The sequence below is a fragment of the Lutjanus erythropterus genome, chromosome 17, assembly GCF_056507025.1.
Source record: "Lutjanus erythropterus isolate fLutEry1 chromosome 17, fLutEry1.hap2, whole genome shotgun sequence".
Taxonomy (NCBI): domain Eukaryota; kingdom Metazoa; phylum Chordata; class Actinopteri; order Lutjaniformes; family Lutjanidae; genus Lutjanus; species Lutjanus erythropterus.
In genome coordinates this window covers 27,762,267-27,906,445 of record NC_139333.1, presented here as the reverse complement: position 1 = coordinate 27,906,445, position 144,179 = coordinate 27,762,267, and the positions used below count along the sequence as shown (strand labels likewise).

The 144,179-nt window shown below is 40.0% G+C and overlaps 1 protein-coding gene and 1 long non-coding RNA gene across 2 annotated transcripts; both read left to right on the top strand.

Annotated features, from left to right (window-relative positions):
• The first annotated feature begins 16,326 nt into the window (after positions 1–16,326).
• Positions 16,327–23,580, top strand: sost (sclerostin). Its single transcript, XM_084741654.1, has 2 exons — positions 16,327–16,821; positions 22,120–23,580. The coding sequence occupies exons 1-2, from the start codon at positions 16,530–16,532 to the stop codon at positions 22,527–22,529; spliced, it is 702 nt and encodes a 233-aa protein (XP_084597780.1). The 5' UTR covers positions 16,327–16,529; the 3' UTR covers positions 22,530–23,580.
• Positions 23,581–62,881: 39,301 nt separating this feature from the next.
• On the top strand, positions 62,882–112,820 carry LOC146312381 (uncharacterized). Its single transcript, XR_014772159.1, has 4 exons — positions 62,882–62,928; positions 71,252–71,343; positions 94,149–94,212; positions 112,729–112,820. It is a non-coding gene; the product is annotated as an uncharacterized LOC146312381 (long non-coding RNA).
• The last annotated feature ends 31,359 nt before the right edge of the window (positions 112,821–144,179 follow it).

Sequence of the window (144,179 nt, the reverse complement as noted above, 5' to 3'; positions counted from 1 at the left end):
CTCAAGTAGAAGTAAGGACAAAAAAAAAGACTGGTAAAAGTGCTGATTCAACTTCTTCACTGCAGTAAAAGTGAAAAAGTTCAGGCTCTGAAAGGACGTTTGTACCAGCTGTTTCTGTTCAGACACCTGAACCTCACCTGTTCTTTGTGTCTCTGTCTCTGTTTCATCTGGTTGCATCTTTCATGTTGTTCTTTCATTTTGTCTTTCATATGTTTTTCATCTTGTAATGTCTCTTTTGTCTGATCAGAACTTTTTTTGTCTTGTGTTACGTGCCACAGTGTCTGTGTGTTGTTGTACTCTCCTGTGACCAGGTTCTGCCCCTCCCCCTTTTGCAGGTCGCACTGTGATTGGCAGCAGGTGCACTCACTCTGCAATCAGGACCTGGGTGTTAAAAGTCTGGAGAGAGCAGCCGGTCAGGGCCAGTGGGCCGTTCAGCAGACTGAGGTCTGCAAGCCTGCAGTCTAATGCAGGTTAGACTACTCATGGTGGTTGAGTGACAGGTGCTTTGCTCGCGCTCTCAGTTAGTGAAGTCACTTGTCTTTGTGTTTCATGTGCCTTGTTAACCTCCATGGTTACGGGCACCACCATGTGCTTTGTTAGCCCCGCAAGCTAGCAAAGACACTCGTTGTCTTCGGTGTTTGTGTTGTTGTTAGCCTCCCTGGCTAGCATGGACACTTGTTGTCGTGTGCGTGTGCGCGTGTGTGTGTGTGTGTGTGTGTGTGTGTGTGTGTGTGTGTGTGTGTGTGTGTGTGTGTGTGTGTGTGTGTATGTAAAATTTAGTAGATTAAGTTAATCATTTTGTTTTATTCAATTTGTTAACTTAATTTTGCACAATTTGTTAATAAAAGAACCTTTTGTCTCAGTTACCTTTCTTCCTTTTTCACCCGGTTAAATTTATTTATTGTTACCCCTCCTCATCCCCGAGCCAGACTTAGGGGGGTTGTAACATCTTGTTACATGTTTTCTATATTTTTTTTTGTCTTAATACATCTTGTTACGTCATTTTTGTCTTGTGACATGAGTCAATCCATTTAGACTGAAATCAGTGTTGATGTTGGGGAGGTGATGATGCAAAACAAAAAATAATCACTAATTCCCCTCAAATGTATTAAAACTAAAGTAAAGAGTGTTTTGAAACTGTAATTTGGCAGAAAAATAAAAACTCGAGTTAAATACAGATACCTGAAAATGCTACATAAGTACAGTAAAGACATATTTGTTCTCAATAACTCTGATAACAACACACCTTAACAGGTGAGTCACTTTGTCAGTTAATGTGAAAGTTTGTTTAATTTGACACGGTTGTCACACAGAGGGCTGATTTGTCGTGAGTGTAAAATAATTTCATCTTCTCCAGCTTTGCTTCCTGCTCTTTCATTAACTTTATCTGTGGGATGCGTCCTGTTTTTCTGTGGCTTGCTGAGTGTACTGAGTGTTTGGTGATTGATATCAGGTGATTTGGTTGTGCACTCTGCCCCCTGCCTCAGGAGGGACAGCGCCTGACGTGGGAGTTTCATTTTTCCGGGATTGGGACGGGAGAGGAGGGTTTTTGTGGGAGTGTGATGGAACAGGAAAATCCACTCCTGTGTCACCCTCTGCTTGATGCTTGACTTGGACTTGCACAAAAAGATTTATGTGCTTCTGTCTGTGGGTCATACATGGTGAAAAGGTGCAGGAAAGCAACATTTGTGCATCAAACAAAGGCTGGACTTTGTCAGGAAGCTGCTCAGTGGGTGGGCTTGGAACTGACAGCGAGCTGCAGCACCTTCACGTGACGAGCTGAGGCATGACCCTGTTTTTAAACCTCTGCTTTTAATTAGCCTTTATTGGATTAAATACAAGAGCGGTGGATTATTCTCACATGCTTGTTATCTTGTTTTATTAATCTTGTAAAAAAATATCAAAGTGGTGAGTGATTCTCCGAGCCCAGAGAAAGGGCAACAACGATGGCAGTCGAGCTTGTTTGTGCTTTCATGCTTGATTAGCACACCTTGCAAAGTATTCTGGGAGATTTCGACAGGCGGGAGGACTGTGCAGCTTTTGCGCTGAAGCAGCACAAGATTTCATTCACCACCTACATAATATATCACAGCCCGATTCTGCTGATATTTTCATAAGCTGGGCTTTTGTGGTGTTTTTTTTTTTTTGTTCAGCGTGCAAAAACACTTTTCAGTCATTACTTGGCACGTAAGAATACAACACTGTAAAGGCTATAATGTATATTATAACAAGCATATGTTACAGCACACATGAATGATGACTTTAGCTCTCTATAAAGAAAAGTTAAAAGGTTAAATCTGACTGTAAATTACAGAGCTGTTAATGGAATGGTTCAACATTTTGGCAAATACACATATTTTCTTTGGTGTTGAGAGTGAAATAATAAGATTGATACCACTCGTGTTTGTGCATTAAACTTCAGATGAAATAAAAAATGCCTCTCAACCTCTTTTACATCACATCCATATATCCCATATTGTGCCACATGACCACTTTCACTGGATTACTTTTGCTAAGTCCAAAAAATAAAAGAAATATACTTGTTTAGAAAAGAAATACTCATTAAATGAACATAAAATACAACCACTGACCTTCTGAATCCAAGTTCTCTCCTTTCACAATCTAAAAGACGTGTTTAACCGCATTGTTAACTCATCGTAAAACTCAGTGCATTCAAAACTTGACAGACAGAAACAAAATAAAATCCACCAAAACCATCTTGATTAGTCATTGTTCTGACAATCAGCAACTCTGGTTTTGTCTAAATTAAATACTTTATTCACTGAACTAGATGTAAAAATGTGAGTGAGAGTGTGTTCCTGAGCAGTGACGCCTATTTATTCATCCAGTTGCCCAAACTTAGTCCTTAAGTAGGCTTCAATGAACCAGTTACAATCAATAATATCAATCAATCAATCAATCAGTCTTCAACTTTTAGCAGCACAGAGCTAAGATTCATTAGTTAGCCAGCTAGCAACGAAATTGAATGTCAGTATCAAATTTCCTCCCAAAGTTAGGTCCCGTCCCCATCCCTAGGTTCATCTGGACTTTTAAGTATTAAGCTAGAGCTGGGAGGCTGTTAGCCTAGCCTAGCCTAGCCTAGCCTAGCCTAGCTTAAATATTGGACGCAGGGGGAAACAGCCAGCTTTCCTTTTGTCCAAAGTTCTAAAAATATATCAACCAACAACTCCAAACTAACTTGTGTCTTTACTCCGTAGTGAAAAAATAACAGTTTGCACGTAACTGGCAACCAGCAGATGTGCTAGCTAGTCACACAGAAAAACTACAGTACTTACCAACCCATAAAACCACATATTGTTGTTTGACATTTTTGTTTGTATATGGATTAAGACGTGCTACAGGTGTTGGTAGACAGATTTGAACTTTGAGAGAGCCAAGCTAGCTGTTCCCCCCTGTTTCCAGTCTTTATGCTAAGCTAGGCTAATACTTTCCCAGCACAGACATGAAACTCAATCCTCTTATCTAACTGGGAGGCAGAAAGTGAATAATCTCATTTTCCAAAATGCCAAACTACTGTTTTAAAACAAAAATAAGGGGGTTACTTTTACATGAACTGAATTAGACACAAAACACACGTAAAGAAGCACAGAGGAGCCAAAACCACATGAGGCTCTTTGTCTGAACACAATAGATATACATTTAGCACATTACAAATAGCTCACAATATACATTGTACTGTCTGTAGGGTACTCTAGATGTGTGTTTCTGGTGAGGAAGAGTTAATCTACAAACTCTACGAGGAAGAAAAAAGGACGGAGACAAACCGTGGTTTATCTGCGTGGCCTCTGCTTCTGTGTTAATTACCCTCTTTGCTTCCATGTCAGCGACACGAGTTTTATTTAGACACTTTATGGCGCTTCTGTTTGATGATATACAGCTCAGATTGAAGAGAAGGTACAGTATGTGAAGATCCTGAGTCAGCAGCTTGAGAGAGACAAAAAAGAGACACAGAGTACAGTGAATAAACCTGAAAACTTTTAGTTGTTTGTTTATTTGACAGGGAGAATTCATGCAAAAGCATTTTAACTTAAGTAAAAAATGCAACCAATATATTGCACACCAGACTTCTAGCTGCAGCTAATTTGCAGTCCTTATCCCTGGTTTGACTCTGAGGGAAATAAATTTTATTTACCTTATTCATCCTGCAAAAATTACATTTTGTTCATGTGATCAGATGATGACAATCTTGTGTTCTTTTCAGTGCAGTTATATAAAACAGGAAACTTTTCGGTCATTTGAATCAGTCTGATTTACATCTCAGATGCTGCTGTTTAGGGGTTCAAATAGTTTTAGAGTTTGTCTGACAACTTTAGTTACTTTTTAGGTTTCAGTTGTCATACCCTTTCTGTCCAGTGAAAACAGCGTGCCTCCAGATGTGTTTGTGATTTTGAATTTTTGTGATAAACTGATCTAAAAACAACTTTTTTTCAGATTAGCTGGAAAATGCATCATCACAAAGGACTGTCTGTGACTTTTTAGAGATGCATTGCTGCAGATTAAACTACCCAGCAGAATATAAAATAGCTAAATTGAGCTCAACCTTAAACATCTGCAGCAATAAAATGCAACTCATACATTAATGCAGCAGTACTTTTACTTTTCATACAAGTACATTTTGTCATTAATACTTACACGCTTTTTACTAAGGTTCTGGATGCATGACTTAAACTTGTTGTGGAGTAATTTTTTGCACACTGTCATCTTAGAACTTTTCCTGATGTAAAGGATGTAAACACTTCTTCCACTGAAGGCTAAAAGAAATGGTGTTTAAAAGTCAGGTAACAGTTCAACCTTCTTCCTTTCTTCTTACTGAGAGAAGGTCGACACAGCTCTCGTGTCTGTAAGAGCCACACAGCTGTGTCCTCATATTGTGGCGATTTACTAGGTTTAGCTTAGCTTAGTTTAGCTTAGCATAGAGATTAGAAGCAGGGGGAAACAATTAGCTCTCTCTAAAATAAAAATATGCCTACCAACATCTGTAAAAGTCATTAACTAGCATGTGGTATCACATTACTTACTGCTGCTTAGATGACCTAAAATCTTTGTGGCTCTGTCTCCGTTATTAACGCTCAGAAATAAATAAATTTGGTTGCAGCCAGGTAGTTAATCTAAAAGCCTCCTGGTCTGTATGAGGGCTAATCACAGACATGACATTGCAGCACATATGCACATAGAGAATCAGCAGCCGGCACAATGGGCCACTGTGTGCAGAGATAGCGGCGCGCTGTGTGTAGTGAATAATTTGTCGGGTAATTTCTCTCACTGCTAAGAATAGCACCTGCGGCCGGCTGGCAGGCAGCGTGCTGGTGGTGAGCGGTGTGCTGAGAGGCTCGGGGCGGTTAGCAAACAGCTCAGTGTGGTCTCTGAGGTCCAGCCAGGCTAGTTCCCACAGTTCCTACTACTTGGCTGCGAGGCTGTTTCAATGGGCGTACTTTCTATTTTGATGATTCTCTGAAAAGCCCAAAGCCAAACAATGGAAATGGCTGGAGACTGATTTACAACAGCCAGGGTTAAATCTCCTGTTTTTCATGCGTGGAAACCACATAAAAGATCAGAGTGGAAGAGGGATCCCACTCTGGACTCGAGGGCTTATCATGTCTCGGCTGGAGCAGTCAGTCACCTCCCTGTGACCTCCTGCTCCGGTGAAGAAACACAGCCAGGCTGCCAGCAGACAAACAAACTGTACTTTGAGTTAGAAGTCAGGATCAGGAGAATACAAAACACCGGCAGCATCCTGAAGTATAATCCATTTTACAGTCTGTAGTGTCTCCCCTCATTTCACAGAGTTACAGTCAATCTGGTGCACGAAAACAACAGAGAGATTTTCTTTATTCTCATTCACAGAAGAGACACACATTCAAGTACAAGTACAGATACTTGAGTCAAAAATACTCTAGAAGCACTGGTTCAACTTTTTTACTCAGGTAAAAGTGAAAAAGTTCAGGCTCCGAAATGTACTAAAAGTATAAAAGTAAAAAGTCGTCCTCTGAAGGACATTTTTACTGACTGTTTCTGTGCAAAGCTGAAAACTGAACCTCACCTTTTTGCCACAGGCAAGGTTTATGTCTTTTACATTGTTTTCTTCTTGTTATGTCTTTTACGTAGTTTTTCACGTTATTGTCTTTTACATCCTTTTTCGTCTTGTTATATCTTTTATTTCTTTTTCATCTTAAGTCTTTTACGTAGTTTTTCATTTGTTATGTCTTTTTCATCATATTGTCTTTTATGTCATTTTCATCTTATGTTTTTCGATATGCACTGATGTAGAAACAAAGGAATCATCTATTTTATGTTTTATTTTCCCGTACATTTAGGTCATAGTCTGTGTTGATGTTTGGAAGGCTGTGTGCAATTATGCAAAATTAAAAAACAATAATTCCCCTCAAATACATTAAAACCACAGTAACAAGTCTGTATTGAAAATGTAAGGAGTAGAAAGTACAGATATTTGTGTTTAAATGTAGGGACTAAAAAAGAAAACGGTTCAGCTGTACAGTAACAAAGTATTTGTACTTCCCACCTCTACTTGTTCAGCTGAACAGTGATAGATTATTTTCATTACATACCATTGCACAGATATGGTTTGGAAAGAAGTGTGTGTATATGAATGTTTGATAAATCAGTCGTCTGAGCGGCTGGAACGTTTGCAGAGAGTCCGCTCTGGTTTTCTCTGCAGCAGGATATACAAAGTGATACAGAGCAGAGCCACTGTCAATAATAAAACACTTTCAAATATGTCCAGAGTCGATGCACAGCCACTGATCAACATCACAGCACGCTTTGTAGTCGCAGCCGACTTTTAGATTCTTTACACATGCATGGATCACGACGTGCACAGGAATGTTTCAGATCATCAGCAGCAACAACAAAACGTTCACTTCACCGTTCTGTGTTGCACAGTTAGAGTTTTGTTAGGATGACTAATGAGAGGTTAGGAGAGAAAACATACTGTGTCTACACTGTGACGACCCCTCCCTTTCTGCCAGCAGGGGCTCCACTGAGCTCCTGCTCGTTACAGCAAAGTGGTGGCACCTGTGTGGGTCTAAAGCGTGGCCAAAAGACAACATTTACACATACACGTTCTTAAATGCACAAAAAACAAAAAAAACACACCTTTTACAGAGGTTCTATTTGACACCCTTTCAGAAAATTCTACCGAGAACCCAACATCAAGAGTTAAGAACCACTTGTGAAAGGTTTCACCTTGAAACCCCCTGATAAGAGGGCCTGCAGAGATCAGTTCTATGGTGTAATGGTTCCAAACCAGAACCATTCCATCTTCTAAGGGTGCATCTGCAAGGGTTACGCCTTGAACCCCATCTAGGGGGTTCCACAGAGAACCACTTTATATTTAAAGAGTTTTGTCTAGATTCTTCCCAGGGGGTTCTAGCTAGAACCCCATTATATTCCAAGGTTTTTATCTAGAACCCTCTTGGGAAATTCTGCCAAGAAGCATTTTGTAGAAAACTAAAGACTAAAGAGGTTTTAAACAAATTTCAACAATCCTTGAAGAACAGGTCCTTCAGAAGTAAATGGCTCTGGAGAACCCTTTTGGAACCCTTATTTCTAGAGTTGTAGTGTTTCAGAGTCACACATTTAAAAGTGTAAATGCAGGCTGTTCCGTGTCTCATTTATAAAAGCAGATAAATAGATCCAGATGTGCAGCGATTTAAAACACAGATAGGATCAAATCTACATCTCAGATGCACAAACACTGATAAATATCTGCATGCTCACTGCTGCAGGTTCTCCAGAACGTCCTGTTCAGGGACTTTATCTGTGCTCTTTGCTTGTAGATTTGTTCTGTCACAACTGATACATTCTTGTACTTTTGAAGCCTAATTTGTGTGAAGGAAATTGTTCTTGGATACACAGTTATGATATGACAGCTTTTCAAACAGAATAACTCTCAGGAATTTTTCAAACCACACTGAAACATCAGGGTCTTTATCACCGATTCTCATCTGAAGAGTGCAGACCTGCACATTTTCTACAGCATGTTTTACAGAATCTTCTGATCCAGAGGGCTGTTTTACACTTTATACAGATCGAGGTTCGCTCTGCATCATGTCAAGATCTTTTAATGAGTGTCAGATGTGGTTTATGAATTATGAAGCAACTTATAAATAGGTGTGTTTCCATCTGTAGCTTGGCCGAGGTGGAAAATCTGATAAAAGCAATGCAACACAAACATCGCAATGGAAACAGACTGAGCAAATAAATAACTACATGAAGCATGTGACTTGAACGTCTTATTAAGAAACTAAAAATGACAGCAGAAGAAAAAGCATGGAGCAGATGAGGAGACTGTAACATACATGGAACAATCATAAAAGCTATGATTCCATCATGTTTTATACACTGTTTTCCATCTTTTAATCGAGTGCTGCAGGGATGACGTGTCTTCGTAGGTCAACCTGGAAGTTTCAAAGTTCCCTCCACAAAGAGCCAAAAGAATTTTTCCATTAGATTTTGGATTAGGGCAGAAAATAAGCTCTGTGGTGAACAAAATTATTGAGGAATCATCAAGGAATCTGATATTTATAGGAATCTGATATTATATCGATGATAAAAAAGACAGTCCCCCTCCCCTCGTCCTGCTGGAGTCTTGTTTGTTGCGTCCTGTCAGCTCAGAGTACGATCCACCCCAACAAGTGGAACAATTTTGATCTGTGATGTTTTGCGTTGTTTGGCCCATTTCGTGTGTTTGACCGGACATTACCCAGCTGTAGCGTGACTCCCCTCTCCTCCTGGGGTGGTCTGTGGTGTTGCATCCAGCTGATCTGACTGCATGTTTCGAAAGATGCTGACAGCATTTGTTGATCATCCTGGGGTCACTGCTCTTTAATCCAAATCCCCATGCTGCATTTTCCACAGACTATAAGTGCATTTCTGTCATCTGATGCTCGGTTTAGCGATGAAGCAGAGAAAATAAGTTCAACAGACAAAAGTAGCGAATAGGGCATTAATGGTTTTTGGCTTCTGAGGGGGGGCATGCCAGAACAATGGATGAAAATGTATTTCAGAGTAAAGATGTAATATAGTGACATTTTCCTGCTCTTTTCTGTTCTTTTCCTTCCTCTGTCTTTGCTCGGCACAGGTGTGCTACATCTGACTTCTTCATCAGGTGCACCTGGTCTGTGAAGGACGAGTTTAAAGCTCCTGTGCAAACATCAGGAGACGTTCTGGGCAGAGAGACAACTACGTCTCAGTCTCTCAGCTGGAGACTTTTGTGTCGCTGTTGTTGTTTGACTTTGTGCCTTTGTCTGGTCTTTCTAGGTCTGTTCTTTTTATGATGTTAAAAAAATTGGACGGATTTGGTTTTTCTGTGGAGAGTTGTTCATCCCATACAGTCAGGCTCGGGAAAGTAACTTTAAAAATGTACTCCAGTCACTAATTACCTGGAAAAGAAAAAAAAGTAGCCAGTAACACGATCCAAGTATCACAATATTAAAGTAATGCATCTTAATTACCCTTCATTACTTTTGAATTACCTCAATATAAAATATAATGGAATCAATTATTACCAAAATAGATTATTTTCTTAATTAATCAATTAGTTGTTTGGTCCAAAAAATGTCAAAATAGTGAAAAAACTCAAGATGACATCCTCTGATGTCTTGTTTTGTCCAAAATTCAAAAATATTCAGTTTACTGTCAGAGAGGAGTAAAGAAGCTAGAAAATATTCACATTTAAGAAGCTGAAATCAGAGAATTTGGACTGAAGTGTTTTTTTGTACGTGGTGTGGTTTGTTCAGTTGTTCCTTCCTTTATTGTGCACGATTTATTGATTGATTTAAAGATAAAAAATGCTGAAATTTCCTCCCAGTGAAGCATTTTTTTCACCAGAGGTCATGATAACGAATTGGCAGCTGTGTGCACTGTGTATGGTACTATATTATTCTTTATTATAAAACTGTAATCCCACTAATAACCCCCATTTTTACTAAAAATATCTGTAACCTACCTTTTCTTGCATCCAGATCATGTCATCCTGTTAGATCCTGCAGCCTGTGCATTACCTGAGTTTCACTTTTACTTTGAGAATCACAAACTTTTCTTTCCTGCAAAACACCATTCTTTTTAACAAAACAAAACAAACAAGAAGTTATAAAACACTGAACATTGTACTGAACTGCACAACAGCTTTGACTAAATAACACTAAAATTGTAAACCAGAAGAAAACAAGGTCATGAAAATCCGGCCAGACATTTAATGCAAACTTTAAAACCCTCTTTGGCACTAATCGTATGAAAAAATATGAAAATTTTCAGCCGAGCGAGGTTAATTTGACTCACAGAAATGAGTCCCTATTTGCTCCAGAGTGAAAAAGAAACCACACGTTGACTCTCAGTCACATTCATAAAGCTTTTACTGTAATATGTTGACAGGGATTGATGTGGGAAGACAGAAAGCTGAACTTGAACCTCCTTTACATAATTGCGGTGGACACATGATGAATAATTCACCCTCTCAAACAGAGAGTTAAACATTGCAGAGTCTCAAACACGCAGCGCTGTAACTGTATCTCCTTATTTACTTTCACTGGCTGTAATTGTGTTGGAAAAAAGGGGGAAATTTGTTTTTAACCTGTGTGATCAAGTAGTTAACAAACTTGTCCGATGAATCACACAAGCGAACACACGGCACGAGGAGCTGGAACGGTTTGTTTATGGACTGAAAACACTGTTTTTCTCCATTTCCATAAAAATTACGCTCCGCCATCCTCTGCGGCGCTGGAGGCTTTCTGGCAATCTGGTGAGCATCTGATTGTTATTTGGGCCTCATTGTACTGTTATCATGATAAAAAACACTGCGCTGGGGCCCAAGGGCTCTTTAAAGAAACCCAGAGAGGTCTAAATTGAGACTGTGACTGACATCGGTCGCAGCGTCGGCGAGAAGGCTGTAATCAGAGCTGGCTTTGTGTAGACAGTGGGACCATCCATCGCTCACTAAAAAAATTCTGGCACGACCTCAGAGCTGGAGGCTGACACACAATAGGAGGACAGAGCTGTCTGCTCCAGTTACTTCAAGACCTCTTGGCTTATGAAACCAGAATCATGTTCGACTTCAGAGTTCGTAAATGTTACAGCACCATCAATACGTGTGAACATAAACAACCCTGTCTGAGATCCTGACAAAGTCGCCTTCTCAGTAAGTTGGATGTACATAATAAAGGTCAAGGTAAAAGTTTGACTTTATTGTCATGATTATGCAAAATAAAATGCACAGTGAGATTCAGTCTCTGTATGTAACCCATTCTAAGTGCATTAGGGGCAGTTGGTGCCGGCTGTGCAGCTCCCAGGGACAAGGGCAGGTTTCAACGCAGGGGAGGGGGAGCGTATATTAAGCAGGTTGTCAGAGGGTCCTCCCCCAGGAAATGTTGAGGGTCGTGTCTAGAAGGGAACCCTTAATTTGCAACAACTTATGTAAGATTTTTACATTTTGCTTCTTCGTTATCAGTCCCTCCAGGATTTCATGGGCTGCTAAAATGTCTGATTTCACAGCAGCTTTTCAGGAAAAATTGCAGTAGATGTTGTAAGGTGTTTAGGCATTTCTTCCAATGAAACTTTTTTGTATAATTCATTAAAACTGAAGGCAATTTGTTCCAGGTAGAACAGAACAACACCAACAGTGTTCTAAGTAAGTGAAGAAGCAAAGTCTTTTTGGAGCTCAAATATTAATATTGATAAAACAAAATATTGAGTCGATTCATTGTGATGTACATGTATGATGACTCCTATGATTTAATGGCCAAATTTGTGGAAAAGTTGCAGAGTTTGGATAAAACTGTGTGTACATGCATGTACAAATGATGTAGGTCGGTTTAGGGAAAGAAAACACTGCTTATGGAACTGGAAATGCAAATCAGCGCGACACGGTTTGATTTGGTGCAGCCAAAAGTGCCAGTGGAAAAGCCCCATATATGAGCCCCTCAAACCGACTCACAAACGACACTGCCCCCCTCCACCCTCCTCCAAGGTCATACCTTTAGCAGCTGTTTTCAGTCCAAACCAGCCTGCCAGTTTGCAGCTCACTTCAGTTCCAACAACCCAACAATGAAGGAAAAAAACGACCCTCCAACATCCTGTTGCAGATCGAGAGGAACATGTTGATTCTTGAGCAGGTTGACAGGTCGCCGTCCTCTGGCTCTGGTGGCTCAAACATGTCCGGACATGTCCAACTAGCATAAAGCTGCTAGACGGAGCGTCCAGTCTTCAGGTCGTTCCAGGTCGTAGTGTTGTTTGACACTGAGACGGCCTTAAATACACAACACTAAAAATGTCATGATGCAGTCCATAATGGTACGATGTTACTGTGTTTAATTAAAAATTAAACTTTACTCATTTATTAATGTGAATCAAATTTTTCCAGGTTGGATAAGATGGATCTGCACCATGTGATGAAGGGTGCAGAAAAGAGATTCAAATGACAAAACATGAGTCCTGCCTCTTTTTTAAAGTACTGCACCATAACTGAGGATGTAGTTTGTGAGCATAACGGGTCAGTTAACACCGTACCACAGAGGGATGACGAGAGAAACAGGAAAATGTAGAAAAGCTGGTTCCTCATCCTTCCTCCCAAACTGAGAGCAGTAATAATGTGTGAGCTGTTTACACAAGAACAGAGTGTTAATACTGTGAATGCAAATTTATGACTTTGGTAAGACTTCAGAAAGGGTAACTGAACACTTCAAAAGAGTCGCTGGACTTAATGAGACTTTCACATACGATGAAAGGTTCTGTTGTCACTGTTCCTTCAGAAGAAAAAAATATTTTGTTGAGTGACCGATGCTTTTTAAGCCTCATCATAAAATATTATTATTCTAATTTAGTGTTGTGCCTGTTTACGTCCACCATTTTGATTTGTGTTTGGCTACAGCTCTACAAACCTTAAATTTAAGGTTTGTGTAAAAGTCGATGGACCAGGAGGACGACGTGTGATGAAACAAGCTGCTCTGTGCCTCAGATGAATGGGTACAAGATGTGTCAAAGCAGCAGAGGTGGGAAGTAACTAAGTAGATTTATCAGGTATCTGTGCTTTATTATTATAGAATTTATTTTTCTGAAAACTTTTTGTTGCTTCAGTTTTAATGTATTTGAGAGGAATTGTTGGTAACAAATGAAAATGACATTAAAAGATGCAACAAGACAAATGATGTAAAAGACGTAACAAGATGGAAACAGCATGAAAGTTCAAACAAGACAAAAACAACGTAAAAGACGCACAAAGATATAAGAAGAGGAAAATGACAAGATGACTTAACAAGAAACATGTAACAAGAAAAACAAGACAAAAAGAAAATAACGACAAAAACCACATAAAAGATGTGGCAAGACAAAGACAACGCAAAAAAAGTAACAGGACGAAAATTACGTAAAAATATATAAGATCAAAACAAAATAAAGGATATAACAAGACAAAAATGAAGTAAAAGACAAAAAGATGTAACCAGGCAGTACATTTCAGAACCTGAACATTTTAACTTTTACTGCAGTAAAGAAGTTAAATCAGTTCTTCTACTTTTTTCACACGAGTTTCTGTACTCCTGCTTCAGTGAAGGATGTGTGACCTTTTGCCACCTCTGCAGAGCAGTGACACTGAGATATATGAGACCCCCCCCCACCAGTTTCCATCATCTTTCAAGCTAATCATCTGATTTGTCTCTGCATGTCCGCGTCCACTAAAAGAGCTGGACATTAAAGAAGAGCAGTGTGATGCTAATGAGCCCTAATCCCATCCTCCTTCCCCTTCACACGACTCGCGTATTCTCCCTCAAGAGGGCAGTGTTTGAATGAAAGAGCCTCCATCTGTCAGCACTCCTCACATCACTGGGAGACGAGGGATGCCAAGAACTCAGAGGAGAGTGAACACGCAGTCCTCGCTCCGTACTACTTTATTCAAACCAGATACTGCGGTGATATAAAATGTTGGATTCTCATGTTAAAGATAAATTCAAATCATGTACACAACACATGCTGACATGTATTTTATTGCAGGAGATGATGAAGGTCAGCGGATTTCTCAAAATTGCAGAAAAAGACCTCCTCGGTTTGAGGGCTGTAATGATGGATAATTAATGTGTGAAATGAATGATTAACTTATGTACAGGCAGAGAGGGTGTAAAGCCCGTTAGGAGGAGCGTTGTGTTGTGTTTGCAGCAGTGGAACAACTTCATTTCTACAGAGCCTGGAGACACGGTCCAAAATAAACCACCTCAAAAAAATGCCTAAATGCTTCGGAGACACGTAATGCTGCGGAAGTCATTAAAAAGAGGGGGAGAAGATGCGTTTTGTTCTCTTAATTCCAACAACAACAGCAGCAGCAGTGACACAGTGAGATGTGCAGATCAACTGCCTCACACAACACACAAACATAAGTCTTCTCCTCTCTTTCTTTTCCTTTCCTCTATATTTTTGACCTCTCCTCTAATTTCCTCTCCTATCACCTCCCTTTTCCTTGTTTTTTCTTCAATAGTCCTTTATTTAATTTCCTGTCTTCTTCTCTATTTTCACCTCTCTCCTGTTTTATCCCTGTCCCTCTCCTCTCATTTTCTCTCTCCTCTTTTCTCTTATTTTCCTCTCTTCTTCTCCTCGGACATGACTAAAGTACACGTTCTTTACTCAAGTAAAAGTACTGATACTGCTAAAAGTAGAAGTACTGATTCAACTTCTTATCTCAAGTAATGGCCCTGTCATTCATGCACAAACTTGCATCTTTGCTTGACGGTACCTTCCCTGCATCTGTGCATGTGTGACAAAGTGAAAAAGTATAAAAGTAAAAAGTAGTCCTGTGTTTCTGTGCAAAACTAACTGAACCTCACCTTTTTCTCTGTGGTTGAGTCTCCAGCTCTTGTCTGTACTGTCTGGTGACGTCTTTCACGTCGTCTTTGTTTTTGTGTGTGACGTGCACTGATGGATACACCAAAGAATTGTCTTTTCTGTTGTTCCATCCATGTTCCATCCATTTAAGTTTAAAGAGGTCTTGTAAGGATGGTGGCACACAATGGTGCAAAATAAAAAACAAAACAAAATGCAAAAACATTGAATTAATGAGCCTGTTTGGAAAATGTAAAGAGTAGAAAGTACAGATATATGTGTTATAATGTAAAAAAACATAACAAGAAAACAATGACGTGAAACATTTCACAAGACAAGAAGATAAAAAGTATGCAAAAGACAAAATAAGACAAAACAACGTAAAAAGACAAAAACATGCAAAAAGATGCAACAAGAGGAGATGAGACAAAAATGACATAAAAGACGTAATGAGACAAAAAAGACGTAAAAGTTGTAAAAGACAAAAACAATGTACAAGATGTAACAGGATGAAATCGATGTAGCGAGACAAGAACAACGCCAAACATGTAACAAGACAAAACACAGAGAGAGAGAGACTTTGCACAGAAACAGTCAGTAGAAATCATCTTTTCTCTGTTGTCACGCGTTATGACCACCGTTTAGTTTTCCTACACGCTTGAAGTGGGATGCGGCTGAATACTACACACTGGTCCTTTAAAGACATAATCAGAAATGTAATTGTCTTTGACAATGTAACTATAACCAATTACATATTTTCCCCAGATGTAACCTGGACTGATTATAGTTACTTATTATTTCTAATCTGATTACAGAATCTGTTAATTACATGTAATCTGTTACTCCTGAGCCGAGCCTTAGGGGCGTCCCAGTGTACAGGCAGTGACAATAAGCATGTTGTTTTAAAAAAAAAAAGAAATATTTATGTGTAAGGAATAATGTACAGTGAGTAAAGCCTGAAGGGGTTTATTTAACAATAATGACCAGCTCACTGTACATTATCACACTTTTTACACAGTTACTTACTAATACCATATAGAAGCAATCATTTGTCACAGATCAGTTTATCTGGTTGCCTTTTCACCGTCCAATCAGTGTCATCGCACTTTTAGGTCACTTTTGTACAGTTTCTCTCTCTCTCCTCTGACCTGCTCTCGTATTTTTGTATGGAATTATTTTACCAAAAAAAGACTAAACGCACAATAAATAAAGTTAAAGAGGAAGGAGATTTTTTGAAACAGATATTGCAGTAATACTGTTACCATGAATCCTTTTGGACAAGATAATGGTGTTGTGAAAATCTGATAACATGTCCAATCCTTCTCTCCTTCTCTCCTCTAATTACCCCTCTCCTCCTCCTTCCTCCTCTTCTCCTCCTTCTCTCCTCTCTCATCCTCTCTCCTCCCTCTCACAGTTTCTCAATGAATCTCTCTCTCAGGTTGGACCCTCCCACTCTGTGTGAGCTCTTAATTGTCAGCTTTGACGGAAACTTGCGTAGACTTAAATACAGCGTGCGCCTCTCGCGCAGAGGAACTGACCAACTTGTCCAGGCGGGCATCTCTCTGTCTCCCTCTGTCCCTCTCTGGACTGTGGGTGTGTGTGCATACTTCTTTTTTTTCTCTCTCCTCCTTGTCCTCTTTACATTCCTCTGTCCTCCCGCCGTCCTGACAGACGCACCGAGCAGCAGCATGCAGGTGTCTGTGGCCCTCCTCGTCTCCAGCGCGGCGCTGCTGCTGCTCCAGGGATGCTGCACCGCCGTGAAGGGATGGAAGGTACTAAAGAACGATGGCACGGAGATTTTACCGGAGTACAACAGAGAGGACACTCAGAGGACTCCTCAGGAGGAGGCGACGATACAGGCAACGGCGAGCAACGGCAGCAACAACAACAACCACAACAGCAACAACAGCAACACAATGAATACGAATATGAATAACAGGGCGAAAAACGGCGGAAGGACAGGAAACACAGTCTCCTACAGTAAGTCCTCATTTAAGTTCTGTAGTTTAAATGGAAATTAAGTGGCAGTTGGCATGTTTGACATGTTTATAAGTAAATAAAATTAATTTTTAATATTGAATAAAGTCAAATATTGACACTATTATTCAGATTTTGCAATTTTATTGAAGGCCTGGTGCGTAAAAGTGGATAAATTACTAAATTAATAAACATAACAGACATTTTTATACGTATAATACACGTAAAGTACATATAAAATGATGCATTCAGGTAATCTTTGTGTATGTCAGTGAAATTTCATTGCAACGACCGCGCGTGTATGCGAACAAGTGCGTGAAAATGTCACTTAAATAGCTTTAACTGCAACAGCAGTTCAGGCTACAGCACATTTAGACAGAATGGCTTTGTATTCAAGTTTATTGTCTTTATTTTTAATTAAATGTAGTTTCTTGTTAAGCTAAGATTTACTGATTTCAGCACCTATTTGTGGGAATTTGGTGGTTTTACGCACAGACTGCCCCGTTGAACCCACAAATCTTGGACTGAATACCTCAAAAATGTAAAATAAATTGCTTGTTAATATATTTTGTCTCGTTGGTTTTGATCTGAAGGAGTTTAATTAGACTTAATCCATTATTTATCTTGTAATATTTCTTTAAATAACCCTTTTTTATCTCTTTATCTTTTATTTTCTCGTAATATCTGCACCGGTATCCAACAAAGCAATTTGCATTTTAAAACCTACTCGGGTTTAAAAGTGACTCTGATTTCTGACATTTTTTAAAATAAAAAACTCAAATCCTGTGATTGGTTGAGTCCAGATTCGAGGATCTGACTTCCAAAAGACACCCTGCCTTTCCATTTTCACACTGATTCTGGCTGATTAAGAGCAGCTCTGTGTGTGTGGGAAGTGTGTTTTCTTGCTTAATCCTTTGCCAGAGTTGAGGGTGATGAGAGCCCCACACACACACACACACACACACACACACACACACGCACACATTCTTGTGGTTTCTTCCCTTCGACTCGATTTAAAGTGGAGCATTTGTGGAGACATCAGGGCTTTTTTTTTCACGTTGTCTTCCAGGTTGTTTCCTTCTCTCTTTATACTATTAGTCAAGCTCTACTTACGCCATAACTATTTGATTGCAACAACATGTCTCCCAAATAAGAAAAAGCCTACAGTTTGTTCGTCAAGGGGACGTCTTGATGTCTTTTGGGTTTTTTTTTTTTGAAAATTGCTTTTTTAACGCAACACTGCCTTTGAGAATGATTCCCACCTGTGGCCAGTAAAGGTTGTAGGTTCTGATTGAATCTCACGCTTCCTCTCATGGATTCGAGATGGGTGGTGGAATATTCTCACACAGTTTGGGCTTCGTTTAATCACGGCAGCTCCAAAATTGGGGATCAGAGGAGGAGATGATTGATTAGATTAGAGGAACAACAGCTGACGGGAGGAATTAGTCAGTCAAGATCAGTTAGTGTGACTGATTTTTTGTCTGGTGAGGATGTTTCCACCTCAGGAGCAACAAATCCATTTAAAAAGATCTTTATTAGTGTCCAAACAAGGGGTGGAAAAACACATCCACTGTTTTCTTACGGATAAGCCGCATGTGTGTTGAGTTTCACACAGGGAGGTGCAGAAATCTCCTGGATTATTTCCTCTTAGCTTTTGTCCTGGGACGGCTCCTCGGGGTCCCCGTGGGGTCACAGCCGAGGCTTCGACCACCGCCTGGCCTCCGTCCAGCCCTCTCCCAGGACTCATCCCTCACCGCCGGGGGAAAAGATCAGCTCACGCAAACGTACAGTAGTCTAGTGTGTGACTTCTTTTTTTCAGGCCACCGTCATTAGTAATGATATTTTCAGAGAGAAGAAAAAGGAAAAGACAAAAATACTTCATTACTGCTCTTATGTAGAGGTTTCAGGTACTTGAGTATTTATTTTTATGACAACTTTTTTTCATTTACTTCTTTTAAAACAAATATCTGTGCTTTTTACACCTTACATGTTCAAAATAGACATCTGAGGGGAATTATTGATTATTTTTATTAATCCTAAATGGACGACACAAGAACACAGAAAAGATGATTCCTTGGTGTGTCCATCTGTGTGTGTCACGTAGGACAGATGTAATGAGTTGAAAATGACATAGAAGATGTAACAAGACAAAACAGACATAAGAAGACAAAAACAATGTAACAAGATGTAAAAGATGTAAAAGACACAGCAAGACAAAAAAGACAACATGATGAGAAAGACAAAAAACGCATAAAACAAAAACTAGGTAGATGTTGCATCGTTTTTGTCTTGTTTTGTCCTTTTAGTCTTTTTAGATCTTTTTTATCTTGTTACAAGGCAAAAAAGACGTAAAATGACGAAAAGGACATTAGAGGACAAAAATGACGTAACTAGACGTAAAAGACAAGAGAGACATAACAAAACAAAAAGTACGTAAAAGACGCAACAAGACAAAAAAGACCTAACAAGACTAAAAGGACATAAGAAGACAAAACTACATAACAAGATGAAAAAGATGAAAAGGACAAAAAAGATGTAAAAGAAAACAAAAACTATGTAAAAGTTGAAACAAGACAAAAAAGACGTAAAAGATGTAACAAAATAAAAAGATATAACAAGATGAAAAATATTGAGCAAGACACAAACAACACAAAAAATGTAAGAAGACAAACGATGTAACAAGATGAAATAAGACATAAAAGATGAGACAAGACGGTGGACATTTTTATTTTTATACTTTCAGAACATTTCAGAACCTGAACTTTTTCACTTTTACTGCAGTAAAGAAGTTGAATCAGTGCTTTTACTTTTTCCAGAGTCTTTTTCTTTTTTTTCTTTTTTTAACACGTGTATCTGAGTGCAGAGTGTGTGTACTTTTGCCACCACAGGAAACAAACACTCACTGAACAAGACAACCTGACTGTTTGGGTGGTAATTGGTGCAAACCGCTGCCCAGTGCGTGCTGCAGACACTGTATACTCCTGTGGTCCCTTCAGAATAACACTAGATCAGGTTCTCATGGGGGAAAGAAAAAAAAAAAGGAAGTCACCTCACATAAATCCTTTGTTCAGCCCTTTTTGCAAAGAAAGCCACAGAGGAAAACAGATCCCTCTCTGAGTGTATCATTTCTTAACCGACAGTTCCTTTTGCCCCTTTTTTAACACACTGCTTGTAAAAAAAACACAGAACAATAACTCATGCGTACGGCTGTTAAAAAGCTGCGGCTGAAACATCGGATTACAGGCCGAGTGCGTTGTCTCAAATCAGTCTGGCAGATGTCCATTTTTTTTTTTTTTTTTGTGCAGGAATTGTACAGTTGCAGCGCTGCCTTAAAATAACCAGACAGCTATTTACTCCTCCATCACCACATACATTTCCTGAGGGCCAGCGCTGGATGCCAGCTTTTCCTTCCAGCCCCAAACCTCCATTAGGTTTGATTGAGCTGTTTAATGGTCTTCTGGTCTGGATTTGCTATCAGCTGATTGCTGCCAGCTGGATTTCTTGGTCGAGCCCCGTCGTCAGCTAATGATCAGACCATGAATCAAATTCAGAAACTCTGATCGGATCTCAGCGGCTTAAATCTGTGCTTAAACGTACAAATTGTTGTGTTAAAGGGTAGCATCCGAATTTTTCAACCTGGGATCTATTTTCTCATGTTTTTGTTTCTAAGCGACTAACGGGGACAACGATTTTTGAAATTGGTCCAGTATTTAGGGAGAAGGCTGCAGCCAGCAGAAGCTAAACTGAGCTACAACAAAATGTCCCTGTAATCTACGAAAAGTTCTTGTTTTTGTTACTGACAGGCTCAAAATGTTATTCTTAGCATCTGACTACATTAGGAAAAAATCCCTAAAGAGTTAGACCTTTTTTGAGGAGAAAGATATATTTCGTTTAACCTGAAACAGCTGTTTTACTGCTCTCGCCAAGCTCACCAGACTCCGTTTAGAAAACATTCATTTTTAAGTTGTCATCGTCAGGTTTGTATAAACTCAACAGAAACAAAATAAAACTCACCAAAAACGTCTTGGCTCATCTTTCCGCTGCTCCAACAATCACCAGCTCTGGATGTTTCATCAAAATAAATCCTTAAGTTACAGAATTAGATGGGAAAATGTTGGGAGAGGAGCGAGAAAGGGGTCAGACATCATAAAAGCGGTGGGGAGAAACTCTGTTTAGAACCAGAATATTTTCACATCTAACCCAGTGAGTTGAGGATTTATTTCGACCAAACCAGAGCCAGTGATAGTTGGAACAGTAGAAAGATGAACCAAGATGGTTTGGTGTGATTTATTTTGTTACTGTCGAGTTTGAATGAAGCTGAAAGTGGCCATTTTGCAATGGGAGTTTGGTGAGAGTGATAAAACAGCTGTTTCTGGTTAAACAAAACATTCTTACTCTTAAAAAAACAGTAAGAATGAGTTAAAAACAGTTTTGGGGTAGGAAAGATTCATGGATTATTGAATTGTCAGTGTTAGTGAGATTCAGTATTGTCCTGTGCTAATGTGCTGTGTTTTTTTAAGTTTTGACAGATTGCACGCTCCCTGTCAAATGCTTTGAAGTGGTTTGGTCCACTGCCTATCTCAAACCTCTTTTTACCACCAACGTATTTAATGTATGAATTAAGCAACAAGTGACAAATCTAGCAGGTCGAAAGAAAGAAAATATAGACAAATCTATTATAATTTATTCCCATGCGTGCTGTAATCTTAGTCAGCACTCCTCTGGCAGCAGCACAGTGGCCCTCAGTCAGTTAGGGCAGTATAAAACATAGACGTAGCAGATTTTGCAGTGATTGGAAATTGTTGTTTTTAGTTGAGCTCCAGCTGGGAAGTGTTTGCTGTCCCCACCAACCGTGTCATGAAATATCCGCCCTTGTTTAACGGTGCAAGGGATTAAATTGCAGCTCATTCTAGCTTCTGACAGCTGAAGCACTCTTGCTCAGTACTGGACCAGTTTCAGAAACTGTTGTCCCCATGAGTAACTTAGACACAAAAACATGGAAAAATAGGGTTCAGGCTGAAAAATATCAGTCATCCTTTAAATTGATTAAAAGTGTATTTTTCAGCTGCTCTCAGTTTTTATTTGCTGTTTGTTGTTTGTGTATCTACACAAATAACACAACAGGTAAGTTCATGATGACATAAACAGAATCCGAGACGTTTGCACACGCTGGAATGAGACCCAGCCGCAGCACTGAAGCAGTTAACCTGCAGAATGTCCATTCCAGCGTGCGGCACTTCAAAGTGTTTGTTTTGGGCCGAAGCCACGAGTGTAACTCTGATATCCTGCTCTTCCACCCAGGTGCCTCAGAGCTGAGCTGCAGGGAGCTGCGCTCCACCCGTTACATCACCGACGGATCCTGCCGCAGCACCAAACCCGTCAAGGAGCTGGTGTGCTCGGGGCAGTGCATGCCTGCGCACCTCATGCCCAACTCCATCGCCCGCGGGAAGTGGTGGAGGAATAACGCCTCGGAATACCGCTGCATCCCGGCCCACTCCCGGACGAGGAGGGTCCAGCTGCAGTGTCCAAACGGCAACACTCGGACTTATAAAATCCGCGTGGTCACCTCCTGCAAGTGCAAGCGCTTCAGGCCTCACCATAACCAATCAGAGGCCAAGGAGGTCCCGAAGAGGCAACGCAACAAGAAGCACAATCGCTTGTCTCAAGACCGGAGCAAGAACACCACGCCGCTGATCGGCAACTCGTACTGATGCTCCACTTCGGCATCCAGAGACAGACACCAAAGCACACTCATACACACGCACACGTCACACAACACACCAACAACATATCTCCTTCGGATGGGGAGGAGATGCAAAGAAATGTTAAAAGAGAGCGACTTCATAAGCTAATTGCTGGGCTGGTTTTAAGCCATCAGTCTTTATTTTTCAGCCACGTGTCAGCATATGTGTGAACTTTGCTTATTTGCATGACAACATGAGTCAGTGCCAGGGCTTGCCACGATTGTGACCGGTCAGGAGATGTAGCACCGTGTTGGATAAACAAGTGTCTGATTACCCCAACAGCTCAAAACCTCCCTGAACTCGAGTCTGTCCTCCACTCAGACAGATTTCATGTAAGCATAATGAGAAGTCCTCCCCGAGGCTTCGAGTCCATCTGTACAAACATCCAGCGGATGCAGCGCTGCAACGCACCACAGCCCTGTTTTAAAGCTGAAAAGGTGTATCTCCGCTCCAGAGTGGTTGTAATCCATCTCCTTTTGGCTGTGTGTGTGGAGGGGATGGTGGCAGCTCTGGGGGCTCTGACCGTGGGATGTCGACAGGCTTTTGAGAGGCTCTGGCGTGTTCGGCGGTCCAGGCCGCTCTCTGACAGCCCACTAAAGGCCTCACTTGTCAGGACAGCCCTACAGCAGACTCCAGGCCTGTCAGTTACAGTAACGCCTTTCCCACGACTAGATACAGAGAGTCAGAGGAGACAGAGGGAGAGGAATGGGTGGGAAGAAGCAACTAACTCTTTCTACAAAGACCACATCTCTACACATAATGCCAATAATACTTTCTAATACACCGTATCAGCAGTCATAAAATGTTATAGATGCAACTTAAGGCTCATTTATGCCCCTTTACATATGAGAGTCATAAGTTTTTGACAACAACAAACAGCAGCACTGGAGGAGGTTGTTACCTCATGAGAAAGAGGCAAATTCTTTTTATTAACTGAACAACAATAGACATCATTCCCAATATTTTCGGATTTTTAAAACTTCTTTGTCATGAATTGTTGGCTACGCTGCTACACTGCCCCCCCCCCAAGAGCTCAACATGGCTTACAGAGATACTGCTCCAGTTTGTCCATAAGCTTTTTAGAAAATCTGCAGAAATGTGGACCAAATGATCGCAGAGTATGGACAGAAGGCTCCGTATCCTTATCTAATGTCTATCATAAATGAGCCTTTATAATGAATCATAAGTTCATGTGTTGCTCCTGAACAGATATGAACTAGAGGTTGACTGATGGGGTTTATAATACATTATAACAACCAATACTCACCTATACAGACCTCAGCAATGAAAAACTCACAGTATGTTACATCAGTCCATGCAGCATCCAGAGTTACTGTATGTGTTAAATCAGGTTCTTTGAATAAAGCTGGACAAAATGTATTTGATCTTTATCTTACATTTAAGATATCATAAAGGTTTTATACCTTTAGTTTATTTTTCCTAAAGCAGACAAATTTTGGTGCTTTACATATTATGATGCAGCATAGATTCTTTTAAATGCATGAAAATATGTTGCACTTTACTTACCGCCAACAATGACACATTATAATGAAGCATGAACAGTTACGAATGCATTGGTATGTACTTCAATTTACCGAACATGCATGGGCTGTTATAGCACACTGTGAGTCCTTACTACAGTTGATCGTTGAGGTGTGTATAGGTGAATATATGCACTCATAATTAGAGATGTTTCAATACATTTTTTTCCTTTCTGATACCTGAACTTTATGTATCAGCTGACACAGAATACCGATCTGATACCAGTGACTTTTTACCGTGGCTCCCCACAAAAACCAACCAAATCAGGAATTAAAAACTGAAATAACAGCGTCTGTATTTGCACCTCAGTAACAGATTATTTAAGAATTATACACCAGGTACGATGGTCAGTAACTTTGTCAGTAAGGTTTTCAACTCTGAGAAACTCAGATTGGGAAATACACAATGCACCGGATTATTCCTCCTGAAACAAACTTGATTTGACCGGATTTAGCACTAATTATAAAACAAACAAAACATATAATAAAAAAAAATAAAAAAAATAATATGCAAGAGGAGACTAAAATTCTACAAGGCTTATCATGGGTCTCCTCAGTTATAAACTGGAGCAAATCAAAATGCAGTTAAAGCTGCAAGCAGCATTGGACGGGCCCTCGCACCTCTGCACCAGTTGGGGCATGTGACGGCCGCGGCACCGTGGATTATTTCTCTAGGAGGAGTTCGTAGAGGTACAATGCCAGGAAATAATGACCACTTGATTCAAACTGGCCGACTTGGGGGCAGCGCCAAGTCATTTTGGTGCACTCTACATCACACGTTCCACCATGATTGAATGCTTTTTTTATGCCAAGTTTCATGCACAATCAAGCATGTCATTGCCTCAAAAATGCGACCCAAGTGGTTGATGCTCGGGCCCTAATTCCAATTACTTATGATTTAGAGTCTAAATATTTAGATTTGGAACCTTTAGTCTCTTTTTTTTATAGAATAGGTCTGGATTGATAGGTAGTATGAAAAGAAAAAAAAACCTTGAAAGACTGCCAGTTTACTACAAGCTGGGTACAATAAAGCAGACTTTGCATCGCGATCTGTGGTCGAGGTAAAGCTGGTGTTTCTGTTCTCTTCTGACCATAAAAAATTTGGCATTACACGTTTAGATCGGTGCACAAACTTGGGTACGTACAGATGGCTGATGCCGTATTTTAGGTCGTATCAGAGGCGTTTTCTAACAACAACTGTAGTCATAAAGTGTTATAAACCACCAGTCGATCTCTAGTTTAGTCATAAACCATTATGAGTGCATTATAAGTCACTATGAATGCAGCCATAATGCTCTATAGATGAGGTCTTTATTGAAAGTGTTAGCAGCAGTTTTGTCAGTAGTCCTGGGCAGTCCTGTGACTCCTCTTAATGACTAAATGAGTCCATTCCTGTGTTATTTGAGTCATAAAAACCCATTTCCTCGAGACACAGGCAGTTCCTGTTTGCTGGAATCACACACACTCACAAACACACACACACATACACAAAATAAGCGCACATGTGTGTAGGAGGAGGCATCAGAAAAACGGTGCGTGGTTGTGCTGTTACCTTGGGGCAGAGCGCTCTCCAGCACGCCCACACCGGAATTCTTTTGTAACGGGCCAAATAGAGCAGCGCTCAACCAATTCGCCGCCAAAAAAAAAAAAAAAAAAAAAAAAAAAAAATCCACCCGTTGTGTTCGCCTGCAGGATCCAAGACACCTCCACTCCCATTCACTCTCTGCTCCCACTCTGTAAATAGCTCAAACAGGAAAGATAGGAATAAAAATAACATAATGGAAACAATAATTTTTATCATTGTATCGACCGATAGAATCCGGCAGGAAGAGGAAGCGGCGATACCCATTCTGTCTGTCTGTCTGTCTGACTGTCTGCCTGTCAGTGCAGACAAACACAACCTCCTTCCTCAGAAATGACTGCACTTCATGAAGAATATTTCCACATATTGTCAGCACGCCGCGCTGTTTTTCCGCTCATATTGCTTCCTGGTTTTGGTTGTCTAAACTGTACTGACAATGTTTGCTTCTTTTTTTTTTTTTTTCCACGATTGTATGTTTGAAATAGCAACTGGAAGTTGGGGGGGGGGGGGGTTGTCATGTTAAAGCTGAGAGCTGTGATTGTACATATCATACCTGTGTGGTCCTGTGCAGAGGTGGTGTCCCCACCTGACGGGGGGCGTTTAAAGAGAAGCTGGGAGGGGGAGGGGACGGGAGGGGAGGGCTGTTTCCCACAGACACAAAGAAGGACTGTTATAAAGAATGAACTGCATATTTATTTTTTATTTCCACATTTAAATTATTTATGCAACCTTTTGTAGTAAATGATAGCCATTATTGTCATATAGTATGATAGAGACTTTGGAAATGAAATACTGTACAGAACATGAATAAAGTAAAGGCAGATATATTTGAAAGAGCTGGCTTATTTCTTATTCTTATTTATATGTGTTACTTTAAAGGAACCAGTGTGTAGGATGCAGTGCAGGGGTCTGCAACCTTTACAATCAAGAGACATTTTTGTCCAAAAAACTATTAAATTCTCTCTTCCCTGAGGACTTCTTTTTCTATTTGGCATCCACCATTTAAAGGCACTGTCCCATAGATGTAGGCTAAGATGCACATTTTAGTTGACAAAATGTTTTTTGGCGTACAGGCTACATATTTTTACATTTAAAGAATTTTACACGTTGAAAGACTGCAGTCGATTTTTGATATTTGAGCCCAACTTAACATCTCGAGCTTTGAAATAAAGTGTCGCCAACCTATAAACTTTAGTTGAGATTTTCTTTAGATAAAATTAAATTTTTGAGTTTTAGAAACTCAAAAAAATGTATTTAAAAAAATGGTAACTCAGGGTATGTGAACCTCATTAGTCATGATTTTGGCACCTGAAAATTAAATGGTTTTAGTTCAAAATATTAAAATTTTAACCATTTTTCACTTTAACTTCAATGAATTTTCTCAATATTTTTAATACAAATTTTGGGGGTTTATATAAGTCAAAAGAGATAAAGTAAATTGCTCATCTTCTTGGGTCTCTATACATTAGCTATGAATGCTAAATAATAAAAAAAAATTAAAGTCCTCAGGGAAAAGACAGAATTTAATGGAAATTTTTGAAAATGGATCTTTTGACCGTAAATCTTGCAGACCCCTGGTAGGAGAACCTACGGTGGCTGCAAAACTCGCAAAATATGGGAAATGCCACATCTAGAGCCGGTGTTTGATTTGTCCATTCTGGGCTACTGTAGAAACATGGCGGTTAAACATGGTGACCTTCTGTTATACATTGATCAGCTGTGCATCAGACACAAACTCAGCAACTCTTCTATCACTTTGAATGAATCAATAATACCTCTGATGAAAATGGCACCTGAGCATTACTGTTTTTTTTCCTGTGCTTTCAACAATCCGATATAATATGTGGTAAAAACTCAAGCTTTGTCCGGGCTTATAATATCAGCAAATTGAAACATGCAATCCTTCAGAAATATGTACGTACATTTTTTTTTTCCAAATAGAATTGTGTTTTTATTTCAGTCGCATTCAATTGAAGTTTAAACTGGTATGAAACATCCAGTAGAAATAATTAAATAAAGCAATTTATCAGGGCAGGTGATATTTTATTTTGACATCACATCGCAGGCTGGAGGAAAGAGGAGTTGGGGCCAAAAATGGACCCCAAGCCGGCAGTTTGAGACCCCTGATCTAGATTGTTTTGGTGTAAGTTGCTGAGTTTTGGGGATATAGATGTCTGCCTTCTCTGACATATAATGGGACTAGACAGCACTCAGCTTGAGGTGCTCAAAGCGGCCAAAAACTAAATTTTACTCCAGTTAATCCACAGACCTTCCTGTTTCATGTAGGAACTATTTTCTCTTTACCAAACTACACCTGCCAAACGTATCACCATGCTAGCTAGCTTAGTGGTGCTAACGTTTGAGCTCATCCAAGGAGGATGCCACTAATGTTTACATCATGCACTGAGCACAAGCTTCTTGTAAATGCACACTTCCTTCTGTGCGGTGATACAGTTGACAGGAGTAGTTTGGTATAAAGAAGAAGGCCAACATCTCTACAGCTAATATCTTCAAAACTCAAGTATCTAGATGGTTAAACAGCACTACAGGCTATAGATTTTTGGTCTCTTTAAAATAAAGTGTCTGTGTGTTGGTTTTACTTGAAAGTGCATTCTTGGGAAATCTCAAAAAAATTGAGATGTCTGTCAGATGTGTGTGCAAAGAAATTCAGACAATTAAGTTGACGTTTGTCTGCACAGCTTTGCAAAAGAAGAGAAAAGAAAGAAGAAGAATTTTCACTCTTGAGATCTCCGCTCAGTCACAGTGACAACATTTCTTTGTTTGTGAGGGTGGATATGAGCCACAGCCATCATTCAACATCATTCCTCTCCGCCTCTCCTCCCTCAAGGCTTCAAGATGCACTCCGAGTCTGCGAGTTCAAAACACAACCCCTCTCTGCTTTCTCTGTGGATGCTTGTGACGCTTTGCTCGCCTGCACACTTGCGTACTTTGACAGGAGTTATGCAATCCAGGCACAGAAAATGTACCCAGACTGAACGAGGTGTTTATGCTAAGTTTTATCTGCAATGTAATTTTTAATTACCGGGACAAGAGGACCAAATTAACTTAGTGTAAACACAAAACAGAGGATCACTGTGGCAACTGCGGCTGAAGGCTCGTCTTTTGTCGTGCCAGTGGAGAACAGTAGATATTAAATTTCTCTACGTCATCCATAATGTGCAGTCATTATGTCATTTTCAAGCCCTGTTTTCCAGGAGAGAACAGACATGCCATGCTTTTACTCAGGCAACTCGCAAGGAAAATCAAGAACACGTACTTAAGAGCGGTTTGTGAGCGCTACCTAAATATATTGATGCTGACAAAGCATCTGCGTCGTGTTACTGTGTGCATGCACGGCGACCTGCAGGTGACCCGCGCAGACCTGGGGAATACTGCAGCGCATGAGAAGTCACGGATGATCTATATTCAACAAATGCAACAAGTCCACGACACTTTGTACAGGCCCAAATGTGAGTGTCATCGATGGAGTTTTGAATACCAGGTGCAGAAGTTCCCGAGGGTCCTGCTCTGTGTAAGAAACCGGATTCAATTAGGTACACACAACGCCAAGAGTTCACAAACACTCATGGGTGACTCATGGCCTCTATGAGGAATATTTATAGAACTGACATACTGACCACAATAAATGATAACTGGTTTCCTTTGTCCAAATGTGGGAAAAGAAATTATATGTGTGAACTGGAGGAAAAGAATGACGCTGTTCATCAGACCTTCAGTCGGTTCTCTATGGCTTGGTTGCACAAGGATTAATTTTTAAACTTTGCACCAAACTTTAAAATTATTTTAAAACTAAGAAAGATTTAACTTAAATATCCTCTTAAATCTCAGCTTAGTTATTACTCTAAACCTAGAATAAATTAATTCTGTTGAACCAAACCTTAAAAGTAATAACTTGACAAAGTTTATCTTTTAAAACTTCTGCCTGTCCATTAAAACAGTCTGCTAATTGCTGCCAGGTAGTTTCTTTTTTCCTTAATTTTCCATTCTCTGCTTTTAATCCTCTCTTATTTGGCAATGTTGCTCCACTGATTAAGTGTTTTTCTTAAAAGAGGAGATAATAGAGCTTCTCTGCTGAGCCACCATGAGCAGGCTAACAAGGCTGACTAGCCATTTAGCTAGATAGCAAAGAATATAACGTTAAGTTAACATTTAAGGTGGCTAGCATGCAACATTTTGCAAACTTTTTAGCTAACTAGTAAACAATGTAGCATTGTATAACCTTTAAACTAACAAGCAAACAATGTAATGTTTTGTTACTTTTTAGCTAGCTAGCTAAAAAGGTAAGATTTTAACTTTTTAGCTCATTAGCGAACAATGTAACATTTTGTTACCGTCAGCGTTAGCTAGCAAACAATGTAATATTTTGTCATCTTTTTAGCTAGCTAGCAAACATTGTAACATTGTGTTAACTTTGTACCTAGCAAATAATGTAATATTTTGTAAACTTTTTAGCTAGCTAGCAAACAATGTATGATTCTAGCTTTTTAGCTAGCTGGCAAACGGTGTAATATTTTATTACTTTCATAGATAGCTAGCAAACAATGTAATAATCTTTTTAGCTAGCTACCAATGTAATATTTTAACTTTTTAACTACCAAGCAATATTATGTTTTATTAACTTTTTAGCTAGCTAGTCTATCAACAGACAGAATAAAGAGAACCACACACACACGCACACACACACACACACACACACACACACACACACACACTTCCTGATTAATCTGGATTTACTCATTTTAAACCTTTTGTTAACTCTGATTAGAACTAATTTAAGGTTTAATCTTTGTTGATGGAACCCAGTCTGTGTTAAACTCATCTTTCAATTGACAACTTCTTAAGATAATCACGGTTTCCCAACAAAAATCTGTGCTGCTCTCAGTGCAGTGAGAATTAACTTGTCTCCACCTCGCCACGTCTTCAGTTAAACTCAGCTGACAGAAGAAAAGGACCTACGTGGTGGAGTAAATGTCGAGATGCTTCTCACAAATGCATGTTTCTGTTCCCTCTTTTGTACTCACACAATACATCAGTAAAATATCCCATTTCAGCTTTGTGCAGCACAAGACTTGTTGTTTAGCACGCAGCCAGAAAGTTGTCTCGAAGGCGGCCACTTGAATGGCTTAGGCACTGTCAACACAGACATAACTGATGTTCTGCCAAACGCAGAAGAGACAGTCAAATAAAATAGCTTGTTTATCATCTGCAAATAAAGAGATGTTTGACTGATGCGTGTTTTTGCCAGCGGTATTCGTCTTACAAAAGTCTCTTCTGTTGACTGCAGAAAGCACCAGTGGAAACTGACTTGAGGTGACATTCATAGCATGAGAGGCACTTTCTCTCACATGCCAGAAAGTTAGTCCTATAAAAGTCTTTAAAGGGCTGCGTTTCTGGTCAGCTGCCAGTCCAATTGAATTGCCTAACAATGTTTCTGGCTGTCCAAGATGTTGGAATAAGATGGAATATATTTACCAAACACATAATATCCAGACCTTTCATTTACGGATTACATAAAATGCCTCTACACCCCGGTAGTTTCACCTCCGGGCCCTCCACTCAAACTTTTTCCAGGAGCGGATATTATTGCTCAAGTCAAACACATATGGACGATGACGGATGTATTCGGAGACGGATGTTTGTGCTCCTCCAACCACTCCCTTATCAGGTCATGAGCGCTAATAGCTTAAAACAAATGGAAACCAGAAGACATGTCTGGCTGCCTAAAGGAATGAGGAACACGCAGGAAAACACAAGTTCAACTAACGTTGTGTTCCTCCAGGCTTTGGAAGGTGGACAGTGTTTCCTGAGGGTGTAATTCTCAGCAGGGAACGGAGAAGCTGGGGTCAGGACGGAGGCGAGACCCAAAGATGTCCGCCAATGTTAACTTAAGCATCCAGACGGCATCCTAAGAAGTGTTTTATGTTGTTATTCACTTCTCAGGGTCGAGAGAGAGCAGTGTTGACTCAGACTGTTGTAGGGGTAGGGGTGCCCCTGGTGCACACTGAAGGTTGTGATGCACTTTATCATGTTTTGTCCTCTTGAGGCACACTCTAAAGAGCACTACCACATTTTGTTATCTGGAAGCGCACTCTTAAGGGCCCTTTGTCACATTTTGTTCACTGGAAGTGCATTCTTTAGGGTACTTTATCCCACTTTGTCCACTGGAAGTGCACTTTTTAGGATACTTTCTTACATTTTGTACACTACAAATGCACTCTAGAGGGCATTTCATCACATTTTTCCACTGGAAGTGCACTCTAGAGCGCACTTTATCACATTTTGTCCACTGAAAGGGCACTCCAAAGAGGACTTAAACACATTTTATCCACTGTAAAGACACTCTAAATGGCACTTTGGAGAGTTTTCTCTGCAGGAAGGGCACTCTAGAGGGCACTTCAACATGTTTTGTGCACTGGAAAGGCACTATAGAGGGCCATCCAAGAAGGCACTTTGGCTGTGTTTTTTTTTCAAACATCTCGTGTCCTTGACAAAATAGATCCATATAAAGATGTAGAAGTAGGCAACACGTCTCCGGAGATGGACAGTAGCACCGTACGGGTCAGGAGCTTCCACTGAGCCATGTAAGCCTCAGTCTCTCAGCCGAGGCCAGGCATGCAGTGAGGCGAGCCAACCATATGTGCTCAGGACAACAGGAGGTGCAGCGGATAGGAAACAGGGCTGTCAACAAACAATTCTAAACAACCACACCAAGCCCCAAGGTTCTGGACACAGAATGCATTTCCTTACTTAATCACCACCTTATGGACTTTGTATCTTGTAGAAACATTAACAAAAATGTCAATTCAGTGTTTCTGTTTAAGAGATATCTCACTTCTATGATTTTTGGTCACCCTGTTAAAGTTTGATGTTAACTTACCAACTTCTTTCCATCCTAAAAGGACCTTTATGTAGGATTTAGTGGCATCTAGTGGTGAGCTTGCAAATTGCAAACACCTATTCTCTTCCAAATGTGAAGGAGTACCATGAAACTTTTATGAAAATCTGTATCTAGAGCCAGTGTTTGCAGGGCTCAACGGGACTGGCTGCTTAGCCAGGGCAGGTAAAATGCCATTTTGGAGTAGTAAATCTGGCAGCTCAGTTGCTGGACCAGGCAAGTGGTAAAAAGAATTAAACTACTGAACTATTTAATAATAATAATAATAATAATAATAATAATTAATATTTTCAGCCTTCCAAGTCATTTATTATCATATTAAACTGAATATCTACAATAGTCTACAATAAAAATAAAATCATCACTATATATAACTTAATTTGGGCCTGAAACATTGAGCCTGAAAAGGCCCAAGCCTGACAAAAAATTCTGATCAAGACAGTTAAAGGCATCACCTTGGACTTTAAAAAGAATTATTTTATAGAAATTGCAGCACTAGATAAAACAGTTTGTAGAGGGGCAAGAACAAACTTAGATTTCTGACCCACTACCCTGACATTGAGCCCTGGTTTGCTGCACACTTCGTGGTAGGTGTGTGTTATTTTGTGTGTGACTGAAGGGTGCATGTAAAGGCCGATCTAACACGTGTAGTATCAAGAGTTTACACAACCTGTCAGGCTGTAATTAGCTTGAGGTCAACGGAACTGACGACTCAATTAAAGCTGACACAAGCAAGGTCAATTCCTCAACATACAAAAGCAATTAAAATGTCTGTAGACCCACATTTGACGTGCTGCAAAGCGTTATGTTGGAACAGAGCCTTTCTCAACATTATGGCATGTGGCTCACTTCATATGTCAACATAAAGATGGCATTTTTTTTATTGAATAAACACAACCGGTCAACAAAAGAGGGTGAGTCAAGGGTTTGTTGACTTTGTTTCTTGCATTCGGTGAATTTTGAAGAATGCAACAATGCACATTTTTTTGTAAACAGATGCCTGGGAAGTGGTCTTCAGGAACTGTATGGAAAAGGGCAAGCACTTTCAAAAAACACATGGCAGGTGATTGGATGAACCATCTGTCTATCATGTCGCACACAGGCTAACTTCATCCGACCAGAGCGAACTCTTGCTGAACCCCGGTTAGGAGAGGAGCAAAAACAGCTTTTCCATCGAGGAAAGCCGTTCTTTGCTCTTCTTTCCATTGTTTGTTGAAGACAAGTCATTTCCATGGATGTTTCTCACTATTGTCACACCTAAAATTGGCTGCACAACTTTTGGTGAAGACAGATGGATAACTTGGAGCCCGGCAAGATGGATTCTCCTATGATCTCGTAATCTTTTTCACTTTTGATCCATCCTCAACTTGGAGAAATATCTCTAGCTTGTTGGAGAAGCAGCTGGCTGTTCTCCTCTCGCTAGCTAGCTAAATGTTCATTCATTTACTTTGGTCCACTGTGATTTCACGCTGAACAGCTAGCGTACAATTAACTTGTCTTTTATAGTTCTTGCTAGTTATGATTGTTTCATGTCTTCCATAAAGACTGACAAATGAAAATCCAACAATGGCTAAAAGCTACAGAAAGCTGCAGACTGAGCTGTTAAATCTCAGCAGGACTGGCAGAATTAGCAATTCAGTGTGAATATCGAGCAGTTTATCTTCTACCATGTGAATGGTCCTGATGTTGTGAGGTCTCTCTTGACAAAGACATTTTGATCTCAATAAAATGTTCCCAGTTGAATTTAAGAAATTAAATGAGCACTCTCATGCAACAAGCATAAATATTAATGGATAAAATGTTTTTAAATTAAGTCTGACAGAAGAAAACCACAAACAGCATGTTCAAGAAGTTTCAACAGTTACAACAAAGTCCCAGTTTGCTGTTTGACGTCCACACATTTAATCAATTGGCTTAAATTCATACGAAATGAGCTGAGTCACTCCTCTCTGAACTGTCAACTGGTCATTTTTTGAAGACGATGACCCAGGTCTCGACAAGCCGAGCCCAGCTCTCACTCCCAGGGTGGAGCACAAAATGGCTTCGAGGTACCGCAGTCGCTGCTTCTCATCACTTCTCAAGTATGTCTGTTTCATTCTGTGACATTCAGGAGTTTCCATCAGCAGACATGTCATCTCCAGATGGTGTCTGAGAAAACTGGATTCATTTCTTGAGCAATGGTCTGAGCTGTATGTTCAGTTCTAGACGATTATAGTGTACGTACAGGCTTGGGGTGTAACAGATTACATGTAATGGGATTACATGGTTAGGATTACAAAGAGGTTACAATATTACATTACAGTTACAGAAAAAGATGTAGTCAGATTACAGATACATTAGTAAAAATTACTGGCTGGATTACAGTTTTAAAAGACCAACTGCTAACATTAGCTGCACAGAATTGCTAATGTTAGCCACACAGACCAACATACACAGACCAACCACTAATGTTAGTTACACAAACCAATTACAAACATTAGTGCCACGGACCACCTCTAACATTAGCTGCAGCAACCAACCACTAATGTTAGCTACACAGACCAACCACTAATGTTAACTATACAGACCAATGGCTAACGTTAGCTGCACAGAACAACTGCTAATGTTAGCTACACAGACCAAACGCTAACATTACCTACTCAAATAAATTACTAACATTAGCCACACAGACCAACCACTAACATTACCTACACAAACAAATTGCTAACATTAGCTACACAGACAAACCACTAACATTAGCTACAGAGACCAACCGCTAAGGTAAGCTGCACAAAACAACTGCTAATGTTAGCTACACAGAAATCCAGTTAGCTGGCTGACTGGTCAATACTACAACTATGACTGCTGAGACATATTTTGAGCCTGTAGGTGATGAGTTTAATGTGTATAATTACAGCTATGAATTTAAACATGCCTCCACACAAAACAAAGCAAGGAACAAATGATTAATAAACCTAACAGCCATGATATTTGGCAAAAAAATTCCACCATATTTGGAATTGAGGTGTTCCAAAAGTAACGTAAAGTAATTAAGCTATATTACTTTCATACTGTGATACTTTAATTTTCTTAACATTTAATCATTTGTATTGGAATACATTTTAAAAGTAACCTTCCCAACCCTGTATATGTATGCACACTGGCATACAGACTAAACCTGTCACAGAAACACACACTCAGATAAATCTGGTGGTCACCCAAAGCACTTGAGCTGAAGCATGTTTCCAATAAGTCAAGTTAAATCAGCCTGCATCTATGAAAAATACAATGAGTCGAGGGATCGTTAAAGTGTGCCTCCTTTAAGAGCGCACAGAAACAATTAAATCTGCTGCGGATGATTTTTAAACAGGAGCAAAGTATTTGTGTGGGTGGTAGACATGGCAAGTCGGGGATTATGCAGCCCATGAGAAACAGATTTATGACAGGCAGTAGTCAGTCTCTAACCAAAACCTCCCCTTGCATTTTAAATCCTTACAGAAATAAATACAGAGGGTGAATCAAACCAGTTTTCTTGATGTCATCGTCGCTAACCACAATGATGCTGATTGTACTAATGTGGTGGTGCCAGCCAGACCATGACTGGTGATCCATCCCTCCCTGGACCCTCCCTTCCCCTTCCACTCATAAATTTTTGGGCAAATTACAGCCGATTCTGATCGTGACAAAGCTCTCTGGACAGGAGCTCGCCGATGACAACAGCGTCTTTGTCCTGTTTGAATTAGATTCATTTCTGGGGTATTATATCACCGCACTGGCTTAGCGGCTGAGCAGGCTCACTTAGCTAGTAGCCAGGCCTGGAATTCATATTCACTTGGCAGCCATTTTCCTCTGACATCATGGTCAGGGTTGATAATTCCAGGTTTCAAGTCATGAAAGCGTAGAGAATTAGACAATTCGTCATCATTTGACCATTTCCCCATTGATCAGCAACTGACAAGACAATGGAAGTGAAAATTAGGGAAAATCCAGCAGTATATCAGACCATATTTCAAGCTGCAACAACATATTTGATAACCCATCGGCTACTATTAGACAACAGCTAAGGTTAGCATTCAGCCACTTACTAGCTAACATTACCGTTTGATAGTCTAAATTAATTCTGAAATACCAACATAGTTTGGATACATTTATTTTAGTCTGAAAATAAAATATGCTGGATGTAATCACAGTATCAATCAATATTGTTAGCTAGTTGGCTGAATGCTAACATTAACTATTGTCTAATGAGTGATCAAATATGTTGTTTTAGCCAGAAATACAGCCTGATGTCTCTCCAGATTTTTACTATTGCCTGTTCCATTGCTGATAAAGACAGAATTTGTTGGTTAGCAGGAAGCGGTGAAATGATAAAGATTTGTAAGATTCTCTACATTTGTACAACTTGCAGCCTGGAATACAGACATCAGAGGAAAATGGCTACTGATATAGTGGATTTAAGAAATTAAAGTGGCAAGGCCACTTTGGCCCTTGATAAATACAAACTCATTAACACACCAAAGGCCAAAACCTGAAATTTATTTTCCGGGACATAATAACTGTTTTTGTTTGCCCATTTCACGTTAATTAGAGTTGAAATTAATGCCGAATGTTCACAGAATGAGAAAGTGTCTGTTTATGAGTCATTAAGAAATCATTAGTGATCTTGTAGAAGGAGTGGATATTTGTAACGGTTAAATTGAGCAAAATGTTAATGGAGTTTGGCAGGCAATGAGACAGGCAGTCACTCACTCAAAGTCCTGTGTGTATTTTCAGAGCAGTGGGCTTTAGTTTTCAAGGTAACATTCTTAATTTTACATTTTCGGACACCTGACAGATAAACAGCTGGTCTTCTTGCAGTGGAGGACTCCTCGTTGCTTGTTATTGTCAGTTTACAATGTTGCATGTGTCCTGCGGTATTCCTGCAGCCTGCAGAGCTTCCCCAAGTCTGAAGAGAAGGAGGTGAGGGAACAAAACTCACTTCAACCACAGATATTAAATAGGCTTTCGATATTTTTATTTTATGGCTATATTATTATATGGCTCCAACTTGCTGTTTGGGCGGCTGAACAAATTTTTGCAAGCACAGTTGCTATATATTTATAATTTGCTGTGTCACACGTAGTTTTAAATGAGGAAATCTGCAACTTTCCTTTAAGGGCACAGCTGTGGTGTACTTCCTGCCTTGCCAGTGGCTCTACCCTCCCTTGAGGAGGATGTTGTATCTACTGTAGCCTATCTTGAAAAACCACAGACACCACGCTCAGTTCACTGGCATTGCAAAATAGACCGTGCAGGATTGAGAAGTAAACAGTGGCGTATTCTCCTTCCCAGAACAACAAACTGGAGTTTTTTTCCCTGAGGGTTTATGGCTACTTCCACAGACAGGACGGTGCCTTTGTGCTTGTTTGTATGTTTATGTCATAGTTCCTCAGCTGAGGAGGTTATTTTAGGGCGCAAGCGTAGCATTACATTGCTGCATCTTTCACCCTGAACTTGATAATATCCCTCTAATACACACACGGATATAAACAGTCAGTAAATTCCGCTTTTCTCCCCACATGGAAGCTGTTTTATTTTTGAGGCCCGCTGCTGATTAATCAGGCGTCAGTTTCTTTTTTTTTCCCTGCTTCGTTCTGACCCCCATTGGACCAGCTCAATGCAATCAGCTCCAAGTGCAGAGGAAATTGCTTCCTATCCGTGTGGCCGTGGGTCCACGACCCAGGAGAGGCTGAGGGAGATATCTCCACAATCTCCCCCAGCTTAGGAGAGTTTAAGATCAGGATCAATTCAGCTCTCCAGCCCTTATCAGATGTCAAAGAGCCTCTAGAACTGTATGGCTGATTCAGTGTCCCAGTCTTGACCCAGGCTGTAAAGAGGGTTCCTGAAAACATGTTGTTCCTGTGGTCAAAAATAATGTCGGTCACTGTAAACACCCAACTGATTTTGCAAAACCAATCTAATTAAGTTAACTGAAATAACATGACTTATCTTAAAATGTATTAGAGACACACAGCAAGTTTCCACCAGAAACTATAAAAAAAGACGAGTCTCAGGAGAGTTTTAACTCCAACACAATGCATTCTGGGAAGTCTGTTCATTTCCTGCACCTGCACTTGAAAAGTAAATGTTGCTTTGACTCATTTTTACTTAACTGTGTGTACAAGAAAATAAAAAGTCAATGCAGTTCATTTTAAGAAAGCAAAGCAATTTTGTGTTCAGCGTAACACTGCAAGTTTTGTTATCATAATGTGTTCTTGTTATGTCAAGTGAACACAAATTATTTGTTTTATGTAACAAGAAACTGACTAAATGTCAGAGTACATATTCTTACAACCACTTTTTCTTTCATTTAATTATCAAATATATGTTTTTATGTGTGTTTTTATCACATATATATTGCACTATACGTCACCTATAAGTTAGTAACTGGCCCAACAGTGACAAAAAGTTGTTTTGTAAATTTTTCTGATGTTATAATGGTATTTCTGAGCTTCTCTTTTCCTGGAATATGATTTGAAACTGTTGATGACTCATCCTGCACTCAGGGGCGGTCCTAAATTTTCATCCAATCACAGGTTTTCTTGCTTGTGATTGGTCCAGGGTGAGCTGGAGTGTTTCTGGGCGCCTCACTGCACAAAAGCTCAACATGATCGTTCTTTATTATTTATTTCCCCTCTGATATCTTCAAACTGTACTGATGGATAGATAGATAGCTTTAGCTTTGAACCGGGCTCAGCAACCATCTGACAGGGAATACATTACTGAGGTTGTTTGCAGAGAGGGAAGATAGTTTTACTTGCTGGAGTAAGTTAGCTAATAGTTAACTGCTGTTGGTTAGCAAAAGCTAACTGCTACAATTACCTTGGTTGCCTGTCATTCAGCCCCATGGCGCTGGTAATCAACCCAGAGAAGCCTGTTCCTTGTAATCAAACTGGCCTCGGAGGCTGTTTTGTTCCTGGAAGAATCAGCTATGACCGCTCTCCTTCCTAGCATTATATTCATGGATGCTATTATTTACTGTAATCACCAATCATTGTTCACGACAATCAGCTGCAAGCAGTCCCTCTCTAACTGCCTGTTTTACAGGATTCGTGACCAATAAGCACTCAGCTAGCCGTTTCATGGGAACTTCAATTGGTCTTGAACTAATTAAGATACAGTAGCTTTATAAATATTAGTAAAGTGAACTGAAAAATCAGAACTTGTTGAATAAATGTACATTTCACAAGGGATTAATGTTTGTGTCACATGGACATAAAGTTTTCATTTTTATGACTTGGCTGAATTGGGGTTTACAGTGTTGCAGTGAAACAAATGATTCTGGGAAGATCCGTCAACTCTAGTAAAGTAATATTTTCCTACAAAATTTATCTTTTCCTCAAAAAAAAAAAAATATTTGTTTTTGGCAGCTCTCGCTCTGCTTGGCAAATAGTGTAATTGATAGCTGGGCATGACTATCAAATAATGACTTCTCATGGAAACGGTCTTCTGAGGGAAATGTGTGGTGTGAGAGCACAGAGTAGTCTGATACTGGGGCGTGGGCAGGATTATTAATGTTATGACAGCTAAGGCTAATTGTTCATAAAATACTTCTATGAGAAAAGTGTCTCTTTTTATGACGCACAGTCTACCATCTGTCTTTCTGCGGAGAACTTTTCCATTTAAAACATTAAGAGTTTGCATCATCTCCAAATTCCAACTGAGATCAGTAGAAGGCTGAGAGCCGACTCAAGAATAACCCTCAGCCTTTGTTATTGTTGTTTATGATGTTCTATAACTCACAGCCTTTGATATCCACAGATATGTGCTTCTATTTCTTTAAATACTGAGTTTGACAATCTCCTGGTGGGTCTATTTTGATCGCCATTTGTGCTTATTGTGTGTTTACTGCAAGCCAAAAGAAGTGAGTAGAGAACAGGCTGGTTTTAGCTCCCACTTTACTTCATGCTGTTTATTATTTTAGTATCATGCTATCACTTGCATGTGCATGTGCGTGAGCTTGTCTGCAGCTATTCTCGATTACTGCAAGACCAGTCATCCTAATATTTTTTGTACTAATTCATAACTGAATGCAGAAGCACCTCTGTAATTCACAATTCAAAAAAAAAACTTAAAAGAACTTTTTTATGCCTCCACACCAGAGACAGCTGTGGACAGAGGCATTATGTTTTTGGGTCATCTGATTCGTGTGAACACAATATCTCAAAAACATGCCTTCATACTTGGCACAAATATCCTCTTTGACTCAAAGATGAACTGATTAGATTTTGGTGGTCAAAAGTCAACGTCATTGCGACCTCATGTCCGTCCCATTCTTGAGAAGGCGATACTTTAAGAATGCCTTGAGGGAATTTCTTCAAACTTTTCACAAATGTCCATTTCGACTCAAGGATGAACTGATTTTGGTGGTTAAAGATCAAACGTCACCGTGACCTCACGTCCATCTCACTTTTGTGAGTGCGATATCTCCAGAATGCCTTGATGGACCCTCTGCTCCCAGTAGTCTTACAAATGGGCAGACTGTTGAACCAAACTCCATTTTAAAAACAGGTGTTTTATGGTAGGGCCATCATTTTTCACAGTAAAACCTTTAGTTAGACCACCACTAAGACTCTTTTCTGATTCACTTCAATGCACAGGCACGGCCTTGTCACAGTATTAATAATAATAACATCATTAACTAACCTGTGAAGAAGTGTTTGCATTGTCTCCTCTGACACTTTTACAGCACTTGTTTTCATCCCACTACAGGAAAATGACTTGTCATTTATTATTTATATTTGCAAATTAGATTATTTCAGAAGCGACTTCTAAAAATATATCTTAATGAGTTCTATGAGAAAGTGTCTCTCTTTATGATGATGATGATGATGATGATGCACAGTCTTTGCATCATCTCCAAATTCCCACTGAGATCAGTAGAAGCGTGGGAACCGACGCAGAAATAACCCTCAGCATTTGTTGTTGCTGTTTATGATATCTGAAAGCATTTGACATCTACGATGATGTGCTTCGGTCACTTCAACAAAACAGTCTGGCGACCTCTTCGCTGTCTCTTGATATGCAACCAATTTTACTACGTGAAGAGAGAAGTAGGTAGAGAACAAGTTGGTTTTAGCTCCACTTCCTGTGTTACCTTACGCTGTTGACAGGGTTCATTATTAGACGGTTAGTCGTCTCAATTTATGGGAATTATTAACGTTAAAATATCCTCTGCTCCTGGCAGTCTGGCAGTGGGCAGACTGTTAAACCAAACTCCATTTTAAAAACAGGTGTTTTATGGTAAGACTACATTTTTTCCCAGTAAAAACTTTACATACACCATCACTAAGATTCTTTTTTGACTCACTTTTATCTACAGAAACAATGCACACGCTGTTTTCTCAGTAACATCACTGACTAACCTGTGTTTGCCACAGATGTGCATGCATTGACTGGCCCGGCGCTTTTACAGCACTTGTTTTCCCCACGACAGGAACGTTTATTATTTATATATCTGTAAATTAAAGAATTTCAAAAGCAGAGTTGACTTCTAAATATATATTCTAGACTACACAATCCATCTAGGAATAATTTATCGGTGGGGACAACTTCATGTTTTAGTTCTATGAGAAAGTGTCTCTTTTTATGATGCAGTCTACCATCTGTCTGTCCACAGAAGTCTTTGCATCATCTCCAAATTCTCACTGAGATCAGTAGAAGGCTGGGACCCGACTCAAAAATAACCCACAGCCTTTGTTTTTACTGTTTAAGATGATATATGCGCTTCCATCACTTTAACAAAATACAGAGGGCGACAATCTCTTCCTGCCTTTCTCGGGTTTGTTCAGCTGAATTCACATGCCTGATTTTCATTGTTGCTTGGAAAGGCCTTGGATCGTCTCATGTCGTTATCACAGTGCGCTGAGATTACTTCCTTAGTCAGCATGTCGGACCCAGCAGGAAGGCGCGCGGGGTAAACGGTACATCTTCTACCTCCACTGAAGACGACTAGACGGGGAGAGTTGATTTACCCAGCAGATGCCTCTGGGCCCTTTTGCGGACAAGCGACCTAGAAGAAAATAGATAATTAAATGCATTACAAAACCATCTCAGGCTACTGTGTGTGGCGCCTCAATCACAGGACGTCAAAAAGCAGCACTTTACAGGAAAACCCAGAGCATATCATTGACTTTGGCGGAGAACTTGCACGTCTCTGCACTATTTTGCTTACAGAAATCAAGCTTTTTTTCCCATCAAATTTAAATAACACCGCTCAAATGCCAAATGAAATATGACTGCCAGCCGGCGAGGCCAAACACCTTCTTGAAAGATGGCTACATCCATGGGGATGAGATTTTTATGACATGATCAATCATATTTAGCAGCAACTTGGCAGGAGCAGAAGCATGTTCAGAAATACATCCAATAAATAAAACCTGATTGCTGTTGTGTCAACAGTTAATCACCCGGTGCAGATGCTGTGTTTTCTCTCCAATCTCTGTGACATAAATGATGTGTTCAGTGTCTGGTGTAGACTGCGTCTTTCTCAGTCTGGATGGGGATGAAACGCTTATCGAAGTGTTGAACTGAAGCTAAAAGAAGAATCACATAAGCAAGTGCACTACGATTTACAATTCCTCTCATACTTTTCTGATTAACTTGAAGCGTTTTGTAATCTGGTACTTTCCGATGTTAAAAACAAAACTTGTTTTTCTGTGAGAGGAATTCCAGGAGCAGAGAGCCACTTGTGCACACTGTTGTGTAATCCTCCTTTAAAGTCACAAAAACGCAGACCCTCTTGTAAAGCCAACGGGCCAGACCCCCGCCTCCATCAGGCTCTTTAACCAGACTCCAGGTCTGAAACGGCTCAGGTCACAGTTTGAGGCCCACCCAGGACCAGAGCACCACCCGTGCATACACTGGCCAAAAGTATTTGGACACCTCTCAGCCTGGGACTGTTTTTGTTTTATTGACTGGGTCCTTCAGCTCCAATCAAGTGTAAACTCGTCATGATGTCTCTGGTTTGAAGCCTTTGAGTTTTGATATTCATACCATCACCATCTGGGTTTTTTGGAGCCAGACGTGACTATATTTGGACAAGAGGCTGAAGCTGGGAAGGATATTTATTTCTGATCTAACTAAGAACTCAAGGACCAGGAAGCCCTGACAGCAACAGAGTGGATATTTCATGCCACAATTGCTGGGGATATAAACTTGTCCCAGTCTGAGCTATGATCACGGGGTTCATGTATGTGTCACTATGTTATAGCTATAATATAGCCACAAAAAAATAAATAAAATAACTACAGTACAAAAACATAACTATGTGTGCATTAACAGATGTTTAAAAGTAACACAAAAGTTACATTTCCTAGTAACTGATTATATACACTGTAATTGGTAATGTAACTAGTAACTGTAACTAAATTTCAGTAACTTTGCCAACACTGTTCTTCTGCCTGAGGCACATGGTGTGAGGGGAAACATAGAGATGCTGTGCTGCTGCCAGAGGAGTGCTGACTAAAATTACAGTATGTATAGGAAAATATTACAAAATAACAGATTTATGTATGTTTCTCACTTTGCCCCTGATGGTCTGAATAACTCTCAAGACATGTCACTTGTCACTTAACAAAAATCTAAAATATTTTGTCAGTAACAAGAGACACATGGTTTTAGGTAGGCAGTGGACTGAACCAAGGTGGGCCATGGTTAGGGGCATCATAAAGCATACCAGTTTTATTGTCTATTTTATTTAAAATGGGACCAGAATTTACTAAATAAACATGATGTTGTACTGAAAAAGATTTGAAACTAACGATTCGGACCATAAAATGATGAGGAAATTGTTTACTGAGGTCATAAATCTAGTGAGAAGTAGGGTCTTTTTCTCGTAGACTTCAATCAGACTTCTTTTGCAACCAGTGGAGTCGCCCCCTGCTGGCTGTTAGTGAAAATGAAGGTTTAAGGAGCTTCCACACTGGTTTCACTTTCAGACCTGGAAGCTCCATCAACTATACACAGTTGTTTACAATTAATATAATGAATCTTAATGTTTATATTTATAGACAGTATTGTTCCTCTAACTCTGTTGCAACAGAGTGAGGAGGCCGCCTGCACAAAGCACTGACTTCAACCCCGACCAGCACCTTTGGGATGAACTGGAACGCCGACTGGGAGCCCGGCACTGGTGCCTGACCTCATGAATGTGCTTGTGGCCGAATGGGAGCAAATCCCTGCATCCAAAATATTGTGGAAAATTTTCCCCATAACAGCCCAGTTCCACATATAAAACCGCAAAATCCATTCATTTTAATGGATCGGTGGATTCTTGAGTTCAACTCTGGTGAATTGTGACTCACAAATTAGCACCCTTGACCAACAGCAAAGCGTCTCGACACTGCTGACATTTGAGAGAGAGAGAGTCGATGGTACAGATGTGGACAAACTGTGTGAACCTAGTGGCCTTTAGTGAGTGAGCTGTTATGGTAATTGTTGGTTAGAAAGTTTGTTAGGGGTTCAGTAACTCTTTTTGAATGAAGTGATGTACAATTAACAGACCAAAAGGGCCAGAGAGAGCAGACTAACAGTGATGCCAATTTAGCAATTCTGGTGACAGACATTTTAATCAGGCATCTTTTTGACAAAAAGCCCTTTGCAAAAACATTACTCACTTTTAGAAATGTTTTGACAACTTTTAGCAAATATCTGAAATGGTAAATTCAACATATTTTCCGTCTTAAGGACACAAATCATACACCTTAATTATACCTTGTTGTTCTTGCTGTTTTGTGTTCACTAGCTAGCTAACTATAGCCTCAGCTGATAAAAAACACACAAATTTTATGAATATTTTACTAAAGTATAATTTTTGATGTATTTAAAAAACAGCCAAACTAACAGTAAAATAGCCTAAATTCTGTCCACCCACCCAAACCTATTTTAACCCGCCCAGTGCAACCCAAAACTCTGGAACACTGGAAGACAGAAAACAGTAACCGGACAAAAACAACATAACAAGATGTAACAAGACAGAAACATTGTAAAAGACGTAACCAGACGACGATTACATAACCTGACAAAAAGAAGAGCAAAGATGTAACAGGCATAAAAAGACAATAACAATGCAATAAGACATAGAAAGACAAAAACGACATAAAAGACATAAAAAGACAAAAACGATGTAAAAAGACGTAAAAATGAGAAAATAATGCCAAAAAACATAACAACACAAAAATTATGTAAAACACATAACAAATTCTGTCCACCCACCCAAACCCGTTTTCACCCACACAATGCAACCCAACTGGGCAGAAAACAGCCTGATCTGCCAACGCTGTCAGGAATATGGTGAAAGGGATAAAGGTCTGTCAGCTGTTTTAGCAGGTTTTGCTGTGTTTCCATAACCTGCATATACCCGCTAATTTTGGTCTAAAAGTGGTGCATGTCACCAAAAGTGCCAGGTAGCTCCTTTAAATGAAAGCACCCTGTCCTGTCACACACAGGTCATGACCCTTACAGGGATCTGTGTGGACGATGAGGAACATGATTGGAACAGCAGACCGGCTCAGGATAGTTCTGGTGGTCTGCCTCACTTCCACCCTCTGGAATGTCCATATTACAAACTGCAATCACTTCCTATCTCCAGAAGAACTGTTACAAGCGTGTAGTTCATTTCAATGTCAGATGTCTTTTTTTTTTTCATCTCCTTTCCCCCCACCATGTAATGGCATTCACTGCGCCGTGTGCGGACAGACGGGGAGAGCGAGCGCTTTCTGCTCCCATAAATAAGGCCGAGGTAGGCTCCGGCCTGTTTCATCCATCACTGGGCTGGAGCTGTGTTTGTAGAGCAGGAGGGAGCGAGGAAGAGGAGGAGGAGGGGGGGGGGGGGGGGGGCGCAGATCCATCCATGTTCCCAGCAGCCGTTCCCCTGTGGGAACTTCACACAGCCATTAAACACCTCATGGCAGCCCGTTAGCTATCGGGCCAGCTGAGCCGAAGAGAGAGCTGCAGTCCCACCAGCTCTCCTCCCGTCCCCGTGGACGTGTCAACAGGTTTTTCATTTAAAGTTTTAGAGTACATCTCGGGCACATAAGTCTGCTGATATAGGAGAAATGGAGGCACATACGTCCTCAGACTTACAGAGTCACGCAGGTGTTAATGTAGGATGTGAAATACAGGGAGAAGCAAAGAGTACAAATACTTTGTTACTGTACTGAAGTAGAGTTTTCAGGTATCTGTAGTTTACTTGACTATTTCTTATTCTGACAACATTTTATTTCTACATCTTTCATTTTGACAAATTCTGTACTTTCTAAACCTTACATTTTCAAAACAGGCTTGTTATGTTAGTTTTAATGCATTTGGGGGAATTATTGATTATTTTTGTTTTGCCAACATAAAGAGATGAAAATTAGATAACAAGACAAAAATTAATGCGACAAGATGAATATGAAATAACAATATGAAAATGATATAAAAGACACAGCAAAGCCAACAAATGAAACAACAACAATAAATAACGATGTAACAAGACGAAAACAAAATAAAAAGACAACAAAAAAAAGGTAACATGACAAAAATTACGTAAAACATGATAAAAATTATGTAGAAGATGTAACAAGAGAAAAAAGACCTAAAAGATGTAGAAAGATTTAAAAAATGTACAAGATGTAACAGCATGAAAATGACATAAAAGATGTAACAATATAAAAACAACCTTACAAGATGAAACAAGACAAAAAATTGTGAAAGACATAAGACAAAAACAACATAAAAGATGCAACAAGTTGCAAGCAACACCAAAAATGTAACGAACAAAAAGACAGACGGAGAGGGAAACTCAACGAGGAGAAAACATTGAGGTTCAGTTAACTTTGCACAGAAACAGTCAGTAAAAATGTCCCTCAGAGGACGACTTTTTACTTTTATACTTTGAGTACATTTCAGAGCCTGACCTTTTTCACTTTGACTTCAGTAAAGAATCTGAATCAGTTCTTCTACTTTTACCAGAGTCTGTTTTTTTTTTGTTTTTTTTACACAAGTATCTGTGCTTCTACTTGAGGACAAAATGTGTGCACTTTTGCCACCTCTGGTGAAAAGTCAGTAAAAATGCAGTTTTGATTTGGTCCAGTGAGAAATAATTGTTCACATGCAGCCAATTTGACACTGTCACCAAGTGTTCATTTAAAACAGCTGAGAATTATAATGAAGCTATTTGGGAGAATTACAGTACAGCTGATATGACTTTGGAGCAGGTGTTCAAAATGATCTGAAATCAACTCTGATGGCCGTTTGAACTCCATTTTATTGCACACTGAATGCAAATTGACAGCTTTTAACAGTTCAATGTGGAACCGGTTTACGACAATTCAGCCGTTCAAATATTTATCTCATTAAATCGAAAATCTCCTTGATAAAACGTTACACAATCAGCGGCTCTGCTCGACTGCTTTGGGCCTTTTTCGGCGTCCATCTCGACCGCAATCGTGAGGTCATCTCAGAGTCCTCGGGATCCATGACGACGGCGATCCTTTGACAAACACAGATGACTTCTGGGATGTCGGCGGGCCGGTGAGACCTCCGGTTGGAGTCTGAAGGGATGCGATAGCGGTCTCACATGCCCTTAAGTCACCCTCGGGAGTGAAACGAGGTGGTTTTTATGAGGGAGTGGAGCGCAGGTGTTGAAATTGACAGAGTGCGCTGTAGATTCCCAAGCTTTTTAAAAGCATGCATCTGGACTAATAAAGCCCCTCCGTTTGTAAAAGAGAGGGCAGGACCCAGAGATGTGTGTGTTTGGTTATCATCACTTATCAGTTTATTAAAAAATAAAACATAAATTAAAAACATAAAAGAAACAAACATTTCTCACTGCTCCAAAATCCCAGCAACCAGTTAAATTCCCCAGCTCGGGTGTATTTTTTTCCCCACCCGGCCGTGGGAGTGGAGCGTTTGATCTCACCTCGCTCTGATTAATTAAAGGAGAATACCACAGACTCTCGGTGTCTCCATGGGTTTCACACAGCCATCTCACAGAGTCAAGTCGGATCATTCAGGCATTGTGTTTGTTGAGCAAGACTGAAGAGGTGGCTGCTTCCAGCACTCCTTAAAACCACACTCCACATGCCAGGGATTCCTTCTGACCGCACAACTGGGCAGAAGCAGATGCTTGATTGATGAATAGACCTCGCTAAGTGTGTTTTCTTCATCAAACAACTGCAGCGCCTTTGAACTTCGTGACATTTATTATTATGGTGATTTTACTCTTCAGCATCGGCCTATGAAGCCGTATAGTTCATAAAACGCTGATTTACACCCATAAGGAGAGAGTTTTTCTCTGTTTTTATCTCTGTTTTTATAATATGTTTTATCTATCTATCTATCTGAGACAATGTTCTGATAAGTTGCCCTTTATTAATGGTGAATAAACCTTTTTTTATTGTCTATAAATCAGTTATATATCATTAAAAAGGTTGCCAGGTTGTGAAAACTCTCCAGCTGTTGAGTCATAAATAAAGTTCTGATTGCCTTGCAGAGTGATAAAACAACAGACACTAGTAGAAAATAATGGAATGGATAGAGTTTCTCTCTAACTGCATAACTGTTAAAGGAAGAGTTTGCCTCCTTGCTGAGGGTTAGATAAGAAGATCAATAGCCTACCACATGCGCATCGGAGTGGGAAATATGAAGCTAGAGCCAGTTGGGTCGTTGCGTAAAGCATAAATAAAAGAAGAATCCAATGATCTGCAAAACCTTTTCAACCTTTATTCACTTGAATACAATGCAAAGACAAAATGTTTAATGTGCAAACTGATTAACTTTATGGTTTTCTGGAAATATCTACCTGAAGACTATGAAGACACGCTGTTGGAACACGTCCACAATGTGTCTTGGCATCGTCTCGCTGGAATAAGCAGGGACGTCATCTGGATGGCAGCATATGTCACTCCAAAACCTGTATGTACCTTCAATATTAATGGGGCATTCACAGATGTGACAATTACACATGATGCCATGGGCGCTAACACACCCCCATACCATCACAGATCTTTTGAAGTTAGCTCTGGTAACAATCTGGATGGTCCTTTTCCTCTTTAGCCTGGAGGACACGACGTCCATGATCTGTGAAAACGATCTGAAATGTGGACTCGTCAGACCACAGCACACTTTTCCACTTTGTGTCAGTCCATCTCAGATGAACTCGGGTCCAGAGAAGTCTGCAGTGTTTCTGGATGTTGTTGATATATGTCTTTCTCTTTGCATGGTAGAGTTTTAACTTGCATTTGTAGATGCGGTGACAAATTGTGTTTACTGACATTGGAGGGGTCAAAGGTCACAGACATTCAGTGTTGGTTTTCAGTCTTGCTCCTTACGTGCAGAGATTTCTCTGGATTCTCTGAATCTTTTAATGATATTATGGATTGTAGATGGTGAAATCTCTAAATTCCTGCAGTTTTGTGCTGAGAAACATTCTTAAACTGTTGGACTGTTTTTCACAAAGTGGTGAACTTCACCCCATCCATGCTTCATCATGATACTATCACCAATTCACCTGTTTACCTGTTGAATGATCCAACAGGTGTTTTTTGAGTGTTCCACTTCTTTCCCAGTCTTTTGTTGCTCTTGTCACACCTTTTTTAGAATGTGTTGCGGGCATCATGAGTGCAAATTTACACACAAAAAAAACAAACAATAAGGCTGATCAGTTTGAACATTAAATATCTTCTCTTTGTACTGTTTAGTTAAATACACGCAGGAAAGTATTTGGGAATCATTGCATTCTGTATTTATTAACGTTTTACAGAATGTCCCAACCTTTTTTGGAGTTGTAGCTTCATGATAGCTAACAGCCGATGCATCTTACAGGAGGCCACCGAGCAGTTCTCAAATCTCGCCTGTTTTATCTCTACTTAAGCAGCGTACTTGATGTTGTGCTATCACAGAGTTTAAGTTAACAGAAGTATGCTTTTATCTTTGATCCTTTACCCCTTCACTCACACACGTGCAGCTCTTCTCTCTAGTTGTTGTCAGATGTGACATTTGATACCGCGTCCAGACCCGGCTCGCAACGATCTCCTGCTCAGTAATGACTAAACATGGCGTCGTGCTCTAAGCCCCTTCATGGCTGTGGAACATCTTACTGAGTGACGTGATGGAGCTCAGCTTAGAGAGGATGCGAGCGGAGACGGAGGAGGAGGAGGAGAGCCATTTAAGGGTCTGACTGGCTGGCGACTGCGGCAGGAGCAGGAGGCACCTGCACAGAGTCATGAGACAGGCCGCCCAGGGGCCCCAGCGGAGACTTATGGGTGCTGTCACCGATCCAGGGCCATGTCCTTACTGCCACGCTGCATGATGGAGCCCAGAGAGATTCTTTATAATCGAGCAGTCGATCCTACAGACAGGCACGCTCCCTCACAGAGCAGGCAAAGTGTTTTCTTTTCCCTTCAGTCCCAGTGAAATAAGTGACTCTGAAGGAAGGAAAACTGAAAATATTGAACCGGAGAGAGCATAAGAACAGTTCTGACAATTGATTGAACAAAACCCTATAATAACGTCTTTCACAAATTGATGATTTCACATTTTATTTTTGACAAAACATCACAACATGTTATATGTCAGCTGGTATTTAAACAACATCACTGACATGGAGTTTATTCAAATACTTCTAATTTGCATAACTAATTTCCCCCAAATAAAGGATTAACCGTTTCCCTCTTATCACTTCCAAAACTTCAGTTATGACTGGTTTCATGGTGATTTTAGATCATTTAGAGTTGGTCAAGATGCCAGTCAGCACATGATTAGTTAGCACAGTTCTGTATCTCTGTATATTCATAAAAACTGTCATTAAAGTTTTCTGGACCACAAAGTAAAAAAAGCAGCTGCCTCCCAATTCAAAGTACCCTACAAATGATGATTTTATTAATAAAACTACTGCTATCTCAAATAGTATTTTGCCTTATAACAATTAATAGGATGATATCAATGAACATCTAAGTAAAGATGCTTGTGAAATTTTTTTTTGTTTTTTTGTTTTTTTCTTTTGGTCATGGGACAGCAGTTTGCACCAATCTGGTAGAAAGGCTCATATATATTTTATTATTTTTAAGCACATTCCTCTTTCATTAGGAAGACACCTGCATTGGTTTGACCTCCGACCATCTGGGAAAGGGCTGCAGAGCATCTGGACAAAATAATTTGTTAAGATTTTATAAACAATTCAGAGTTGGATTATTGGAAGAACTTGTTATTAATGCATTTTCCCTAATTACAATAACTTAAAATACTGAAAAAAGTGATGATAATGAAAAAAATGATGATTACATCAAATATAAAAAGCTGAAAAAAATGTAAGTGCATCCTTCATTCTTATGTTTTCTTTCTCCTTTTCTGTGTGTGGCCTGTGACCCACTCAGTGTGTCTTTTTTCCATGATTTGATCAGTACTGGATCACCTGGCGTGGAGAAGCGTCCTGCTGAGCGCCTGGTGTTCTCTGTCTGTGTTACAGTCAAACAACTGACCAACAAATAAATGATTACTTTTTCACTTGATGCCTCCACAGCTGCGACTTGTCAGAAACAGGAGGGCTGCGATTATAAGTAAATAACTCAGCAAACAATTTGTGCATTTCATGGGTTTCCAGACACCAGATATCCTCTCGCACACACACAAACACACACACAAACACACACACGCAGCTCCTATAAAGGCACTGGCATGGCACGTGTTTGTAAAGGCCAACTGGGCTCAGGTTTGGTTTGTTAGGAAACAGACCAAACACTCAGCAGAGGAAAAGGCAAATGTCCCACTGAGTCTGTAAAAGATCTACTCAGAGTGTTAACAGAAAATCACAGCTTTTCCCAAAAATGCTAAAAAGCACTAAGGGGTTCTGGGTACTTACATAGCAGGGGTATGAGAGAACAACCGCTGCTAATTGCTTCAACCCATAATGTTGCTGACAGAGAAATGTGAGAGGCTGAAAATGACCTAATTGTTGCTGTTCAGTCTTAATTTTTGATTTCAGTAATTTCAGCCTTTAAGGTTTACGGGAACTGTGAAAGAGTGAAAAGAGCGTTCAACAATGAATTCAATGAAAACGCTAAGATATCATTAAAAAAAAAAGAGTTGGACTCATGATTTTGAAAAATATGTGCAGTAACAACTTAAAGTATACACTAACTGTTAAATTAGTTAAACTGTCCTTCACGCCTGGAAGAGACAAAATATATGAGCGAAGATGAAAGTTACTTCCCAGTTGGATGCAGAGCACAGTATTATGTGTCTCTTTACTTGAAGGGACATAAAAAGGGTAAGTAATCAAATGGAAATAAGGGACTACTTAGTAACTACTCAGTATTATTTATCACGTATACATTAAGGGACATAAAATGAGAACGTAATGACAAGGTAATGAAGGACTTCTAAGTAACTACTCAGTACTGTGTATCACTTTAGTAGACACAAAAGAGTAAGTAAGCCTGAGGTGTTAGGGGACTACTCAGTAATATGTTTCATCTCATATGAAGGCACATAAAAAGGGTAAGTAATCATAAGGTAATGAGAAACTACTTACTAACTACTCAGTATTATGTATCACTTTACTTTAGTGGTCACAAAAAGGGTAAGTAATCATAATGTAAAGAGTAACTACTCAGTATTATTAGGTAATTAGTAACTACTTAGTATTATTAGGTAATTAGTAACTACTCAGTATTATTTATCACTTAATGTAAAGGGACACAAAAAGGGTAAGTAATTGTAAGGTAATAAAGGACTACTTAGTAACTACACAGTATTGTGTATCACTTTAGGAGACACAAAAAAGTTAGTAATGTTTAAGTAATTCATAATTAATGAGTCGTTACAAGTTTTGTGTTGTTTCTCAGCCAGTTCTGCGTTAATCAAGAACCATCCATCCATTGGAGTTTTTTGGCCATAATATCTTAGTCAGATGACCTACATCGTCATGGCTACAATAACAATCACATGGTAAACGTTATGTTAGGTTTACGCAACAATACTACTTGGTTAGGTTTAGGAAAATATCATGGTTTGAATTAAAATAAGAATTTTAGTGACGTTACGTTCTTAAGTTCGGAGCAGCGGGAGTTTCTTTTCAGGATGACGAAGAAAGAAATCGTCTCTCTGTCCGACGGCATGGCATCCGTAACAGCTAGCTTAGCAATAAACTGATTGCAGGGACACTCAATTAAAACAAAATATCTACCATAAAAGAATATCTTCAGATAATGATCCAAGGATATTTAGGAGGCATATAAAAGAAGCTTGGTCACAGATCTGACAAAACAAAGGATGTAACAACGTCAGTTAAACTGCCATAGGGCTGCGTCAGGAGTGGTTGCTGCTAGCAACATAATACAACAACACTGAGTAAAAGTACATAAGCTTTTTATTGCATTGACATTTAAGTGGCATTTTGAAGTGGTGGCCGATCGAGGTGGAGTTTGTGTTCATGGTTTTAACATATTGTTTGGTATTTTAGATAAGAAAAAGTATCATATTTTATGAGATAACTGCATGTTTTGTAATTTAAATATTAACATGTAAAGTAACAAGTAACTACAGCTATTAGAAAATGGAATAAAAGAAAAATAAATCTACTTTGCCCTGCTGTTTAAATCTAACATGTTACTGCTGATATATGTGTATAAATACAGGTTTATATACTGTGTATGTGTGTGTTTGTTTAGGCCTACATGCATGTGTTTAAATGGATTTTCATGAAATTGTAAGTTGGCTTCAGCTTCCACTTTTCAGTCGAAGCTGTGATCTGTTTTTGACACTGATTTATTATTTTGTGCCTGTGTGAGCATTTGTGTGCAATTCTGTTTTCAGTTTATATCAGTGTTTGTTTTAACACAAAGACCAAAATAAAGATTGATCAGTCAGTCAAACGTAGATTATCTAACTGTAAGAAACAGCTCGCAGGTTTTTCTTGAACATGGCCTGCATTTGAAATATGTCTTATTCCGCTCTGCTGGGAGGATATTTTGCTTTCAAGCCAGCTGCAATCCAAATATTTTCTGAGAGATTTCATTGCCCTGAGGCATATTTCTTCTAAATCACAAAAAACCCCAAGGACTGAATTAGCACAATTTAACAAATCTTAGCTGTAATTACACTTTTCTGCATTACGTATTGCCTTGCATGGTACGAAACCATAGATCTAGTTGAAATAATGCATGAGACCGTGCAGCCAAAACTATCATACACATACACAGCAAACATTTGACTTCACATTACAAGTTCAACGAGTGAAGGGGGGGGGTGGAAGCAAAATGCTGTAGGATTCCACTGATGTTTGCGCCATTAAAAACATGCGTCCTCTTGTGAATAACAACAGAACGCCGTCCAAATGGGCTGTTGTGTCGAAACCTTAGAACGCCAGAGGGGGAAAGAAAAACTTTTTGCAAGTTAATGTCTTCCTTTTGGAGCAGCTATCACACATGTAGCCGCGGCTTGAGAAATATGGTGCCATCTGACTCCTCTTGTATCTACAGCACTGAAGACGACACGGTGAACTTGGGACGGGTCAGATAAGCGTATGGTCATCGACGGGCGCTGCAATATCCATCAGGGACAGCGGTTCTGTGGACAAATAGAGCTGGGTGTCTCTGAGGTGCTGATTGAGCCGGCAGATGGAGTATAAATTATGATGAAAAGGCATCAGCAAGGTTGACCCCCCTCCATCTACGCTTAATCTGCAGCCAAGGAGAGATTTTATTTTCCTTGCAAGATCAGGGAAAAAAAACGGCCGGGGGAATCATTCTGCTAAACCCTCGGTTGGCAGGCTCCGTCTCGGAGTGGTTCAGCATCTGTTGCTTTATTTTCCGATGGAACTCTCAGCCCTTTTTTTTTTATTCTTTCCTCCTTTCGCCCTAAATGATTTCTTGCACCATGTGAAATTGATTAATCTTTCATAATAGCAGGACGAGCCTTAATTTTGAAAATGTCCCACATCTTGAGTCCAGTTTATATCATGCAACATTTGGCAACAGTCAAAAGTCAAGTGCTATCAGTGTAATAGAGGTCAGGACGTATTAAATGGAATGAGTTTGTTTAAATAAACAGGGATAATAGCTGGTTCTGGTCTGAAACGGCCTGTTCTTTGCTATGTTTTGGTAGTAAAGTTTAGTTTAGTATCATAGCAATTAAACACAGGAGTCGTAAAAAGAGAAAATGATACAACTCAGTAATAAAATATCAAGTGAAGACACAAATTTATTGAGGGCATTAATATATCACAGCTGGCCTCTAGATCCATGTGAAACTATTAAATATTGCTACCAAGGCTGCAAAATCCTCCTAAATCTGTTCTTTTAAAGGGTAACTTCAGTATTTTTCAACCTGGATCCTATTTTCACATATTTTTGACAAACAATGCTTGAAATCGGTCCAGTACTGAGAACACAAAACTGTCAAAATACAACCACAAAAAGCATTTTGTTTTGACCACTGACAGGCTCAGATCACTGAAAGGTTCCCCACAGAGACGGACCTTTTTATTATAAGAGCGAGATCCTGTTCGTTTAACTAGAAACAGCTGATTTATCGCTCTCGCCAAAACTCACCAGACTCGATTTACAGGAACAGTCATTTTATCTTCATCATTGTCATCTTCATTCAAACTCTACTGACACAAAATAAAACTCAACAAAAACGTCTTAGCTCATCTTTCCACTGTTTCTCTGTTTTCAACCAAACCAGAGTCGGTGATTGTTCAAACGGTGGAAAGAAGAACCGAGATGGTCTGGGTGAGTTTTTATTTTGTCTTTTGTGTGTTTTCTGATGATAAAATTATCGTTTCTGTAAATGGAGTCTGGTGGCTTTGACAATGGAGGGACAAGGGGCCATTATTCAAGATAAATCAACATATTTAATAAAACATTAATACCATGAGACAAGTGCTAATGTTAGCATTAACCACGTCCTAGCTAACGTTACCGTTTGATCATGTTACATGACGTGATAGAAAAGGTGTAAATTCATTCTGAAATATTAACAGAAAAAATTATTTACACCTTTCCTATTGTATCTTGTAACACTGTTGAAATGTAATGTTAGCTAAGAAGTGGTTGAATGCCACCATCGGTGCATGATATCAATTTGTCAGATTTTGTACATTTTTACAGCTTGCAACAGGTGATTTATTGCTTTTGCCAAACTCACCAGGCAGCTACAGAAACAGTGGAGTCGGCAGCATGTTAATGATTTGTCAGATTTTGTCCGTTTATACGACTTGCATCGGTGCATCATTTTTCTTTTAAACAGCTTTTGACCTTCCCACCCTGAAGCGTGACATCAGAAGAAAATGGCCACCATGCGAATGTGGTGAATTAGCGACTTTGAGACAAAAACATGAGGAAAATAGGGCCCAGGCTGAAAAACAACAAAGTTACCCTTTAATAACACATTTGTTTTTAGAAAATTCTTTTTAAAAAACGACTTTACAAAAAGATAAACTGACATAAAGGTTTAAAAACGTAACTTCCCAGGCCGCGGTAACAACATCGCTCAGCCATTACATTTGGGGGATGACATAACTCTTCACTTCCACAACCTGACTCAGAAGAAAAAAAACGTAAGACGAAAAAGAAGTCATTTCCAATCCTGCACCGTCAGTCAGTTGCAGTGAAGCCTGACTCTGACCTCTTTTCCCTGTGACTCCATCATGCACCTGTGCAGCCGAGGACCTCGGGGACGGTCCCCGCTCAGACCGTGCATGGGGCCTCGGGCCTCCCTGTCGTGCCTGATGTATGTCGGAGTGTCCCGGGGTCCTCTCCCCGTAGGCGTGGGTCTCCCTCCAGAGGCCCGATTAAAACGGCCCTGCTCTCTCAGCTGTGTTTGCCGCTTGTCAGAACGTTCTGCTTTACGGGCTTCATTAGTGCAGGAGGTGGGTTACATATGGGGGAGTGTGTTTTACTGCCACTGGCTGTCTGTAAAGTCCAGAGATCACGACTTGTCTGACACTCAGTAAATCAGCCGAGCTTTTGCGCATTTCGCTACGGTCTTGGAAACCGGATGAGAGAGAGAAAGAGAGGAGGAGCGACTGTTATCGCTGCAGAACATTTTCAAGAAATGAGACAACACACATGAAAAACACATGACACGAGAAAACACATGACATGCAATCAATACCTGACTTATGGGAAATGTCTTTTGGGTGTTTTTGTAAACAGGCAGGGGTCAATAATTAGTTCAGTCTGATTTTTCTCCACGAGTGTGTGTGTGTGTGTGTGTCCTGATGAATGTGTGTGTGTGTGTGTGTGTGTGTGTGTGTGTGTGTGTGTGTGTGTGTGTGTGTGTGTGTGTGTGTGTCGGTGTGTGTGTGTGTGTCCTGATGAATGTGTGTGTGTGTGTGTCAGGTTAAATTCTGTCCAGTGTTGCCAGATTAGTTTGATATTTTCCAGTTCAATAATTACTCAAAATCCACCCAAAGTGATGAAAAACTGCCCAAATATTACCCATAATAAACAATACAAATTAATTCATAAACAATAGCAACAGTATTGTGGTTCATAACAATTTTTCAATATGGCATAATATTAAAACAAGAGTTTAGGTGGGCTGGATCACAGATAGAAGATTACACTGAACAATACAGATATAAAACTGCACCCCAAAAAATTAATTAACCTAAAAACTGACTTTGTGTGATTTAATTACATGTAAATTTTCCACATAATTATATTACATGAGTTTAATGTAAAGGTTTGTATTTAATACAATGTTTTTCTATCATGTTGAGTCAGTGTGAATAAATTAAATACCTTAATCTTTTACATAAACTGCGTTGAGTGTGACGCACAACAATTTAGTAAATAAAGTTTGTTTGATTTGTTTACATTCAGTTTATATGAAGCAAACTCACATTATGTTTACTCTTTTTTTGAATAAATAAACTTTTGATTTTATATATTTCAAAATATTGCTTCATGTTTATTAGAACCAAGAATATTTTTTTGTGTTTTTTCATTTTCTGCCCTCTGCCTTAAAAATAAAGAAAAAAAAATAATAATAAATGGACACATCTGACAGCAAAAATAAAAGGTTTTATTTAGCTTGTTCAACTGTAATGATCCTTAAAATAATAATAAAAAAAATCAGATAGCTGCAGATCTCAGCAGAATAAATTAAAATAATTTCATATTGAAGTTGTGCTGAAAGACTGGATGTGTTCAGATAATTAAAGAATACAATTTATGAATATATTTTTAATATACTTTAATTTTTTTATCTATTTAAAAACCAACTTGCAACTAGTTTGATGCTTTCACAACAAAACTGTACCTTTTCTACATTTGTAAATAATTTGAAACAGCCTGATATCATCACAGTACATGATGGACATGGACATGAATCGTACTTATTTTCTGAACAGTCAGAGATACTTTTTAGGTGAAAGGGAAGGAGGAAAGTAGGATCAAGAGTGACTTTCACACAGGAGATCTATTTTATTGCATATTATTGCTAAGTTGACTAAGTTGTTCCTGTATAAGTCACACAAGGAAAGTCATCCTTGCACACTTGCATAGAGACAGCTGCACAGGAAAATAAAAATAATTGATGAGTAAAAGAAACAAAACACTTGTGGTAAAATTATTAAATATCTGAAGTTTGGTGCCATGACCTTCATCCTTCATTTACCTTGTAAGACTGAGTAGTAGGGTGTTATTACGTGGAAAAAAGAGAGAAAGAAAGTTATTTATTTTCAATTTTGCCTTTGAACTTTCAGTGATAGTGCCAGGCATAAGAAAAAATAAATTAAAGAAGGAGGATTTCTTTTATAAAGTAAAAACGGTAGTTTGACTTTATTCTCAACATTTTGACTTTATTGTCAGAATGCAAAATGAAAGAAGATCTCATTTCCCCCTCTTATGTCCAGCTCTAATACTCATCTGTAACTTTGAATTTTCTAGTAAATATGTGTGACAAAATTCAAGAACTGATTATGAAAAAATACATCAAATATGCATATCAAGAAGACGAAGAGGTCAAAACAGCAACACTTGTAGTATGAAGGACGATTATATTGTGAGCCCACAATGTGGCCTTTACCAGGGTCATCATGCAAGAACATTTAAATAAAATATTAATTAGTATTTAATATTTATTAAAAATAAAACAACAACCAATCATATATAAAGACCACAGAAGAAACAACCTGTGAAAACCATTATCAGAAAACACAAAGATGTGGAGCCTCTGTGTGTGAGCGCCATGTCTGTGGTTGACATATGAAATAAAAGTGATAATGCTTTTACAGGGTGTTTAGAGCGCTGAGACGACTCCTGATGACACTCGCTGACATTTAAAGACAAAAGTCCGGTCAGAGACTGAGGTGCTGACATTTGCTAAGTAATGTCAGCAGTATTTGCTCTGCGTTCACTCCTACACTGCAATGAAACATTTGATTTAATACTTTAAATGGGATTCAACAGAGTTAAGTCCAAAGGATTTTTTTTTTTACAGAGGAAGGTACAGTAAATTTTTTGGTGTTAACAAAGTGATAATTTAGTGCAAAATAATAATAAGTTAAATATTATATATTTTAGAGTGTTGTTTTATGTATTGTTAAATGTAGTTTAGGTCAGGTAAGGACAAAAATGCATATACTTTAAATATTTTGAATCACTCTTAAATATGGATCTGTGAAAAGTTTTAAAACTAATTAATTTAAATGATCATGATATAAGGACGGAAACAAATGAAGCTGAAGAAAAACAAAAAACAAAACTAAGAGAATACAGTCAAAATATATGAGGAGGTCCCTGGTATGTTTTCTATCTTGTAAGGAGTCCTTTGCTGAGAAAAAAACAAACAAAAAACAATTACCATAAAGTTTTGAGTGATGACAGGGGTGAATAATTACAGGTTTAACAATAAAAAAAATACACAATGTACCTTTAATTTTGACACTTTTGGTTTTATTGGTCACTGTCAGTAGATTTTAACAGCAGCCATTTTCATCTAAAACAGTCGCATGATCACAGGTGTTATAAATTGTTCTGCTATTGGGAACCAACAGGATCTTAATTAGCATCATTGTTAACACCTGTGTTTACCTGCTATTTCTGCAGCAGCTGTTAAGAAGTTTTCACGCACTTTCCCCCCCCTAATTCTGTTCTGTGTCGGGTCCATGTTCCTGTGGATGTCAGCTGATAAGTTAGGATAAATACGGATGCTAATCATGCAGCTAGGATGCTAATTAAGTAGCTATTTTGGAGTTAGCTAGTCTCTTAGCAGTTAGCTTGTGTTGCAAGTAAACCACAAACAAATGTGAGCTTTTACTTTAAGTTTGCAGGTCAGACAGACTCTGCAGTGAAAAGGAAACTGTGTAGGACGGGTCCTCTGATGAAGTCCAGTGTTGACCGAGCGTTTGACCTTCTCTGATGAAGATTTCAGCCTCCACTGTGGGCGGACAACCTCCTCTCCCAAGTGACACTGAGAACTGTAAGGAATATGTTTTATTTATTTACTGATTTATCTGAATAAAATGGTATCAACTCTGAGCACAGAGCAACATTCAAACCTGCAATGATTTTTGATTTAATGTATTAGTGTGAGAAGCTGTGTTTTGGTACACTTATTATGAATTAAAGTGAGATATTTTGTGTATTTTGTGCTTTAAGAGTAACGTTACTGAATTACTTGCTTGTCAAAACCCTTACTCATGTACTCTAATTAGATTTGAGATAACAGCAGACTCATTCATAAATTTCAACCTTATAAAATGTTAAAATTTTGCTGCTTAAAAATTAATTCACAAATAATGCTGATCTACTGATACAGCACTCACAGGGACGTGTTTCAACAAAGAGTAATTTTATTTTTGATGGGGACATTTGGAGCGTTATACTCACAAACTTTTACTTCAGTAACTTTTTCAATGCAGGACTTGAATTATTACTTAAAGGGATAGTTCAGAAGTATTTTTACTGTGGTTGTATGAGGTACTTATCTATCATCGGTGTACTATCTAAACTAGATATCGTATAATAATTTCACAACATTATTATGGACTTGCAGAATTAATTTTCTTAATATAAATGGTGTTATATATGATAATTATTTCATTATCATTTACAGAATGTTAACTAATATTTTAATCACACATTTACATGTGTAGTATTTAAGTGTCTTCTTCATGTCTCTGTTGTCTGAGAGTTAATTAGTTCCTACCTGTCATTGTTTAGGGGGGACAGGTATGAGTGTTGTACCACGTGTGCATCAGTTTTGTTGACCCTGCTGTGAGCCTCAAACAGTGAAGTTGTGTCCTGAGCTGTCAGGACGTTTTGATGAAGAATAAATACACAAAGAGAAGTTATAGCAGCTTATTACGAAGAAAACGGGTTACAGACTGAAGGCCGCGGTGTTTTTTCTTCGTCTTCGAGACATTGAACCAGTTTCCAGTCGTCAGGACGGATTGGACAGCGGCTGTCTGCGGTCTACAGCTGGACTCTGCGTGTTTATTTCACTTTTACATGGACTTACATGGAGTTTTACGGACAGTTTCCAAAGTCTCTGCGGTCATTAATGGAGGACGTTGAGGACAGCGAGTCTCTGATGATGATGACGCGTTCAAAAAAAGAAGGTAAGCATTAGCAAACACCATGAACTCTGCGTCATCATGACGCTTCTTTAGATGATTTTTTGTGTGGAGCAGCTTCTTTTCGTGAAGTAGTATCAGGTGTGGGGTATCGGAGTAGTTTTATGAGCACAAATACGAGTACACGAGGACAGCATTGGACCGGTACCCTATGCTGGTATCGGTATCCACGTCAAATAATTTGAACTATCCCTTTAAATAAAGAACCAGGGTCCTACTGCCGTCACTGTTTCACTCAGCTTGACTGCACTCAGTCATCAGGTCCAAACTGTCTGGTTCTACTTCCTCAAATGTTCTGGTTTCCTCAGTCTTCTCTGATTGTAAAGTGAATATCTTTGGGTTTTGGACCGCTGGTTGGACAAGTCATTTGAATATGTCACTTTGGGAATTTGTAATGGGCTTTTTTTGGGGGGTTAATCAAGGAGAAGAATTGTTAGTTGCAGCCAAATTCTAGTACAGCTCCTAGTTGATATTAGTTGGATTTGTGTTTTTTGTTATTCTTACTTATTATAAAGAGGTATTTGTATTGGTTAAAGATATCTAGGTTGTATGAGGTCAAAATATTATTTGAAAACCACAATGAAGCTGTCAGCAAACAATTTTAATTTTTATTCTTTATTACATGTTCATGTGTTTATTGCATGTGGTTGGTTATTATAAAGTGAATTATTCTAAATTTGGTTGTGTTGCAGGCTGTGATGCAACCAGACTCCTGCAACAGGAGGGCTTCAGTTCAGGTAAGGACATTCTCTGATTCTGGGTAGGTTTAGGCAACAAAAGCACTTCGGTTAAAGGGTTATTTTGCATTTTTTTTAATGTGGGGTTGTGTGATGTACTTGTCCATAGTCAGTGTTTTATCTACATTAGATGGTGGTTGGCACGGCTTCAGTTTGCAGAAAAGTATTCGCTATACTTAGAATATTTGCACCACATTATCTTGCCGTCTGACAGGCTTTTGCGATAGGAAACTGCCATTACAGTATCACTCTCTCCAAACCAACCAAACTCCATGTCATTTTTCCTTGCAGAACACAGGAATTGCTTGCAAATTTGTTAGTTACTTTGTGTTATGTTGTGACTTTAGTGAATCCAAACTATCCTTTTAAAGGACTGAAGTCTGTAACAACACAATAACTATTAACATTTTTGCGACTTGCCCGCTACGTTAATCTATAACCTCATCATGTTAATAGAAAACATATTTCCCTGGTATGACATTTCCCTGAAAACATATTCTCTGTACTCTCTAAAAGACGGGGCTGGATTGTCTCTATATAAAGGTTTTGCTCAGTTGGTCAATCACTCCAGTCCTCAATCTTCTCGAATCAAATTATTGGACATTTACCAGAGTGCTTATTACATCAATCCCACTGCCACAAATCTAATTTTTTTAGACTTGTTGGCCAGAAATCTGTGTTCCTACCAAATATCTCCCTTAATGCAGCGAGACACTTAAGCGCACCTAATGCCAGTGAGTGAACACATATGGGAGCAGATTTGTTCCGTCTCTGAGAGATTTAGTCGGAGGTAACCTTATATTTTCTGAGTGTTTCTTGTGGGGAGTCGAGTTGACGGAGGAGACGAGACCGAGGAGTCGCAACAGAAGCCCTCATCTGTTCTGCTTAATGCAGACTGACTATTGGCTGTGACTGCCATTTTAATTCTCACCCAATCGGGCCACTTCGACTATTGATGCGCTGGAAAATGGTGATGCACTCGTCACGGGCCGTGCCAGACATGGCAGACGTGCTGCTCTGTGGTAGTGAGAGCAGTTATGTTTCCCAAGACGTATTTCAATTTAATGATGCAAGGAAAACGAGGGCTTTCCCTTGAGCTTACTTTTTGACTATTCCTATTTTTCAAGCAATTTCACCTGTCCACAGCTGGCCTCGGGTTGCAAAATGATGTTGTGTTGAAGCATGACATTGATGTCTTTTAGGGGTTTTCAGACTTTGTTGTGGAAAACTGGGAAACAAATGACTTCAGTCTCAACTGAGGCATTGAAATACCTGTGCGTGGGTGTGCTGTCACTGTGGGCTTTTTAGTGCTTTGGCACGGAGCTGACAAGCCAGCAAATCTGGCAACTTTTGCGCTTCTTTGGCAGTTTTCATCATCCACTTTCCTGGTGGTCCTCAGCCTACAAAGTCAATGCATTCAGCTGAGTCTAAGTGCTTGGAGAAAGAGCTGGCAGTGAGGCGAAGCTGGCAAAGTGGCCTTTCATGCAGAAAAAGCAGGAGTGTGTGTGGCACATTGCATGCAGGTACGTGATTAGGGGAAGCTGTCGAGTGTGGGAGCAGGCGGCCCTGTCGTGAATTTAAACAGCTCACCGAGGACGAGGCACTGGCAGCCGAACGTACATCTGAGGTGACGCACCATATAAAAAAGGCAACGAGCGTTTAATCTCCTTCTCCTTGAAAAAGAGCAGCTCCCTCTTTCGCCGAGTTCCCAAAAAAAACACTGCATTCTCCAACAACGCAGATGGGGGTTGAATAATTCATGGCAACGCAGGCAAAGTGTCCTCATGCTGCAGTTCTATAAAAATAATCCCATAACATCATCACACTCACCCCATAGCTCGCGGCGCTCATACAAGGCAGCTGGGAGAAGTGGACTGGCCTTTAAGCCTCATGACTCAGACTTCATTCACTGGGCCTCCTCGAGTCTCTGTGAAGAAAAGTTTGCAAGAGAGCAAAGGGATTTTATTGAAAAGGAACACAGAGCTCGGTTCTCTGACAGTCCAAAAACGTAGTGCTGCTGCTGCCCGACCACGTTTATGAGAACGCTTCACATAAACCAGAAAGGATCAAGACTACGGGCAGATTAAACGATCTATGGTCAAAAAGATCTACTTTTTCTAGTTCAAGAAGCAATATATAGCAAAATAAATAGCTATAGACTTTATATTAAACAGGTTAAATCCTTATTTAATATACCATCTACTGTGTGCCATCCTCCCCAGTCATGAATAGGCTCAGGCAGGCTGCAGGAACACTGCAAGAGCACAGGACGAGTGCAACATTTTAATTTGAGTCCTCCACTGTAAAATGATCAGCTGTTTATAACTGTCAGTCATCTGTCGATAAAAAGCTAAAGCCCACTGCTCTGAAAACACACATCAGGAGTTTGAGTTCAGTGACGGCCTGCCAAACTTCATTCACATTTTGCTTAATGTAACCGTCATAAACATCTATTCCTACTTAAGGATGATTAATGACTTCTCTCAGCTCTTAAACAGACACATACTAATGTTGGCAAACATTTGGCATTAATTTGAATTCTAATATACCTACAATGGGCAAAATAAAACAGGTTTTTCAGCCCAGAATAGAAATTTCCATGGTTGCAGTGTTGCTGGAGAAGCAAGTATTTTAACTTTAAATTACAGTAAATATATTACACATTACTCCTTTAAAATGCACAAAATCTGGGCACAAACTAAGTCTCAAAGCACAGAGGGTTTGGATTTGTCTCTTAATTAATCATGGGTCTGTTTTCTGCACCTGCTGCATGGCTATTTAAATGGCACATTTGGCAAGTTAAAGAAGCGAATAGTTTTCTACTGAGGAAACGGATCAGCTCATGTATGAACTTGACCCACCTGCAAAGAAATGCAAGCGCAGCAGTTACTCTGACAGTGCACATGGACAGCTGGCGTTAGGCTTCGAATCATCTGACAGGAGACTGCAGATGTCTGTTACAGCCTGGCAGGATAAATGAAGTTTGCAGCGTGTTCGTCTTCACTGAGGGACTGGTATGTGGTCCTCGGCCAGTGAATCCTCTGTCTCCACAGTCTCCCAATCCTCTGTCTCATCAACGACTCCATCTGACTCCATATGAGCAAATGAAATGACATGTGCTAGTTTGCGTCCCTGTGAGTGTAACAAGGAGTGTGACACATCTTATTGAATAATTAAATTTTTTAAATAGCAAGAAGATAATGTGCCTCTGACCAGGATTTTGTTTGCTTCAAGATAGCAGTGCATTAAGAATGCACCTGACCACACCTCATTTATGCAAATACATTTGCTACTTAGGCTCTGTTCAGACCTGGTATCAACATGTGTCTCCAGATGCAGATCCTGAATGACCACTTGTCTCACTTCCCTTCTCTAAATGCAAATAAACATTCAGTCTGTTTTCTCACTTTAAAGTCTGTTACTGTCCATGAGGCCAGGCCGTTTATTAATTCCTTTCTTTTTTAAGTTCAACACCTAAACTCCTCTATCAGCCTACAATTAGCGTCATATTTTTACCTGCGCTGTCAGCATCCAACAGGAGAGAAGCTCTGTGGTCCACGGGGATTTTATAACTTAACTACGATCATTACGATACACATTTTTACTTTTTCTGACTGTGTGAGATTTTGGTGTTTTCACATCACAGATGATGAAGAAAAGCCTTGATGACAGAGTCCTAGAAAGTGAATGCATGCATCCTGGTGCACCACAGAGCCTCCTTCCTCAGAGACATGATGTATTTTACACACAGAGACAACACAATGTGTTGCATTTAATACCAAATCTACAAGAAGAGGTTAAAAATAAAGAATTTGCCATAATCATTTTACTTTCCCCACTCTTTATGCAAATAAACACGTTTTCAAAACGCCCTGTTGTCGTTAACGGTGGCTTTCAGGGACAAATGGACAAGGAATTTTCAAGAAGGCCCAAATAATTAAGTATTTGTTTTAGATGCGTTTCACACAGTTTCATAAAGTTTCCCCTCACTTAATAATTCTCAAAATAGTGTGATTTCTACTGGAGTCTGGGTTTACTCATGTGTTCACAAACATCTGCTGCGGGTAAGAAAGACCAAACATAATTACGATGATCAAATGATGTACTCACAGGACCTCACTGATGTGTGCGGTCTTTCAGCGTGGCTCACGTCATGTTTGCGTTCACGCTGCTGAAAGAATGTGGTCACATGCAGCCCAGACCACATCTGAACGTGGTCTGAGAAATCGGATCTCAAATGCGTCCTGGGTGCGTTTACACCTGCACACATATTCATACTAGGCGTGGTACCAGGTCAACTAGCAATGATATTTGCGCTTTGCATTTTGTTAAGTTTGTACTTAACGTTGAGTGTAAGATACAGTGATGTTAGTTGCTCCATGAGGCTGTACTTAAACACACCTATGCTTTAAACTATATGCTAATATCAAAATGCTAACATGCTGATATTAAATAGATCCTTGGTATAATTAGCACTAAGCATTAGCTGTATGGGTACTTGGTCGTAAACCAAAGTGTTGAACAAATTAAAATGTTGTGGGAAAAGTCAGAGGATCACCAGAATCTTTCAGATTCTTCCTGAGGGAGACACGAATGAATACCAGATGTCTGTCAATCCATCCAATAGTTGTCCAGACGTTTCATCCAAAATCACAAATGTTAACCTCATGGTGGAGCTCAAGGTAAAGTCAGAGGATCATCAGATTCATTAAGATTTATCACCTGGGAACCATCAATATTTGTTCAAAATTTCATCCAGTAGTTGTCAAGTTACATCAGTCTCCACCACAGCAGTGGACAAAGGGATGACATCCTCAGATCTGTGCCAGCAGCGAAACTGTGTGAATACAAGCAGAGCACAAAGATAAATGCTATGTGTCGGCAGAGAGGAGATGGACTACGTGTTTCCTGAAGTGAATGTGTCTGAGCTCAGCTTCCAAGGGGGGCAGCTTACTTATTTTGGCCGTTTTTGTTCGTCTTGGCAGATGTAGCATTAACAGTTGTCCACCCCTTCCTTTAATGTGCTTCCAAAGTCAAGTTGAACAATTTCATTAGAGCAGCACTTTGCTTTCGTCCTGGGAGACAGATAGGGAGACAGTTGACAGGGGTGAAAAAAGCAGGAAATGATGATAAAAGGATGAAAAAGCGGCCAGGAGGAGGACAGAAGAAAAGGCTGAATTGGTCCGATATTTCACCCAGCTTGACAGCACAGTTGTGTTAAACGCAGTGAGTACAGTTAACTTGGCTTTGAGTCTCTCCTCTCACCTCCTTTCTTTTAAAAAGTGAACTGAGAGGTGAAACAGTGACAAACTGACGTCTCGTGGCTCTCTGCCAGCCCTCCTCCCCTTCTCACCACCCCTCTGGAGTGATGTGATCTCCCCCACAGAGGATATTAACAGTGACCCCTCATGTTCATAATGTGACCCGCGGACAACCTCGCCGCTCTATCTGCTCCGCTTGTTCCAGCTCTGGACGCTGATGTCAGTTTATTCAAGGTTTCCCAGTGTGGTTACGATAACATGAGGCCCAAACGGACATTTACATTGTGGTAATGTTACAGGCCAACTGCCTGGGAGCAACGCTGTTTAGATGTATGTGCAGCCCTGACAGGCTGCAGTCAGTGTTTAATCCTGTTTATTAGTGTTTCTATGAACCGTGGAAATATTTGTGTAATGCTCATGATTCTGTATTAAAGGGATAGTTTGGATTATTTTAAGTAGGGTTGTATGAGGTGCTTATAGTCTCATACTAGGCAGTCGGCACGCAGCCACTTTGGAGAATCAGCAGGAGTGCCGGTGTAGGAAGCTAAGCAATGTACTGCTTTGGACATTTTACCTCACAAAACACTGAAAATCTGTACCCACGTAGAAGTACTGTTACATTACTGAAATATTATTTAACTAAAAGTAAAACTACTGGTGTTAAAAGTAAAAGTATTTTACATGGCTGCAGTGAAAGTCAGGATAAATGCACGCTGTGTTTTACTCTGCAACGCATCTCTGTGAAGAGCGACTGATCTAAAAGCATCACATTGCCTCGAGTGAAATCCTGACCATGAGTTCGTGCATTTTCACTGTTGTAACTGTGCTGTCATTAAAGAAACAGATAGTAATATTGTGATATTTTGTGAAACTTTGGTGATATCTGCTGTTTTAACTTCTACGCAGCTCCTCTCAGCTTACCGGAGCAGCTCTGTCTGTCTGTGACACAGTGTGTCTGTGTTGACTGTCTTCACTATTATTATTGTTATTATTATAGTGTAATTTATATTATATCCAACTATTATTATATATGATTTCTAACATTATTATCATTATTACATTACATTACTATGGTGATAAGTACAGACAGATAGATATAAAAATAATTAAACCCTAATCCTGCCTTTTTTTTCTTTTTTTGCTGATCCAAAAAATGATCTGATCCATGACTCAAAACTGTGATACGATCCAAACTGTGAATTTTGTGATCCGCTGGACCCCTAATGTAGACTGTGCAATGGCCACATGCACTAAATTGTAGACAACGATTCAAGTCAGTGTCAGGCTTGACCAGCAGAAAGGTGGTAATCTATACCTGAATATTAAAAAATCCTATCATAAAAACAGACGCTCTTCTTCCTATTGAGGCTGTTCTGTAGTGTGAGGCTTACGCCATCAGGGGTCAGTCTGGAGGATAAAGTTACAGGTAGTTGAGAAGTAAAATGTCTCTGTTAGGGAGTATTTTTGATTTAGTCCTGATGATAAAGGTAATCTAGCAAACAGTGCAGACTACAGACTGGCCAGAGTTCATCATGAGTCTATAAAAGTGAGAATGGGCTCCTGACAGACTGATTATACAGACTGTGGTTGCAGAGGGTGATGATGAATGCACGCTGAGTGGAGTAAAAGGTGGACAGTGTCACAGTTGACTTGAGTCGTTGTACACAAATTTTACACAAATACCATTTAATGTCAGGAAGGTATGAAAAAATAGACAACACCCAAGACTGTTTACAAGAAAACATCCTCAGCGTGCTTCATCTGCATACTTCATCCGCCTGCATCACTATAGTGGTAAACAATGAAGCTAAGCAAGAATCAAGCTCTTGTGATAGAGGCATTTATGTGTCTGAAAAAATACCCAAAGAACAGGACAAAGACTTTTTTTTGTCTCTGTGACAGAGGCCATCTTTGAAAGTCTCTCACTCTGACCAGTAAAGGTATCGCCATGTTTCTTTCATGTTGGTCATCTTTCATCTTGGACGGTTCAGAATTGCACAGTGTATACCCGGCTCAACAAAAATAAACTAAACAAGTGAGGCAGGAGCAAACCACCAACTCCTGAGTTCTGCAAAGTAAAGTGACTGTTTTTGCCAAAGTTGTTCGGTTTGGAGAGAGTGATATTTGGCTTATATAACCACAGAAAAGGCTGTCTGATGGCAAGGTAAAGCAGTAAAGTATCCTAATTGTAGTGTACACTTAGACTGATATTGAATTTTTTTTAGGTGGCTAAAATCTCCAAACTGGGATAAGACTGAGAAAACTGAGGTAACTGGGACTGACAAGTACAACACCATTTAAAAACCCTGAACTATCCCTTTAACCCAAAGCACAACATTTCGCTTGATGGCCCATTACTTTTTTCATTTTATAATCTGCATTGGTCATCTGTAAAACTGTCCAAACAGATTACATCACCATAAAGGGTAACAATCATTCATGAAATAACTGATTATTTCTCCAGACGTACATTCCTCTGAGCAACACTTGTAATTAAACTCCTGCATCTACTGATAAAAATACTTCAAAGTGTCTCTGTTGCCAGTGTTTGCACAAACAGGCAGCGCTGGTGGTGCGAAAAAGTGGCTTTACGAGCACATAAAAGTGGATTCTCTTACAGCACGCTGGCTTGTGGTCAAAATCTCTTACATGGTTAAAACAACAGTTGGGTTTTGTGGGTTTTTTTAAAATCAGCCCTTTTCTCTGGTTTGAACTCGGGTCAAAAGAAAACTGTGGCACACTATGGTTGAACTCCAGTCTGTAAAAGGAGGGCAGCTCAAAGCAGGGCGATTTATGCAAACTGGCTGTGGTCGAACATGATATTTTCTATTTCATTAGGGCAGTTTAGTAATGTAAACCTGCAGAGCGGTCCTTATGGACAACTTAACAACAACCGTGACCACAATATTTAGTCATACTTCAGGTCAAATCTGCAGATTGTTAATAAAGACCATATTTATCTTCAGAATTGTAATTATTGTAGGAAAAAATAGGGACGCACTGGGGAGTAATGTTGTATATCTGCTCAAGAAGAGTGATTGAACTAATGTTCTTTATTTCAGTAAGAGACTGGGGCTCGTCCAGATTCCTCGTGCGTGTGAACACACACTCGTGGCGGCGGCCTCATCCGTGCGTTCCTGCCCCATGGGCCAGGGTGAGTCTCTTTCTCTTTGTTCTAGCCGAGCGCCTGATTAGAAACATCAAGCGTAATTTCCTAATTGGGCTGTCCTAACCACTTTCATCTGGGGTGGATGCAAGGCGAGCAGGTACCGCCGTAATCTAATAACCATGAATGTGCAGCCCACTCCAGCAGACACATGTAACAGAGGATGTTCGTGTTGTGACTCAGGCTTTTCCATGGAAGAATTGAGTTATCATCGCCAGCATCATCCCTCCCTCCTCCCCCCTTCCTCCCCCCTCCAGCGCTGCATGGCCTACAGCAGATCCTCTGCTCTGTGCCGTGTACCTGCTGCAGACACCTGGGTCATTTAGCATGAGAAGCTGAGGTTCTTGTGCAGATTGCACTGGAAGCACATTCGGGATGTTGTCTGTGTCCTGCATGAACCTAAAGCTCCAGTAATCAATATTTGTATAGTTTCTATAGTGCAGATAAATGATCTCAAAGATGTTTTCTGTCATTTTAGGTAGTTCTTATCACACTTTTTCTGATCAGTTTGGTTTTAATCAGTTACTTGATGCTGGTGATGCAGGTTTTTTTGTCATGACTGACAGCTGGTCTTGGCAGCGCTTGTATTTTGGATATTTTGGCTTCAGTTTTGTACAGTGAGAGGAAGTGGAGTCGCAGCGTCCATCTTTATTTATGTCAATGTTTTAGACGTGACAGGGCATGCATAGAAATGCAAATCCACTCTTTGTGGTATAAACTGAGGCAAAGATGCAAAATGTGTCAACTTGAAATATTTGATCTCACTGAGGGACACTATATGAATCTACTCGAAAAATACAGAGATGCAAGAGTAAAAAATAAAAAAATAGGCTGGAGGAAAATGACAAAGAACTAGACTGAGACTGGTGATTTCTGTGATTGGTCAGGGGTGAAACTCTCACACAAACACTCTACATCTCTAACATCATCTTGGCAAACGTTCACATCTGGGGTATGTTGGATTCATTTTTGCAAAATTATCAAAATCGCAGAATGAACAATTGCAGTATCCAAATCGCATTTAAAAAACAAAAAAAAGAAGATGTGAGATTTATTAAACCCTGTATCAAGAATCTTTTCGCCAAAAGTTTTTTTAAAAATCGATGTGGAGCCACAGATTAATTTCTCAAGTTTCCTCTGACATTTATTTTGGATTTGCCATCCTCAGCTAACCAAACAAAATTTAGAGGAAAAGGCACCGAGCCATAGACATAGGCTATGATGCACTGTAGTTGGCAAAATATTATTATTATTATTTTAACGTTTGCAAGTAAAACGCCAATAAGAGAAATTTATTTTAAAAATTTGGCACGTTAAAACTGAGGAATAAGGAGTGTGAGCCAGAGAGCACAAAAATCGAGGATGGGTTTATTATTTTTTGTTATTATTATAGCGCCTTGCACCTGATTTACTGAAGGAAAAACAGCTCATTTAATCACAGGATTTATTGCCCAGTGAAAGCATGCTGTATAAAAGATATTTCTAAATCTACTATCTTTTTTATTTTCACTGCAGAGGAACATAACAGAAACACAACAACATCAGTTGATTGCGACGTTTCACCGTGGACATCATCATATGCTGATTTGGTCAACATCACCCAAAACTATTCAGACCTGCAGCAATGATGAATGAAAATAAATCTATAATTTTTTTTGTCAAAGCCACAGGGAGCAACTGGAGAGGAGCATACGACTCTGGCAGGCTGCAGATTCCTGCCCTATAAAGTCGACTCAAAGTATCCCACAATGCATCATGAAAAGTATGTTCCACCGATGGTCAGTTAATAATGTCATGCATTGTGCTGAAAGTAAAACAACAACAATAATTTAATTAACGGTGGAGAGAACAGTTTGAAAGTTTTTCTTCACCATATTGTGAGCTCACTATATAGGCCTTCATACAGGAATCCCTTGATAGTGAGCAGGGAGTAGTAAATTAGTGCTTTACAACACAGTCCATCCTATTATTTGACTAATATTAAATGAAGCCTCACTCTTTGAGAAATCTGTTTGCAGCAGTTTTAGGGTAAATGGTTGAATTTGCAGAGCATTAAAAAAGTTTCTGGTTGTGGTAATCTGAAAGTTTTTATGGTCTGCGATGTTCAACACATCGTATTTTCTGTTTCAATATTTAACATATTATGAACGTCATAACTTAAACGTATAGAAAAAAGTATCCAGAAAGTTTTAAAGCCTTGTAGATTAATGTCAGTGAAGAGCCAGCACAGTATTTTCTACCAGCCTCAGTGGACGTCTCATATAAATGTTGCTTGGCGTAAGTATTTCTTGATGAACTCCAAACTTTCAGTTCACAACCTCCTCTGGGACAAACAAAAATGCTCATGCAAATAAATCAGGCTACATCAAATGCTTTGATAAATGAATGTAAACAAATGCAAGTCAGATGTGGGGAAACGCACGGAGGGAACCGAACCTCATCACTGCAGTAAAAAGCTGACGTCGGACGGCTCTTCTAAATGGACTTTAGGATGTCAGTATATACTCACAAAGTGATGGAGTCATCTCTCTTTGGGGCCGGAGCTTCATATGGCGCACATGTTATACACTTACAGAGGGCCTCATGCATCTATCAAACCTGAGATCAGAGTGTGATTGTGTGTCTGTGTTTGTGCGTGTGTCAAGGTGTCTCTGCGTATACATGTGCAAAACATACGCAAAAAGAATGAGCCCGTCTCATGGGCATTACAGGAATGCAGATGGTGTAGAACAGAGAGGAGGGGCAGGGGAGGGGAGGTGTACCCCCCTCATGGTGGTTAATAGATGAAGATAGTGGGAAGGGGCGGAGCCTCACAGGCCTTATCGCGGGGCTCCATCTCTGGGTTTCGCAGCGCCGACGTCCCTCGGGACAGTGTCATGACCAGGGGGAGCCGCGAGGTCAAAGCCGAACCAATAAACCTTCACTATCTGACCCCCCGTCCCACCATCCACCATCCCTTCATCCCTCCATCACCCGCGTTCACACACTCGTCATCCTCCCGCTCTCTAAATAAGGGCATGTTGAGTCTATCAGCACATAGAGGAGATCAGGAGGGGGTGAAGTGAGGGGAAGAGAAAGTTTTCATCTGATAAAAAAAGCAGGAAATGTAGCAGAAATTCCTCAATTGGTTGTTTTAAGATTAAGGATCTTGACAGATGTAAGATCTTCACTGATTTTGTTGTCAATCAGAGTTATTTTCAAAATATAGACAGAGTTTTTGACGGAACTTGTGGCTCCCTGCTTTTAACATTGCCTAATCTCCCTTTAGCTGAAACAAATCCTTCTAGTTGTAATTATTTCCACTACTTTTTAATCTGTTGCTTACTTTTTTCAGCTAATCTTTTAAGTTGGTTAGCCCATAAGATAAAAATACTAAGAGATGTTTATCAAAAGTACCCATAACCTGAGGAGACATCTTCACATGTTCCACATCGATCAACAGTCCAAACCCCAAAGATGCTCAAATTACAATAAGATCATTGTAAGAAAATAAGCAAATCTCACATTTGAGAGGGTGAACGCTGCACATTTTTGCATTATATATAACTGAAATAAATAAATGATTTGTATAGAAAATATTTTATAAATTTTCTGACAGTTGAATGATAGCTGGAACATACTTTTTCATCTGCAGGCAAGAGAATGTGCACAGGTCCAGAGACACTGGTATGGTGGTTTTCTTTTATATTTGAGAGAACTTTGGGTTTAAAGGTAATATGTCCAATTAAAACTCGCCTACCAACAGGAAGTTGGATCAGTTAATCAAGTAAACTTTACTTTTACAAAGGGACAAAATTGTATTGAGCACAACCAGCTAGTGTGTCACGATTTAGTGCAAGAGCTAACATGGCATCTTCAGTGAGGTCTGTCTGAGAACATCACATCCAGTGTTTGGTTGAAACCTCTTGAAAAGAATGACTTTGAAGCCTGCTGCAAATTAGGAACTTTGGGTATAAAGACATGTGAAGAAAACATAAAGCCAGCATAAAAAAGTCACTAGCAAATAGCTGCCGTCACCCAATATTTTTCTGTTTTCGTTCATCATCAACCAACAATGTTAACTTAGCAGCTAAACAGCAGTCATGTAAAAGCAGTGAAAGACGTATCAGGAGTCTGAGTATTTGTTGCTTGAAACTGCAGTGAGCAAAGGCAGTCTAAAAAAGAAAATGGATTCAGTCAGGCTGGGTATATGATGTCATAAACCTAAGAAACCATTCAGTTAATCGAGGGGTGGGGCTATACAGCTCATTAGCAGCGATGCCCCGCCCACAGGAGAAGCCGGATATAGCTAGTTACCGTGATTGGCTAGCAAAACAGAGGGGAAGCAAGTGGAGTTACTTAAGGATAAGGGTGCATGGAGAGGGTGGGGACTATTTGCATATTCATAAATCCTTGAATACTAATGAGGGCAAGGTGTAGAGCTATTTGTAAGTTATTTTAACGAGGTTATTTTAACTTATTTCTGCAAAAATAACAAAAGAAAACAAAACATCTGACAGTTTATTTCCTCTTGCAGAGTATTTTATATCCTTTAAAATATGACTGGAGTTCTGCTGAAATGTTTAAGCCAACCTATGATAGTGTCTTAATTTTAATCAATATCTAGAAGACGAACAGCAGCGCGTATCCACCTTCCAGGGTTCTGGGTAATAGCACACGAGGTGTCTGGGGGAGCGTTTGGGAGTGGCAGTTTGCGGTTTGTAGTTCTGACAGCCGATTGATGGATGGAGAGAAAGATGAGGTAGATAAGTGCGTGGCCAAATTCTTCAGCTCTCACCCTGCACTGGCATAGCAACATGGGAGTGGACCTGCTAGCACGAAACACAGATGCTCACACGCTTTTCGAAACAGCCATGTTTTAGATGAACCCTGCACATTTAGCTGCAGTAGAGATTACAGCATGTGGACATTCAGCCTAAATATTTGGAGCGGCTGTCACACAGGTCACTGCTGTTTGAATGTACCTGCAGGGTTTATGCAAGTTGGGAGTTGTTCCATTCTGACAGATGGAGCGTTCAGTTCCGTTTTTTAAGATGCTGCAGGTTAATAAATTCAAGCTGCGTTACAAGGCTTTAGCGTCCGTCCCTTGTGCACGCCAGTATACGCTCTGTCCTCGTCCGTGCATCAACTAAATGCAGAGCTTTATATTTGAGTATGATGCTCAGTCCCCTGCCTCAGCGTAGGGGCTTTAGGTTGATTCTCTGTTGTTCTGAGACTTAATGGCAGAAAATGTAGTAAATGCAGGTCCAAATGAAAACCAGGGCCCATTGTCAGTGTGCATTACATGTCAGCCTTCTGCTTCACCTCTCTCATTGGTCGCAGAGAGCCAGTAAACTGCCCAGAGACCACAGGCCCTTCCTAGAAATGCTGTTGAACCATCACAATCCTCCCAAAGTGTTTGCATTCAAAGTATTACTGGTCAGCCCCCATCAATTACATTCTTGGCAGTCGCCGGCAGTGGAGCCAAATTTATTTAAGGGTGGTGCCCAGTTGAGATGCTTGCGCAGGCTTTGAGGAGGGCTTTTAAAGATTTCAAGGTACAAGGGGGTACTTCGCTTTGAACTGGCCCCTTTATCATTTCAGCTTAACGTCCATTAGAACGCCGCAGACATCAATTGTGATAGATACTCAGCCCAGAAAAAGGCTCTGCTCCTTTTTTTTGACATCTTAAAATGATTACCAGGGTTAAAGAGCCTCTTTAGCATTAGAAGATGGAGCGGTGGGAGGGTGGAGGAGGGTGTAGAGGGCCTCCCAGGAAAATGGCACATGGCTTCGCGCTGTGGGAGTCTGGCACATCAGCTGCCGCCGCTCATGCTCTGCATTAATTTGTGCAATCAGGGCTGCAGAGAGCCAGCCTTTACAGACGCTGCTGATGTCATGCCGTACAACATCACACATAAACAGTGTCACTTCACACTCACTGATGTCGAATAAATACCCCAACAACGCCTCTGGTCTGCGCAGAAACACTTAGATGGGCTTTTACAGTACATTAAAGTAGACAAAAGCAGCCTGAGCAGCCATTTCAGAATATCTGTTTACAGAGAAGGATGACCTGGTTGCCTCTTTAAAGTTTAAAGGGATAGTTTGGATCATTTGATGTGGAGTATGAGGCACTTACAGGGAACCACCACAGAGACAGAGTCAGCAGCAAAACAGATTTTAGCCATTTTAAAAAGGTTCACCTAATAAAACTAATATTAGTTTAAGTGCATGCTATATTTAGAACATTTTCACTGATTTACTTTTCTATTAAACAGCCTTTTCTGACAGGAAACAGCTGTTATATGAGCCAAATATCGCTCTCTAAACCAACCAAACTCCATGTGCAAAATTAGTCTTGCAGAACACAGGAGTTTGTCCACAGCTGCCTCGATCTGTTAGTTTATTTGTGTGATTGTGTGACTTTGAATCTGAACTAAACTTTTAAGACACAGAAGTCACACTATAACACAAACTAAACAATCAAGGCAGCGTTAAACCAGCACTTCCTGTGTTCTGTGATGTAAAGAAATTGATTTAGCCTCTAGAGTTTGGTTGGTTTGGATAGAACAATATTTTGCATATGTGCATGTTGCACACTGTTTTTTCAATAAAGTTAGTAAGAAAAAAGTGTCTGGATAAAGATTATGTCAGTACATTGCCTATTTCTCACTTAATATGCTGTCAGAAACACATTTTAGTGACTGTTCAGCAGTGAAATGAGAAATTACTCACCAGGCAGATGAACATGCAGTTGTTTGCTGACATCTTATGAGGCTGAATGTTGTATTCAGCACCTTTTATAGTGATATTGATTTTCTCATTAACATGGACCTTTGTTATTTTTTGGTTTTCACTTTTTCTTTAGGCTTTGCTTTCAAGACCACAGCTAGCCACAGTGATATATATGTGCTAAATAGGCACAAAACAAACTTTAAAAGAGAGCAAAATATAATTATATATATATATAGACACACTGATAAGCCATTTTGACCATTTGAGTCCTTTGTTTAAATGCATTTCTCTCCAACAACCAATACTTATCTCCCTTTGCATATTTAAGCTCTTGTAGATCGCCACGGTACATGATTTTAAAATTAAAATAGATTTTTATCTTAAAAATTGTTTCCAGGACAACATGGCCAGTCTTTTGTCCCGGAGTGCAGAAGAATCGAATGGTTCTTCCAGCTGTATCCTCTGTGAGAAGGAGAGGTTGTCATTAACCAACGCCGTCTGCAGATATTGTCCCATTCTTCCGGTATAATTGTGAAATTACCCTCTGCATCCCATCTTGTTTTAATATTCAGAGTTATGGCCTAACTTAGAAATTACTTTTTGATAAGATCCATCTTTTAAGGCTTTTTGAAAATTAGCAAGGATTTCTTCCCCCGCTGCGATGACCTATTTTAGTAGGTGGACCTTTTTAAAAGCGGCTGAAACACATTTTCTTGCTGATTTTTGTCCGTAGCCGTTCCTTGATTAGTTTCCATCCTGTTGCCCCTCTCACTTCTCCTAACCAGGAGCATCTATTGTAGATAATACACTCAGTATCAATAGGTATCTCACATCAAACAATCCAAACTATCCCTTTAAATGCACTTTGATCCTCCTCTTTTTTGTTTCTCATCATCCGCCAAGACAACACCCAGGACACAATGCCTGAGTTGTGTCTTGCTCACCCACTCACAGAATTAGAAATGTTTCCAAAGCAGAGTTCATGTTCCTGTTGTGCTGCTGTACTTTGTATACCTTCTCTTCCCACACACCTGAATCACATTTTCCTGTGTTTGAGGCTATTTGTTCTCTCTGACCCGCCCTGGCGATGCATAAACACTCTGCTGACCCTGCCCTGGGTGAGGCGTCCTTGCCTGGATTATTTCCTCTGCTTCTTTATACATGTGTGTATGTTTACTTTCACACATGTTGTGTGTACATGTGTCCTGTTCTGTCACTGCCCAGGGACTCTGGAAATATTCCTGACTTTGTAGAATCTGGACACTTTCTCACCTCTCTGCACAGAAGAGTACAGATCCACAGTAACCATTTGGGAAGTGTGGTTGGAGTACGATTGTGAAGAGTTATGATCAGTGCAGGGCAGCTTCCCACAACCTGAACTTTTAAGAACCTTAGAGTTTCCTCTTGTGTTTCTACTGTATTTTACAAACCGTAATGTTCTGGATGTATGTCATTATAAAGGCGCCGGAGGCACAGACTACATATTTCTCTGTGCTTTTTAGAGTAAGCGTTTGTGGGAAAGACGGCAATGGAAGAAGTGGTGTTGATGTTATTAATGTAATTCAGCCTGAATCTTCAAACCACTTGTATTTTTTGGTTTGCTCAACAGTGTGCATTATGATATTTTATTTTTTATGGCTCTGCAACAGCGACAGACACGGCCAGAGGCATTATGTTTTCGGTTTGTCAATCCGGCCAGCCGTCACGCTCTAATGAAGACAATATCTTAAGAACACTTGGAGGGAATTTCTTCAAGCTTGGCACAAGCGTCCACTTGGACTCAAGGATGAATGCTGGTTAGCATGTGGGTTTGCAGGGTCAGCGGTGCTAGCAGCAGCAGCCTGCTCTCCTTACAGGTTAACGTCCACATGCCAGCGCTGAATGTGCTCATGCATTGCTCCAGTCAAGTTTTTACTTACAGAGCCTACATGCAACCTGATATACACAAAAATACTGGCTGTTGTTACATGGTGTCACCTTTGTCCCACTTTCTACCTCGCTGTTTTTTAAAAAAAATTTTAGATTGAAAATGCCTTCAAAATTAATGACATTCCCTTCAGCCATAGGTGTGCTTTGTATTTCAGTACTATTTAGCTAATATTATAGTATTGAGGCACTGATTTTAGACCAAATTTTTGTTGGTCAATCGTGCAGTTGCTTTCTGCTGCCTCACGATAGCAATTTGTCAGCAATACACTTGATCACGCCTCATTTTAAGACCAACACGCCCATGGGCGCCCATGCCAAGTACTAGTGAACCCAACCCGCAAATCACCAACTTTATGAATTATTGCGGCGCTGTCCAAAAGGCTGATCCTGCAGCTGGAGCAGGAAGCTGTCAGTGTCTCCTTCTTCCCCAAAAATTGTTTCAAACATGTTCTCTATCACTGAATGGCAGCAAAATTTTTAACCCCTCATCAAAGACATGATCTCACATTTTCTCCCATCCTTCCCCTCTTTTGCCCTTCATATCTTAACTGTGAATTTTAATGGAGTAGTCCACGTGTGTAGGTCAACACTGTATTTTGTAGCCGTGTATTTGTCTGCAATGTGTTAAAAAAAAAAAAAAAGAGCCACAGTTTTGGAGTTTAGCCTGTTTTGTTGCAGTCTGAGCACCGATCAGCTGACCTTAAAGAGCGCACTGGATGCGCTGCTGCATGGAGAGAGAGGGAGACAGATGGAAAGGGGGAGAAGAAGGTAGAAATTGCACACGGTGTTTCTGGAAGTTACTACTAACGCTGCTTTGTTACTTGAGCCACCCGTCCGAACCCTTGGTATGTTCTTGAAAGCTAACCTGAACCTGCTAAAGTTACAGGCGCCCAGTTTTGCATCATCACTACCTACACCATGTGGGCGTCGGGCGTGAAAATGACAGAAATAGTTGCACCACTTTTCCGCGGGTGGAAAATAGGACCCTAAGTCTTGTTAACCGCGGACCCCAGGTCTCTCTGAATGGCCTCCTCTACCCAGCAGTCATTGCCTGTGTCTGTAGATAGAGGAGGTGCTGGTGGCCTCAGTCTGCATAAAGTGTAATGAGAAAAGAGGATTTAGAGATCCCTGTGCTTTTGAGAGGCAACAAGCCATGAACATCAGCCAAAACAAACCCATATGCAGGTTACACACTGGAAGTTCTTTTGTCAAGAATCTGTGATCAGTTTTTCATCAAGCCAGTGTTTGCATTGGTGCAAATCCAGCTTCTAATTGACTATATGGTACCATAGTTTTCACCTTACCTCTTCAGTCTTTCACTATATCCCTGGTGATGTTTCGCCTCATTTGAAATGCTGGATGTTGAGCACCACTAAATCTTTATCCAATTTCCATCTTATAAAAAAAAAAATATTCCACACCTGCAGTTTCACCTTTGGACTGAACCTCTCAAGTGATTTACCATGAAATCTGTATGATGGCAGAGGCCAAGAAAAGCTTTTTAATTTGTATGCAAATCACATCACAAATCATGGCCGGTTATGGCTCTTGGTTTTTTAGTAGATTTAATTGATGATCATGTCATAATTTTTACACACACACACACATACACACACTCTGCTCAGTTCAGCTCAAATGTATTTAATGGCTGCCGTTAACTTGAGCTGCACTGCTACACACACGTGACAGACCTCACTCTCCACAGAAACACACCAAACACACTCTGCCTGTTTCGTCTCATGTCTTTTACCTTGTTTTATCTTGTTACATCTTAAAGTTACATCGTCTTGTATCTTTTGCTTTGTTTAGGTCTTGTTATGTCTTTTATGTTATTCTTGTCTCATTGCGTTGTTTTCATCTTATTTTTTTAACGTAGTTATTTTGTTCCATCTTTTACGTCATTTTTGCCTTGTTACGTCTTTTACCTCACTTTCATCTTGTTATGTCTTACGTTGTTTTTGTCTTATTTCCTACTTAGTTTTTGTCTTGTTACATCTTTTACGTTGTTTTCATCTTGTTACGTTTTTTTATGTCTTTTACTTTTTTCACCTTGCTAAGTCTTTTACGTCGTTTGTCTGGTTATATCATTTACATAATTTTGGTCTTGTTACGTCTTTTTAAGTATTTTTTTTTGTTGCATCTTCTTTGTCTTGTTGCCTCTTTTATGTCTTTTACATTTTTGCGCCTTGTCGCATCTTTTAAGTTGTTTTTGTCTTGTTACGTCATTTACATAATTTTGGTCTTGTTACATCTCTTAAGTTCTTTTGTTGTTGTGTTTTATGTTGTTTTTGTCTTATGTCTGTTGTACCTGATAAACCCTGATGGATACACTAAGGAATCGTTGTTTCTACGTGTTATTGTTCCGTCCATTTAAGTTGAAATCAGTCTTGAAGTTGGGAAGGCGGTGCACAGTGATGCAAAATAAAAATTAACAATAATTCGCTATAATTCAGATGATTTGAAACAAAACTAACAAATCTGTTTTTCAAATGTAAGGAGCAGAAGGGAGGAAAAGTTAAAAAAAACTCCAGTTTTAGCAACTACAGTTACCTGAAAAGTACAGTAACAAAGTATTTGTACTTAGTTACCTCCCACTTCTAGACGTCTTTGACATAAAGTTCTAAGTGTTACTCCACATTCTATTGATAGTTCATTTTTTAAAAACTTTTAAATTTAGATCCGGTTGCTCCTTGAGGATTTTTGCTCATCACTCCTCACTATCTCTTTCTTTATCTCTGTGTAAATATAATCTGAAGGGACTGATGAGGTCAGAGCCCAGATGCCAAATTCTAGTTCTGTGTTCTGCTGCTGTAATAAACATTTTAAATGTGAGCTGTGTGACTGAAATGATGAAATGATTGAATTCCAACAAAGAGACTTTATCATGTTGCTCCACAGAGGAGTCATTATTCTCCACATCACAGACGTCCCAGTCTGAGAAGAGAAAGTATCTCATCCCTTTATTTTCTACTGACAGATCTCTCTGTTGACTCACTTAGGAGGTCATCCAAAACCTCGGATCCATAAATCTTCAGTGATGGCTGCGTCTCTCAGAAGCTCAGAGATGTCAAGACGTTGAGCCCCCGTTAAAGCCAGATTAAAGCAGAAAACCAACCCCTCTGCCATTGTGTTTATTAACCAAACAAACCGCACGGCTTAAGTGGGCCTCGCTCTGCTCTCAGAAACGCGTCCAAATTAACGAGCTCGGATTATTAATGATTCAACAACACGGCAGATAATGGTCCCGCCCACGCTGTGAAACGCTCCCTGTAAATATTTTGTTTTCCAAATCAAAGATTGAACTGCTTCCGGCTTCTTATCGACACTTTCTGTGGGAATTTCTCCCAAATGTTCCCTCTGCACTCTTAGAAATAATGGTTCCAGCTAGAACTCAAAAGGGTTTTACCCAGAAACAAACATAAAGGGTTATCTCTACAGAACAGAGAGGTTCTACAGAGAACCCTCCTGTGGTGTTATGGTCCCAGAACCCTTTCTGGGGGTTCTATCCACAACCTTTCCACCTTTCAAGGGTCCCAACAAGAACCCACCCATTCCAAAGTTTGTATCAAGAATACACCTTTTTATATTCCAAGGGCTTTATCAAGAACCCACCCAGTGAGTTCTACAGATAACCTTTCCTTATTTCAAGGTTGTTGTATTTTTTAATCAAGAATACACCCTGGGGGGTTCTACAAAGAACCTTTTTATGTTCAAAGGGTTTTATATAGAACCCAACAAGGGGGCTCTGCAGAGAACCTTTTTAAATTTCAAGGGTTTAATAATGAACACACACACAGGGGGTTCTATTGAGAACCTTTTAATATTTTAAGGTTTTTATCTAGAACCCAATGAAGGCGTTCTACTGAGAGCTTTTTTCAATTCCAGGGGTTTTATGTAGAGCACACAAAGGCGGTTCTACCAAGAACAAAAAACCCTTGACAGACCCTTCTTCAAGGATTTCCTTGAGTAGGTTTGTCTTCTTAAAAGAGTTGTTTGGATGCAAATGTTTCCTCATGGAACCCATAGTCTTACAAAGAAGAAGTTCTTACAAAGAACCCTTTTTAAAACTGCGTTCTTCAGAAGCAAATAGTCTCTCGAGAACCTCGGCCCTTCAGGAAGAGCCCTTATGGAACCTTTATTTTTAAGAGTGTACTCCAGTGTGATCCCAGCTAAAGGAATGTGATTCTGTTTAATTAGGGTCCACGAGCGGGCTCCTGGGAACCCCCCCTCCATTTTTAATTAGCGGTCCCCGCGGCTCCCCGGGTCGTCTCTCTGGCTGGTTGGGGGACAGTGCTACAAGTCAGAGTGCCATGCTGCCAGAGGTTAGCAGGGCCAGCTGGTTCTCAGACAGCCTGTGTTCGTGTGTGTGTGTGCGTGTGTGCGTGTGTCTGTGTGTCTGTGTGTGTGTGTGTGTGTGTGTGTGTGTGTGTGTGTGTGTGTGTGTGTGTGTGTGTGTGTACCAGTATTCTCCTCACCCAGGCTCCGTTCACTGGATGGCATGCTACAGGCCTGTTCAAAACATATTTTCAAAATATTTGTAAACCTAAATGGCTTCAAATATTTGCGCAAGCAGACATGAAAGGTCGACTACCAAATCAGTCAAGGAGCCCAAAAGCCTCCCGAGCCCCTGAAAGATTAGTTAAATGAGCAACTCCACATGAATTTCCAAATATTTTTCAAATCTATTTTTCTAATGGGGTCCAGCTCTTGTGTGTTTATGCCACCGCCCAAGTAAACAGCAGAAAGTATTTGGCCATGTCGCAGATTAGAAGTCATTCCTTCGGATATAAATACTAACTTTGATCTAATTGAGGAGAAAGGCTTTGGTTTAGTGCGGTCTGTAATCCAAGAGTTATACGAACATGAGTGGCTTCATTTACAAGAACAGATAGAACCGCAGACACATATGGTAAGGAAGTGCCCATTGTGCAAGAAAAACCCACTGGGCTTTCACTTAATGTCTCATGTCTCTGACCCAATGGACTCAGCTAGTTACTTATAATGATGTTGAAGTGGGAAAATAAAAACAAATTGACCATTTCACAACATGAAGCGCAGTCAGAACAAGGTTCCACCGACACTGCTTAAAGGGTAGAACGCAGGCTTGTGACCAAAACGGCACCGGTTAGATCCGTCTTTCCCAGAGACCGGATCGTGACCCACAGGAGATTTTATTTGGGTCACCAAATAAATAAAAGACTGATTCATTTAAGATTTAAATCAGCAGTACAGTGATAAAGCATTTAACTAAAACGTATTTCAATAGATTTTTAATTTTGAGCTCTATACCAACTAACAATGTTATGTTGAGAATATTTACTTTTCTCCTTTAGATAAACTTGAATCTTTGAGTTTTAGGAACACCTAAATATTGCATTGTGAATGATGGTTAATATTTTAGTATTTTCATTTAAAACCATTTAATTTTCAAGCACCCAAAAAACTTTGCTTCATGGCACTAACTCATGTTGTTATCTCCTGACTCTCCAGCTCTCCGATGTTCATCACTTTGGATAAAAGCGACTGGTAAATGAAATTGTAAATTGTATTATAGAGCCATAGGAAGGATGAGGAGACTGTCGGAGCAGAAACAACTTATTCCCAATAAGTCTTATCAGCTCCCTTTAAGCACAAAACTTTCTTACAAAGTTGAATTTCTTGCCCAAGGACTGCAGTTGAAAAATTGCCAGCAGGTTGACACTGAAACACTCACAGAAATGTTGATTGATTTAACGTCTGTTGTCCTCGTTCATAAGTAAATTAAATCAGTAGCTACTTTAAAGTGTGTTTTCTTGCCACAGTGGGTCAGTACATGTGTCTTTCGGCTGTGGAACAAGCTGACACACACGATGTCTGAGAGATCATAAACCAAAAAATCTGTTAGCTTCTTCACATCAAACAGATACGGAGTCCAGTTTCTGGTCACTTGATGAATAAACATCCGATATTCGCTCTCCTTTTAGCTCGGTTTTGGTCTCCACCACCTCCTGAGAGAAATATCTGTCTTCTTAGCTGCTAAATGCTCTACGATCTGCGATATATTAATAAATATCAATACTGAATCCTGAGTCCTGCTTCTTCTCACTTACTCACAGTGCTGTCTTCGTCTCATACCCTCAATATTGAGTAAATTTTTGCATTACTGCATTAAAATTAGAAATTCCAGTATCATGACAACACTACGCTGGTAAGATTGGTGTCCTGCATCATCCTGTTGAGATTTATTTCATCATAATAACCTGCTCACTGTACATTATCCTGCTTCTTACATGGTTATACACCAAAAAAGCAGTAATTTGACCAAAAATATTAATTTTAAAATGATTTTAGTGATCTAATAATGATTTTATTGTTCCTCCAGAGTCTATAATCAGAACTGTGTCCATAGCAACGGTCTGTTATTATAAACCAGCATAACTAATGGTCAAACTTTTGCAAGATTTCCTTTAAATTTTGTGTGATTTGCTCGTCATCCTTTAAGACACATGACTTTGTGCGTTTGAGGCAGATTAAGCTCAGCGTAGCGTGAGTGACACCCGTAGCAGTAGGTCGGTGGGAACAGATGATCAGAGGTCAGGGGGTGTCGGTGTTCAAACATATTGACGATGAAGCTATTTGACCTGACAAATCCACCCATCAATCACCTCCTCGTCTGCCAACAAGCTCTATGTCAAAGGCGTTTAATGACACGGCGACACTTAATGAACCCTTTCAAAATAAAGTTCACATACGCTCACAATAGAAGTTTGATTGATTGCGATATAATGAGGTACAAGTAGCTGTTTCATTTTCACATCAAACATATTATATTTCAGTTATTCCTGAAAATGTTCACTTTTATCCTCCGGTATTGTTCAGGGTCCAACACATTTTTAATTTCAAAATTCCATTTTATTCCAGATTTAAATTTCCAGACTTTTTGGAAAACTTGCATTTACCCGAACATCTCTGCCCAAAGAGAAATCAGTGCTACCTACACCCCATTTATTTCCCAGTAACATAATTAATAAATAATATTATTGTCCCCCCCATATCTCTTAATTTTTCTATGAATAAAAAAAAGTTGAAAAAAGTTAAATAATCAAAGTGTCATGAGGTTGTGCAGCCTCTTATTTACTGTATCCATGGAAATGCCAATGAATGCAGGCACAAAGGTATGGCTTCTCTAAAAAGTTTGGCAGTAAAAGCCCAAGTTTGGTGGCCTCTGCCGGCCTCAACAATACAGCTAAATGTAGCGTTTTACCTCAAAATGTATTTTATTTCCTACTTTCATGTGCAGTATAGCAATGATAGCAAGATGAAGTCTATGATTCAGCTTTTGTCCCTTTGAACAAAAACAACAATAAGTCATAATATTGAATCTCAATACTTGTAATATTGTAATACATAGCAATTTGACAGCCAAGTAGTAGACAGTGTCAGGTAATAAGTGTATGATCCCAGCCTTACTGCTTGTACAATTGATTTATTTTTAAAAATTCTGCATTTTATATATTAGAAAACAGAATAACGACTATAGTCGACTATGGTGAATAGGTAGTAATTACCAAATAATATATCTCAATTTTCTTAGAAATTACCCACAAATTACCTGCAAATAACTAATAAATAATAAATTTCATGGTTAGGTATGTGGTAATTAGCAAGTACCATTTTCATAGTTGGTGGTTTGTTACAAAGCAACATATTTAAAATTTCTCTCAATTAAAAATGTCTTTTTCATGCAGGTAGTCGAAAATGATAACATATTTACCATGAAATTTAGGGTGTATTTGCAGTTTTCTTCAACAAAACTTCAAATATATGAAATGGTAATGACCACCTACTTGCGTGAAAAGGACACTTGTGAAAGTTGGGGGTAATTTCTAAGAAATTTCACATATATTACCAGGTAATTTCCACCTATTTACAATGAAAATATGGAACTTGGAAATTACCACAATTACCACACGCGTTACCAATATTTTCACTTACTCCTTCATACTTTTCAGTACTGTGTACCCTGAGCGTTTAATCTGTTTGCTGGTGAATAGAACTGGAACTGAAATAAGCCCTTGATAATTCAGCAAACAAAAACGTGATCTTCCCACAGGCAGACGGGAAAAACAAAGGAAGCAAAAGAGGAATGAGTCGAAGGATAAAGGTGAAAAGCTGACTACATCCTATGTTTCTGTAGAATTTCCTCCCCAGACACCATTCTCATACACACAGACACACACAGAGGACAACCTGTTCCAAAAGAACCATTGACCTTCTGCGTGAAAGCCTCCAATAACAAAACGAGACATCAATAAGCTGAAAAACGATACCCTGCAAGCGGAAATCACCTCGGCGCATGGAATAGCCCCAGAATGGCTATTTAGAGCACAATTGCCATAATACTGTAAAGGAGGGGATGTGCTTCTGTATTGTGTCGGCCAACAATAGCTGACTGTAAACTCGCAGCCACACCACCCTATGGATTTAGCAGCTCCTCATAGGCCAGCCTATTGTCCTGGTCCCGAAAAGCAGTGCTTTGTGGCTGAGGGCCAATGTGTGTCAGGTAACAGGTGGTGAAGATCAGTGGAGATAACAGAGATGTGAGAAACAGAAACACAGAATGAAAGAGAGAGTGAGGAAACCTGTTTCTTCTTTTTTTGTTTTCTTTTTTTAAAAAAAACTTTATTTTGATTGCTCGTCAACTTGGGCGGAGCAGGATTTAATCTGTTCTACCGGCTGACAAAAGGGCCGTCACAGTGGTATGATGCCTCCATACACCGAGCTGCAGCGAAGCGTTCAGGAGTTCTGGAAACAATCCCACAAGAACCAGAAACAACACTTTAATATGGGCCCTCTGATGGCCTCAGCTTCAGCTCCTTCTACAAAACACTCTTAGAAATGATGGGTTCTCCCTGAAGGGCTGAGGTTCTACCAAGAATCATTTGCTTCTGTAGAACCCTTTTTTGAAGAAAGGGTTTGTCTTTAAGGGTTGTTGAAAGCTTTGGAGGACTTTTTAGTCAAGGGTTCTTTGTGCTGTAATATAAAAGGTAGATGAAACCCTTGAAATATAAAAAGTTTCTCAGTTAAACCGCCTTGGCTGGTTCTAGATTAAACCCTTGGAATATAAATGGGTCCCTGGTAGAACCCTGTGGCTGGGCTCTAGATTAAACTCTTTGGATATAAAAGTGCTCTCGGGTGAACCTTCTAGGTGGGTTTCAGATGAAACCCTTGGAATATAAAAAGTTTCTCAGTTAAACCGCCTTGGCTGGTTTTAGATTAAACCCTTGCGATATTCAAAGGTTATTGCTAGAATCCATTGGTTGGGTTCTAGATTAAACCCTTAGAATATAAAAAGGTTCTTGGTAGAACTCTGTGGATGGGTTCTGGTTGCCACCCTTTGTATACAAAAGGGCTCTTGGTAGAACCTTCTGGGTGGGTTCTTGATAAAACCCCTGGGAATATAAAAAGGTTCTCAGTGGAACCTCCTCGGTGGGCTCTAGATTAAACCCTTGAGGTATATAAAGGTTCTTGGCAGAACCCAGTGGGAGGGTTCTAAATAAACCCCTTGGAATATAAATGGATTCTTGGTAGAACCCTTTGGCTGAGTTCTAGGTTAAACGCTTGGAATATAAAAGGGCTCTCAGTAAAACCTTCTGGTTGGGTTCTGGATAAAAACCCTGGAAATATTAAATCATGCTTAATAGAACTCCCTAGGTGGGTTCTAGATTAAACTCTTGAAATATGAAAAGGCTTGGAATATAAACTGATTCTTGGTAGAGCCCCATGGGTGGGTTCTAGATAAAACCCATGGAATATAAAATGGCTATCAGTAGAACCCTGTAGGTTGGTTCTAGATGAAACCATTGGAATATAAAAGAGCTTGGTAGTACCTCTCTCGGGACCCTTAGAAGGTGGAAAGGTTCTGGATAGACCCCCCCAGACAGGGTTCTGGGTGCAACCATTACACCATAGAAGGGTTCTCTGTAGAACCTTGCATAGGGGGTTCTGGGTGGTACCTTTCACAGTTGGTATAGGGTTGGTATAGGGTTATAGGGTGGTATGGGTTAGGTATAACCCATTATGTTGGGTTCAAGGTAAAACTCTCTCGAAGGGTTCCAGGTAGAATCTTTATAAAAGGTTCTACCAGGAACCGAAAAGGATTCTCCTGTGGGGACAAGCCAGAGAACCTTTTGTGGTTCTAGTTAGCACCTTTATTTCTAAGTGTGTACCCTCACTACATATAAAGACTTTAGCTCTGAGTGTTAAATTCTCACCACTCTTTTAAAATAAAGCTTCATTAATCTTGTTTTTATATTAATAATGGCTCCATTAACTGTGTGTGATGTGAAAGGTGTCACATCTGAAGTCATGCTCGGCTCCATCATGTTTTATAGCCACTTAAACCTCAGCTGTCATCGACCTTGTTTCCAGACACAGCTGGCTCTGATGAACACGCTGTATTTGACCAGGCCAGAACCAAACGTTAAGCAGAGTGGGAAATTTTAGCCTCTGAAAAGCCAGATATTATTAAAAATGAATAAATACAAACCTGATGTGCCAGATGATTTTTTGCACAGAGCCATCTGAAAAGTTGTCTTTGGAAGCTCTTTGGGAAAGTACAGGAACTTTTTTACAAAAAACACTTGGCAGGTGATTGGATGAACCGTCTGTCTGTCACCGTCTGTCACCGGCTAACTTCAACCAATCAGACTGATGTGAAAACTCTTGCCAAAGCCCGTCAGGAGAAAAGTGAAAATGTCTTTTCCATGAAGAAAAACGTTCAGTGCCGTCTTTTCTTTAAATTACAAAATACTCTCCAGTTCTGATATAACTGATACTACAGCGGCGTCTATGCTGAGAGTTTGCACATATGGTCTGAAAAGACTTTATTAGCGTTGTCAATCAGCAAGCTAGTGAGCCTTTACGCAGAACATTGAGCCTAACTCCCCGTCTTGACTGCAAGTGACTAAGCTGCATTTTTTACTCGCATATCTCATGCCACAGAAGAACTCTCATTTTAATCCATGCAGCTGTTTGCACCTGCTCTGTACGTCTCAGCTGCATCTGACAGGTGGTAACGCAACCTGAATTTTGACTTCTAGTCTATCGGTTTGACAGTATGTGCATAAACGTGAGGTTGGTGCCCAACTGTAAATATAATTTTATCCACATCCAGGTAGTTTGTAATCACAAAGACTCTTCCCTCACTTTCCCCAGCAGCTGTGATCAAGATACGGAAACTTTCTGAACTTCTTCTGCAGTGTTTATTCATGGCAAACTGTACATTTACTGCCACTAGACAACTTCACTGCTAAACTTTAACTTTTGATCGGCAACATCTGTCTGCTCTGAGCACTCTCTCTTTTCCATACTCTCTACACTCACTTCACACAGATACATGCCACGCTGATGCCACAGTCATATATTGTACATCAGGTTGATGGAAAAATAGATCAGGAATATTCACACATTTCGAAGGAAAAGCTGCAGACTGCACAAAAAGTTTGGCTGCTCATTTGGTGCTTTGAAATGTGTAGACAAGACAGCAGGGGTGGAGAAACAAATGATTCTCCTAAGTAATTAAGTAAGTAAGCAATTTCTTGATTACTGAATCAATTAGCTCAATGCTAACACACAATTGGAATTCCCATTGACGCGTTGACAGACATTATCATAATAAACTGATCTGTTTTACTCAACATACTTAACATAAAACAACGTACTCTGGCTTTCAGGCCTGTATTTCCTCTGCTCTGTGGAAAAAAACTAACAGCTGCTGATTTCATGCTGCTAACTCAGTCTGCTACTCTGCAGCTTCAACATCAACCTCAAAGGGTCTAAACTCAGACTTCACAGATTCAAAGTTCAATTTCATATGTGAAGGATGTTAACTTAAAGACCAGTTTGTGCTGTGTGCAGTTTGTCAGGGCCTCTAACAGCAAATTTTATTTATTGTTTTCTTATAGCACCAGCGTGATGAGCATGAAATGCAAAAGTTTACTTCAAAAAGTATTTAATTTACTACTTTTATATGCAGTATAGCAATGACAATGCTGAAAAAAACTCTGAAAGTGTGAAGTTCATTGTTTTTGGAAATATCACTGAGATTGTACAGTCTCTAGAAGTGTATGATTCAACTTTTGCACATGACATAATGTTAAAAAGCAAACAAAAATCACAATAAATGCATTACATATCCAACCGGCACACAAGTATCATGATAGTATTGAATCTGGAGACAGTGTGTATCGTCTCAGACCTACAAGACGGATCTTAACAGATGCTTCACTGTGGTTTGCCAGCTGACAACACTTCACCATGCTGACCTAAAATAATATATTTCAACAAAAATAACTTGAGAATGAACTGAAACTTCTGTACACAAGCAGGAAGGAGCCAACATCTGCCTCCAAAGATCTTTCACCAAACCACCTGGCCCCAAAACAGATCCCTCACCCGGGGACAGAGCAGAGCCTGGTCTGGTCCGGTGTGGTCTGGTCTGGCTCGGAAATGGACGGGCCTGGAAAGAAGAAGGTGCAGGTAACGTGGATAACGGTCCTGTCTGCATCTGGACAATGATGTGCAGAGCATTCGTCGATCTGCCCATTCAGATCACACCCTATCATTCAGCCCTGAGTGGTTGATCAGCATCCAGGAGGGTACGTCCAGCGGGATGCCCTGGAGGAAATGAGGTCATCGGGAACAGAGCGAGCGGAGTAAATGAAGCGAACCATGCCGATCCAACTCCTTCGCCTCTGCGTTTGACCTGTTATTCCTTTCAACTGGAGCTCAATTTTTATGGTTAGAGAGATGACTTCATTGATATACCTCCTGGTTGTCTTTGAACGCCCACGCCGCCACGGACGCACCCCGCCAGAGGTCTCATGCTCGAACAAAGCTCCTACACACATGTCCGCTTTTAAGACGCTCTAAGGTCTGCCGAGCACGCTCCCATCATCCTCAGCCCAGTCCGGCTTCCAGACAACAAGAGGGATGGCTGGGAGAGAAGAAGGACAAGTGAGGTTTATGTGGTCTTTGTCTTTTTATTACTCAGTATACAGCGGGGAGCATCAGGGAAGATGATTGAAGAAGAGAAAAATAGGAAAAAAGAGGCCGTGAACCACATTTTAAATCACACAAAAACAGTTTGCACCTTAGCCTGTTCATCCTCCAGCACACCCTGAAGTGAGGGAATTTGGAGGAAGGGTAAAAAGAGTGTGTGTCCTCGTGCCAAGCATTACGTCTTTCGTTAGTCACCAACCCCTGAGCCTTCAGTCTTGGCTACATTTGGTCACATGGCCTGAAGGAGGACAGCCACTTAAACACATGATTTTTGTTTTCAACACAACCACAGAAACTGCAGGAGGAAAAAAAAAAACTTTCACGAAGATGTCAGATTTCAGATCAAAAAACTGCAGGAAAAAACACACATACACAAAGATTTCCTGTTTCATTATTTATTTGTGTTTGTTTTCCAAGTCAGCATCAACAGTATTCTTTCACTATCATCGGACTTTGATGTTTCTGCCAGTTTTTTTGCTTTTTTTCAATATGCATTATGATCTGGAGATGAGTAACACTGAATTACAATGACAATGAGAACATTTTGGAGACAGACATGTTTTTCTTTAATTAGAACTGGCAGTGAAGGCTGGTGGTTTGTGCTGTCTTGCTGAAAGGAAAATGTTATACTTAAAGACAAGGATCACTTAAGTTTCGGTCTTTCTGGGCCTGCTGGAAAAGCTTTGATCACTGCTGATCCAGAGCACCTTTTTTCCACTTTATCCCGTTATATTGCACTTATTTGAGGCAACATTTAACTATTATGGGACAGAAAATCACAGCAATAAAGCCTTTATATGCATTTATTGTAGTTCTTTTTGCTAGCATGTTAGCAGTCAGTGACCTGCTGCTACTCACAGGCGTCTTTTTCTTTTCCCGGACAAACTGGAGTCCAATTATTACTCAACTTTTAGCTTTGGTCTGGTTCACAAATGCTTCAGAAAATTACCTGACTCCTTTATGCAGTAATGGCCTCTAACAGTGGAGTTACAGATTGCAAACAACTCATTTCACTCTCCCCTTTCAAGCGTGTAGGAGGTGGCTGCAAAACTTGCGAAACATGTGAAAGTCTGTATTTAGAGCCAGTGTTTTGTTTGTCTTTTCAGGAGCACTGTAGAAACAAAGTGATGGAACATGGCGGCCTGGAAGAGGACCTGTGCCCTTTATAAGGTAACAGAAACAAAAGAGTTTCTTATTTTATACACTAAAGAAAACATACTTATGGATGTCATATTCAATTTCTGCTAAATTCTGTCCATTAATCCCCATGAATTGTTCATCCATTGTTCATTTTCAGTGGAATTGGCATGATGCACTGCAGTTATCAGTTTTGCAATTACCTGATTGGCGTCGGTGTTGAACAAGCACTGGCAAAGCACTGGAGGAGGGGTTTGTCAGCAGCCCTCTTAGCTGCTATGTTTTTGGCACAAAACTCTTTTATTGGCCTTGATCTCGAACTTTCAGACAAACTGCAATAAATTCCCTGTTTCAAGGATAATTGAAATGCTCACCTGCTATTCGGCTCATAAAATGTGTCTTTCTTGCCAAATCAGTACTTTTATCATCAGCTTTACGAAAAACAAAGTGTTTAATTTTCTTTTACCACTTGTCCGATTAGGCAAGAGATTTGCTAGATTTACTAGCCTAAGGTGGGATTTTACGTGGCTGACAAATTTGGGTCCAGTAAGCACTCGGCTTTTACTTCTGGTGTGGTCCAAAAACTCTGCAGAATTATTGTTGGGTCTGTTGTCTTAGCATAGTCAAATGCATCATTTATTTACTTTGTCTCTTTGCCTGTAGTTTTTAATTGTTTAGTTGTTAAGAGCCATATGATGCTTGACAAAAGCAACGATAAAAAGAAAATGGCTAAAAATTGTAAAAGTTCATTCACTCAAAAATGTGTTTTTGCAATGTTAACGTCTCCCAAAATGTCTAGCCTTGACTACACTGACTTGTATCAGAGCAAAGTTTGTCACTAGAAAGGTGGGTTTTTTTTTACATTCCTCCACTGTCTGAGCATTTCCCTAAAATCTGAGATTAAAATGTGCTGGTGTGTAACACATTCAAAAGTCGGTTTTTAATATGCAAAGGCGGTCAAAGAGAGCTGAATCCTCCAGTGCAGGTCAGACTTGTCAGTACAGATAGTGAGAGTTAGCATCAGCTGTGTTAGCCACTGCCAGACACGAGCTAATGAGCAAAAGAACAACATAAACAAATAATAAGACTCTAACTACACTGAACATCTGATAGTTGCTGATTTTGGTGCACATCTGACTCCTCATCCGAGTCTGGCTGAGGCTCAAAAACATGTAAATTTCTCCTGTATTTCCTCTAATGCTAACGCTAGACACTTTGACGCTCACTGCTGGATCACCGGTCAACGTAGCTCAAGCAGCAGCGAGGCCAGATCCAGAATTTCTCAGTGAGGGAAAAAGAGCAGTTGTGATTCCAACCCCCCTTTTTTCAAAGTTTTTGGACGACTTTTTGTGAGGGAAAACCATGTCAAATAAAATCTTAATAATAGCAGAACATTTTTACATTCTAAAAATAACAATGTCTGGAAAGGAACAGAAAAATATCACTTTGAAAGAATACACACAAAATGATTGATGCAGATAAAATGCAGATATGCTGTACGCTCACAGAGAGTGTGGTTAAGTGCAGCAGGCTGTTCATCACATATGTTTTGCAGAGTCCCTCATTGGCTTTGTAGAAGTAACAAAGCAAAATTGCTCTTGACATAGATAAGGCCCACTTTGGAGTGCGTTCAAAACATGCTATATCTAACAAACATGTTTGCAGTGTGTGAGCGAGTTTGTGGTATGGGAACAATTGCTCCAAGGAAAAAAAACTCAGCAATATGCTTAATGTCATACGAGGCAAGCTACATTGAGATAACAAAATGCCCTAAATGAGTCTAACCCCAGCATGTAAGGTTTTAGTTTTTTCAGAGCAAACGACAAACCGAAGTAATATGATAATAATAGAGCACATGTGCAGTTAGAGCACCGTAGCTTCAAGCACTGTTTAGACACAGTGTGAGCGCTTCAAGTAAAACATATATAGAGTTTCTTTAAAGGGTTCTGTGTCTGTAGGAAGTGCGTGAAAGAGTATACTTTAGCTCCTTTATATGCACAGGCACAAAGGAAAGCCATCACTTCGACAAAATATGTCATGAAACGGAAGGCCCCACCCATGCTTTACCTGAGTCCCATTGAAAGAAAGTGTGCAGAGCAGGATATCATTACTATTAAAGAGGAAACAAGGCTTAACCAGTGCCAACAACCTGCTATTAAACATGTGAATGCCTCATTGTGTTGGTGGTCTAAGGCTGAATCTTAAAATAACAGGGTTTTACATGGTTCTCGCTCCCCTAGGCAGTGAGTTGTAGCCACACTCGCCTTTCAAAGATTTTCACTTTCCTTGTAATTGACGCCCTCATTCACATGCTGCCTCACAGAAACCCCTAAAAAAAGATATTAAAAAAAGAGGGTTGGCACCGTCTTACTCCTCGATTAGTATTCTGAGGCAGACAAAGAGGGCCGCAGCAGAATTAATAGCCTTTGACACTTTCAACTTCCTTTCCAGAATCCAGTTTGATTGGTGGGGAGGTCTTGTGTGGGTGATGATAAGAATGCCGGAAGGCAGGCTGACATTGCAAGTCCCCAGACAACTGATTTCATTAGTAATGTCTGGCGAGATAGGTCTTAACCTGAGTCCTCTTCCCTTAAAGTCCTCGTCTTCTTCTCTCTGGGGCTGAGGAGAGCGCATTCCAGCGCATTTATCACCTGAAAGTAAAAGCCAAGAAAAGAAATTGGGGAAAAGAGGTTTTTGTAACGAGGGCCAAGCTTGATGAATCAAGCACTTTTTCTGCTCGCTTTGCATCAGGTTGGTTATTCCTCCAGGCTGTCTGAACCCTGAACATGATCTTGTCCCTGTGGATGTTGTATGTGGCTTACAGTATTTCATCACAGTCTGCACTGCGAAATGATCGAGGCTGATCAGTCGTGATGTATGAGAAAGATACGCAGGCAAGATGAGTTGTTTTACTCCCATCTACTGATAAATAACAGCTGCAGGGAAAAACAAATACCGGACATCTGTTAAGGAGTTGTTTCAAGCATTTCTGCTTGTGGGAAATAGTTTGACTGCAGATGCAGAACAACCTACACGCAGTGAGTATTTTGTTGGCTGATTTCATGTTTTTACACACAGTATATTTAAGTTTGACTTATTTTAGGGCAACAAAAGCAGCTGCACAGCTGTTTTCAATGAACAACCCCACTTTTGAATGCCAGGAGTATTTTTGAACATTATTTATCAAATAGTTATGTCACTAATCTAACAAATATAATATTTTATTATTATAGAGAAGTTTTACTCATAAATATGGGGGTGGCTGTGGCTCAGGATGGGTTGCCGGGTCTGCAGTTTTGCAGCAGAATTGGACTCTTTTTGTCCTCTTGTTATTTAGACCTTATGCGCATTTCCTGCTCTATATTTTCATTTGGGGGTTCCAGTGGAGTAGCTTTGCATGATTCACAGTTCAAAAACATCCTTATTTATCTTGTATTGACCCTTTATGCAGCAGCTCTGTTCAGCGTCTGTCTGAAACAAGCCGTTTTAGCTTTTATCTCCCCTCCCTAAAAGCCCACTTTCTTCTGATTGGCCAACTTTTCTGATGTCTGCTGTATAGCATGACTCATCCTCATGAGCTTGTGAGTGTAGGCTGCCAATCCTCTCTGATTACTGTACAAAAATCAGTGTTATTTAATGATTTTGGTGAAACTAGAATATATTTTGTGGTGAAAACATTCTCTGGTCTTCCCTGTTGTCCTCCGGCTGCTCTGCCTCAACTTGATGCTACAGTGGCTACTTTAGCCACTAGTTGGCTACAGGTAGTTAGCTCTGAGATCAGTCTGGCTATGCAACTACAGCAACCTGAGTCCTTCTGAGCACCGTCTGAGCATTGAATAGTGATATGAGACACCAAGTGCATTTTACTGTTTACCAGACCACAAATGAGATTTTCATAGTGGATTAATTGGTTGCTTAAAAATGTCAAACAGTTTCCCAAAGTCCAAGATTGCCTTGCCACAACCCAAAGATATTCAGTTTACTTGCATAGAGGAAAGGTGGGAAAATATTCACATTTAATAAGCCAAAATCAGAATGTTTTGACTTTTTCTCTTAAAACAGATTAATCGATTACCAAAATAATTGGTGATATTTTTAAATAATTAATTAATAATCAATATAATCTTTAAAATAAAAATACATATTTAAAATTAAATAATTTATTTATACATCTATACACACACACACACAACGTGCCCACTACTCTTTGCACCACTTTTATTGGCTTTTCTTTGGTCAGGTTTTATCACATAGTCCTTGCAATCCTGGGTAGAGCAGCTCATCTCCTTACAGGGTTTAGCAGTTGGCAGTTTGATCCCCACCTCCTCCTGTCCACGTGTTGAAACGTCCTTGAGCAAGACAATGAACACCGGGTTGCTGCCAACCCCCTGGGGATGCACAAACCAGTGCATTCCTAATTGCCAGTCCCAAACCGGATACCTGGGCAGGGTTTCTTTAGGAAGGGCATCCGGCATAAAAACCTATGCCAAATCAAATATGTGGAAAATAAAAATCAGATTCCTATGCCAGGTTGGGCCTGACCTGCTTTGCCAGAGATGATCAGCTGAAAGGACAAGAATTTTAAGGTCACTTAAGGCCAGAGGTTGTGTTAGACTTTCTCGGTATGGTACCCCAGACTCCCACTGTATCCCATACAGGTTCCCACAAGGGACCCAGTCAGTCCACAAGAGACATTCAGACCCTTAACCCCACAGCAGTCCTGCAAGGACAAAGAGCTGGTCCACTGTTCCAAGGACAGGATGGAAACCGCATTGTACCTCCTGAATCCAAGATTTGATCGGTCAGTTTCCTTTCCAGCACCCTGGAGTAACTCTACTGGGGAGGCTGAGCAGCACAATACCCCAATAATTGGGGCACACCTGTTTCCAAAAAAGCGAACCACCACCCCAGTCTGATACTCCAGAGGTCCCATTTCCAATCTGCATGCAACACTGAAGAGGCTTGTCAACCAAGATAGCCCAACAATGTTCAGAGCCAAATCTCATCCATACCTGGTGCCTTGCTGCTGATGAGATCTCTGCAAGGGATGTGGACACAGCTTCCCCCGAGTCCTCAGACTCTGCTTCCTCCATAGAAGACGTGTTGGTCAGGTTCAGGAGTTCCTCAAAGTGTCCAGGTCAGCAGTTCCCCTCCCCGGCTGAACGCAGCCTGGGCCAATTCCTGTGTTCCCTTCCTGAGTCATCGGATGGTTTGCCAAGACCTCCTTAAGGCCTGAAAGGTCTCCTTCTTCAGCTTCCTTGACTGCTGGTGTCCACCGGCAGGCTCGTAGGTGGTCGTCACACAAGGTGCAGTTCATCCTCTGACCATAGCTCTTAATAGCTGCCTAAATGGAGACTTTGAACATGAAAAAATAGATTTTAAAAGGTTTTATTTCAGCTTTGAAATCATCAGATTTTGTAAATAAAATATGTAATTTGTAGAAAGCCTTTTGATGTCCGATTAATTTTTTTCTGAGGTGGTTGGCGCATCGAGGAGCTCAGTATTTCCATTTATGGCCCTGAACATAATGGTTGTTGATGGAAACATGCACTGATTCACATTTTATTTTGCCAAAATTTAAAAAAATTGGTTTCAAACTTGTCCAACGTTTTGATGAAAGCACAACTTTGGTCTGCTTAGGTGGCCTTCCTGCTTACAGACATTTCTCCCTCCCACCCTGCTTCACTGTTTGTAAACCTTACACCATGTCGGTCAACCTGCTATTCTTCTCATCTTTGCACCGCTGTCACTGCACACAAACACTCTTTACCCTCCTCTCCTCTCCTCTCCTCCTCGCTGCCAGTCAGCCATTTATAAACACTCCTCCTGCTCAGCCGACGGACGCAGCCCCAGACAAATCACGCCACATATAAACAGGAAAGTCAGTGAATGGACCTGACCTCCCTCCGTTTTACATGCCAGCCACCACGCTGTCCGTCAGTCAAGAGCTGTTGGCCCATAAAGAGCCCTTCGTATGCGTGTGATGTTTATAGTCTTATATTCCTGTGTTTGATCCTCACATGTCCTGGCTTTTAGTTCAGAATTTTCTCCCACTGCATTAGCGGGGCGAGGAGCGTGTGAGAATGACTGTGGGAGAGTGTAATCGTTCTTGACAGAGGAATATCTGTCACAAGGGAATAACAACTCTGTGGTCAGATTCACAGTGAGAGGAAAGTTCTCTGTGCTAGATGGAAGGATTTGCATGGGAGTTTGTAGTTTCCACAGAAAGATGCTGACACTGAGGGTACACATGCAGCACAGTTTGATTCATCCTTTAATTCCAGGCATTATTTTCACTGCCAAACACTTTCTGTGGCCAAACAAAGATTTATATTGATCAGAATTTCCATACTTTACCGAAGCTGTGACAAACTGAGTCTTCGATATATTATTTTAAAGGGATAGTTCGGGTCTTTTGAAGTGAGGTTGCATGAGGTGTATTAGCCATGGTCGGTGTATTACTGACAATCGAAGGCAGTCGGCTTGCAGAAGCAGCAGGAGTACCTGTGTAGGAAACTAAGCCACTTTACTGTATTTTACCCAGCGATGAAAAGAGTACTGCCAATCTGTATTCAAGTACAAGTACTGTTGCATTTCTAATATTTTACTCAATTACAAGTAAAGGTAAATGTGATACAAAAATACTGAGTAAAAGTACAAATTATTCTCAACAACTACTCAGTTTGCTTTACTCACAGTTGATGTTTAATGCATTATCAATGGCAGAAAGCAGTCAATCAATCCGTTTCTCAATTATTGTCATTTCTATTGATTAAATACTGATTTATGCAGTTAGTGAAATTCTTAACGGCGATAAATCAATTACTGATTGGTCATTAACATCCTTGCTCCAAACCTGTGCTGCTGCAGTGTTTTGGGTTGTCGAGCTACGTGACCAATATGAGATATGTTATTTGATGTTTGTGCAAAACTACACTAATATCAGAACTCAGATCTCACATCTTGGTATATTTTTGTTGTTGGACATAATTTAGTCAATGTTGTCGATATATTTCAACACTATTTAGTTAAGGGGTGTAGTGAGGAGTTATTTAAATTATTAAAAAGTCCTGATCTATCCCTTTAAATGCAAAACAGCGTCACTGAATTTCCAATCATTCTCACAACGTAATGATTTTCCAAAGGAATGTGCGGCTGCCCTGTCGTAAAGGGCGGATCCCCTCAATGGTGCACATAAATCTGAGGTAATGCTCACCATGAAGGGTGTGTGCAGACAAATCTTCATCATATCCACAAAATACAATCGTTTGACGGCATGTTTGCTTATTTTTAATTTCCATACGATTAGTCATATTTCTGTGGTGGCGAGGAAATGGATTATTATTATTCAGGCCAAATATTTAATGTTCCCATTATTTGAGCAAGCGCATAAACAAATGCGTCATCAGCAATTCATTGCGCGTACAATAACACAGAGGCTGTTTCCCACAGTGGGGCCCGGCCTGGCAGAGGGGCTCGCCTCTGCCTCGGAGCTGCTGGGAGGGAGCCAGCTCAGGGTTCAGACCACCACCGCACTGACACACACACACACACACACACACACACACACAGAGAGAGAGAGAGAGAGAGAGAGAGAGAGAGAGAGACCACCACTGCAGAGTCATTCTCTGAGCTCCACATGCAGACATACATCTGTGGTCACTGCAGACAGACATGTCACCACTCCTTTGCATCATGGTCACAGAGTGTTAGCACCATCAGTACTTGTTACCTCCTTCCTTTGTAGGTGAACAATAAATCTGTTTTTCATTTATAATTAATTAATTTTATAGATTTCTTAACGACTATTAAAATGACTTTTTGACTGAGAAGCTGCAGCTGCACCTGTTGGAAAAACTACACCGTGAAAAGAAAAAAAGAGTCAACCAGCAGAACACTAGAAGAAGAGAGTGTTTCTAAGAATATATTGGAACAAGTTCACTAAATTTTCATCATTACCACAAGCCTGGTTCCAAGAAAGCTGTGAAAAATGCAAATAAATACAGTATGCAATGATTTGCATTGCATTGATAAGGTTCAATGTTTTTTGTAAAAACACACTTACTCTGAATATAATGTCTGCAGCACATTTCTGAAGGAGTTGTGACAGGAGCAAAAAGAGAATCCAGAGAAATCTGGAAATTCAGGGGCAAGGCTGAAAACCAACACTGAATGTCTGTGACCTTTGACCCCTCAGGCAGCACTGCATTAAAAACTGCATTAAAAACCCAGATCATTGTATAAAGGATACTACATCGCCACATCTACAAATGCAAGTTAAGACTCTACCATGCACAGAGAAAGACATATATCAGCAACATCCAGAAACACTGCAGACTTCTCTGAGGCCTGAGCTCATCTGAGATGGACTGACGCAAAGAGGAAAAGAGTGCTGTGGTCTGATGAGTCCCCAGAAATCATGGTTGTGAGTGCCATGGCAATGGCTAACTATCACATCTGAGAATTAATGCTGGGAGGCGCGTACAGCTTTTTGAGCAACATATGCTGCCATCCAGTCGTCTTTTTCAGGGATTTTTGTTGGTCAATGGATCCGTCGCTTTCTACTGCCTCAAGATAGCAATGCAACAACAAAGTTCCTGACCACACCTCATATTAAGACCAACACAAACATGGGAGCGCAGATAAGATTGGGAACATCTCCGGTTGAACAGTGTTCAATGACGGTGAGATCTAGTTAAGTGATTTTGAAGTAATTAGCACTGATCATTTTGCATTATAAGAAGCACATTCCCACTTGCGCTGTAAGTTGTTGCCACTGCTTACAACTAATTGCATCATTGTGCGTTTTGAGCTCTTCATTTACACACCAGCATATCATGAGCAGAATATTTGGTCTCGGTCATCGTCTCAGCTCCAGGGAGTCGTACAGAGGAGGGTGATGTCACTGTATGGAGCCTCCTATACATTCCTTAACTGGACCGAAAAACCTCCAGCAAAGTCAAATGACATACGACTGCACTCTCACTGCACGCAAATGTCACTGGTTACATTTACACACTCAGCATAAACCTGACATGTTTCCCATAGGACTCAGCCTGTATTGACACGCTAACACACATCTGTTTTTGAGCATTTTGTGGCACAAATGCGGCCTCTTAATAACATCCTAAACTAGGAAAAAATTCATGTTCGTGTGGTTTCACATTTATTTTCTCAGCAAGAAGTTCACGCTATATAAACATGCATGCAATATCTTTAAATTTTATGTCACTAATGATAAGAAATAGTTCAGCCTGGGGGTACATCTGATTAGAGCAACTAAAAAACATAAAAATCTCATGTTCTGCCATTTAGACCGCTAATTTCTAGAATAAAACCATTTTAACTGTAACATTTTCTTCTTTGTACCACAAAGGCTGGATTGGACCAACAAGGATGAATTTTTAACTCAGATTTAATCATGGTTTAATTTATGTGACAAACTTTAAAACAATCTCAAAATTAAGAGATTAAATTTAAACCACTCTTTAAACCTCTGAGTCGTTTTTATTCTAAACCTGGATTAAATTTAATTCTATTTTAACAAAACTTTAAACTAAAAACCGTGATCCATCATTAAACTTTAAAATAGCCACCCCTTTTTAGCTAGTGAACAAAATAATACAGTGTTTTGTTAACTTCTTAGCTTGCTAGCAAACAACATAAGTTTTTTTTCTTTATTTATAAGCAAACCATATAACTTTTATTTTGTCACTAAACACGTTTTTTTTCTTTTTTAACAAGCAGTATAATGCTTTTTTCCCCTTTGTTTGATTTTAGTTTACAAATATATACATTTTATTTAACTATTTAGCTTGCTGGCAAATAATGTAGTGTTTTGTTACCTTTTTAAATAGCTAGCAAACAACATAAGATTTTTTCTGTCTTTTTTAGCTAGCTTACAAACAGTATAACTTTTATTTTACTTTTTAGCAAGCAAGCGAACATAATATTCTTGTTTTTTCTTTGTTTTTAACTACCTAGCAAACGTGACTTTTTAAAAATAATCTAGCAAACAGTGCAACATTTTGTTAAGAAATGCAGAGCAGCCAAAAGTTAGCTGTTCCCCTCTAAGTTCCTTAAAGCACTCATATATATTTTTTTATTTATTTATTAATTTTACATTTGGGTAAGCATCTCCATATTGATTAAACTGTAATTTCTGTTGACATCAGTACACAATTGGTTAAATCTGTATTTACAAATTTTAGACCTAGTTTTAAACTCTAAACTCTGATTAGATTAAATGGCTGTGAATCTGTTGGTGCAGCCCTGTCAAGAGTTAAAAATCTGTCATTTAAGACTTGCATAAATAAACCCTAGTTGAGAGAACAAATAAAATATCAGATGTGTGTCACCTAAATGGAGGGGAAAAAGAGATTTGAGTCAGCAGTGCAGCCACAGTGGAGCCATTGTATCCTGTGTCATCAAGATTAACAGCTACAGTGTAGTGTGGATGTAGCCTCTGGGAGCGGGGGAAGTCTGTTGTGAAGTTATTGTAGTATCTCAATTCATTTCGTGGGAGCCTTTCCAGAGTGCAGGGGCTGCAGTGAGACCCCGCTGATCACTCCTTCATTCTTCTGTCCTGACATGCTGCGCTCTCATACAGGACAATCTGTAATCTGAGTGAAACATATCGGCCGCGGGGAGAACAGAGCGGTGCCACAGCGCTGGTCATCTGGTGGAGACTCTAAATCAAAAGTGTGAATGGGACACGTCAGGAGAAACCGCCGTCAACTGGCAATAAAGCAAGTGTGGCAACAGTTTGATGAGATGTACTTAATCGCTTGTTAACATGATCCGAGCAAAGGTGTGGTTGAGTTGTCATCTCAGCGGCTCTTTAATCCTCAGAAGACGAGACAGCGTGCATCAGAAACATCTGATGTCTGTGATGTGTGCGTGCGTGTACAGCATTCATGTGGTTGTATCTGTGTGTGTGTGTGTGTGTGTGTGTGTGTGTGTGTGTGTGCGCGCGCGCATGTGCGCGCTCGTGGTGGTTAGGGAAAAATACTCATGTTCTGATTTGATCTGAGATATTTCCTTTAGCTGGGTTGCTATTTACAGAACTACTGTAATGACTCAGAGTGCAAACGCCAACGAGCATGCCGATACCCATCGCCACAGCCTGGCGCACGGCCAAGTCTGAGCGTTTGACTGGGTGCACAGACATGCAGCGTGACCTCCAAGTAACTTATAACTGTATTATTGTCTGAATTACAAGGCAAAGGGGAGGAGGAAACACAATGAGCATTTGTTTGTTTTCTTTTTACTTTTTGCAGCGTTTAATCCTTAGCTGAACTAACACATGCGCGGGCATGAGGATATTAAACACTCCTGCGTAAGGGATGGGTAGTAGGGAAAGGGTGACCTGCAAAAACATTGTGTAACGGGTGTGGGCATAGGTGATATTTAAATAACTGCAGGTGGGCAGCGGGCGAGAACCATAATATAACCCACAATACAGCAATACGTTAATTTCCCTGGACATACATCATCACAAATGAAAATGAGTGTAGTATGTTTGACAATTTGGGAAGATCTTTTTGCTCTCAAAGACTGTGAGAATAACGCTGTATTAGTTTTGGCTAATATTAGCTTTTGACAGCCGCAAGCTAGGCTCGGTGTCACTATGGAAACACAATTAAGAACACAAGTGAGTGACTCTATGTGTCAAATCAGGGGTTGGGTTTCGGGGTTTATAGTCACAGTTGCGGGCGGGTGCGTATTTGACTAACCAGTTGATTCCACCAAGCATAACGGTACTGATCTGTCCTCCGCACGGCTGCAGGCACCACCAGCAGTATTTCAGAAGCATTTCAGCAGCGAAGCATTTTACTCGCTCGATCATGTGTTCTTGCTCGCATTTTGTTGATTAGGTCCCCTTTCTTTGCTCTTTGTGCTTCTGTCATGTTCAACTGTTCAACATTTTGGGAAACGTTTGCTCTTTTGCTGAGAGTTAGATAAGAAGATTGACCACTTTAGTGTTTCCCCTTTAATTGCAGTGGGACTTCCCACCCACACTGAAAGACACTTAATATTTTACTTTAGTAATTTACCAGATTTATGTGCACTCATTTTATTTCAACTCAGTCTAAGTCTTGCATTTTGCTGTCATTCACAGTCACTGTAGTTTCTCACCTGTCCTCTGTTGTCTCACTGAGGGTGGGGCTCAGAGGAGAGACAGGTAAAGTGAAAAAAATATTAAGTTCCTGTTAGCACAATAAAACCTCCCTGCACTTAAAAAAAAAAGATGCCAACCCTGAACCAGTTGACCCAAAGCTATCCAGCTAGCTAGCTCCCACAGGCATGTGTGTCTTCCATATTGCATCAGTTGCGGTGATGTTAGCAGCACCTCTTTGCTCTAGAGTGACTCAGCTGGGAGTACGGGCGGGACCCAGATACCGCAGCTCCAACCCTGACCACGACTGTGGCTCCAAATGACATCACTAGTGCAAGATGGCTGCACTCTTATCAGGGATATTTTGGCTTCATTTTTGTTTAGTTGGAGGAAGTGAAGACACGTCATCCATCTTTATTTACAATCACCGGTTTCCCTCTGTTTCTTGTCTCAAAGCTAACTGGTTTCTGGCTGGAGCCTAATATTTACAGTACTGACAGGAGAGTGGTATCAATCTTCTCATCTAACTCTCAGCAAGAAAGTGAATAAGCACGCTTCCTAAAATGTCAAAACTGTTCCTTTACTGCTGGGTCAACCCGCAGATTATTTATCTGGCACTTCTTGAAGCAACAATGAGCTACCACAGCACTTTACAGCGCACAGAAGTAGTTTTTTAGGTCAGTTCTTCCAAACCCACCAAAATAGCATCCAACTGCGCTCACAGAGTGACACACACTTCACGCACACACACATGCGTACACCTCGCTTTGCGTTCATCAATCATCCTTTTTCCACAGGAGTGTCCTCCAGGATTGAGTCTTAATGTCTGTTATGAAATCTGGACCATGTGTTGTAAACCAATATTAGTTTACAGTCCCTGGGCCTTTCAGCCTAGTTTGGTTCTGTGCCTAAGTACTTCTCAAAATCAAATCCATTTATAATGCAGCAGTGCATGAACATTTGCTTTCCCTTAAAGGCCCGAGCTGGAAGTCCAAACAGCATCATTAAAATCACCCTGCCGGCTTTGTTATAGCATGCGTCATTGTGCTGAAGACATTCTTTGACTGACTGACCGACCCAGACTTTTGGGTTTAACGTGCGTTTTAGTGCTGTTTACAAACACAGGAATAATATATATCTTTGTTTTCATTCACCACTGGAAGCTGAACGTTACAGAGAGCTCATTTTCCACCATAAAATCATCCATCATAAAACCCAAACTGGGGCTTTAATGCAAGAAATATTTATAAGAAGATGCAATGTAATTTTCTCACCCCTCCCTTCATCCTTTTTTTGCTTTTTCTCAACCGCAGTGGAGGGACCGATGAGTCCTTCCCTCAAACCAGAAATCCAGAGACTGTGACAGGGATGAGGGAGAAGGTGTGGGAGACATGAGGGCCTCCGCTGGGTGTGAAGTTGTGGTCGACTGGGCTGACAGGAGGGAAAGTTTTCCCTCAAATTTGCATTATTTAGTTGGATGTCTGCATCGGTTACACATGTTCTAACAGCTGTCTTTGTGTATAACACTTTTTTTTAATGTAGGTATGGACATTTGAGACCACTACACCCCCTATTGTACCACGATTTCCCTTCATATAAGTTTATAGGAGGCATAACAGTGTGGAAGACCATTTTTGCCTTTAAAAATAAAAATATCCCTGCAGTAATAAATGTGAGATAAAAAGTTTTATTTAGATCAGATAAGATAATAAGTCAAACTTATGAGACAATTAGTCAAAATAATTAGATGATAAGCTGAAATTTCTAAAATAAAGGTTGTAATCAGAAGAGAAAACTTCAAAATTCTGAAATAAAAAGTCATAATTATCAGGTACAATGGCAATAATTGTGTCAGAAAAAAATTATACTTTTAAGATAAGACTTTCACAATTTTGCAAAAGAAAGAACAGTGTGATTAGTCAAAAATATGAGATACAAAGTCATAATTAGGAGATAAAAAGTCAGAATTGTGTAATTAAAAGTTACAATTATGAGATGAAAATTCAGAATTATTACAAGAAAAAGTCATATCAGATAAGAGTCATAAATATGAGATTTTAAAAAGTCATAATAATGAGAAAAGGTCATAATTATTCGATAAAAAATCCTGACTGTGGCATAAAATGTCATCATTATCAGATAAAAGTCAATTTGTTTGATAAAAAGTTTAAATTATGAGATAAATTGACAATTTACAATTTTGCAATAAAAAGTTAGAACTGTGAGATGAAGTCATAAATATGAGATAAAAAGTCATTATTGAGCAATAAAAAGTTAAAATATGTGATAAAAAGTTATATTTATGACATGAAAATTGATGACGATTATGAGAAAAAGTCATATTATCACATAATACATACAAATGAGATTTAAAAAGTCATTATTAAGAGGTTTAAAGTTGAAAATATGAGATAAAAAATAAATTATGAGATAAGAAGTCAATTAAATTAAAAAAAGTCATAAATATGAGATAAAAACTCAAAATTATATATAATATATGAGATGAAAAGCCAATTATGAGATTTATAAAAAAAAAAGTCCTAATTATGCCTTTTCTCAGAATTCTGATTTTTATTCTGATAATTATGACTCAATCATGGAGCTTTTTTTTTTTTCTTTTACTGGCAGAAATTTTAACAGTGAACAACAGTGACAGAATGAAGGCACAACAGAAGAGAAGAGAAACAAAGAGAATTTGATAGAAATAAGACAGATGCATCAGTGTAATGATTAATATGAAAACCTGCCAGGACTTTCTTTGTCACACATGTACACATACAATGGTTGTCATCACAACACTGGTCGTCGTCATGTTCTCGCGCTCAGGTATGCAACAATAAGCGTATGCACACATGTATGTGTGTGTTTGTGAGCGTTTCTACCCCACCTCGAGGCCATGTTCGTATCCACCCCGTGGGGTTTCCTGCGCAGACCCCTCCCTGACGCCGCACCCAGGAGAGAAGACGAGAGAGCAGAGGAGGGTCCCAGCCTGACAGCACCAGGGAATGACTCCCTCCAAATGCTATGCAGGGTGACATCTGCAAACCATAACAACCCCTTAAAACCCCCCGAAAATGTGATACAAAGAACAGGGCCACGGCCTTTTTCTGCTCACATAATGAGGCCACGGGATAAGCATCTTCACAGAGAGGAGGAGGAGGAGGCTCCTTGAAGTACAGCTTTGTTTTACGCACATGAATCAATAAGACGTCACTTTTCTGCTAAACATTTATATTAGAGCTCGGTGTATGTAATTATAACGCATGACATCGACCGTAAGCATCATCGCGTTGAGCGATTCGGCATGTTGGTGCAGAATTATCCCGATCGTCACCTTTAACCAGGATCTTATTCATCAAAAATTATTTCAAACTGTTGCTCTTTCGCACTTCAGCAGAGCTCCTCTCCACCCTGCGGCATTATGCCCCCCACCCCACCCCCACCCTCTGCAATTGTCCCCATTGTGTGGGTGCGTCGAGTCATGGCAGATCTGGGACTCGGGTAGTCCTTAAATAGAGGCTGGCTCCTTCAAGCATCAACTCCATCAGACGCCAAAGCAGCCTGAGGACTTACTGGTTCACAGCCACAACATTTGAACGTGGAGACCAGTTTAACCCAGTTCACTGTTTACTGTAGAATTACTGATAAAATCCACTCAAACTGGTTTCATCTGACAGAATATCTGGAATTATTTGTATTTAGAAATGTTCGTAGTGTGGGGGAGTTACTTTTAAAGTATAATATGTTTGGCTACATATTACTAGTTACTGTCACACACAGCTGGTTCCTGCCGACCAGTAAACTGTTGCATGCATGCGTGACACGTTCATCTGACAGGCTTAGGATATAGACCCTCCTACCGAAAACCTTGATATTTCGCATCCTGGAGATAAAACACCTGAATCAATTCTTTCTGTAGGATTTCTCTCTACTGCAGCTTTAGAGCCCTTTAATCAGAGGTGAGCAGCCCACCTCCCCTGGTCCCTGTTCTTGTGTGTGAGTCTGTGAAATGGTGCTCATTTTCAAGTATATGCTAATCGAGACTCATTCACAGGAGTTTACACTATTTTTTGCTAACCCTTTACTCAGTAATTCAGTCATTCTGTTGCTTGATCATAAACAGGGCTACAGCTGTACCACCGCTCCTGTGCACACAAACACCAGAGAGCCTCTCAGCCTCTCTGAGCAGCTAGCAATTAGCTCAGGTAGCTACAACACAGCAATAACACAAAGTTTTTCAAAAGGGGCCACAAATCTGTGTCTAGTAACTGTCAAAGCTCCAGTGGACTCTCTGTCTTTCCGGTGTTTCTTTGCAGATCACGGTTGGCTAGCTCTGACTTGTAGCAGTTACTGCTATACTTACAGTGTTCAGTGTAGCCACGTGGCCATGTCCCCTATAATGGTTGTTATATGCACGCCTCCCTCCTCAGTCCCTTTGCTGAATTTGAATTATGCAATGGCTGTGTCAGCTGTGTCTCAAGGTTGTAACCACGACCTGAAGCATATATTTACACTTCAGGTCCATTTTTGGGGCAGAGTGTGCTGCTCCTCACAGGCTGTGATGTAGGTTAAAATACTGTAGATGGCCCACATTTCCTATCATGCCTCATGCTGGGTAGTTTACTACTTAGTTGTTTGGGTAGTTGAAGTTTTGCTGTTTTATGTGCCAAAATGCAATTGTTACTTTGTGTTTGTAATGTGTGTCTGTTCAGAACATGATGGTTTATGTTGGTAATTGTCATTTATGTGCTGGTTTATAGTTTTAACCATCAGTGTGGTGGCTATTACATTTATTGGCACCAGCTGTACAGTTCTGTGCACTTTGTAGGCCTCCCACATCTGAAATGAGTACTTGTGGTGCATTATATTACTTAGTTATTGTTAAAAATAAAGTATTATGGTAACTTTTATATTGCCTTACCCTAAACACAGGGTGGGACTAATATTCAAAGCTGCTGGTATCAACTTGCACAAGGTGTCTGACAGAAAGTTCCTCAAAGATCTAGAATATCTGATATTAAAGGGAAAAAAGAGCCTCAAATCTGTGCAAACTAACCCCACATATCAGGGCTTATAAAAGCACACGAGCTGTCATCCCCTGTCAAAGACGAAGTGATATTCAATCAGACTGAACTTGGATAAAGTTTGCTCGTCTGACCCAGAGAGGGAGTCGACCAGATGTGTTATCTCTGTTGAGTCAGTTGGGGATCGGTGTCAGAAATGCCAGCACGCTCCACCAAAGCCCCCTGGCCATTCCCGATGCAACCCTACCTCGATGGCCGACTTAACAGACAGCTGAGGAGACGCTCTGCTGCTCAGACTTCACCTTGGCTTCCTCTCTCATTTCCTCCTCTGTTGCCGTTTTTGTTGAACACATGTAATTGCGGTGTACTTTTCCCCTTTTCCTTCTCCGGCGAACAGGGAAAGCCCTGTGGATTCATAGGCATTGAACCCTAATCGAGCTAATGGCGGTGGTATATCTAAATTACCTCCCTCCATCCATGAGGGCTGCTGTGTTTATGTCTGCTGCTTTGGGTAAACCCCCACCCCGTCCTGTCATTTATCGGGGCACTTGTTTGTTGTAGAATGCAGCTCCACAGCAGATCTTTATCAGCGTGGCCAACTGACCTGTCTGGACCGTTCAGACAGTAAAACAGAGCCAGTGTTTTGCAACCGCTGTTTAACCAGAGAGGTCTTTCCCTAAAAAAGTTTTGTCTGAAAGGTCTGAATAGCTAATATAATTAAAAATGTACAGTCATTTAACATTGTTTGCAGAATTTAACAAGAAACAGAAATCAAGATTTTACTGCTCTGAAGATTTAAAGGAATAGTTAGACATGGAAAAATTTTATTTCTTCAAAGTGACATGAGAAAATTGATACCAGTTTCATATCTGCGCATTTAATATGAACCTGGAGCCGATAAGTGATTAGCTTAGCTTAGCATAAAGACAGAAAGCAGGGAAAAACTGACTCACAGTGAGATGCTGGAAACCAGTGGAGGTGCTGCGCAGACCTGCTGGGCAGACTGATAAACATTTTTCTTTGGTTGAGAAATAGTTACTCAATGTAACTCCACCACAAATCACAAATTGCCGTGTTTTTAGCCATGACTCAATGGATGGTAATGTTGTTCGGTTGCCCGGTTCACCACTTTGTTCCAGACTGAAATATCTCAACAACTATTTGATGGATTGCCACGAAATAAGGTCCTCAGGCATGAGGGCTCAACACTGACTTAATAATAAATATGTGACATAAAAGAATGATTAAAAGTTTTATTACCAGCACTGTATGAGTCACTGCTCCTCGGTGACTCATACACACACAAACGGTATCCGTTTGCAACTGAAAGCGATGCACCGGACTTTTCAAGTGACTTCAGTATAAATTGATGTATTTCACAAATTTTCTTTTTGTTTTTTCGTGCAGGTTCGTCTGGTTCTTTGTCAGCTGAGTCAGTTTGGACATTTGTTTGTGATGCTGACAGGTTGGTTGAACTTTTCATCCCACAGTCAAACAATTTCTTTTGCTTTGCTTTTTATATGTTAAAAAGTTGTTGCCAATGATGGCAACCAAAGGCTCAGAATTGGTTGTCAGTTTCTCCTATTGACTTTTCCCTCGAACACCACTAGCATGTTGACATTTTCTGCTTTTAGCAAAATGTCTGACAACTTTAAGATGAATTGCAATGAAATCTGGTTCAGATATTAACATTCCCTTCAGGATCAATTGCAGTAACTTTGTTAATCCTTTAACTTTTCTTTGAGCATGATCACCAGGTCAAAAGTATAATTTGTCCATTATGGTTTAAGACTTTCCTTGCTTGTTTCCTTGCCTTTTGTGCTTCTATCAAGGATAACCAGGTTACGTAGTTAAACAGTATGTTTTCTGTCTGTCTTTATGATCGTGAGTCAGCATGGGGTCTTTTATTTTGAAAATTAAGTGGATTCTCTCTGCTTTTTCTATGTGGTGCAGCCATAAAGCAACTGCTAATTGTCAAATGTTAGCATGCTAACACACTAACATAAGATTGTTTTCACGTTAAATCTGGTGTTGAGGCAATTAGCAAAGGGTTGTGCAGCAGTGTCTGGGTTAGTGGGCATGTTTATTTGTGCTTTAGAACGTAACCGCTGTGAAACAACGAGAAAGTAACTTTATTTCTCCGATTCATCGCTACCACCGCTCCCTCACTTCATTCTTGATAGACCACCCCTACTCTCTTTCTCTTTCTCTCTCAAACAAACAAAAATAAGCATCTTGGTATCGCAACTGTCCCGCAAAGCTGGGTACAATAAATAAACCAAACAAAGACCGTGGACTTGGCCTGCATAGTACCTGGTTCAAACAAATGGGAAGACTGTCGTTTGTCGGTGGGAATCCAGCCTAAGACAATAAACATGTTAAACATTAAACATGCTATATTAGCATATTAGCACGGTCATCATGAGCATGTTGTAGCAGTTAACTCGGTACGATATGGTGCTGTCATTACAATCAGAAACAGTGGCCAAAACTATGAAAATAAGATCCAAATTGTAATAAACTGTAATGTTCCTTTAAAATGAACTTTACATGGTTCTTTGTCTTGAGGCAAAATTATTAAAATTTTTAACACCTGGCAAGAGAGACTGCAGTTTATGTGATGTGTTATTTCTTTTATGCAGAGCAGCTTTTCCCAAGTGGGATTAGATCATATTTGTTAAACTGAGAGCCAAATGACAAAGACGAACTAAATGCCAAGATCTGTTTGAAAAACAGACTGTTCAGGCAGTCATGGTACAGCATTTATTTACTCTGATGTACAGCGCTCATTTCATGACATGTTATTGTTCTCTTGTGAAGTGAATTAAGCAGCGGTGAAAGGGCAAAAATGTGTCTACCAGACTTCTAGTTCCCATCGAACAGAAGTCATGTTTATGAAGCGGCACTCTGAATACTAACCCAAATAACACTTCCGACCCCAACGGGAATGAAAACAAAACCAGGAGAGGGAATCGCAGCTCGGTTCCCCGTCGTTCTCCTCCCTCATAACTTCACTGTTGCATGTAGCTCGCTCCTGCCACCGAGGAGGAGTGTTTGCACTGACAGATGGGATGTGTAGGCCCGCATCAGCCGACCCTCGTTAGGCTGCGGAGTCACATCCTCCCGCGGTGCCTGCCGCTGACCTGAGGTGACCCCTGGCTGCCCCTCCTCTCCGCAGGATCCATGTGAATTCACACTCTGCCTCCATGAATCCTGCTGTTGACACCCAGAGTGGTGTTGAGGGAAATCCTTCAAAATAGACTGTGTTCAATCAAACTGAGAGGCCAGTTTCTGTCAGTTCAAGAAGAAATGTTCATCTGGTAAGTCATAATTATGAGTCAGAAGGTGAAATTATGGGCTAAAAAGTCAAAATGATGAGATAAAGTCATAATTAGAAGATATAAATATGAGATATATTACTTTTTGTGTCATAATTTTGCTATTTTTATCTTATAATGTTAAGTTCAATTTTTTTTATCAATAATGAACTTATATCACAAATTTTCATATTTTGTCTCATAATGTTCAACTTTTTATGTAATAATAAACTTTTTATCTTAGAATTTTGATATTTTATTTCATAATTATGGCTTTATATCTCATTTTTATCTCAGAATTATGATTTTTTTTTACCACAAATATTACTTGTAATCATAATGCTTGACTTTATATCTCATAATTATTATTATAGTCTTTCACTGGTGGAAAGCAGACTCCATAGCGAAATGAAAAAAGGGCTTTGTGTTCATCTCAGCTGATTCAGTGTTTTTTTCACTTTCACAATTCTACTTCCTCTTTTGCTGGGAAGACAAAGGAAACATGCGAGCACCGGCATCCCTTTTCCTGCCGTTGTCCCGTCTACCTAGTGAGTTTTGAACTGTCTCTCCTCAACAATACACATGCAACGTGACAGTGAACGCCTCATGGATAATTCATGAGATCTTTCCCAGCAATCCACTTCAGCAGTGACAGAGTGAACACAGAGATTTCAACAGATGATTCAGCATGTCATCATAACGTCGTATTACAAAGACCGCAGCATATGTGCTGCAAAGAAGATGATGTTTATTAGGATTGGCAGGGAAATTCAGGAAGGATGGGATGAAGGTTGTGTACGGAGAGATGACAGGAGTCGAGGAGAAAGATGAAGGGGATCGATTGTGTGGGGATGAATTGGGGCTTCATTATCCCCCTGTGGTTCCTTTAATAGAAAAAGGAAAGTAGAATTTCTCAGATGGTAGTATTAACTTGAACATGCATGTCTTTGATGGTGTGAGGAAACTGGAGCACCAGGAGGAGAACCGTGGGGGCATTCAAACTCCCCACAGATGGGAGCTGGAATGGCTCAAGTTTAACCTGGGACCTTTTGCTGGGGAGCCACTGTGCTGACGAGTGAGCTGCTGTGCTGCCTGCTGAGAAGAGAGGACAGAATAACAGGGAGAAAAGGTCTTTGAGACAGGAAAGAAAGGTTAGATGCACTAATATAGGTGATTCGATTAGAGAGGCACAGGGGAGAGGTGAGTCAGACACCTTTTTCATTTGCACGTCTCATGTAACAGCTCATCTTAGTCATTTCTGCAGCTGTCTGCACTCTGTGCAACAGCATAAACACAACATGAAGCATTTATTTATGCTTCAAGTCTATTTTCGAGGTTGGTGCCCATTTAAAAATCACTGAATACACATTTTTATCCACTTTTGGTAACCTAGGCGAAACAGATTGTGCCCCAGACCCACAGACTCTTTCTTTTGTATTCAGCAGCTAAGAAGCAAGGTGTTTATGCTTGGGAAAACTGTACAGTTACTGCCATTAGACAACTTCCAACACCAACACCTGTCTTTCAAGAGCACAGCCACTGGCACTCTCTCTTGTGCTCAAACACACACTGCTGTTTATGCCACAATCACAAGCATCGTTTTGATGGAAAAATAGATCAGGAATGTTCAGACATCAAAAGAAAACTGCACAAAAGTCTGGCTGCTCATTTGCTGCTGAAGCTTTGAGATGCACAGAAAAGATGGAACCCATCAGTGTGACGTGAATTCTATCATCATGGGAGCACAATGCTGACATGATGTTTGTGGTCTAGACACAAAGTGAGTTACAGTAACTTCATAAGAAGGGCGGACACAAATGAGACAGGAGACAAGAGGATAGGAAAGAAGAGAAGAATAGAAGAGTGATGAAAGGAGACGAGAGAACACAAGATGAGAGGAGACATATCCAGATGAGAGGAGTCAAGAAGAAGGGAAAGGAGGGAAGGGAAAGAGAGTTGACGTAAGGCATTTTAAGAGGAGACAAAATCAGATCAGTCAAGATGAGACCAGATGCAAAAAGGAGGGAGAAGAGACAGAGAGGAGACTAAACAAGGGGTGAGGAAAGAAGAGGATAGGAGAGAGGATAATGGAGGACACAAGATGATGAGAGGAGTCAAGACGATGGGAAAAGGGACCAAAACAAGGCAAGAGGAGATGAAAACGGAAGGAGAGGAAAGAAGTGGGAATGTGTGAATTAGACTGCATGAGGGACAAGAGCACAGAAAAAGAGACGAGCAGAAAGGACAGGATGAGAAGAGACAGGAGATGCTACATGATAGGAGATGGGAGACAAGACTAGATCAGAAAAGAGAATAGGATATGTGACAAGACAAAAGTAGACAAGACGAGACGAGACGAGATGAGGGGAGAATACTCATTTTCATCCTCTCGCTTCCTCCTTTTCTCCGTGCCCCCCTCCTCCTTCCATTCCCCCCCATCGCTCAGCCCGGTCCAGGTCGAGGAGTCCTGGAGTGAAGGTCCGCCTCAGAAACCTGCAAGGTCTGCAGGAAAAAAGGTGATTGAAACCATGTGAGATGAAGCAAGCTCTGGAATCAGCTTTCTGTATGAGCTAACCCCTCGAAACCTTAGCTGACAAAAATCTGGAGAGGATGAAGAGGTCCCAGTGCTCCGCCCGAGCATAAATACAGACACAAACAAAAAAAGAAACACCCTATACGTCCACGGCTGGAGTAAATTTGCTTGTATACTGAAGGCAGGTGCCAATACACAAACTATATACACATAGACTTGACACAAATGATACGTTGATTACAGAGAAATTTGATCAAAGTGACAGCACTAACAGACTCTGGGATCAATTTTACACCCTTTTGTTCTGTCACGACAACACCCCCCCCCCCCCCCCCCCACCACCACCACCACAACTTTGTACCTGCATCTACAAAACATTAACGTCCCACTCCAGTGTATTTTGGTATGTTTATGATGTTTCTGAGTCAAATCCTTACGATGTTGATTAACCACACTGTTCACCAAATATTTTTAGACAAATAACTTAATTTCGTTCTCAATGCTAACATAATTTAACTGTGGCTAAAATGGAGCTATGAAGCATGATTATAGACCCTTTTAGTGCCGACCACACGATTACATCACAGTGTTAGCTGGATGCAAAACAGAGGAAAAACTGGAGACAATAACTTCAGAGTTACAGGCCACATAACCGAGCGAAAATGTCATGTTGTTTGGGGCCAGAATTGTGTGTTAATGGCTCATTTTGTCGCATAGCAGCTGCCACCGCCACTGAAAAAAAGAAGATAACCTTAGTTAAACTTGATAAGATTAACATTTGGTATTTATTTATTTAGGTATTCATTTGTGTGACGTTTTGAACTCAGACTGCAGTCTTTTTGGTGTGCAGATCTTTCCTCCTCTATTCAGGTTTTTTGTTATAACCCAGCACCCATCCCATTGAGCTTATGGATGTGCATGTCTTTTAAATTTTTTTAAGAAAGGAAATATTCTCACACCTGTTTTCCTTATTAAGCAGAAAAAATTAACCAAACACCTTCTGAATTCTGGTTTCTCTCTTTTACCAAACAAAGATCTTTAAGAAAGAGCTTTAACCGCCTCATTAACCCCGTAAAACACCCTTCATTTAGCTAAACTTGACAGAAAAACTTTCCAATAGTGACTTGGTCGGTCTTTCCACTGTTACAACAATCACCAACTCTGGTTTGGTCTAAATAAATCCTTTGTTCACTGTACTATATATCAAAATATTCTGACTCTACTGATTGTTGTCCCTTCACTCAGAGCACCTATCACTCTGCAGACCATTAAATTAGCAAGATAAAATGACAAACCAACAAAACTTGCTAGCTACTGTTAGCTAATGTTTTTAGGGAATTGTTTTGCTTCCACCTAAGCTCCGCCCACCCCAAAGAAACACCATATTTACCAACAGAAAATGGGTCTGTAGTAGAAACTGAAGTCACAGGCCATACACCAATCTATATATCTGTATTTATTTACTCTGAGTACAATTGATTGAGTTTATTTACTGTTATAGAGTAATTTTTTTATCTACTCTGATTATGTATTTTATACTGTTTATTTATCTTATTTTCCTGGGTAATTTTTTTGGTATTTCCTTGTGTATTTATTTTGTATTGTTGATTTGTTTTTGTATGGTTGTTTGAGCACACACCAAGACAAAGTCCAGTTAATGTTTCATTGAGATGGTAATACATTTTGAATCTTAAAGCTTCAATCTAGATTAAATTTGTCTTAACTGGGCATTTGGTAGATTCCACGTTCAGAGGCTGTCAGCCATGTTTTTGTCTCCAGTCTGTGGCCCTTTGCTGCATGTCTTCCCCTTCTCTTTCCACCATTTCCTCTCTATCTAAAGCTGTCATGTCAAGGCTAAAAAGAGCACCCCTCAAAAAAATATTAATCTTGGCATTTAGTTTGTCTTTGGGTAAAGTGTGCACCACGGAGATAATGTGGTTCCTCCACTATAGGCTAGGACTGAGCGTCCCTGCAGGGATGTATCGTTACCTTGTTGGCTGGGGATGTAGCTTGTCAGCAGGTGAGCATCTAGCTTGGCAGCTAACAGCTAATCACCTGTTTTTCCAACTGAAATCAACGCTGCTCCTTCTCTACTCAACGCTTCACCTGTACAAGGGAGCGAGAGAGAAAGCCATGCCCACCAGGTGGGGGCCTCTCACTGTCAGCAGACCCTCGTCTCATTGGGGTGAAGGAGGAGGAGAAAAATCCTCCACCTCATAACTTATGTTGAATGACAGCTGTCGCTATGATTGCTAATGATGCTGACCGATCTGGTTGCCATGGTAATGGATTACATCCAGCTGTTAACCTCATTCTGTTTGAGAAAGAACTTCCACCTTAAAACGTCAGTAAACACCGGCTGCAGTGAGGCTTTAAAGAAGGTGTCAGATGTTGTATTTGCATATTTGGAAGCGGTAACACGTGATGTGAAGTGTTAGGAATGTGATGAACGGGTTTCTAAGAGATTCTCAACGAACTGAAACGCCGCAAGATTTCTCTAAGCCTTGTGTCATTGTTACCTTAGGAGGGAAATCCATCTTTGCAGAGAATGTGTCATTACACATACGTGTCAGATTCATGGAAGTTTCAGATCTCTCACACACTCACACGCGCTGCCCAAACTCCTTTTGTTTATTTGTTTTGGGTGTAACTCTGAAACCATGGTGCCGGGCCACACATCGCTGCAGTTTCAAATGGCAGGCAGACATACCAATCTGCTATAGTTGTCTGACTGTATTTCCCTCCTCTGTGTCTCTGTTTTTATTGTCTCTGAGTCTGTTGCTCTTTCAGACCCCTCCTCACACACTCAGATATACAAACACACACACACAAACACACACACACTGACAAATGAGAACTGGCTTCACTGGAACTGGCGAAGCACCACAGCAGCTCCGCTAATCACACTCAGGCACCGTTCTGTGTGAACTCAACTGTTCCAGCGGCGTGGCCAAACTCCCATCTCCATCGCCACCTTCTTTCTTCTGCCGCGTCGTGCAAAGAAGAAGAAGGAGAGAAAAGAAAAAAAAAACGCCCTGCCATCGACACCAAGCGTTTAGGCGAAGCAGGGAGTAAAATGCCAGCAGGGAGTTATGGTATCATATCCAGAAAGTTAGCTCAACCTTTAATGTTTTTCTCTGGGTGGCCTGTACTTATCAGTTTCAGTTCTTATCTGTCAGAATATCCTACTGTACATCATTACTGATTCAACATTGATAAAGTAAAATAACTAATGAAAAAATTTGTCACATTACTCATTTCATCACTTTTTCCTACGCAGCTCAGCTGCCTTCTAAGAAGTTGCCGCAGAAGAGTTTTCTGTATTTAAAGGGACAGTTTGGGTTTTTAAAGTGTGGTTATATGAGATACTTATGTGTGGTCGGTGTAATGTCCTGATGTGGAAGGGGCCATCAGCAAAATGTATTTTAGGCACATAAGAAATAAATATCAGTTCAGTATCAGCACACTTTAGAATATTTCCTAGCATTACTTTGCTATCAGAGAGCCTTTTCTGACAGGAAACTGCTGTCATATAAGCCAAATATTGCTCTCTGCAGACCAACCAAACTCCAGAGGCAAAATCATTAATTTTACCTCTCAGAACACAGGAGTTGCTGGTCTACTACTGCTTCGATTGATCAGTTTGTTTGTGCTATTGTGTGACTTTGGTGAATCCAAACAAACCTTTTAAAACACCAAAGTCACAGATCAAGACGGCAGTAGACCAGCAGCTCCTGTGTTCTGCAAGGTAAAATGACTGATTGTGCCAATGGAGTGTGTGGCTTGGAGAGAGGAATATTTGAGCGGTTACTCATCAAGAACAGGTAAAACGGTCAAACTATTCTAAATAAAACGTACAAATAAACCTTTTTCTGCTGACCCTGTCCACAGCTTTACATCGCTGAGCTTCCTACACCAGTGCTTCTGCTGGTTCTCCAAACTAGAGGCCTGTTGACCTCCCTCTACTGTCGGTAATACACTGACTATGGATAAGTGCCTCATACAACCCCACTTCAAAAAACCCAGACTGTCCCTTTAGAGTGGTACAACAAGCTGCAAACACAACATTGGCATATTATGACCCTCTAAAGTTAAAATGGTTTGCAAACAGTTGCTTATCCAATATTCATTCTCCTTATAACTCTGTTTTGGTCTCCACCACCAATTTAAGGATGTAACTCTTTAGCTGCTAAGCTGCACTGATTACATGAGCTAGTTGCTAACTTTGTCTGTCAGTCATTCGGTGCTTGGCATGGCAGTGTGCAGTGAGTTTTTCATGAGCTTTTTTTTTTTGCTGGCAGTAGCTGCCAGGAAGCCAAAACAATGACCTCAACAAATGTCAAAACATTTTCCACAGCGGGAAAGTGCATTCTCTGTGGGTTCATCACTATGAGATCTTGTGGTTTAGAGGTAATAACTGACCATTAACAGCTAGCTTTGGCCCAGTTATTTCACACAGCCCGACAGGGGTCCTGATTTCACAGTGAAGCTGTGATTCCTGAATGCTTACTAGTGGTTGTCCGACCAGTTACGAGGACACCACATGTAAAAAAGACAACTTGGGGCCCCTGAGCCAACAGGAACATAACTGTGACAGCTCATATGATTTACCGCGGACAGCGTCATATTGCTTGTTTTTCGAGTGTCAGATTTCCAGCCCTTCAAGTGCATTTGTTTGGCCTTCATTGTCAAGTCCGCCTTTTCAAACAGAACAAAGTTGTCAGGAACCGACCACTTCCAACAGATACCAACAGATACTCGGATAACGTCTGGTCATTGTGGTTTACCGCCATGTAACCAGCCCAGGTCGCACAGACCATATCTGCGGCGAAGTAATCGATCCCCCAGGTTATCCCCCCTCTCTCATCCTCAACCAGAGGATTAGTTCAAGATGGGTTGAATCAATTTAGGCTCTTTTAAAGTGGTCGGCGCTCGGTTAACCGCAACACAACATGTGGTGCAGTCCCCACTTCAACACGGGGAAGCCAAGGACCGCAGGGCTGTCTGTGTGTTCCTGGGAGAAAGAGGAGAAAAGAAATTCTGACACACTGGCTGATGCTTCACAGAGGGTGTGTATGTGGTGTTTTCTGTATCAAGGTCATGGCGAGCAAATAATGTGAGATATTACACACATAATGAGAACATGGTTCTATTTTAAGGATGAGGAATTCCTTTAAAGATCCTGACAAGGAGCCAGAGATAATTATACACTTTTAGCTCCAAAAGTGATCACAGCTCTGAATTACAGCACTTGTAGAAATGACGGTTCCACAAGGTTTCTTCCTAAAGAGCTGAGGTTCTAACCGGAACCCAGAACCCTTTATGAAGCGTGAGCATGAAGCCATCATTGTTCCAAGATTTTAAAATAAAGTTTTTCCTTGTTAAAACCTTTGGAATATTAAAGGGTTCTTGGTAGAAGTCACTGGGTCATCAACAATCCACTCACTTTGTGGGTTCTAGACCTCAGAATATAAAAGGCGTCTCAGTAGAACCCACTGTTGTGTTCTAGATTCAAACCTTAGAACATAAAAGGGTTCTAAGTAGAACCGCTGGGTGGGTTCCAGATGAAACCATTGGAATATAAAAGTTTTCATGGTAGAACCCCCTGGTGGATTTAAATAAAGCCTTGGAATATAAAATGGTTCTCAGTTGTTGATTCTCTGCTGGGTGGTTTCTGGATACAACTTTGGGAATATAAAAGGGTTCCTGATAGAAAAGGGTTCTTGGGAGAACCCCCAGGAGTCTTCTAGATGAAACCTTAGAATATAAAGGATTCTCGGTAGAATCTCCTGGGTAGGTTCTAGATGAAAACCGAGGAATATAAAAGGGTTCTTGATAGGAAAGGGTTCTTGGGAGACCTGCCAGCTGTTTCCTAGGTGAAACCACGGAATATAAAAGGGTTCTTTGTAGAACCCCCTGGTGGCGTTACATGAATATAACGTTGTTGGAATATAAAAGGGTTCTTCGTAGAACCCCTTGGTGGATGTGGATGAAACCTTAAACGGTTTTCAGTAGAATGCCCTGGATGGATTCTAGAGAAAACCCTTGGAATAGAAAAGGGTTCTCAGTGGAACATTGCTCTTGTTAGTACCTTTAAGTGGAAAGGTTCTGTCTAGAACCTCCAGAAAGGTTTCTTGGTGGAACCATTACATTGTGGAAGGGTTCTCTGTAGAACTTCTCATGGGGGGATTCTGGGTGAAACCTTTCACAGATGGCTCCAGATGTAACCAGTTATGTTGGGGTTTAGGTAGAACTCTCTGAAAGGGTTCCAGGTCGGAGCTTTCATGAAAGGTTCTACCAGGAATCCTGGTACTATCTTGTGGAACATCCCGTATTTCCACCAGTTTTGAGTGGAACCATTGCAATCAATGATGTCATCAACAGAGGGCGCTGCACAATACACAACGACCTGCAGAATATGACACGCCCACTTTGGTTCCCAAGAAAAAAAATGTTTTTTGGGTGAGGGTTCCAGCTCGGAACCAGCTTTTCAGATTCTGAACCTGTTTATTTGTGGTGGAAATGCTTTGAAAGGTTTAAAATTAGGTGCTTGAACAACTATGGACTATGAAGGACTATGATACTGTACGGTTCTAGTTAGTATCTTTATTTCTCAGAGTGTATCTTCTCTCTGAAGAACACATGACTGCTATTTGTTTGCTTTACCTTGAGGCTTTAAGCAAAGACGAAGCTGAACTCTTCAACTATTCCAGATTTTATCCCCCTAATGACGCTTTTTATGTAAGAAAGTTAATGTAACAAACCTCCTGCTGATACTCTGAAGGATACAATACTTTTCACATGCAGCACGGAGTTATAATGAGCTCTCTGCAGTCCCCCTGGGTCATACTGTGTCCTGTAATGGGTTCAGTAGAAGTCAATGATTTCCCCTTCAGTCTTGGCATGAACAGAGGGCATTCGGGAATGTGTCTGTCTCTGTCTATGCGTGTGCATATATTCCTCTGGGCATTTCTCGTGTGTCAGCGTGGAGGTGGGGCCCCCGCTAAGTTCGGAAAGGGAAGTCAGAGCGGGCTCGCTGCAAAGAAGGAAAAGTCTCCCTATCGGAGGAAAACAAGCGCGATTGGAAGTCAGCAATTACCGTGTTGGAGATAACGAAATGGGAGAGATAAGGGTGCCACGATTTAGCTCAATAGGCAAATCCCCCGTAGGCTTCTGTGAATGCAGCTCCACACGCACAGCACACGCAGACTACAAGAAGAGACACAAGGCCTTTCTCTAATGTTCCTCCACTCAGATATCATACTGGATCAGCATATTCTCTAGCTCAGGGGTTCCTTAAAGTTTTCATGTCAAGGACCACGGACCCGCAATTTGAAAGGATTATTTTTTTTATTTATATGCTCAAACCAGGATTACCATAAATTACAATTAATCTAGTGATTGTTGGTGACCCCTTAAAACCCACACAAGGACCCCTATTGGTTCCAAGACGCCAGTTTGAAAACCACTGTCCTAGTTATCATTCCTCTTTCAGCTGGAACTCATGTTAACTTGACCTCAAACCAAGTAAGCACTTTGTCAAAAGAAAATCTGAAAGACAGCAACTTCTAGTTTGGTCATGCTGTCCAACAAACAGCATTAGTCAGTGTCTGGGAAGATGGTGAGGGATCATGGAGTTGTTACTGCAGCGCTGACTCCTACTGGTTGGTTGGAGTGCATCAAAGTGCATGAGATCTGAAGGTTTAGCAGGTTATAACCAGTAGTGGAAATACCACTGAAAATCTGTACTCAAGTACAAGTACTGTTACATTTATATTTATTTCATGTACCATATCATCTACCATGTACCATGTTGTATCACGGTGATAATGGTGGCAGATCAAGTTTGGGAGTAATTGTTGAATCACGAGGTCAGTGATTCCTCAGAGAAGTGAACAAAAGCAGATCCTCATTTCTAGCGAACAACGGTGGATTTTGTCAGCTAAAATAATGACTCAAGCAGATTTCATAAGTGCAGCTGGCTAATGCTAATGCTAACTCCAGCTGACGTTTTAATGTTTTCATCTGACATGTTTTAAAACAAGAACCTTAGGAAAGGGTTTATGTAAAGTTGGCTAGCAGATGTGTACATGAAATAACATTAATGCTAAAAGACTGAGGATAAAGCTAGCTTACATCGAAAGCTAGCAAACATTGGTCGGATGGTGAAATACAGCAGGTATATTTACATGATAGATGACAGAAATACACTCATTAATGTGGGAAAAGGAAGCGCAGGGACTCCATTACTGCAGCAGACTTTGAGACGGGTAACCCAACCAGACCAGCTAGACCATGACTGCAGGAGACAGCTGGGATAAGAGCTAAGCTAATCCGGCTAAGACCTGAGACAGTGAGCCAGAGAGAGATGCATCATCGTCGGCCCACTTTGATTCTGCATCAGCCCACATTCTCCTCCTCAAACCCCGACAGAACAAATGCAGATGCAGTGGGATCTAACAAGTTTGTCTGGAAGTAAAGTTACTGCAGCTAGCAAGCTAGCATTAGTTAGCCAGACATGCTAATGTTTGCAGCTTGTGTTTCATGTTTTTGAGAGACTACAAAAAAGGCACGGCCATCCAGACTCAGGAAACGCAGAGTAGAGCCTCCTGCACACGTTTCAACAGAAAAATAGAGAGGTTGACAGGCCTAGTTACAGTTGCTAAGCTACGATTGGACAGTTGCTGTCTAGAGGTGGGGCTTAGCGAGGGGTCAGTTCAAGAGAACAGGACAGTAGCATGCAATGACGTGTCAAGATGCATACGTACGTAACTGATTAAATCATCTCATGATCACATAAACTTTGCAGAATACAGTTATTACTGTGAAATTAGTGTTTCTTATTAAATTGTTTGCCAGTCACCTATACTTTACAAACACAATACTGCTAGACAGAAAATGCTCCTGTAATGTTGCTGTAGTGGGTCAGAAAGCTCTTCTGTGAAGTGCTATTTTTCTCCATAATTGTGTTTGCAGAACAAATACAGACATACTCAGGAAGGGCTGTTTATGGGTGTTTCAATGGCAAACTCAACTCCACTGTGAAATCTGATTTTAATCTGGAGGCTTGTTTTAACTGCCGACTCAATTGTTCAAACATTATTTTTGATATTAATCGCTTCTTAACATAATATTGTTAAGCCTGCTGAAACTACATCACCTATTGTGCAACAATGTTAGTTTTGAAAAGCAGCCATATTGATTTTTCCAAATATTTAGGCTCGTGTATTAAATTGTTTGTATTACGTTGTGTATTATTCAATAAAACATATCTGCAAACACATGCCCAGTTATCCAATTAGAGTGTGTGTGTGTGTGTGTGTGTGTGTGTGTGTGTGTGTGTGTGTGTGTGTGTGTGTGATAGAATCTTTTGCAGTGTTTTTATGTGCAGTGTGTCTGTGTGTACACTCTTAGAAATAAGGGTTCCAAAATGGTTCTTCCCGAAGAGTTGATTCAATCTTTGTTAAATTCTTTGTAGAACCCTCAAAAGACAAGACGGTTACAGGAGAAATCCCTGAAACATAAAAGGGCCCTTGGTAGAACCTTGTTCTTGTTAGCCCTTAAGTGGAAAGGTTCCCCCAGAGATGGTTCTCCTATAGACAAGAGGGTTTAATGAGAAATCGTTGGAATATAAAAGGGCTCTCTGTAGAACGCCCTGGTGGGCTCCAGATGAAATCCTTGGAATATAGAAGGGAGAGGGTTAGTTGGTTCTAGGTGAAATCATTACATCATAAAAGGGATCTCCATAGAACTTTGTTGGATTCTATGTAGAACCCTCTGAAAGGGGTCCAGGTGGAATATTTATAAAGGGATCTACCAGGTATGGAAAAGGGAAAAACCCCTGGAATATAAAAAGGTTAGGCAGAACCAACTGGGTGGGTTCTAGATGAAACCTTTGGAATGTAAAAGGGTTCTCAGTAGAATCCCAAGGTGGGTTCTAGATGAAAACCATGGAATATAAAAGGGTTCTCAGTAGAACCCCCTGGGTGTTTTCTAGATGCAACCTTGGAATATAATAGGTTTCCTAGTAGAACTTTGTTCTTGTTAGCAACCTTAAAAGGAAAAGTTCCCCCATAGGCCTTTTCCACCAACATGGAACCGGCTCCATTCCAGTTCAAGCACCTAATTTTGAATTATTCTGAGCATTTCCACCCCAAACAAGTGGCTCAGGAAACAAAAAATTAGCAGGTTTCCTTCCGGAACCAAAGTGGGCGTGTCATATTATACTGGTTGCTGTGCAGCGCCCTTTTGTTGATAACACCCGGAACTGCAGTGGTTCCACTCAAAACTGTTGGAAACCTGGGCTGCTTTACTGGACGGCACCAAAGGTCCAAGAACCTTGAACAGAAGTTGTTCAAGAACCAGAACTAATTTGTTGAAAAAAGGGCCACCAGAGAGGGTTCTGGTTGGAACCATTACGTCATTGGAGGGATGTCTGTAGAACTTCTCATGTGGATGAAACTTTTTGCAGATGGCTCTATGTGTAAACCTTTATGTTGGGTTCTGGTGGAACCTTTATGAAATGTTATACCAGGAACCAAAAATGTTGCTTCTTTGTGGACCAACAGAATCCTACAGCACCCTACATGGTTCTAGTTAGTACCTTTATTTCTCAGAGTGTAGGTGTCAGAGTCTTTGCATTCATGTGTTGCTGCTTTGTGTTTGTGTGTGTGTGTGTGTGTGTGTGTGTGTGTTTGTGTGCACAGTTGTGCAGAACTTCAGTGTGTGTGTGTGTGTGTGTGTGTGTGAGATAAAAACAGAGTTTCTGTTGGCGTGGTGCCTCTCTGCTCTCTGCCAGAATATCCACACATTTAATCTCTCGTTCCTCTTCTTCTGCGCTCCCTCTCTCCTTTCTTCTTTTTGTCTCTGTGCCTTGAATGCCAGCCCCTTCATCAGAGACGAGAATGTCTCCGAGCTCCATGTAAAAGAAGACTCCTCTCCTCAACGTCGCACAAACAAACAGGAGTTGTTGTCATGATATCCAAACGCCTGGCTCGGCCCCAAACTCACAAATTTGCCTCTTCACTAATCCCCGATTTTATTGTTTCTCTTCATGTTTACGTCTTCGCCGAGGTCAGGCTCGGGGTGAAGGTTCTGATCGGCTTTTTATGATCAGCTCTGGCCTTGCGTTTTGGCCAGCGAGTGTGCTAGTGAGGAACGCAGACAAGCTTTGAAACAGTTTGCCATTTTCCTCCGAGCAATGACATAGTCGACAAGCAAAGCATAATTCAAAACACAATAAATCAGCGTGGAATTTAATGGGATTACGATAAGAGGAGAAAAACGACTAAAGGCTTGATTCTCAGGCCCGCTGAGTTATGGACTGTCTGGTTTCAACAAGAGCAGCGGGCTCGATTCTGAATCTGTATAAATAATCACAGAGAAAATTAGTATTACTTGAGCATATAAGGTATCGGTCAAGGCTGCGAGCACCATATGTTCTTGAGCGATGTTGAATAGTGGCGGCGTTACGACCCGAGTCAGAGTGTAAAGAAGTGTGCTTATGACATGACGCAGCTGCAACAGATTCACAAAACAGACAAACACCTGTTAATATCCTCCGCGAGCCAGCGGAGGCTTTTCATTGCACACAAATAGCAATAAAGGGATTCACGGCCTCGCAAAATCATGACGCATGTCGAGCTGACATCTGAGTATCTGAAACATGATTGGACCGTAATGTCTTTACAGCCACCAGAGGCTGTTACTGTGTTCAGACACCTTCTGCTGCTTTTCTGCAGAACCGTGTGGGCTTTGTTACGCTGCCATCGACTGTGATGGATTATAGGCTGCACTTTACAGCGATAATCCAGCTGATCTGGTCTGCAAATATATAACTAAGTACTTTTACTCAAGTACTGTACCTAAGTACAAATTTTTAGGTACTTTGAGTGTTTTATTTTCATGCTTTCTACTTCTAGTCCACTACATTCCAGAGGGAAATATTGCACTTTTTACTTCACTAATATAATTCTACATTTTTTGTTACTAATTTCTGGACACAGAACATGCAAAGAAATTATAAAATATGTAAAATAAGGAACACAGACACAATAAATACATACCGTATTTGTTTACTTCCTGAATTTTAATGAGTAGCAAATTAATACACACAAAGAAAGGTGACAAAAAAACAAATAGAAGTACAGAGATAAATGTAAAAAGCAAATACAAAAACATTGTACAAGTTTGTGGAAATTTCAGTAACACAAACATAAAAATAAGAACATAAATAATTAGAAATAAATAATAAAAATACATAAATAAACAAGAGTATTAAAAAGGGGAGGCAAATAAATAGGGCATGCAAATTTATTTACTGAGTAATGTATTTATTTATTTTACATTTTGGTAGTGTTGGTCCTCCATACCCCACAGAATATACAAATAGACATTTTCTTTTACTTTTTTTCAGTTTGAAACTTCAAACTATTAAAAATCAGGTCTCAGGACGGCTTTAACTCTCAAACAATATGTTGATCATGTTTCTTTAGAAACTAATATATAAAACTTGTATATTTCAATTAAGTTAATGAGATAAGTTTAGTTGTAGTTTAGTTCCTGAGTGATTTTTTACAGTGTATATAATAGTATAACCATCACAGGGGACATTTTTCCATACTGACATTTACTTTGAATTCTTTAAGTGCATTTTCATGATTATAGTTAACATACTTTTACTTCAGGAACATATTTTCAATGCAGACTTTTACTGGAGTATTTTTACAGTGTGGTATTGGTACTTTATAACTAAAAGACCTGAATATTTCCTCTTCCATGAGCACAGAGTACATGGAGCTGTGAGATACACCTGTCTCACAAAATGATGAATTTCTGCAATAATATTTTAGTGGAAAAATCTGTGGAAATCATAACTGTGCAAGAAATGTAAATCAAAGATGTTAAAGACGTGCGTCCCAGCTGATATTTCTTTTTCCATCTCATATCTCTCTCCATCTCCGAGCAGTGGGTCATGTGATGATTTAACAAGAAGGGATCAGAAGCTCTGATCTCTCCAAACACTGCAAAACCAAACAAACACATCAGAGCCTCAATATATTTTTAATATGATCTAAAAACAGATCTACAGAAATAGCAACCAAGACTAATATGATTCCACATCAAAACAGCCCTGAGTAACACTTTCTATAATGTCTATAAAGCCTTACAGTACATTAAAAATATACTTATAATGCTTTAGGCTATGACTGTATTAATGTGTATTTACTGTTAGAATCATTCATAAATATTCATAATGTTTTATAAAGAAATTATACATTGCTATAAGTTCAGTGCAATGCTTTATAAGTGTTTATAGTGCATTACAGACACGGGTGTCATATTGTGTTCTGATTATTGTCATAATGCATTATGAATACTTATTAGTACTTATAACTATAATTATACACTGTTATAAGCGCAATATAATCTATTATAAGTGTTTACAATGCATTATAGACATGGGCATCATAATGTGTTATGATTATTGTTATAAAGCATTATGAATATTTATTTGTGCAATTACTTTAATTATATATTGCAATAAACACAATATAATGCATTCTAAGTATGTTTATGATTTGTTAGGGTGTCATACTATGTTGATGATACTATGAATATTTATGAATGCTTATCACTAAAATGAGACATTGCTATGAGCACATTATAATGCATAATAAAGATGTTTGTAATTCATTACAATGCATTATAGACATAAGTGTTATAGGAAGTGTTACCCAACTCTTAAAAAATCCGAACATAAATGCAGCCAGTTGCAGAGTGACAGAGAACCATTATGTACAGTACATACACAGTACATTTAATACAACTACGTATCATAAAGTAAAACTGTAGCTTCATCTTTAGGACATGCAGGAAGAAATCACTGACTCCATTTCCTCCTGCTCGCTCCATCATCAGTGGATCATATATGATCATCCCATATTCGGCTCCTCTCCTTCTTTGCATGATTAGATAAACAGACAAACAATATAAACACCCAAACACACACAGGAAACACAGGGCATCCGCCTGACAGCTAATCACCCTTAATTGTGTTCTAATAGTGAAAGCAGTGCATGTGGAGGGGAAAGGAGGAGCACAGCGGGAGTGAGAGGGGAAAAAAAAACAAAACTAAATAAACGACGGCAATAGGAAGGGGAAAAGGGCAATTTCAACCGAAAAAATATTAATGTAATCAAGGCAAATTAGTAAGTTTGGGATAACATTCCTGTGGCGCAGTGTGTTTACTTTGCAGGCGAGTAATGGAAAGTAGGTAGAGTTGAGAGGAGGCGAGGGGCAAAGACTCACCTTCCAAACTAAATGAATGCCTGCACTGTTACTGACACTGTTTCCTTATCTCGACATGTTTCTGCTTATTGGAGCTGAGCTGCAAATTATCAGGGTTCCTCCTCAGTTCGGAAATATGGGAAAGGAAGAAATTTGAATGAATATGAAAAATAAAATTACATAGAAAAATATTTCTGTTTCCAGACTATGATGATGTGAATGTCTGTGATTTCTGAAAACAATTTGAAATTAAACTACAAACTAAAGCACAGCACACTTTTCCGCTTTGCGTCAGTCCATCTCAGATGAGCTCCGGTCCAGAGAAGTCTGCAGTGTTTCTGGATGTTGTTGATATATGTCTTTCTCTTTGCATTGTAGAGTCTTAACTTGCATTTGTAGATGCAGAGACAAACTGGAACTCATGCAGCATCCCTTTAACATACATGTTTACTGTTGAAAACCATTTATTTCCATAATAAACGTCTACAGTTTCTATTCAAATGTCAAATATTGTCTGAAAAATCTACAATGAAGGCTGGAAATTTGAGTCTGGAAAAGCTGGCAAGAAAATCTTAACAATGCATTTCCACGTCTGGGGCTTAGAAAAAATGGAGTTTATGTAAATCATGCATAAAGTTTTGATTTTAAAGTAAATACAATTGTTCCTATCTGGACAGAGTGTCTGCAAAATTTGTCAAATTTGGGACAAACAGTGGATACGCTTCATTTAGAATTGTTTAGTCACTGTGACTGCTATCCCCATTCAGATTCAACGGCGTAGAGGACGGTGATTTAGCTGTCATGATAGACTTAGAGCACATCCTGTTTTGTTTTGTGTGTAACTTTCTGTGGGTTCGTGTACAACAGTGTGTCAGTACAGTACGGCTGACAGCGTGAGCGGTGTGTGTGTGTCTGTGTGTGTGTGGGTGTGGGTGTCTCAGTCAGTTTTATTTCTCCCCTGCTAGCAGCGGCTGAGTGATGAGCAGCGGGGGGGGAGGCCTCGAGACAGCAGCACAGAAACACTGTGATGCTTAACCAAACAAGATGTGCTTTAGAGCTTGAACTGTGCACCGTCCCTCATCTGAAACACCGGTGCACAAAGCTGTCAGACCCACACATAACGCACACTCGCCGCTCCTCAGTTACATATGCACTTCTTCTGCGCACACGTGCAAACACACCAGTGACTCCTGTTTATTGAGTCGGATGTTAAATTGTCCTCCAGCGAGGAGCGCAGAGGTTCCCGAGTGTTGAAACAGGCTGTGTGAAAGATGTCCAAACACACGTCCAAGTTCGCTCTGGAGACGGTCCTGTAAGAGCTTGACCAGGCCACATCACACGGCCCTTTTTCTAGATCGATTCAAGCCTCTCCTGGTCCAAGAACTACAACAATCCATCTGTGTACTGAGGGACGTGGCCCGCTGAACTCCTCTATGAAATTCACTGGACTTATATAGGTACACTATAAAAAAAAAAAAAAAAAAAAAAAAAAACACTAGTTGTTTTAACTTAAAAAGGTTAGCGTCCAGTCTGCCTTAAAATTTCAAGTTGACTGAATTTGAGAAGACAAGTTGGGGTAATTTTCAGTCACGCTAATGAAGGTTAAAAACAGTCTGCTAACATGCTAATCATGTTTTGCTTAAAAACTTAAATAAGTTGATTGAACTCTGTACAAGGGCTGCTCTTAAAAAAAATCTTATCAAAGAAAACTTGATATTAATTCAGTTGAACTTGAGAAAACATGTTCAGTGAGCCTAAGAATTTAAGTTGAACCAACAACTCTTCTCATGAACACTACATACAAATTTGTTTTAATCATATATACTGTCTTAAAACTATTTTAAAAAGGAGGTTCTCTGGAGAGTTTTATCTCTAGAACAATGCATGCTGGGATGTCTGCTTATATACTTATCACTTTTCTTTGGAAACTTAATTTAATGAGTTGACTGAACTCTGTGCAAGGTTGGCTGAATTTGAAAAGGCAAGTTGAAGAACTTGTGTGATCATTCAAAACAAATCTAGTGTAGTCAAACAAACTTTAAAGCTGAACTTGAGAAAACATTTTGAGTATGCTTAGGATATTAAGTTGAACCAACAACTCAAAAAAAAAAAATTCTTCACACTATAAAAAAAAGGGTCTCAGAAAAGTTTTAACCCTTAAACAATGCATGCTGGGAAGTCTGCCAAAACACTGCTAATGTTGCTTCAGAAACTTAATTTAATGAGTTGATTTAACTCTGCATAGTACATTCATTCAACTAATTTCCAGTCAAAAGAACTCATGTTTTAAAGTTAAATATTTAAAGTTTAATTAGGTTTAATGAATAAAATTTGTATATATATGTTAACTTAATGAGAAAAGATTCCGCTGAATTCTTTTATGATTTTTTTACAGTGTACAGAAGTCCTAGAGGCACCTGTAGAGCAGATTTATTCCCCAAATACTACAATATATTAATTCTGTGTCCTTAACATGGCTGGATTCTGTAAATACACTTAGTTATTTTTGACATCTGTGGAAATGCATGATTGATGAGTCGGGTTTCAGCAGAACATGTCCTTTCTAAGTTCTGTGTAGGTAGGAGTGAAGGTGGTTCAGGTTAGACGGCTGAACACGAGGTGGAGTACGCAGTGACACAGCTCCCACTTGTGGTTGGATGAAATACAACCGTCCTTTTTTCAGATCACACACCCCGGCCTTCACTCAAGACGAGCAGTAAAAACTGTACTGTTGCCCCTCAGCACAACAAACACCCAAAACAAATGACAGTGATCGAACAGAATCACAGTTGCCATTACTCTTTGTAAATCTGGACTCAAGAGGGAGCAATTTTGGAGGAAATAAACCTCAATAAATGTTTCACAATGTGTCCTTTTCAGTCGGCAGGGGCTTGTTGTCAAACAGCATAAACAAACATGACGTAAGCGGACCGGTGTAAAGCACGAGAAGTAACTCGTCTATGAATAATGAGTGGTCATGGTCTCGGTTGGTTTGCCGTCGATTGGAGGCAGATGTGGGAGAGAGAGAAATGCACGGGTGGCGTTATCTGGGTCAGCCTCACGTGGGGGGAGACGAGCTAATCCAAACACCAGGGGGGGAGGATCCTCCGCGAAGCATCGCGTGACCCCGTTCAGGTGGTCGTTGAGTCATGGTTCGTCACTGTGGCTGCAAAAACAGAGAACGCTGGGTGTCATAAAGGACACAGCCAGGACAAGACCGAGACTATATTTAGACAGGTTCTTTATTTATAATAAAACTCTTATTACCTGTTCATAAAGGTTTACGTTTATCGTTATGGTCCACTTTAAATTTATCATGTCATTTTATTGAGAAAATTAAATCACATAGAAAGTGACTAATGTTAATAAATACTACACCACTACTGTACACACTCTTGGAAATAAAGGTGCTAACTAGGACCATGAAGAGTTCTGGTAGAACTTTTTTTTATGGTGTGCCCACTTGGAACCCTTTCAGAGAGATCTACCTAGAACCCAACATAAGGAGTTATACAGCTATAACTATACTATGTGAGGTTCTACAGAGAACCTTTCTATGGTGTAATGGTTCCACCCAGAACCCTCTCTGGGGCCTCTATCCAGACCCTTTCCACCTTTCCAAACCCATCCACTGGGCTGAACCGAGAACTCTTCCTTTTTTCTCAAGGGTTTTATCTAGAGCCCACCTATGGGCTTTTTCCTAGAAACCCACCCAGAGGGTTCTACCAAGAACCTTTTTATATTTCACGGGTTTTATCTAGGACCCACTCAAGGGTTCTACCAAGATTCCTTTTATATTCCAAGTTGGGTTTTTTTGAGAATCCATCAAGGGGATTCTACCTAGAAACCCACCCAGAGGGTTCTACCGACAATCCTTTCATATCCCAAATGGTTTTAGGCAGAACCCCAGGGTTCAGCTTCAAGGTTTATATTCCAAGGGTTTAAACTAGAATCCACCCAAGGTGTTCTAACAAGAGCCATTTTATATTCCAAGGACTTTAGCTGGAACCCATCTAAGTGGTTCTACCAGCAACCCTTTTAAATCCCAAGGTTTTTGTTCTTGAACCCACCTCAAATGGTTCTGGATAGAACCTCAGGGTTCAACCAAGAACCCTTTATATTCCAAGGACTTAAGCTGGAACCTATCCAAGAGGTTCTACCAAGAATCGTGTTATAGCCCAAGGATTTTAACTAGAACTCACCTGGATGGTTCTTCCCAGAAACCCACCCAGAAGGTCTGCAGAGAACCTTTTTATATTCTAGTTTCATCTAGAAACCACCAAAGGGGTTCTACCTGAAAACCCACCCAGGAGGTTCTACAAAGATCCTTTTTCATATTACATGGGTTTTACCAATAACTCACCAGGGGGTTCCACTGAAAACAGGTTAATATTTCAAGGGTTTTACCTAGAACCCAGCCAGGGGGTTCTACCAAGAACCAATGATTTCAACAATCCTCGAAGAACTCTTTCTTTCAATAAAGGTTCTTTGGAAAACAAGTGACCTTAATGGAACAGTCTTACAGAGAACCCTTGACAAACCCTTACTTCAGAAAAGGGTTCTTCAGAAAGAAATGGTTCTGGTAGAACCTCAGCACTCCTGGAGGAACTCTTATTTCTAAAACTGCATGAACATCAGATAAAACAGGAAAGGAAAAATGACGAGGGAAAAAGAAAATATATGTAAGTTTGTCCTAACAGTATAATTTCTAAAGTTTAGCTGAATCCACACTAAACAGAGAGAAAACAGGTCCGCATGTCTTCCTTTTATTTTATGGAGAAAATTATAACAATGAAATAAATAAACCATCACAAATTCACACTTTAGCTGAAATCATACCATCATAAATAATCCCGGCTCTTGTTTAATATACTGGCCATGGATCACTGACAGAGCAATAAAGCTTCAGGGTGACTTCAGCCAGCTCAGAATCACGACTCATACTCTGATTTTTATCCGTATGAAAAAGACTCTAATAATACCTTTCAATGTGCCAACACCTGCCTGACAGATGTGGGTGTGGTTAATGAAAAGGTTTGGTGAGGATAAACAGATGGAATGATAATGATAGGTAATAAATGATATCTGAACACCACAAACCCTTTTTTACCGCCTCACCTGTGCTGTCTAAATATTACAGCATGACTTCATGTTCTCACAACTGGAACATTTTGTGTTGTCGAGTACCGAAGTCGTTGCCTGGATCCAGACCTTCAAATCCGCCCACTTCACTCAGCTGACCCTGGAAATGAGTGAAACAAATTGACAGTTCAGTCTGATATCAGACGACCAAAGTTAAACATCAGAGGAACAAATTAGCTGGCAGTTTTCTCTGATTAGCATCTTACCTCTTTAATTTATATACGACCAGTTTTATCCAAATCTAGAAATTTTAGAGGTTTTGCCCAGTGTCGGCTCTATAATGAAGCTGTTGCTGCAGTTTTAAATGTTTAGAACCATGAATTGTGTTTGACTGCTTTGAACACAAAGTGCAAAGATGGGAGACTATTGCGTTTTTTTACTTTTTAAAACAGAAAAATATGTGATTAACTGCACTCAAGGCTGGTTTAATCAATATGTTTTACATAAACAATGAGTCAAATTGCTATTTGCAGTAAGAATTAAGTGTTTTAGTGTCTTTCAGATTTTTTATGGCCTGCAACTGTTCTGCTTTTTGTGCATTTTTGCAAATTTTACGAAATATTTGAAACAAAGTCAACTACTGAGTACTAATTTCATGGTAATTTTTGTAATTAGTTTGTAATTTTCTTAAAAATGCAATCTAATCTAAATACTCTAAACAGTGAAACTATTGCAGCTTCTACTAAAAAACTGGATGCAAAAAATTGTTTTAAGCATCTCAAATCAATTTCAGAGATGTATTGTTACGTCTACTAGAGGTCACTGTCTAGCAATGAGCCCATGCCCAAACATCACAGAGGATGACTGAAACTGATGGCAAAACTTAAGTCACGCTTGAGGACATGCAGTGGTGGAAAGTATAATGCCGGCTTTAGTCACGTATACCCATTCTGCACTTCAGGCACCAAAAGGCAGAAGGAAAAAGTTAGCGGCTAGCTAAGCATTTAGCCGCCAAAGACCCAGATTTCTCAGGAGGTGGTAGAGACCAAAACAGAGCTCAAAGGAAAGTGAATACTGGGCTTATTGCTTATTGGCCTCCTTAATAAAAGGTTCAATAATGTGAAGGTGTTGCTGCAGTTTCTAAAGTTTCTCACCATAAAATCTGCTGTTTTAATGCTCTTATAGGAGAAATGTTAAAGGACCAGAGCACAGGATTAAGGGCATCTAGAGGTGAGCTTGCAGACTGCAAACACCTCAGATTACCCTCCTCTTCCAAGCATGTAGGAGAAACTTTGGTGGCCATGAAAACTTGCAGAAGACGCCATCTTTTACATCAGATGCCATTATGCCAATAGATCCCTCTAAATTTTACACACTGAACATTTGAGAGTGGGTGTCACTGTGAAAAGTCATGATTAATAGTTTTTTTCTCCCCAAAAATAAAGTAAAAGTGCCGTGTGATCCACTGTACTGTAAAGTCTGACTGTTTCAGTCTCATGTATCCATCATTTCTACTGCACGCTGCAGTAAGGTACTATTTTCTTCCCACAAAGTTTCAAGCTCCATTCATGGTGATGAGTTCCTCAAATAGTGATGCATGATTACCTCTGCCAGTTTCAATTACAATCAGAACGAAGTTTGAGCAACCAGCTGTGGAATGAGGGTTGGAGATCCACAGCAGAGCTCGTTTGGCCGGAAAGAATTGCCAGTTGCTTTTCCGGTTTCCTTTTGCTCTTTGCTCTGCTTGAAATGCTTTTTCGGAAAAATGTTCACGGGTCACCGTTCGTGGCGTCAGTGAAAGCAGCCTTAAATGTTTCTGTTGGCATGGACGAGCACGTCAACAGGAGTTTGGCAGAACAAGAGGATTCTGCACAATTCAGGCTCAACCTATGAATCCGCAGATCCCAGGCTGCACCGTGCACCTGACCTGCAGGAGTTGGAGACGGAGGAGGAGAAGCAGTTCTCAGTTTAACTACTCGTTGGGTTTTTTTTTCTGTTCTTGACATCCAGCCATCACTCTCGCTCCCTGCGGGGAGCAGAAAGGTCACAGCGAAGCCTTTCTTCTGGCTCAGGTTTAGCTACATGCAGTTCTGGCCTCCAGAAGAACTCCTATTCTCTCTGGCACATGTTAAGGCGCTCTATCATCTCTCTCTTTCTAATACTCTCCCATGCTCTCTCTTCCCCACTCTCTCCTGTCAGATCTGTCTTCACAGGGACTTGTAAAATTACCTGGCAAGAACAACTCAAAGCACTGGACAGGACCAGTGTCCCCAGCGTCCCACAAACTTTTACAAACTTTTTTGTTTCATTAAAATGAAAAGTTCACTGAAAAGAGGTCGGTGTTCTTGTGCCAAAGGGTCAATTATTGCTAAAGTTGCTGCGAAGTTGCAAGGTGATTCAATATAAATTTATCCGATTCCAAACATTTCGGAACAATGGATATTAAATTTAATTTACTAAACATGTTGAAGCCATTGTGGCCTAATGGGTGTGCATTTTTATTTCTTTTTCTTGGACAGGATTGCCGCTTGACCACGGAGTTTAACCAAAAAAATAAAAAGGTTTTCACTGTTTGGATAATCGTTTTTTACCATGTTTCCTGGAAGATACAAAAAGATGGTCAGGGGCTGCAATAACCCACTTGTGTCCAGATTATATATATAATTCTTTTACACGCTGTTAAAAGTTATTGGGTTACATGTAGCAAACTGTTTATTATATTATTATACTTGCAGCATTTATGGGGCAACATTATCGTTCATTTGGAGTCGTGTTTGTGTGACCTGGTTCCAGGTTTTGTTCTTTCCTGGTGCTAAAGCTTGGCTTGGCAGATATCTGGGGTGCAGGGGAAATAGTCAATTTTCATGACTTCAGAGTTGCTTCATGAGGAAGTTCTCGTTCTTTCAATAAAAGCAGATCTGCCACACAGCGCATTCAATATAAATATAGTTTTTCATTGAATTTGGACAAAAAATATTCAACAAAGTAGAAGCCAAATGTAACTGACCACAAGGTAAGGACAAAAACATCTTTTACGTGCAGAGGTGAAAGTCAATACATCCAAAATGACACAATAATAATAGGTGCACAATCTGTTGCATTTTATTCACTTATTTTTATATTTATAGGCGCAGCACAGTGCTGCGCCTATAAATATGAAATTTCCAATATGACTGTGACTGTAAGACTGTTCTCCTCTTAAATAACTGTAACACAGAGGGGAGTGACCGTCCATGATTTTAGCAGAAACTATAAAATACTTCACAAAGGACAACAGAATATATCATCATGTTTAATGTCTCTTGTTATAGAGTCCAAACCTTTAAAAAACATTTTCCAAAAAGTGAAAACAGATTAATTTAAAGGCCATTAAACTGCATAAATCTTTTATGACCCCACACACAGAAAAATAACTTGCACACAACAGTTATACACACTGTAACTCACATACTTTTAGTGGTGGAAGATGAACTCACATCGTTTGTGAAAATAAGTCAGAACTTTATTTATCCTGAGGGAAATTAATGTGCAGCAAGTGCAATACAAAGAGGGAAATACAGACAAACACCAAACTAAGATAAAAACACTTTATGAATAAGAATAATATTGCAAAAAGTACAACAAGACAAATCCTGCCATGATGTCCAAACACACACACCTCTCACTGATGCTTCTTCAGCAGGAGGTACTGCAGAGGGCAGTGTTGTACTAAATCTGGTGCAACAGACGTGATGAGGCGCTCGTCTGAGGAGATGTATTGGTATTCTTGTGCGCCGGTCCTTGAGCTGTCATCAGCTTCAAACAGGCCTTAAGCAGCTTTAGATTTATATATAACAGGCTGACTGCTGGACTGCAGAATCAGCCTGCAGATGCACTTTCATTAGACCGATAATGTCCATACAGTAGACGAAGGTGATTAAGACCACATGGACTTATTACTTATTACATGAATCTGCAGCAAATGATCTGAAATGTACATTTTGCAGGGATGTGAATGTGAAAGTGTAGTTTTAAGTGTAACCTTGAGACAGGAAAAGGGAAAGACAAATTATATTTCCATGTATTTGTCAGGGTAGTACAGAAGCCCTGAGAAGCAAGGGGGAGTAAAACAAATTGAAACCTGATCTAAATTGCTTTCTCCCCTGTGTTTATGACTTAAAGGTTAAATCTGTAATATATTTAGTGTAATAAGTTCCCCATTTCACACTGATTAGAGTTCAACTTAATGCCGAATGTTCACCGAATATGTAAGCCTCGATTAATGAGTTGTAAGAAATCATCAATGCTCTTTAAGAAGGTGTAGATGCTTATAACGCTTAAATTGAGCAAAATGTTAATGGAGTTTGGCCGGAACAGAGGATGTGTATTTTCAGGACAACAGGCTGAACTTTACATCAACAGACGGCTGACAGTTATCAACAGCTGATCAACTTACAGTGGCGGACTCGTCGTCGTTTCTTATCGTCAGTTTACGATGTTGCACTCGTCTTGCACTCCTGCTCTTGTTCCCTGCAGCCTGCCTGAGCTTCCTCGTGTCAGGAGAGGGTCCAACGGGGGAAACAACTCGCTTCAACAATAGATTCAACTTATTTAAGATAATGTGTTTGGCTCCAACCTGCTGTTTGAACCGCAGAACTCATTTTTGGACGTGGAATTGTTACATATTGCTCCTTTGAGAACATGAATGGGAAAAAAGTTTTTTTCCAGGATAATCTTTCCAAGTTCCTTCATCTTTGCTTTCATCTGTCAAACACGTGTCAGGATCATTTTTCTAAGTCACAGTTATTTTCACCTGTGGAAAAAAATCAGTCAGCAAATTTATGTATTTATTTTATTTTTTGTTTTCTATCGACCGCCTGTTTTTGACGCTGATTAAAATACGTTTATGGTCAAAATGTCATAAACACAGAAGAGAAAACAGTTCAGATCAAATGAAAACAACAGTTACAGATCAAAAAAAGATGTAATCAGCAGAAAAATGGGGGATTATTAGCAGGATTACCATCTTAAAATAAAGAATGATATAAAGAATGATATACTACTTTGCACAGTTCATTAAATTTAACATTTTTTGTCTTTAAATCAGTAAATTGAGTATAACAAAGGAAGGATCAGATGGACAAACTAATCAGGATGTCATTTTGGACTTTGATCAACATTTTTCACCATTTTCTGACATTTTCTGATCCAAACAACGTATCTATTAATGAGGAAAATAATCAATTAATTAATCAACAAAGAAAATAATTGTTGGTTGCAGCCCTAAAATCACAATATTAGGCTAAACAATTTCACCATGTAGTAGTAGTAGTAGTAGTAAATTAAGCTTTAATATTGCGATATTTGGATTACTGATTACATTTTTTAACAAGTAATCAGTAACTGCACAGGAGTACATTTTTAAAGCTTTTAAACCTTCCCGACCCCAACTATGACAGACAAATATAATAAAATAAATATAGCAACATATGTACATAGAAGCAGCACAGTGTATGTTTTATATACAGCCTGAACCGTGTCACTGTTTTTTCTTTCTCCTGTCCTCTGTTTCCCCGGTTTGTCTCTGTGTGTGTCTCTCTCTCTCTCTCTCTCTCTCTGTGTGTGTGTGTGTGTGTTGTGGGCGTGGCATCTCCCTCACTCTCCTGATTACATTCACTGAACTCACCTGCTCCCTGCTGCTCACCTGCAGTATAAAACACCGGCTCGTCCAGTCTGCCTACCTGCTTGTCCTTCTGTCCAGTCAGCCAAACCCCCTCCAACCTTGTTTACCTCCCTGCCATCAGCCCACTCCCCTCAGCCTCCATCCCCTGGATGTTCTCCCTGCGTCCACATTCATTACGGCTCCACTTCAGAGTCTGTGTTCGGCGTTTGGTTTCACCTTGTTGATTGCAACAGGCTGTGTAAGAAAGTGAGCCATGTGGAGCAACAAGTGGGATTTAAATATGGTAGTAGTGCAAAGAGAGCTGTGAGAACTGTACAAATGAATACAGCAGTCGTGCAAAAATATTGCCATTATTGAGGTTTGAATGAGATAAATCTGTCCGTAGCGCAAAGATGAGTTTGAGCTTGTGCAGTTATAAACTGACTTAAAGTCTGGAGAGACTACAGACAATCTGTTGCATGTTTTGTCTTTATACTTTACAGCTTTTTCTGCACCTAAAACATATAAAATATCTCAGGTGGCTTGACTGCTTTCTGCCCCTAAATAACTGCAACACAGAGGGGAGTAACCATCCATGATTTTAGCAGCAACTATAAAACACTTCACAAACAAAGGACAACTGAATATATCATCCTGTTTAATGTCTCTTTTGTTATATACTGTAGTCCCACCCTTTAAAATACAGTTTTTAAAAGGTGAAAACAGTTTAATTTAATGGCCGTCATTTGATTGTTGTAACATTTTAATGTTGCGGTCAGTCATCGGTTTGAAATGTGCCAACATTAACTTATTTTTTACTGGACTCGTACATTATAATGCCTGCACTTTTTAAAATGTGAGGTTTTATTTAAGAAGCATCATAAAATGTTAGATTTTACTGCAACTTTTATTGTTCTTTTCATTTAAAAGCAGAAGTGTCTTTTGTATTGTAAAATTCTCACTTTTCCACTATAAAAAAGGGGATTTTTTTTTTTATTTAAGAGATCGAAATGGTTTGTCATGTAGTTTGGATGCCAGGCTCAGGGGGGAGTTTAAAGAAACAAAAACAGTAAAGATGATTGCTGCTAATGTCTTTGGCAGTCAGTGCTGTAACATGTACGCCACATTGTGATTCCTCGGACATGTTTGGCAGTTGTCTCTCATTTCGTGGTTGCAGAATATCTCTGAGAGCGCCCCGACCCGTGGTGGTGGTGGGGGGTTGGGAGGGTCCGCGGCTGGATTAGATACATGAGAGCCACCCAGGCGTCATCATCACATTATACAACACTCAGCGAGCAGCGTCTGGTTCAGCTCAATTCAAAGTGAAAGTGATGGAGACCATTTCACCCCCCCTCTTGTCCAGAAAGGGATGTTATGTGGACGAGGAGCGAGGAGGGGGGTGGTGGGTGGTGGGTGGTGGGTGGAGGGTCGGCTGCGGTTAAAGCTCGGCCATGGGAAAGAGAACACGGAAAAATGTTGGAAATGAAGCGTGTCCATCCACAGAGGTGACGGGCAAACTAAACAGGAGTTTGGAGGACAGGATGATGATTTTGGAAACCACAACCTGAACCCCCCTCCAATATTTTATGTTTGACACACACACACAAAAATAATATGCAACAAACACACACGTGCACAAACGGAGAAATAAGAGCAGGGAGGCACACTGTAACTCATACCAGAAGTATTCTAGAGAGTACAAATACCACAATATCAAATACTCCATTACAAGTAAAAGTCCTGCATTTAAAATTAGAAAGTAAAATGTATTCAAAGGTTGCAAACTGCAAACATGTCTCACTTGCATCAAATGTGACAAGCCCTTTCTCAGTGGAGAAAGGAGAAATTCTCAGTGGAACCCAAAATCCCAGCCTGATCTCAGTCCCAACTCGTCCCATTCCAAAGATTTGTCACGACCCTCGGACAGGCTTTCATGTTGCAAGTTGCTTCACCGACACGTGACTTTACTTTATATCATGTGACTTACGTTTTGCGA

Coding starts and splice junctions, on each gene's coding strand:
- sost (XM_084741654.1), top strand. CDS start 16,530: ATGCAGGTGTCTGTGGCCCTCCTCGTCTCCAGCGCGGCGCTGCTGCTG. Junction 16,822..22,119: donor AGGAAACACAGTCTCCTACA/GTAAGTCCTCAT, acceptor TCTTCCACCCAG/GTGCCTCAGAGCTGAGCTGC.